This window comes from Entelurus aequoreus, linkage group LG05, assembly GCF_033978785.1.
Source record: "Entelurus aequoreus isolate RoL-2023_Sb linkage group LG05, RoL_Eaeq_v1.1, whole genome shotgun sequence".
Classification (NCBI taxonomy): domain Eukaryota; kingdom Metazoa; phylum Chordata; class Actinopteri; order Syngnathiformes; family Syngnathidae; genus Entelurus; species Entelurus aequoreus.
Genome location: NC_084735.1, coordinates 24,770,001 through 24,914,179, shown reverse-complemented (window position 1 = coordinate 24,914,179; position 144,179 = coordinate 24,770,001). Strand labels below are relative to the sequence as shown.

At 39.3% G+C, this 144,179-nt stretch overlaps 1 protein-coding gene and 2 long non-coding RNA genes across 5 annotated transcripts in view; 1 reads left to right on the top strand and 2 right to left on the bottom strand.

Annotated features, from left to right (window-relative positions):
* Window positions 1-4,676, top strand: part of LOC133649660 (uncharacterized) — a 14,190-nt gene extending 9,514 nt beyond the window's left edge. For both annotated transcript variants that reach the window (XR_009826110.1, XR_009826111.1), the window contains exons 2-3: window positions 4,218-4,325; window positions 4,409-4,676. This is a non-coding gene — a long non-coding RNA (uncharacterized LOC133649660). The remainder of the gene's footprint in view (window positions 1-4,217; window positions 4,326-4,408) is intronic.
* Window positions 4,677-60,548: 55,872 nt separating this feature from the next.
* LOC133649659 (uncharacterized) lies at window positions 60,549-118,230 on the bottom strand. The gene is made up of 4 exons (XR_009826109.1): window positions 118,079-118,230; window positions 106,508-106,588; window positions 83,021-83,192; window positions 60,549-60,813 (listed from the first exon to the last, which is right to left on the bottom strand). It is a non-coding gene; the product is annotated as an uncharacterized LOC133649659 (long non-coding RNA).
* A 5,894-nt stretch (window positions 118,231-124,124) lies between these two features.
* khdrbs1b (KH domain containing, RNA binding, signal transduction associated 1b) lies at window positions 124,125-142,177 on the bottom strand. Of its 2 annotated transcripts, XR_009826226.1 has the most exons (11): window positions 141,874-142,176; window positions 140,479-140,603; window positions 139,713-139,829; window positions 139,329-139,475; window positions 135,422-135,543; window positions 135,130-135,337; window positions 134,963-135,030; window positions 134,624-134,682; window positions 134,368-134,547; window positions 132,521-132,599; window positions 124,125-125,242 (listed from the first exon to the last, which is right to left on the bottom strand). XR_009826226.1 is itself a non-coding variant. In XM_062047504.1 (10 exons), the coding sequence occupies exons 2-10, from the start codon at window positions 141,971-141,973 to the stop codon at window positions 134,441-134,443; spliced, it is 1,053 nt and encodes a 350-aa protein (XP_061903488.1). In that variant the 5' UTR covers window positions 141,974-141,978; window positions 142,101-142,177; the 3' UTR covers window positions 133,371-134,440. The 2 variants fall into 2 exon arrangements, 1 of the variants encoding a protein (XP_061903488.1); XM_062047504.1 differs by lacking the exons at window positions 124,125-125,242; window positions 132,521-132,599 and having other exon boundaries at window positions 133,371-134,547; window positions 141,874-141,978; window positions 142,101-142,177.
* Window positions 142,178-144,179: the final 2,002 nt, after the last annotated feature.

Below are 144,179 nucleotides of genomic sequence, written 5' to 3'. Positions count from 1 at the left end.
ACAATCCACTACACAAATAAACAAAAGTTTTTGTTCACCTTAAAAAAACGTGACGGACGCTTGTTGGACCATCAAGGAGAGGAAACATTGATAAAGTTAAGCATCCTGAATGTCTACTTTGGTAAAGACGCTCGTTTTTGCCGAGAGAAACAAAGAGGTAAGAGTCGTCAAAGCTTTTCTACTCGACTTTAAAGCAAAAAAAAAAAAAAGGATGGCTAAAAGGTGATCAAATCTGTGAAGCTGCATGCTGGTTCATCTGCTATTTAGTATAATTTTGTACAAAAAAACAGTAGAAAAATGACTTTTTGTCATGGTTTGTGTTGGAGGATGAACTTTTTTTTCGTACAATTTCCTACTAAATCCTGACGGTCTCAAAACGCGTCTGAGCCAGCCCAAGAAAACCCTTAAGTAGAATCCAATAAATTAATCAAAAACAACACAATAAATAAATACAAATCAATAAATAACTGACATTTTGTACAATAAATACAAACAGTGAGAGATTAAAAAATGTAAAGCTTTCGGGTTCTTACGTGAGAACCTTGAAGAACTAACAAGAACATTCTCAACACCCTACGGACCCCCCCACCCCCCACCCAGCCCACTTCCCGTTTCCACGGCGTCCTCCTCCTCTTTATCATCACCATAACTGTGATGATTCCTAACAAAAAAAAAACATCCTCAGCTGCTTTATGATTTTCAAACTGAAGTATATTATAAATCACATTACTGCAGGGGTGTCCAAAGTGCAGTCTGGGAGCCATTTTAGGCTGGCAGCTCATTTTTTTCATATTCTAAAAATTGTATTATTTATTAATGAAGGGTAGGATTCCATATAACACTCATTCGCTTTATCAGCTATGACTTAAAGTTAAGATAGCTTATCATATTTTAATTAATCTACATTGAATGTAGAAAATCAATTGTTCTGAAGGAAGTTTGGACACCCGTGTATATGTAATATAAATACATGACAAAAAGTAATTATTATATTCATTGGTTATTATCCTTTGTTACCTGACTTTTAAATTATAACATAATAATTTAGTAACTTTATAGTTCTACATGATACAAAAATAATAGCTCCATACTTCCAACACATAATGCAAAAATAATAATTTAACAGCTTCCTAATTCCAAATAATACAACAATTTAGTAACCCATTTCTTTAAATTATAATACAAAATAATATTTAATAGATTAATTTTTTTTAAATATAATACAAAATAATATTTAATAGATTCATTGTTCAAAATTATAATACAAAATAATAATTAGTTAATTCTAAATTAAAGATTTTGTAATTTGATGGTTCTAAATTATAATACTAAATAATTTAACAGCTTGAAATTCCTAAATATCAATAATATAATGAATATCGAAATAGATTTTCCTCTTTTTAAAGTTGAAAAAATATAAAAAATTCAATTAAATACACAATTATAATAATAATGATGAGTCAGCAGCTGAAGGAAAAAGAAAAAATCAGTGATAACTTGTATATCCATAAAAAGATGAAACTGCTATTGTTAGTCTGAAGTAACTCGACACCAGCACGCGCACACACACACACAGACACACACACACGCAGTCAGCCTGTCTTACAGCTTGTGCATCGGTTTGGTTGTTCTACTGTATTTGGTTCAGTTCTACATTCAAAAAGTTTTGGTTTTTCCACTTTTGGCGTTGATTTCGGTTTTTTGCACATCATCGAAAAGTCGCTTTCTGTGGTGGTTGTTGTGTGAAGACGCTACACCATCACAGTATTCTCCACTCAATAAACAAGAAAGAAATCGACCATAAATATTGAAGATACGCCAGCTTACGAAAATAGGTAGGATAACGCCCCCCCCATCCCACACCGCCCCCCACCCCACATATCACGTATAAAGCAATCGGTTGAGTCCTTACACCTTCGAGTCCTAACGTGGCCATCAAGTCCTGACATGGCCGTGGACAGGAACACTAACAAAGCCAAACACGGGGAAAAAAAATAAACTTTAACTCTGAGAGTCACTAAAGGTTTGTCCATGTTGGATCCACCTGTGAAGGAGGGCGGGGGGCGAGGGGGGGGTCAGCGACTGTGTCGATACGAGAACATCACAGGTAAAAGACAGACAGACGGACACAAGAGCGCCGCCCCTCCCTTCCCCATTTTCCTTGTTTGTATTTGGTTTGGGAGTGTCAGTCACTCTGACAACAGAAGTTGTAGTTTTTGGTTGTTGTTTTTCTTTTGTGGTTCTTTTTGGTTTCATGATCCGCTGCTCTGAGCGCACCTCTTCCTTCTTCTTTTAACCCCTGCAGCTTTTGGTACCTTTGGCTCCTCATCCTTCATCGCTTTTCTTTTGGTCCTTTGATGGGATCTTTGGAGACAAAGGAGGGAGGGGGGAAGGCGGGAGGAATGGATGGAGGGCAGGGCTTTTGTTCTTTTCTTTTTTTTTTTGGTTTGGACTGTGTGTGTGTGTCTGTGCTTGTATTTCTACCCTTCTTGAGACAACAAGGAAAAGTACCTGCCATATGAGGACCGATGAACAAGTTAGGACCCAAATCATGGTCCCAATACGGAAAACCATTGAGTCTAGAACAGTGGTTCTTTAACCAGGGTTCGCTCGAACCCTAGGGGTTCGGTGAGTCGGGCTCAGGGGTTCGGCGGAGGTCAAAACACACCCGACGATATGTATGTATGTATATGTATATGTAAATATATATATATATATATATATATATTAGGGATGTCCGATAATGGCTTTTTTGACGATATCCGATATTGTCCAACTCTTAATTACCGATACCGTTATCAACCGATACCGATATATACAGTCGTGGAATTAACACATTATTCTGCCTAATTTGGACAACCTGGTATGGTGAAAAATGAAGATAAAGTCCTTTTAAAAAAATAAAATAAAATAAAATAAGATAAATAAATTAAAAACATTTTCTTGAATAAAAAAGAAAGTAAAACAATATAAAAACAGTTATGGTACATAGAAACCAGTAATTAATGAAAATGAGTAAAATTAACTGTTAAAGGTTAGTACTATTAGTGGACCAGCAGCACGCACAATCATGTGTGCTTACGGACTGTATCCCTTGCAGACTGTATTGATATATATTGATATATAATGTAGGAACCAGAATATTATTAACAGAAAGAAACAACCCCTTTTGTGTGAATGAGTGTGAATGAGTGTAAATGGGGGAGGGAGGTTTTTTGGGTTGGTGCACTAATTGTAAGTGTATATTGTGTTTTTTATGTTGATTTAATAAAAAAAACAAAAAAAAACAATACCGATAATTTCCGATATTACATTTTAAAGCATTTATCGGCCGACATCTCTAAAATATATAGGTGTGTGTGTGTGTGTGTGTGTGTGTGTGTGTGTGTGTGTGTGTGTGTGTGTGTGTGTGTGTGTGTGTGTGTGTGTGTGTGTGTGTGTGTGTGTGTGTGTGTGTGTGTGTGTGTGTGTGTGTGTGTGTGTGTGTGTGTGTGTGTGTGTAATATCGGCAGTCCGATATTATCGGACATCTCTAATTTTTTGGTTTTAAGCAATTCTTTTTTTTCCCCCTTGACAAAACCTATCCATCATCCAGCTATTGATTTCTAGTGACTGGTTAAAAAAATTATAAATACAGAATGCGTTGCTTCATTAAACGCAATGTTTCAAGTGATTAAAACATTCGGGAACTGACATTGCCAGAGACGGAACCCATGTCCTGTGGCATCATGTGTAAACATGATGCTACCTCAACTTTACCGTTGTCATCACACTTGTGGTCGCAACTTAGAGTAAACCTCGCCTTTTACCGCCCCTCTTCCGGTTACGAAGTATGTGGAAGTAAACAGAAACATGCCAGCAGGCACAAGAAATTGATACAACACTGATTAAACAAACATGTCCTTTAAAACTGACTTTGAAACAATGTTGCAAAATAGTTGTATTGGTAAATCGAGACAAAGTTGGTGTCTAATGTTGGATCTACGTTGTTGGTGGGGAAATTACCAAATTTCAATGTTCAACGCCAGAAGCTGACATTAAATAAACGTTGTCAAAAAGCACATTGTTTCAACGTTGTATTTGTGTTGGAAAATATTTGTTGGAAAATGACCTAATTTTAATGGTCACATCAACTTCAGTTATTAACAGTGCAATAACAGTGTCATTCCAATGCGCCCTCATCTTTGCGCTCTGCGCCACGACCACATGCCGGCAAGGCTTTGGGCGATCAGCAATCAGCGCACCTGGACCTGATGAGAGGGAGCTGTATAAAGGACCAGTGGACCCAAGGATCCATGCGGGAACTTAGTTCTCAATGGTGGACCGTAAGCCTACTTTCGCTTTATGCTCTCTGTCTTTCCCTGCGTTTTTCCTCCGTGCCTGACGTCCTTGTTTGTTCCCCCCTCAGTTCCTTCCCGAGTCTTAGCCCTTGGAGATCCTCCGTGTTTTGCCTTCCTCGATCCTCGACCCTCGCTCTGGACACGGACCTTGTGTCTTCTCTCCTGCCCTGGATCATCTGCCTGCCCCACAGACTGCCTTGTTCATTCGCTCTCGACAACACTTGGTAACACACACTTCAGTTAACCTTACACATACCCTCACACACACACACTCTTGGGTTTTGACACACACACCATTCTATAGTTTATTTGGTTAGTATTGTTTAGTTTATTGTATTGTAGGTTGTTATATATAAATATTTATTAATATATATATAATAAATAATCTTTGAACATACTGGCCGCTGGTGTCTGAGCCGTCATCTCCCTCTGTAAACATAAACAGTGTGATACATTTTCATAACATGGTCACTACTGCCTAGTTTCTCTTGTTATATTCTTATTTTTTACTGTTATATTTGTATTCTTATTGTTGCTTTTTATTATTGTTCTTGTTATATTTTCTATTATATTTCCATTTACACCCACATTATTTACTTTTTACTTTTTAAATTCGATCTCAATTCTGTACACTGCTGCTGGAATTTAAATTTTTCTGTGGAAACTCTCCTGAAGGAATCAATAAAGTACTATCTATCTATCTATCTAGAACCCAACATTGATTAAACATCGTCAAAAAGCTTGTTATTCCAACGTTAGGCTTGAGTTGCTCAACGTCAGGACCACATTCAATTCTCAGCGTTGTTTTAATGTACTGTGCCTGCTGGGATAGGTTCTCGTGGATAGAATCAATGACAATTTAAAATCAGAAAGTTGCAGAAAGTTGCGTGATGTGACTGAGATGCTGTTATTGAGAGGAAAAGTGGCAATTCTGTTTATGGGTGCTGTTTACTTTACAAACACTCACTTCCATGGAGTCTGCTAAGGCCAGCACTCTAGCCCGCAGCAATGCATCCTTCTTGGGCCATGTCTCTGCCCTAATGACACGCGGCCACCTCAAACTATAAAACGAATTCCAAAACACAGAGCCAAACAGTTCCCATATGACTTCCATGTGTCAGGCGATATGTTTTTTTATGGCAAATTTAATGACTACTTGTCCAAAAGCTGTGTGAAAAACACTGTGCTACTACTGCTAATGCTAGGAAGTTGTGGATACGGCCACCGATCATCATTGGTAAGTTATTTATATATAACAGCTTCTAATACTATAGTTGGAATATTAACTGATGCATCTTTCATTTACTTGAAAACATGTAAACTCTAATTTATTGGTACTTTGTTATGTTATCGTGCTTTTTATTATTTAGTTTCCTTTTCTTATTGACTTAGAAAGTGGAATGTCAAACTAATCCCTAGTTTGTTTTTTAGCACAGATACTTTAAAACTGACAAGTTAAAAATAATGTAAAAAATGTTGATATTAATCAAGTTTTTTATCTATTTATTTTTAGCCATATTGCCTAACCCTAAAATCTGATAATCTGCGTGGAATAATCAAAGTAAGGAAGCAATAATAATAATAAAAAATAAAGCTAATAAAAATTGTAATAAAAAATTCATTTTTTTTACATCATTTTTATTTATACCAATTACTGAAAATATAGTACCGATAAGAGTAACAATGAATAATGATAAGGGATATTGATAATGGTATTGGTATCAATAAAATCCTAACGATATGCATCCCTATTTAGACCAATAGGATCCGAAACAATTCAGAGAGTCAAAATTGATTCAGTAATTTTTTATCAAAAACAATCAAGCAATGTGACTGAAATAATTAGTGGATACTGTAGATGAAGATTCCTATATTCCTGTTATTTCTTGTAAGGGAATTATGTATGGATGAATTATAGATACAAACAAGCAAGTAAACAATAATCAATGGCCAATGCATTCACATCTTATTTGAATAAAGTGCAACCAACACTTTAGGTTGAATAAACAAGAGGAAATATTTTCTGCTCACATTTTCAACATTCAAGAACTGTTCAATAAAAAGTGCAGTAACCAACACTTTCACAGTAGATTTACCTGCTACTTTTGCTTTTGTTTTTCAACATATAGATAATACAATATTAATATAAAAAATTAAGTGCAACCAACATATTTTCTGGTTGAATTTACAGTACGTTTATCTGAGAAAAGTCCCAACAAATGCAAATGCCACAACACAATAACGTGAAGCTATAAGCTAACCTTTTTTAACAATAGCGTGATTGCAAAAGCCACAACAAATGCAAACACCACAACACAACACCATAAAGCCACAACACAACTAGAAGCCAAAACACAACAATCTATAAGCTAGCGGACCAGTTTTGCAGACGGACCGATGCTGAAATGTTAAAACGGTGGAATATATATTTAAGATGGAAAATAAAAGCAACATTAAAGACAACCAAGCTTGAAAAGTGTGTGACGTAAAACTACTTTTTCAGTCCTAAATAACTTTTTTTACTTTTTCAATGATACTGATATACTATGGTCATTACACCGTTTTTAACCTTTCGCCCGAAGCCACACTTGCTCCATCTACGAGACTTCCTCTCACTTCCGATATTTCTGTCGTGTCCTTTATAGCTTAAAGTAGTATTGCAGCTTTATATCATTGTGTTGTAGCGTTTGTTTTTGCTGTGGCTTTTGCAATCGTGCTGTAGCTGAAAGTTGCTGTGTTGTAATTAACGATATTGTTTTGTGCCGTTTGCATTTGTTATAACCTTTCTCGGCCGTATCCGCCATTTTTGTTTTGGTGACGCCACAGACGGGCAGATACATTATTGTTTAACGTCCTTATCATTAAAAGTGCTAAACTTCATATAAATTCTGCCGTTGTAAAATCCAATGTTTTCCTTATATAGTATCGATCAAATGGGTTGACTGCCTTTAAAACGATGTTGAATTGGAAGGTCAACTTGCAGAGCACAGATCAGGGCAGTTGAAATTTAGGAATATAAATTGGTATACTGATTAATTGTTACACCCAAAGTAGATTCTAGGGTTGCCCAATACCAATTTTTTTGGTACCGGTATCAAAATGTATTTTGATACTTTTTAAAAAAAAAGGGAGTACCACAAACAACATGTCATTATTGGCCTTATTTTAAAATAAAATCTTATGATATATTAAACATATGTTTCTTAGTATATGATATATTAAACATAGGTTTCTTATTGCAATCAAATAACAATTATGGCAGTAAATAAGAGAGAACATATGAGACAACTTATATTTTAGTTGTAAGTTAGTAAACAAAGGCTCCTAATTGGCTGCTGACGTATGCAGTAACGTTGTGTAATTTTCCATTCTATTATTTTGTCAAAATTATGAAGGACAAGCTGTAGAAAATTGATTAATAATCTACATGTTCATTTACTGTTAATATCTGCTTATTTTCTGTTTTACCATGTTCTATCTACACGTGTGTTGCAAAAAGTACTTATTCTTCTGTTGTTTCATACTTTACATACGTTTCAGGTGATACTACAAATTCTAGTATCAAACCAATATCAAGAAGTTACAAGGTTATACATTGGTCATAATTAAAGTTATCCTGTATCTATATATGTATTTCCTGAGTTTATAAAGAATACAAAATTACAAAATATTTTGAGTTAATAAAAAATATCTATGTAATCATTGTAGTATCGACTTTATACAGCTCTTGTACTTGGTACTGTTGCAGTCGATGTTTGTACTATAGATCCACCCATGGCATTTGTTTACATTCAGGAGCGCTAGCTTGCTGTTAGCGGTTAGCTATTATATCCTCCTACGGTGTGTAGTGAAGCAAGTTTAGCCATTCCTCGTCCTGCAGGGATGATACTTGTAAGAAACTTACTTTATTTGTCGCCATGGCGGCGGGGATTAGTGGTTTAGAAGTAACTAAAACACTACGGCGAGACAATAGTCACTAGCTAGCTCGCTATGTTTTAAAGCACCTCTTTGAGAGCGGCGCTTCTTTGTGAAAAGCGTCACTTTTATTGATTTTAAGCCAAAATACATCCATTCTCCCTTTTAGGTCTTCACAGGTCTTCTAAACAATACATGATCCTGGCAATGGATCATGACACAACCCTAGCATATTCTAAATCTACAACACGACTGACGGGGTGGAGACACAGTTAAAGGGGGCGTGGCTTGGAGGAGGGTTTCGGCACGTAAACAAGAGACAAAGCGGTTGGAAGATGGTCTGTAAAATATTATCTATGTAAAATTTGAACAAAAGAACTACAATTTAACGTTATGTAGACCACAAGGAAGAGTTTTAAATGTAAATAATAAAATGATAAATGGGTTATACTTGTATAGCGATTTTCTACCTTCAAGGTACTCAAAGCGCTTTGACAGTATTTCCACATTCACCCATTCACACACACATTCACACACTGATAGCGGGAGCTGCCATGCAAGGCGCTAACCAGCAGCCATCAGGAGCAAGGGTGAAGTGTCTTGCCCAAGGACACAACGGACGTGACTAGGATGGTAGAAGGTGGGGATTGAACCCCAGTAACCAGCAACCCTCCGATTGCTGGCACGGCCACTCTACCAACTTCGCCACATAGAAGAAAATCATTATATGACCCCTTTAAAGTGCAATCATAATCACATTTCAAGAAAACATCATTTAACCATGCTTGAAATAGCAAATTAAATGATTAATTATTAAATTAATCTATTTTTTAAAAAATATTTTAAAACATATTGTGATTCCTGTGCTAACAATAACATGCAAAATATGTTTTTTAAATATATTAAAAATATATATTAAAAAAGGGGGAGAACATTTGATTTGTATTGTATTTCTGTTAACGGTTTTGTCAAAAAAAATTAACTGACACTATTGTTAATTTTTTTTTAAGTTTTTTTTTTTTATATAAATGGCTGTGATGATAATGTAAATGAGGGATTTCTAATCGAATTCTTATTAATATAGATACTGTTGTTGATATTATTTATTTTTGTTTGACTACTTTTGGATTGTTTTGTGTCCTGTTTGTGTGTCAATTGCTCTGTTGATTGTTATTCTGAATGTTGCTGGGCCGGGTTTGGTTTTGGAATTGGAATTGCATTATTATTGTGTATTATTTTGTTGGACTGATCAATAATAATAAAAAATAACTAGATTAAAAAAATTAAAAAAAAACAATAAACAAATGTTGAAAAAGAAATGTGCACAGAACACTTGTCAGTTGTGTATCTTACCGACTATACTATACTTTTTAAATCAAAAAATATCCCAAACGTGTGCTTTTCAAGCTCAAGAGCGTATTCTCAAGGTGTTCTTGTACTGCTAATTGCAAATTGCTTCCGTGTGGAAGCAATTTGCATCTAAACAGACCACCTGACTAGTCGGTCTAGTCAGGTGGTCGATGTGGTAGAACTGCTTCCAGGCCTCAAGCACACTAACAGAAAGCTTTAAGGAGCTCTTTTAAAAGCCTCCACTGACTTGTGTAATGGAGAGACACTTGGACACGCAGACAACAACACGAGTGCAGCCTGTCATGAGTCCAATTGTACAGCGCAGACAGATGCAGCCTGGTTGGTGTGGGAGGGAGGTGGAGAGAGGTGAGATAGGAGGTAGGCAGTGTGAACGGAGACTAGCAGAGGGAGAGGAGAGGAACATGGAGTGTTGTGTCACAGCACTGCTGTTTGAAGGTAAATCACTTAAACATGCTATTGAATACCGAGGTACCATGTTTAGGCAAAGATGACTTTTTAATGATGTAATAACAGGGATGTGTGTCCCCAGGGCCTGTTTATGAGCACCAAACGTGAGAAAAATCCATCATTTCCCTCACTAGTTTGCTGCACGTATGAAAAAAAAAAGGCACGCAAACGGTCGGAGTTCTCTGTGTTTGTGATGCTAGGAAGAAGGAAAAAAACGCTTTTCTCATGGACATGATACGGCCTCTGACCCGCCCCAGGCTACAGGTGTCACGGCACGTGCACAATCCCGCATGTCATCTGCCGACACCTCCGCTAGAAGCGCGCCGGGACACGCCCCTGCTCGCTCTGCACGCATCGCGGCAAGGCTGCAGGCAATCGTCAATCAGCACACCTGGGTCTGATGAGGGAAGGCAGCATGAAGACCGGCGGACCCGAAGATCCAGTGCCGGAACGTAGTTTACTCTCACAGTAAGCATCTCGTCTTTGGCTTCCCTCCCGCATACTTGCTCTCTCTCTGTGCCTTCCCTGTTCCCGTGTCTTATGTCCTTTGTGTTCCTCGCAGTGCTTCCCCTGTTTCCCGTGATCGAGCTGTGTGCCTCGGACTGCCTCCGTCGATCCTCGACCCCTGCTTGGACACGGACCTCGTTGCTTCTCTCCAGCCCCCGACTACTTGCCTGCCCACGGACTGCCTTCTCGCCTCGCCCCTTTGGTCTGACGAAGAATTCATCCAACACGCACATACAACAAACTCTGGTAACATTCACATGGTTAATTCTACACATCGTTTTGCACCAAACACTTAGAGTAGCATACACACCTAGGGATGATACTCGAAACCGGTTTTCCCGGTTGTTCGATAAGAAAAGAACCGAGTCCTCGGACTCGAATCCCTTTTTGAGAACTGGTACCCGTTATCGACACCACTATAGTAAAGAAAAAGAGTTGGTTCTTTATTCGAATCCCTGGGACCAATCCTGTCCCGACCAGAAATTCCCCGTGAGACATCACAAGAAATGACGTCACGTAGCTCAGTCATTAGGCGCAGATAGGGAAAGCAGGAAAAATAATGCACCGGAAAAAGCGCTCAAAGGTGTAATAAAGTTCCTAACAAAAGGTATAATCCAATGAATAACTTTACTGAGAGATTTGAGCAGGGTACAAACACATGACGAACACTTTTACGACCAACCAGAAACATAGCAACCAGGCTAGCAACGCACCTCCTTTACGGCAGCTGTTGCAACGTTCTTAAAGCAACCGCAGCACATACATATATATACACAACATATTTGACATGATCTCCCTTTTTTAACTTTTGTTTTTCTTTCCTTGTAAACAAAACAAAATCCCACTGTATATGTGTTGTCTGTCTAATTATAAATAATGCAGACGAGGCATGTTGGCTGAGTTCTTGACGTTTACAGTCTTTCACAGCGTGCTCATAACCCATACTTGCCAACCCTCCCGTTTTTAGCGGGAGAATCCCGGTATTCAGCGCCTCACGACAACCTCCCGGCAGAGATTTTCTCCCGACAAACTCCCGGTATTCAGCCGGAGCTGGAGGCCACGCCCCCTCCAGCTCAATGCGGACCTGAGACTGAGTGTGGACAGCCTGTTCTCACGCAATATAAACAGCTAGCCTAACGAATTCAAACGAATGGAAACAAGAATTTCAGTTCATGCAGGTCAGTTCGAAGGGGAAGGTGTATGTTGCCTGTAAATATGTAGAACCGACTTCTCCATTGAACACGGTGGCCGAAATGATATACTCATTCATGAACGGAGAAGTTAAACAGGACGATACTGCCATCTAATGGTTAGCCACCGGAACACTGAAATTCAAGTATTTCTTTTATGTAAATAAAATATATATATATATATATATATATATATATATATATATATATATATATATATATATATATATATATATATATATATATATATATATATATATAGCTAGAATTCACTGAAAGTCAAGTATTTCATACATATGTATATGTATGTATATATATATATATATATAAAAGTATATATATATATATATATATATGAAATATATATGAAATATATATGAAATACTCGAGTTGGTGAATTCTAGCTGTAAATAACCACGCCCCCAACCACGGCCCACGCCCCCAACCACGCCCCCCCCAACCTATCCCCAGGTGCATGTTTTTGGAGGTGGGAGGAAGCCTGAGTACCCAGAGGGAACCCACACAGTCACGGGGAGAACATGCAAACTCCACACAGAAATATCCCGATAATATCTCGAACCCAGGACCTTCGTATTGTGAGGCACACGTACTAAACCCTGTTCCACCATGCTGCTCAATGTCTAAATGTCATATTGCATAATCACAAACTTTGGAGCATGCTGCATAAACATAGCTTTTTTTTTTACACTTTCTGCGGAGACATTCCATTTTGACGCAAACCTTGATGCTTGCACATGTGAAAAGCTATAAAAGCTGAGCATCATCATCTTTATATAAGGCAGATTCCTACACACGGCTCTTACATTAGATCTAATTACACTGCAGGTGAACTTAAACTTTGCCAACGTAGCCTTGCAGTTAGCTTGAATCGGAGCACACAAGGTCCTGCAAGACAATCAAGAGACCAATCTCCTGTATAATTAAAGAAAACAGCTGAAAACACAGAGACATCTAAGACGAGCTCCTCTCTGCAATCGACATCCAAACAAACAAAGTAAACATGCAATATTTATCGACATGGCCAGATCCCCCCTGCAGACCCTCAATTGGTTTTGCCTGAGTAATGAACTCACTTGACAGCACAAGTACAATTTAATTATGGGGCCACGAGGATGCGGAAGCATCTGCATTAAGATGGAACAACGCCTCGCTCCTATTCCATCACTGCAATCTGATTTAATAATTACCCGAGGCAGTGGGGATTTTTATCTACCTCGTCATGCAAATGCGCACATTGAAGGTTGATACCACAAGGGGGAGGTTTACCTTGTTTGTTATTGGGGGAAAAAAGTGTGGACTCTCAGAGGGAAATAGTTCCCACTGTAAAAACCAGCATCCAGGTGGATTATCAGTGTCAGACTGTGCCAGAGCGCTACACACTATCTCATGTGGCATTTTGTGCACTGACACGCGTGGCATGACTGTCAACACGGACCAAGACGCCCCAAGATTCTAAGCCTAACACAGCAGTTCTTGTTTATATTTCCCAAAAAAAACTCCAGCTCCCAGCAAGGCTGATCAATTGGATTTTGTACAAAGCAATGTTTTTATGTTCAATCAAAAAAAAATAAAGGAACATCAAAGCAAAAAAAAATTTGGCCCTCGGTGAGATTTTGCTAAGCATTGCTGGAACTGTGCGGCGGCGGCAATGAATCACCAGTGTTTGCTGCTCGTGGGTGGCAAGTGTAGTGCAGACAACATTGTTTGCTATTTCAAAAGCCGAGTGCAAAGCCCGCATGTATTCTCCCTGAAAGCAATTATTGCTGCGGATGATGCCACGTGTCCTCAGACATGGCAGCCTGTCAGATCACTTTGTGTGTGTGTGTGTGTGTGTGTGTGTGTGTGTGTGTGTGTGTGTGTGTGTGTGTGTGTGTGTGTGTGTGTGTGTGTGTGTGTGTGTGTGTGTGTGTGTGTGTGTGTGTGTGTGTGTGTGTGTGTGGTCTGCAGGGAAACCTGTACAGTGTAAAAAAATGTAGGGCTGCCACCATTAACTCCATTAAAAAAACATTTCAATTTATATTCTGTTGCTTCGATTAATCGTTTAATGAGTGTAACTAATACAAATTGATAAAATCCGGACCGCATGGAATGCCATGACGGAGACTAGTTTCCGCACCACGGTGTGTAGATTCCGTGAACTGTGTAGAAACAGTGGGGGGAGGGAGTTTTTGTTAATGTAATGCACACATGTTAAAATGGCAATTTCACTGTTGATGTGTGTTTATTAGAAAAAAAAAAGAATTTGGTTATAAAATATGCATTCAGGGTAAAAAGTCTGTTTTATCCGAAAAATCGAACAAACTATTTGATAGATTACTCGATTAATAAAATAATTCATAGCTTGAGCCCAAAGAAATTAAACAAATCAACCAAATATTGGAACATTATAATTTCAGGTTTTTTAACCTAATTAGCGCCAAGTGAAAAAGCCTTGGCGGGATTTCCTCTTAATGTAAGTGAATCTGGCACGCCACTACGACATTTTCATTCTCGCCACACCTTGAAAATAAGGTTTAGTTATTTTTTAACGTGAAAACAAATTAAAGTAATATCATGTATTGTAGCCCCCAAAATAAATAACACAATATATTTTCAACTTTTATTACCAGTCTTGACCAGATGCTCGAACCACCTCATCTGGCTCCTCTCGATGTGGAGGAGCAGCGGCTTTACTTTGAGCTTCTCCCGGATGGCAGAGCTTCTCACCCTATCTCTAAGGGAGAGCCACACCACCCGGCGGAGGAAACTCATTTCGGCCGCTTGTACCCGTGATCATCTGGTCAGGATGCCACCCGAACGCCTCCCTAGGGCACGTCCGACCGGTAGGAGGCCACGGGGAAGACCCAGGACACGTTGGGAAGACTATGTCTCCCGGCTGGCCTGGGAACGCCTCGGGATCCCCCGGGAAGAGCTGGACGAAGTGGCCGGGGAGAGGGAAGTCTGGGCTGCCCCCGCGACCCAACCTCGGATAAGCGGAAGAAGATGGATGGATGGATGGATTACCAGTCTTATGATAACAAACGGCACAATTCCAACACTTTCGTCTTTGTGAGTATGCGCTTCCCCGGACACACAACAACTTCCTCATTCTCCCCCGATCACCTTTCAGGCACGGACGGTGAGTTAGCAAACATGGGGAAAAACTGACATTAAATCCAAACCACACGAACATAAAACATTAACACCAGCAGGTTGTTACAGTATGAATTGATGTACATGTATAGCCTATTATTTGCGCAATATTGACAAGTGATGTACCGAAAACTCGACCATCGGAAAAACACTTTGATGACCAAAAACCGCGTGGCGAAACCGGATGTAAAAAAAATTGCACGCTATTGTCTAACGTAATTTTAATATATCCAAGATATACCCACTGACAGCTATCTCCAAAATGTGCATATATTAAGAGGACAACTGATGTATTCGTTCGTCAGGGACATCGACGCACAGAAGTCGAGTTTTTAAAGACCAGTACATTTTATAATACCACCAGAAAAATATTCTAGATTTGTTGATTGATGAAAAAAATTCATCAAAAGTCTCTCAACACTTGAAAAAATGTATACATACATGTATATATTGAAAATATGGCAAAACGATAAAAAATATATGTAAATACTAATTATTAACAGATTTGTTTTTAAATGTATGTCTGCACTTCTTGAGCCTTTTTAAAGAAAAAACTATCATCATAGCAAATAATGCCAATTGTTCGATGATCCTATGGTGACTATGCCCATAACCACGCCCCTGATCATGCCCCCGCCGCAACAGGTTTCTTGGCAGTCTGGAGGAAACCCTGCTTGGTAAGGCTGTAGGCAACTACTTTTTTATTTTTGTTATTAACAAGCTGGCAGTAGCTGAATTTGAAGTATCGTAGGTGGTGAGCATCGAGCATCTTATCTACTGTACCTTTGCATACGCTTTCAAATGTCAGTTTCATTACTCAGGTGTCGAGGGTGCAACGATAAATGGTATTAATGATGTTTGTATGTTTGTATGTCAGAAACTGGCATTTGCGCTTCATGTTTTATTGTTTTGTTTTTAATGTTTTATTGTTTTGTTTTTAATGTTTTGTATTGTGTTTTTATGTGTGTGATGGATCTTAAGGTCTGCAATAAAGATTGATGATGATGATCACAACCCTGGTAAGTATTACCGTTTTAATTTTAAAATATCGAGGGAAAAAAACGAGATTGAAAATTGCACTTTGAAAAACTTACGGACTGACTGACATCAGCCTGCTACTTTAAATGCTAATATGAAAACAAAAGACATTAACATCTTTCCCGACATACCCCAATTTAAACTTGAATAAACACATTACAGTCTGAGAAGATATTCACTTCTGTACATAACCTACAAGCTGTGCTCTCTTAGAACAGAGTGATCATTTTATACTCAGAGGAATACACGACAAAGGTGTTTTACGGTGCGTTCAAGGACCGCTGAACAGAGTAGGACGCCACAACGCCTGTCAGACATAATAAATAATAGTAATAGATTTTGTTTAACACACTTTTCATTTAAATAAATCTTACAGTGCAACGGTAAAAAACAATATTTAAAACAAAATCTTAGCCATTTAAAAATATAAAATACTAAGACTAAAACATAATTGTAACATAAGAAACACACAACTTGCAAAATAGTGGGTTTTCTAACAGTGTATCCATTTTCTTTTTTTTTTCTTTTTTATAAATTGTAAAAAATATTTCAGTGTGTGTATATACTGTATGTACTTTTTGAGCACATTCAGCAATACTGTGAAAATAATGATAACCGTGGTCACAGTAATGGTGATGTGAAATGTTCAAATTGTTTCATCCCTACTCAAAGTAATACATATCGTGTTTATGATTAACTCATCAGCGCTATTAGTTTGCTCTTTACCGCTACATCATATGAAGGAATCAATAAAGTACTATCTATCTATCTATCTATTGGCTCTCTTAAATGATAAATGGGTTAAACTTGTATAGCGCTTTTCTACCTTCAAGGTACTCAAAGCGCTTTGACACTATTTCCACATTCATCCATTCACACACATATTCACACACTGATGGCGGGAGCTGCCATGCAAGGCCCTAACCACGACCCATCAGGAGCAAGGGTGAAGTGTCTTGCTCAAGGACACAAGGGACGTGACGAGGTTGGTAGAAAGTGGGGATTGAACCAGGAACCCTCAGGTTGCTGCCACGGCCACTCTCCCAACTGCGCCACACCGTCCCGTCTTGCTGCTGTATAATCCTTGCTACAGCTCTTTCAATGGATCTTCATTTTTTTCCACACACACGTCAACATATTGTGGTAATTGGCAAACAAAGTACCTGATGTCAAATCGAAGAGTAACATTTCAATGTAAAAAAAAAAAAAAGAAGAAGCTTATTGTCCTCCGTAACTCTTGAATTACTTTTTAACGCTGGAACCTCGAGGCATTGTAAAAGCTGTTGATAAAGGCTTGTAGAAATTGTCATACCCACAAAAGATGCATTTGTGCAAAAATTTCAAGGTATCAAAAGTGCTGGCACAACATTACAGCATTCAAGCATTTCTGCAATGATAAAAAAAAAAGGATGCTCCACTCACACACAAACAATATGGAATCAAGTCTATAAATGTTGTCATTCATCCAGGTCATTCAATTAATCCCAACTGGACTGTTTGGTTTGTCTTAGAAGAAGTTTCGCCTCTCATACAAGTAGGCTTCATCGGTTCATGCTCATAGACTTAAGATTGGTCAGATCTAGTCGCGGGACTGGTGCCAATACCTCAGTATCTGATCTGACCAATCTAGTCTAAACTACCATATTTTCCGCACTTTAAGGCGCACCGGATTATAAGGCGCACCTTCAATGAATGGCCTATTTTAAAATTTTGTTCATATACAAACCCCGTTTCCATATGAGTTGGGAAATTGTGTTAGATGTAAATATAAACGGAATACAATGATTTGCAAATCATTTACCCATATTCAATTGAATGCACTACAAAGACAAGATATTTGATGTTCAAACTCATAAACTTTTTTTTTTTTGCAAATAATAATTAACTTAAAATTTCATGGCTGCAACACATGCCAAAGTAGTTGGGAAAAGGCCTGTTCACCACTGTGTTACATGGCCTTTCCTTTTAACAACACTCAGTAAACGTTTGGGAACTGAGGAGACACATTTTTTAAGCTTCTCAGGTGGAATTCTTTCCCATTCTTGCTTGATGTACAGCTTAAGTTGTTCAACAGTCCGGGGGTCTCCGTTGTGGTATTTTAGGCTTCATAATGCGCCACACATTTTCAATGGGAGACAGGTCTGGACTACAGGCAGGCCAGTCTAGTACCCGCACTCTTTTACTATGAAGCCACGTTGATGTAACACGTGGCTTGGCATTGTCTTGCTGAAATAAGCAGGGGCGTCCATGGTAACGTTGCTTGGGTGGCAACATATGTTGCTCCAAAACCTGTATGTACCTTTCAGCATTAATGGCGCCTTCACAGATGTGTAAGTTACCCATGTCTTGGGCACTAATACACCCCCATACCATCACAGATGCTGGCTTTTCAACTTTGCGCCTATAACAATCCGGATGGTTCTTTTCCTCTTTGGTCCGGAGGACACAACGTCCACAGTTTCCAAAAACAAATGTGGACTTGTCAGACCATAGAACACTTTTCCACTTTGTATCAGTCCATCTTAGATGAGCTCAGGCCCAGCGAAGCCGACAGTGTTTCTGGGTGTTGTTGATAAACGGATTTCCCCTTGCATAGGAGAGTTTTAACTTGCACTTACAGATGTAGCGATCATCTGTAGTTACTGACAGTGGGTTTCTGAAGTGTTCCTGAGCCCATGTGGTGATATCCTTTACACACTGATGTCGCTTGTTGATGCAGTACAGCCTGAGGGATCGAAGGTCACGGGCTTAGCTGCTTATGTGCAGTGATTTCTCCAGATTCTCTGAACCCTTTGATGATATTACGGACCGTAGATGGTGAAATCCCTAAATTCCTTGCAATAGCTGGTTGAGAAAGGTTTTTCTTAAACTGTTCAACAATTTGCTCACGCATTTGTTGACAAAGTGGTGACCCTCGCCCCATCCTTGTTTGTGAATGACTGAGCATTTCATGTAATCTACTTTTATACCCAATCATGGCACCCACCTGTTCCCAATTTACCTGTTCACCTGTGGGATGTTCCAAATAAGTGTTTGATGAGTATTCCTCAACTTTATCAGTATTTATTGCCACCTTTCCCAACTTCTTTGTCACGTGTTGCTGGCATCCAATTCTAAAGTTAATGATTATTTGAAAAAAAAAAAAATGTTTATCAGTTTGAACATCAAATATGTTGTCTTTGTGGCATATTCAATTGAATATGGGTTGAAAATGATTTGCAAATCATTGCATTCCGTTTATATTTACATCTAACACAATTTCCCAACTCATATGGAAACGGGGTTTGTATAAGGTGCATCGCATTATAAGGCGCATAGAATAGACGCTACAGTAGAGGCTGGGGTTACGTTATGCATCCATTAGATGGAGCTGCGCTAAAGGGAATGTCAACAAAACAGTCAGATAAGTCAGTCAAACTTTATTAATAGATTACCAACCAGCGTTCTGACAACTCTGTTCACTCCCAAAATGAATAAACAGCTGTTTTATTATTTTCTCCGAGGTAAAGTCAGTGACGTGGTATTTTGTTTATCTTTTAACAACAGCAAGATATAACATGTAGTGCAACATTTATATCACATAGTGGAGGGGAACTTTTCCTCGATTCAATAAACACGTAAAAAACAGTCTGATACTGTTACAGTAAATCAAACATTAGTGCAATCACAATATAGTAGCACTCGAAATAGTGCAAAGCAATAACAATATATCAATAACTCAACGTTGCTCAAACGTTAATGTCACACAACACAACACACAAAATAAACATGTAAAGCTCACTTTTTTAAGTTATTCCTCATCCACGAATCCCTCGAATTCTTCTTCTTCAGTGTCCGAATTAAACAGTTGGGCGAATACGGCAGCCAACATGTCAATATTGGTCCATATATAAGGCGCACCGGATTATAAGGCGCACTGTCAGCTTTTGAGAAAATTGGAGGTTTTTAGGTGCGCCCTATAGTGCGGAAAATATGGTAGATCCGACCAATCTAGTCTAGACTAGATCTGACCAACCTAAGTCAATGAGCATGAACTGATGAAGCCTACTCGGATGAGGGGAAAAACGCCTTCTAAGACAAACAAAACAGTCCAGTCGCGATCGATTTAATGCCCTGAGATAATATGGACTCAACAGTAAAAAAAAAAAAGAAGAAATACAGACCCTATCGTGTAGAAGTGACATTGGTGTCGCCCCCTATGGGATGTGATCAAAATTATTTGGAAGACACGCTACAGTAGCTTGCATGTAATACAGGTATCATTAAGAATGTAACATAAAACAAATGGTCAATGATTCATAGGCCATTAGCTGCTAAATAGACGTGGTGCTTGATGGCGGCCATGTTTTTTAAACATTAAAATTTTACACAAGTGCTTGTTGGTCCCCTAAAGATGTCTACCAAATGTGGTGGCAATTCAGCAAAACACCCTAAAGTGGGAAAGGGCGATTTGTAGAGCACTTTGAACTGTGTGAGAAAGTTCAAGTTTTTCAAGTTTAATGACCACAACACCAAGCGGTGCATTTGTCAGTTAATTAATATTAGCTCAGGGAACACAGTAAGGGTGCATGTTTGGACCAATTTTCATCCTTTTGTGTGCAGTGGTTCAGGGAGAGAAGAGTTAGCTAACACTAACAACCTACTGTTTGGTAATGTGAATAGGGATACTTTGGTTAGGGATGGGTAGCGAATTTGGTACTTTTATAGATACCGACCAAATCCGTAGGTACTACCTGGTATCGATTCACGTAAACTCAAACAATACCATATTTTGATAACTTTCTTGCATGTGACTTTACGTCAGGTCGCAAACTCGGCAACGGGCACCAGCTCAAGCACTTTGGGGGGAAACAAGCAGTCAAGCAGTCAGAGCGAACTCAGTCTGACTGCCTCTCGGTGATGTTGCAATTTCCCATGCCAACAAAGCAAGCATGCCTGGTAGAAAATGCTTGAAGTAAAGTAAGGCTCCACTTTTCAAAATGTGCTAGCGCAATGCTAATTTACATTGCATATGCAATATACATGCTACTGATTAGCATTACCGGTTTTACTGTCAGGAACTGGCAGGGTTGACCCCAAGATGCAGAGATGGTAGGCCGAATGCAGGTAAGAAGTATATTTTATGAAAAGCTAGCACAGCTACGTAGTGCACAGGAAGCAAAAAATGTCTAGGGAGCAACAAACATTAAACAGAGAAAAGCTATGAGAGCCTGTGCAGCTAAGAAGTGCACAATCGTAGAACAATGATCCAGAGGACAGTGCTGGCACATCAAGTATCCTGCATGCAATCAGGGGAATGTGTATCCTTGCTTGGCAATCAGGAAGTGGAAACAAAAAAACAAGAGCGCTCGAATGGAAATATCACCACGCACAGGAAATGTAACATCACAGAGGTTAATTTCAACACCTCTAAACGTGGTAATCAAAACTACATGATGCACGTTACAATCAAAAAGTAAGAGTGAGTATAATACTTACAGTATAAACCTGCTCAGTGGCCTTGTGGTTAGAGTGCCCGCCCTGAGATCGGTAGGTCGTGTGTTCAAACCCCGGCCGAGTCATACCAAAGACTATAAAAATGGGACCCATTACCCCCCAGCTTGGCACTCAGCATCAAGGGTTGGAATTGGGGGTTAAATCACCAAATGATTCCAGGGCGCACACCTAGTGTGTGTGTGACAATCATTGGCACTTTAACTTTTAACTTTAAAAGAATCTGTACGGCTCAACAACAAAAAAAGATTCAGGTGAATGGCAAAGACTACTTCCTGTCTAAGGCTACACACCAAAGCCTAAACACTCCTGACATCTAATGTCTTGGAATTGCAACTACATGCAAAGTCTACAATACATAAAAAGAAAAATGTTGATTTTATTATCAACACTTTTAATATTAATTACCATACGAATATAAACAAAATTGGCACAATGGGAGTACTGATATTGATTCCAGGGTACCGGGAATTGGTACTGTATCGATTCAAATATGAAAGATATCCATCCTTAAAGGCCTACTGAAACCCACTACTACCGACCACGCAGTCTGATAGTTTATATATCAATGATGAAATCTTAACATTGCAACACACGTCTATGTATGATGACGTTTGCGCGTGACGTCAATGGTTGAAACGGAAGTATTCGGACTCCATTGTATCCAATACAAAAAGCTCTGTTTTCATCTCAAAATTCCACAGTATTCAGGACATCTGTGTTGGTGAATCTTTTGCAATTTGTTTAATGAACAATGAAGACTGCAAAGAAGAAAGTTGTAGGTGGGATCGGTGTATTAGCGGCTGGCTCCAGCAACACAAGCAGGAGGACTTTGAGTCAGATAGCAGACGCGCTATCCGACGCTAGCCGCCGACCGCACGGATGATCGGGTAAAGTCCTTCGTAGCGCCGTCGATCGCTGGAACGCAGGTGAGCACGGGTGTTGATGAGCAGATGAGGGCTGGCTGGCGTAGGTGGAGAGCTAATGTTTTTAGCATAGCTCTGTGAGGTCCCGTTGCTAAGTTAGCTTCAATGGCGTCGTTAGCAACAGCATTGTTAAGCTTCGCCAAGCTGGAAAGCATTAACCGTGTATTTACAGGTCCATGGTTTAATAGTATTGTTGATTTTCTGTCTATCCTTCCAGTCAGGGGCTTATTTCTTTTGTTTCTATATGCAGTTAAGCCCGATGCTATCACGTTAGCTCCGTAGCTAAAGTGTTTCGCCGATGTATTGTCGTGGAGATAAAAGTCACTGTGAATGTCCATTTCGCGTTCTCGACTCTCATTTTTAAGAGGATATAGTATCCGAGGTGGTTTAAAATGCAAATCCGTGATCCACAATAGAAAAAGGAGAGAGTGTGGAATCCAATGAGCCAGCTTGTACCTAAGTTACGGTCAGAGCGAAAAAAGATGCGTCCTGCACTGCACTCTAGTCCTTCACTCTCACGTTCCTCATCCACAAATCTTTCATCCTGGCTCAAATTAATGGGGTAATAGTCGCTTTCTCTGTCTGAATCGCTCTCGCTGCTGGTGTAAACAATGGGGAAATGTGAGGAGCCTTTCAACCTGTGACGTCACGCTACTTCCGTTACAGGCAAGGCTTTTTTTATCAGCGACCAAAAGTTGCGAACTTTATTGTCAATGTTCTCTATTAAATCCTTTAAGCAAAAATATGGCAATATCGCAAAATTATCAAGTATGACACATAGAATGGATCTGCTATCCCCGTTTAAATTAAAAAATGTCATTTCAGTAGGCCTTTAACTTTGATCAAAGGTGACATCGACATTCAACAAGTACAAGCTGACAAAATGGCATCCTCCGTCAAATAACTTTAAAGAAATCAATTTTCAATGCAACAAAAATTACTTTAACCTTCAGCACACTGTCATGTTTCCCCTGAGGTAACAACAGTTCAAATTCCGTGGTCCAAAATCAATAGTCACTTGTGTTCACTGTGCGTATATCAATGGTATTACGTGGGATCAAACATGGTGTCAAATAGCGCCCTGAAGCACACCATCTACCACTAAACACACACGTACAGCTGAAGGTACATTTAGCAGCCGCTGACGGAGATCCCGCCCCCAGTTTGAAATAGGCCCCACAATGGCGGCGCGGCACAGGCTCCAGGGCATCGCTAGATAAATATGTCTGAACAGTGGGAGCTGAGTAAAGACGGCGGCGGCAGAAGTGGCGGTTCATTTATGAAATATATGTGGATTTATGAGGCAATGAAGTGCAGAGGTTGCTTTATTACGCTCCCGCCAACGCAAAAATACGTACACGGCACTTTGAATGTTTCTAGTCGTGTTTCCATTACGATCAGAAAAACTTGCGTTTATCTTTATCTGTGTGTTATTCGGCGAGGAACCGTTTCCTCTATTTGGCCAGTTGAGTGCTTTAAGAAGTTGCTTAAAACTGGAAATTTCCCGTGTGAGTTTCCTATATTTTCCGAACGTTTCCAACGCCTAGAAGCTGTCATTAACATATGGCACTGTCAGTGAGCCCAGTCAGGTGTGGAAAGAAAATAGCGCTTATCTCCACGAATGATGTCAAGGAATAAGGAATCTTGTGGAGTGTGTGCGTGTGTGTGTGTGGATGTGCAGTGGGACCAGCGGTGTGAAAAGTGTTTTTTGCTGCTTCGGTGAATTATGATTGTGATCAGAACCTGCCTCACATGTGCGAATGAGGTCTCCGAGGAGGTGAAGCAAAGGTCAAAGGGGCCGGATCAAGTTGTTTTCGTGGTTTATTTTCCGCACAGTGTGTTGACATGCAACAATCGCACAATAGCGTCCACACAAAAACGTTCAGATAGCTTTAAACGGGAGAAAACGGGCTGGTCGCTGTGACGATCGATGGACGAGCACGGTGACTAACAAGCCTGGAGGTTGCTGAATGCTCCTCCGTGCTCACTATTAGAACCATTCATCAGGCGGCGAGTGACAGCAGTGAGAGTGGGATCACCTGACACCAGAGCAAAGAACTAGACCTACCCGTGCACGTCCATAAAACATGTGCAACACCTCTGGAGTTTTAGCACTACAAGCCTCTTAATGTCAAACGTTAAGTTACAGGTACGGTATCTAACCTTTCACATTTCAGCAACCATGTTTATCAGTGTACCTCAACTTGGATGTACTTTAGATTACCGTATTTTCCGCACTATAAGGCGCACCTAAAAACCTCCAATTTTCTCAAAAGCTGACAGTACGCCTTATAGTCCGGTGCGCCTTATATATGGACCAATATTGAGCCACAACAAACCTAAACATCATTTTCATAAAGTTTAGGTCTCGCAACTACGGTAAACAGCCGCCAACTTCTTTTTCCCCCGTAGAAGAACTTCTTCTTCTACGGTAAGCAGCCGCCCCCGTAGAAGAAGAAGAAGCGCGCGGTGCATGCAGGGATATATGACTGTGCGAGGCGTGCCGTTTTGATTTCCATTTGTTTGTTTATGTAAAGACCCCAAAATGGCTCCTATTAAAGGCCTACTGAAACCCACTACTACCGACCACGCAGTCTGATAGTTTATATATCAATGATGAAATCTTAACATTGCAACACATGCCAATACGGCCGGGTTAACTTATAAAGTGACATTTAAAACTTCCCGGGATACTCACACACATACAGTACATACAGACATACATAGGTACCTACGCTCCCACATACATATACAAATAAATACAGTACATATTTACACACTCAAAGTTCGTACATCCACACGCACATTCATTATACAAACATACTGTATACACATACTGTACATATAAATTCACTTTAAAAACATACATATACACATACTGTACATATACACTCACTGTACAAACACACACATACACATACTACACATATACATTCACTGTACAAACACACACATACATATACTGTACATATACATTCACTGTACAAACACACATATACACATACTGTACATATACATTCACTGTTCAAAAACACATACTGTATACACATACTGTACATATACATTCGCTGTACACACATATACACATACTGTACATATACATTCACTGTACAAACACACATATACACATACTGTACATATACAAGTACATATGCACACATACACTCATGCACATAATCACGTTTCATCAAACATATATTAACGTTGTTGCCCTAGAGTAAACTGGGTATAACACATGGCACACTGACAAAGCTTAACCTATTGTTACTATAACAATCTACAAGGTTAATGTAGGTTGCTTCTCTTTCTTCCCCTCCATTTTTCTGCATTCTTTCGTATCTCAAGTTATCATTACGTATATGTATTGTTGCATTTGAACAATTGTATTGTTGATAATAAAGGTAAAGTACTGGTATTGTTTATTATCAATAGCACTATTTCTATTGGTATTCATATTGCTCCATTTTTAGTGTAATAATGCTCATTGTCATTTCTGTATTTTTTTTTTAATTTTCGCTAACTGCTTATTTGCTATTACTTTTACCATCATATTTGTACATGTCGTATTTGCTGATGTTGCTCTGTTGTTGTTGTTGTTGTGTTTGCTGTTGTTGTTTTTGTCTCTCTGTCTAATCCCCCTCTTGTCCCCACAATTCCCCCCTGTCTTCCTTTTTCTCTCTTTCTATCCCCTCCTGCTCCGGCCCGGCTGCACCAAATGATAATATAAATACATTTAATAAAGTCAAAATACAAGTAAGGCAACAAGAGAAGTATCCTACACTTCTCTTTTGTAAAGTAAATCTGAACAGCCGATATGGGCATCTACATCTGCTATATGATTTGCCCGAGAAGCTGGGCAGGACATTATAAAAAAAATAAAATAAAAAAAATAAAAAGAATAAAAAATAAAAAATAAAAATAAAAACTTCCCGGGAAATATCTGGCTGAAACGTCGCGGTATGATGACGTATGCGCGTGACGAAGTCAGAGTAACGGAAGTTATGGTACCCGTAGAATGCTATACAAAAAGCTCTGTTTTCATTTCATAATTCCACAGTATTCTGGACATCTTTTGCAATTTGTTTAATGAACAATGAAGGCTGCAAAGAAGACAGTTGTAGGTGGGATCGGTGTATTAGCAGCGGACTACAGCAACACAACCAGGAGGACTTTGTTGGAGCGCTAGCCGCGCTAGCCGCGCTAGCCGCGCTAGCCGCCGACCTCACCTTGACTTCCTACGTCTCCGGGCCGCCAAACGCATCGGGTGAAGTCCTTCGTCCTTCTGCCGATCGCTGGAACGCAGGTGAGCACGGGTGTTGATGAGTAGATGAGGGCTGGCTGGCGTAGGTGGAGAGCTAATGTTTTTAGCATAGCTCTGTGAGGTCCCGTTGCTAAGTTGCTAAGTTAGCTTCAATGGCGTCGTTAGCACAGCATTGTTAACCTTTGCCAGCCTGGAAAGCATTAACCGTGTATTTACATGTCCACGGTTTAATAGTATTGTTGATTTTCTATCTATCCTTCCAGTCAGGGGTTTATTTTTTTGTTTCTATATGCAGTTAAAGCACGATGCTATCACGTTAGCTCGTAGCTAAAGCATTTCGCCGATGTATTGTCGTGGAGATAAAAGGCACTGAATGTCCATTTCGCGTTCTCGACTCTTTTTTCAAGAGGATTTAGTATCCGAGGTGGTTTAAAATACAAATCCGTGATCCACAATAAAAAAAGGAGAGTGTGGAATCCAATGAGCCAGCTTGTACCTAAGTTACGGTCAGAGCGAAAAAAGATACGTCCATCACTGTCTCTCAAGTCCTTCACTGTAACATTCCTCATCTACGAATCTTTCATCCTCGCTCAAATTAATGGGGTAATCATCACTTTCTCGGTCCGAATCTCTCTCGCTCCATTGTAAACAATGGGGAATTGTGAGGAATACTAGCTCCTGTGACGTCACGCTACTTCCGGTACAGGCAAGGCTTTTTTTTATCAGCGAGCAAAAGTTGCGAACTTTATCGTCGATTTTCTCTACTAAATCCTTTCAGCAAAAATATGGCAATGTCGCGAAATGATCAAGTATGACACATAGAATGGATCTGCTATTCCCGTTTGAATAAAAAAAAATCATTTCAGTAGGCCTTTAAGAGACACGCTTACGACGCAGAGTTTAAACTTAAGACGATCAGTCACACAGTAGAACACGGGAATAGAGCAGAAGCGACACTGACTCGATTGATGACGACTTCGACGAGACGGAGCCGGGCATGTTGGATGCCGTATCCGCCCAACTGTTTAATTCGGACACTGAAGAAGAAGAATTCGAGGGATTCGTGGATGAGGAACAACTTTATAAAGTGAGCTTTACATGTTTATTTTGTGTGTTGTGTTGTGTGACATTAACGTTTGAGCAACGTTGAGTTATTGATATATTGTTATTGCTCTGCACTATTTCGAGTGCTACTATATTGTGATTGCACTAACGTTTGATTTACCATAACAGTATTACTGTTTTTTACGTGGTTATTGAATCAGGGAAAAGTTCCCCTTCACTATGTGATATAAATGTTGCACTACATGTTATACCTTGCTGTTAAAAGATAAACAAAACACCACGTCACTGACTTTACCTCGGGGAAAATAATAAAACAGCTGTTTATTCATTTTGGGAGTGAACAGAGTTGTCAGAACGCTGGTTTGTAATACAAACCCCGTTTCCACATGAGTTGGGAAATTGTGTTAGATGTAAATATAAACGGAATACAATGATTTGTAAATCCTTTTCAACCCATATTCAATTGAATGCACTACAAAGACAAGATATTTGATGTTCAAACTCATAAACTTTTTTTTTTTTGCAAATAATAATCAACTTAGAATTTCATGGCTGCAACACGTGCCAAAGTAGTTGGGAAAGGGCATGTTCACCACTGTGTTACATGGCCTTTCCTTTTAACAACACTCAGTAAACGTTTGGGAACTGAGGAGACACATTTTTGAAGCTTCTCAGGTGGAATTATTTCCCATTCTTGCTTGATGTACAGCGTAAGTTGTTCAACAGTCCGGGGGTCTTCGTTGTGGTATTTTAAGCTTCATAATGCGCCACACATTTTCAATGGGAGACAGGTCTGGACTACAGGCAGGCCAGTCTAGTACCCGCACTCTTTTACTATGAAGCCACGTTGATGTAACACGTGGCTTGGCATTGTCTTGCTGAAATAAGCAGGGGCGTCCATGGTAACGTTGCTTGGATGGCAACATATGTTGCTCCAAAACCTGTATGTACCTTTCAGCATTAATGGCGCCTTCACAGATGTGTAAGTTACCCATGTCTTGGGCACTAATACACCAAAAACAATTTGAAATGTGGACTTTTCAGATCACAGAACACTTTTCCACTTTGTATCAGTCGGCATGCGACTGTGAATTGTTTTTGTTTGCGGATGACTCTGCCTTGCTGGTATCCGGCAAGGACAAGTCACAGGTGGAGAAAATCCTCAGTGCTGAGCTCTGTAGAACTTGCACCTGGCTCGCTGACAACAAGCTATCCATACACTTGGGTAAAACAGAATCCATCCTGTTTGGGTCCCACATCAACCTTAAGAAAGTCAATGACTTCACCATAAAAGTGGGTGACATTGTTATCACCAGGAAAGATGAGGTCACCTACCTAGGTTCCATTCTAGAGGCTAACCTTTCCTGTGATAAAATGGCAACCAAGGTAATCAAAAAGGTTAACCAACGAACGAGATTTCTCTACAGAATCTCCTCTCTGGTCAACAAAAGCACCTTGAGGATTCTGGCGGGAACTCTCGTTCAACCCTTTTTCGATTACGCATGCACCTCCTGGTACCCTAGCACCTCCAAAACCCTCAAATCTAAACTCCAAACATCTCAGAACAAGCTAGTCAGGTTACTGCTAGACCTCCACCCCAGATCCCACCTCACTCCTACCCACTTCTCTAAAGTGGGCTGGCTCAAGGTGGAGGACAGAGTTAAACAACTTGCACTGAGCCTAGTCTATAAAATCCGCTACACCTCCCTGATACCGAAGTACATGTCAAACTACTTCCTTAACGTAAATGACCGCCATAACCACAACACCAGGGGGAGCTCCACTAACCACGTTAAACCCAAATTCCGAACTAACAAAGGTCTTAACTCATTCTCTTTCTATGCCACATCAATGTGGAATGCGCTCCCAACAGGTATAAAAGAAAGGGCATCTCTATCCTCCTTCAAAACCGCAATAAAAGTTCACCTCCAGGCAGCTACAACTCTAAACAAACACCCTCCCCGGATTGCTAACAATCAAATGTAAACAATCAAATGCAGATACTTTTTCTTATGCCTTCTAATATCTCTCTCGCTCTCTCTTTCTCTCTCTCTCTCTCTATGTCCACTACTTGATGTCCATATCCTAACCCCCCCCTCCACACCCCTGATTGTAAATAATGTAAATAATTAATTGTGATTATCTTGTGGGATGACTGTATTATGATGATAGTATATATGATAGTATATATCTGTATCATGAATCAATTTAAGTGGACCCCGACTTAAACAAGTTGAAAAACGTATTCGGGTGTTACCATTTAGTGGTCAATTGTACGGAATATGTACTTCACTGTGCAACCTACTAATAAAAGTCTCAATCAATCAATCAAGTCCATCTTAGATGAGCTCAGGCCCAGCGAAGCCGACGGCGTTTCTGGGTGTTGTTGATAAACGGTTTTCGCCTTGCATAGGAGAGTTTTAACTTGCACTTACAGATGTAGCGACCAACTGTAGTTACTGACAGTGGGTTTCTGAAGTGTTCCTGAGCACATGTGGTGATATCCTTTACACACAGATGTCGCTTCTTGGTGAAGTACAGCATGAGGGATCGAAGGTCACGGGCTTAGCTGCTTAAGTACAGTGATTTCTCCAGATTCTCTGAACCCTTTGATAATATTACGGACCATAGATGGTGAAATCCCTAAATTCCTGGCAATAGCTGGTTGAGAAAGGTTTTTCTTAAACTGTTCAACAATTTGCTCACGCATTTGTTGACAAAGTGGTGACCCTCGCCCCATCCTTGTTTGTGAATGACTGAGCATTTCATGAAATCTACTTTTATACTTAATCATGGCACCCACCTGTTCCCAATTTGCCTGTTCACCTGTGGGATGTTCCAAATAAGTGTTTGATGAGCATTCCTCAACTTTATCAGTATTTATTGCCACCTTTCCCAACTTCTTTGTCACGTGTTGCTGGCATCAAATTCTAAAATTAATGATTATTTGCACAAAAAAAAAAGTTTATCAGTTTGAACATCAAATATGTTGTCTTTGTAGCATATTCAACTGAATATGGGTTGAAAATGATTTGCAAATCATTGTATTCCGTTTATATTTACATCTAACACAATTTCCCAACTCATATGGAAACAGGGTTTGTATATTAATAAAGTTTGACTGACCTATCTGACTGTTTTGTTGACATTCCCTTTAGCGCAGCTCCATCTAATGGATGCATAGGTGCGCCTTATAATCCGGTGCGCCTTATATATGAACAAAGTTTTGAAATATGCCATTCGTTGAAGGTGCACCTTATAATCCGGTGCGCCTTATAGTGCGGAAAATACGGTAGTAAATGTTAGGGATGTATACCGAGGACCTGTATTTTTTGGATACCGGTTCCTAATTAGGTCTGTCCATTAAAGACCGTGAAGATTCTGGACGACTGCTATCGGTAATTTTTGTTCAAGCTGACCAACATATTTATGACACCCTGTCACAATCAGTTCAGCTGCCTCTGCAACACATAGAAATCAGCTTTGAATAATGACAAAAAAGGAAGCAACACCACACAAAGGAGATAAAGGCGTGGATGAAACACAATTTTCTTTAACTAAACAGCTCCCAAACTGAAGCCATTCTAGTCGGCACCCCACATCAGACTCAGTCATACACCATCACCAGCATCACCTTCTCCGGCCACGACATTCACCTCTCATCCTCAGTAACTAATCTGGGTGTTAAAATGGACCCTCGCCTGAACTTTGAGGCTCATATAAAACAACTGTGCAAGACCTCCTTCTACCACCTCAGGAACATTGCGAAACTCCGCCCCTCACTCACTCTCTCTGATGCCGAGAGGCTCGTCCACGCCTTTGTCTCCTCCAGGCTAGACTACTGCAACGCACTTCTTGTCGGGATCCCCAGCAAGAACATTCAGAAGCTGCAGTACATACAAAATAGTGCTGCTAGGATCCTGATGAGAGTGCGGAAATATGACCACATCACACAAACTCTCAAATCCCTTCACTGGCTTCCTGTTCCACTCAGGAATGAATTTAAAATCTCCTTACTAACTCACCAGTGCCTCCATGGAAATGCCCCCGTCTACCTTAAAGAACTGCTCACCCCCAAATCCTCCACACGACACCTCCGCTCCAAACAGGCTAACCTCCTCCAACCTCCAAGGACAAAGCTACGAACTATGGGAGATAGGGCTTTCTGCTCTGCTGCTCCCAGTCTGTGGAACGCTCTCCCTGATCACCTGAGGGCACCTCAGACTGTGGATGCTTTTAAAAAAGGCTTAAAAACCCATCTTTTTAAAAAAGCCTTTTTATAGATTTTTATAGATATGCATGCTGGTTCCAGCTATTGGGCTGTTTCTAGTTTTATATTTTATTTACTTTTATTATCTTTTATTATTATTATTATTATTATTACTATTTTCTTTTTCTTTTTTTAACACTGTGGCACTTTGAGGTTGTTTGCTCAACGTAAAGTGCTTTTTACAAATAAAATCTATTATTATTAATATTATTAAAAGTTTGTAACACAACAATATTCCCTCCTCAAAAGTTCCTCAAAGTCACACACGCTGTGTCAGTTTGAAGTGAACGCACTTTACTCAACGACAAGTCACGACCGCCTTTTTTTAGCCGTCCTCCTAGCAATTCATTAATCCACAGGCAAAAATTAATCCACTCAAAAAAGTGAACAATTTAGGTAATATAATAATTTGAAGCAAGATAGCATCCGCTGTGACTGACAGGTCTCTGGTTGCCGTCTGAAATGCTCCGCGTTTGTGTGACATTAAAAGACATCTGGCTTAAATGTGTTTCAGTATGTTCTGTCCTTTGATTACAAACTGGACGATCGAGCAATACCCTTGCTCACTGAGTCTTTTTATTTATATAATACACACTACACACACAAATACATCGGTGGCGCAACACTCAATATGACTTCCGATCCGTCACTCAAATACTTCTGTGTGCAACATAAACACAAATCATTTCTATTGTTACAAAATGCACACCAACATAACATGCTAAGTGATTCTATTGATTTGTATAATATATATATGATATATCATGTAAAAAGTCGGTGCTCTGCACATGCATGCCATATATAGATATTATTTACAGCTGAGTGTAATTGTAATGAATAAAAAACAGTGATGGATCTGTGTGGTCTTTACAAGAAGATGACATAACTGTGTGTCACCTTACACTGCACACATAGTTGACTTCTTAAAGACTTAAAAATAAACAAGTGTTGTTAAAAGTCTGCCCTGCTCTGAGATGTTACAGTACATCATGTTGGAGGTTTTTTTGGTTATAATTGAATTTGTGCTAATATAAACGCTAATTAAAATGCATTTTTGTATATCTTTATTTCCACAAATAACATATAGTACCAATCAATACTGGTATCAATAAGGAATATTGACAGATACAATCTTAACAATATACACATCCCTAGTCAATGAACAGATTTTATAGCAGTGTAGATGCATTTAATTTTTCGGACTAGAGGGCGCACTTAAAAACCTTTCATTTTTTATAAAAAAACGACCCCGGTGCGCCTAATATACGGATTAACTCTGGTTGAGCTTACCGACCTGGAAGCAATTTTATTTGGTACATGGTGTCATGATAAGTGTGACCAGTACATGGCAGCCACACATAAGAGATATTGTGGACTGCAGTTTGACACCTGCTCAATGAATGACGCTAGCAAGCAGGCCCAAAATTTTGATGTTACTTTGAGGATATAGAACATTATACACGTCGCTCAAAAATCTGTCAAAATGTTTTAATACGACTTTGGTAAGATACAATACCCCGCACAGCTTGATGGATTGTCTGTGCATTACGGCTACCATAGTCAGACGTGATGTGCTTCAACATATGGGTGTTACCGTATTTTTCGGATTATAAGTCGCAGTTTTTTTCATAGTTTGGCCGTAATTAAAACATAATTGCATATCTTCCTGATACACCTCTCTAGACACAGTATGATTGCTAACAAGTCCAGCACTTTACACTTTACAAGTCCAGCACTAACGCTGTGCGCCACAGGAGGCAGTGACGAAGAATGGGCTAGGATGGAACACATTTATTTCATATGAAGTGCCCTGTAATTCAGTCATTTGAATTTAACATGCACACAAAACTACCTACACCATGTTTGACAGTAGGAAAGATATAAACTTCCTACTCACTCGTGTTGCCAGATTTAGACAAAAATTGACTTCTTTTCAGTTGCAAGTAAATATGGACTGCTATGCAAGCTGTACACTGACTACTCGGGCTACAACTTTTACTCGATAAAATCAATTAATTTAGTAGGAAAAAGCTTCAATCTTTTTTGTTGCTTTGATTAATCGTTTAATGAGTATAACGAATACAAATTGATCAAATCCAGACCGCACGGAGTGCCCGGAACTCAAAATATGTGCACATAGTTTCCACATGTGCACATGTGTTCTAGTGTTACCATATCTGAGTTATTGTGTAGAAATATGGGGAAATAACTACAAAAGTACACTTCATTCATTAACGGTGTTACAAAAAAGATCAGTTAGAATAATACATAATACTGAAATTCCACGACATAGTGAATTTGCAAACAGCTAAAATTATACACAAAGCAAACTATAACCTGCTACCCAAGAATATACAACAATTCTTCTCAAAAAAAGATAAATATACTCTGAGAGAAAAATGTAATTTAAAACATTTGTATGCACGTACAACACTTAAGACCTTCAGTATATCAGTATGTGGAATTAAATTATAGAATGGATTAAGCAAAGAAATCAAGCAATGTACTAATATGATCCACTTCAAGAAACTCTTCAAACTTAAAGTGTTTACAAAGTACAAAGAGGAACCATGATAAACATTCTGAATGTATTTCATCCATCCATTCATTTTCAAAATAATCTTACTCATCTCACCATATGAAATGTAAATTACTTCACCGAGTATTATTTATTTATGTATTTATTTGTATTGTGATTACTTATGCAGTATATTGTGAATAAATTGAGAACAGAAAGTGAACAAAAGTTTTAGCAACTGTTGTAAAAGAAAAGGGGTAAGATGCATCTTCCTACTCCTTTTCGAACATGTTAAAAAGAGAAACTGGAAATTGTGATGTATCATGTTGTATGCTTGCATGTTTGAAATAAAAATAAACTCAAACTCAAACATGGCCGCTGCTATACAGCGCACATGTGAGTGCCGTGATCTGGGTGGTGGTGAACAGCGGAGAGTGGCGATGGAGAGAATCGGCTCAAGGAAAACAGCGACAAAGAGGAAAGAGAGTAAGGGACCCAAAGAAAAGGACAGAAGCTGTCAAGTGTAGGATCGTTTTAAGTTTAAAAAGACAGAACGGGATGCAATGTTTCCATTCCATAAGAGTACTATATTGATGCTGCAGTACATTACCAGAAAGTTTGTATGTATTTTTACAGAGGCAATCAGACACAAATAAATGAACATAAAAGTGTTGCGCTTGTAAAGCGAAAGCAAGACAACTTGAAATATCTTTGACACGCAAACGTGTGCGCTGTTGATTTCAAACAAAGAGCAGAAGAATCTTATTACATGAAGCGACTCAAAATGGCGGTCACAACAAACCCCCACCTTTGGGTTAATCTCTTGACCAGGGGTCCCCAAACTACGGCCCGCCAGCGTCCAAAATCAGGCCCGCGGTCCTGAAGTCCCAAGTATAAAAAAATATATTTATATACACTACCGTTCAAAAGTTTGGGGTCACATTGAAATGTCCTTATTTTTGAAGGAAAAGCACTGTACTTTTCAATGAAGATAACTTTAAACTAGTCTTAACTTTAAAGAAATACACTCTATACATTGCTAATGTGGTAAATGACTATTCTAGCTGCAAATGTCTGGTTTTTGGTGCAATATCTACATAGGTGTATAGAGGCCCATTTCCAGCAACTATCACTCCAGTGTTCTAATGGTACAATGTGTTTGCTCATTGGCTCAGAAGGCTAATTGATGATTAGAAAACCCTTGTGCAATCATGTTCACACATCTGAAAACAGTTTAGCTCGTTACAGAAGCTACAAAACTGACCTTCCTTTGAGCAGATTGACTTTCTGGAGCATCACATTTGTGGGGTCATTTAAACGCTCAAAATGGCCAGAAAAAGAGAACTTTCATCTGAAACTCGACAGTCTATCCTTATTCTTAGAAATGGAGGCTATTCCACAAAATTGTTTGGGTGACCCCAAACTTTTGAACGGTAGTGTATATATATATTTTTTTCTGTCTTTTCTTATCCACTTTGTACCGCTTGCTACTCACGGTGTCTCCTAGCCGCTCAGGCAAATCATATTGTCTAAAAATGCATTTTGTCATCGATAACGTGACATCATCGCGCGCGCGGAAAGAGCGCTATATATATCTAATATATATATATATATATATATATATATATATATATATATATATATATATATATAAATATATATATATATATATATATATATATATATAATATATATATATTGATTTGTTGCTCATTATTACCTCAAAGTAGTTGTGTGTACTTACATGTGTGTTGTTTGCTGTGTGATGCTGCCTTTTCTTATTTAGTATCACGTTTATTTTAGTATGCTGCTAGTTGCTGTGTTCACTAGTAAAAAGATATTTCCTGCATTGAACAAACAAACATCTCGCTATCTTGTAACGTACATTAAAGTAATTAATTGGATTACTCGTTACGGGTAAAAGTATGACGTACAGTATGGGGGTAGACAGAACAGGAAGACTGATGGGTCACCACAACAGCGTAGAAAGGTAGGAAAAAAAGTAAATGGGGGGAGAAGGGAAGGAAAAAGCAACTCCCAAATTAAGCTTTAATGGGGTCAAGGGGGCTCAGTTTGAAACCACAAAAAAACTTGAGCAAAGTAAGCACATGAGCACACTTTTGTCTTTTAAGAGGAAATAATCACACACTTGTCTTCTGTGTGATACTGCAAGTAGAAATGTCAACAACAACTCCCAACCTGAAGATCTGATGTGCCTTAGGTGAAACAATTTACTGGTATTATTAAACCTGTAATCCGAGCAATACGACGCATTAGCTCATGTAATGACATCTAATTACGTGGCGGCGTAAAATGTTGTGTTTCACCCAGGTCATTCTGGCCGCCGTTTCCCCGTGCTTAGAACGGCTTCTTTCGGGTGTGTGTGTGTGTGTGTGTGTGTGTGTGAGCTACAAAAAGGTAATTATTAGCGAGCGAGACTCTCATTAGAAACATTGCGTATCAGAGCGGTGCAGAGAGAGCAAGAACAAAAATCTAATTACCGCCCTCTTCTAACCCCCCATCCTTCCGCGACATCAATACTCCATTATAGTGCTTGTCTCGGGGGCGCAGGCCGGCCCTGGACTACAACATGTAAATTTACACATTAACAAACAGCTGGGAAGCGTTAAGGAAAATAAATATTGCTTTGCAAAATTGGAAAATAACATACCGTCATAACCCTTCAATGCAAAAGAAATTGGGAGATTCATCTGGTGCTGATACAAAGTATTGTCTGCGCCTCTCTGAGTACCATTTTGCAAGACCACTCAGCGAGGACCCGCACTGCCAAGCTACAAACTGCCATCTTTGCCAAAGCACTTTTGTCATCTGCTGCAGAACTTGCAAATGAGAAGTAGAGGGCAAACACCGTAGGAGGGATGAAGAAGGAGGAGACGACGAGGTAGAGGAAAGCTTGTGGTGCCTTCAGTGTTGCTCCCACTCACAACTCAAGTGGACCGACGGCAGGTGGGGGTTTTCCCGGGGAGGGCGGCAGAGTCACTGAGGCGGGTTGAAAAAAAAATTTTTTTTTTAAAAACGAGGAAGGAGGTGGGGGTGAGGTATAAGTTATAATTCTGTCGCGTAGACGGCAGGCGGAAGAAGGAAGAAGCTCGGCGTGGGATGGATTTATTACATTCACTTCCATTAGTGTGTGTAATGGTGCTGAAAGGCTGCGTCCTGGCTCTGTTGGCCGCCGTGGCGGAGGGAGCTGAATTAAACAGTTCCTGTCAGCCACTGCTGGCTGTCAATGATCACATGAGGTATTTTGTTTTACTATATGCATACCTCTTAATTAATAAATCAATCTGATTCATTCCTCACCAAGTGTTTTTGGTGTCGTTATCAAGTTAGACAACTGCCATGTAGTCCAGTTTCCCGTGTTGCAGCACCTCAATGTCAGCAACCATCGTGCAGGCCCAGATCATGATATTACCTTTATTTGCAATACATTTGCTTCTCAATTACACTGAACAAAAATATGAATGCAACACTTTTATTTTTCAAATTACTATATACACAGAAGATCTATTCCTCTCAAATATTGTTCACAAATCTGTCAAAATCTGTGTTAGTGAGCATTTCTGTTTTCCCAAGATAATCTATCCCACTTTACAGGTGTGGCATATCAAGATGCAGATTAAACAGCATGATTATTGCACAGGTGTATCTTAGGCTGCCCACAATAAAAGGCCATTCTGAAATAAGCAGTTTTATCACACAGCACAAAGTGACAGATGTCACAAGTTTTGAGGGAGCGTGCAGTAGGCATGCTGACTGTAGGAATGTCCACCAGAGCTGTTGTCCGTGAATTGAATGTTCTTTGCTCTACCATAAGCCCTATCCAAAGGCGTTTCAGAGAATTTGGCAGTACATCCACCCGGCCTCACAATCGCAGACCAGATGTAACCATACCAGCCCAGGACCTCCACATCCAGTGTTTCCCATAAACTGCCAAGATACCAGTGGCGGTGGGGGTGTGGCTATGGGCATGGCTATGGGCGTGGTCACCGTGACATCATCGAGTAATTTGCATAAATTACTACAATGATATGATTTTCTCTAAAAAGGCTAAAAAAATGTATACTTACTAATTAATAATAACAGTTTTGTTTTAAATGTCCATCCATCCATCCATTTTACAATATAATTACAACACTTTATGTCCATATTTATATACAGAGTTGAACAATAAGTTATTCACTGAAATATATTTATTAATTGTTGTTCTTACAAAAAATATATCTTATAAAATATAAAAGCTAAAATGTCTCTTAAAGCTCTGCCCCTTTAATTAGTGCATACTAAATAATTTAACTTTAGCCTACTACTACAACCATATTATTTACCAGCAACATAATAATTTCTCTCTTTCTATCCCCTCCTGCTCCGGCTCGGCTGCACCAAATGATAATATAAATACATTTAATAAAGTCAAATACAAATAAGGCAACAAGAGAAGTATCCTACACTTCTCTTTTGTAAAGTAAATCTGAACCATCTACATCAACTATATGATTTGCCTGAAAAGCTGGACAGGACAAAAAAAAAAAATAATAATAATAATATTTTTTTTTTTAAATAAAAAAAATAAAAAATAAAAAATCTATTTATGGCGGACGTAATTCTTTCGTGGCGGGCCGCCACAAATAAATGAATGTGTGGGAAACACTGACATCTAACAGGTGCACTTCCATGATCGTCTGAGACCAGCCGCAACAATTGGTTTACATAACCAAAGAACTTCTGCACAAACTGCGAGAAACCGTCTCAGAGACGCTCATCCGCATGCTCGTCGTCCTCGTCGCGGTCACGACCTGAATGCAGTTCGTCGTCGTAACAAACTTGAGTGGGAAAATGCTCACATTCAATGGCGTCTGGCACGTTAGAGAGGTGTTCTCTTCGCGGATGAATCCCGGATTTCACTGTTTAGGGCAGATGGCAGACAGCGTGTGTGGAGTCGTATGGGAGAGCGGTTTGCTGATGTCAAACCTTGTGAATCGAGTGGCCCATGCTGGGGGTGGGGTTATGGTATGGGCATGCGTATGTTATGGACAACGAACGCAAGTGCATTTTATTGATGGGAGAGATCCTGAGGCCCATTGTTGTACCAATCACCAGAGACCATGACCTCATTTTGCAGCATGACAAAGCAGGGCCCCATGTTGCAAGGATCTGTACACAAATTCTGGAAGCTGAAAACATCCCAGTTCTTGCATGGCCAGCATACTCACCGGACATATCACCAATTGAGCATGTTTGGGATGCAGTGGATCGGCGTATACGACAGCGTGTTCCAGTTCCTGCCAATACCCAGCAACTTGGCACAGCCATTGAAGAGGAGTGGACCAACATTCCACAGGCCACAAGCAACAACCTGATCAACTCTATGCCAGAGAGATGCGTTGCACTGTGTGAGGCATATGTTGGTCACACCAAATACTGACTGCTTTTCTGACCATCCCAGATCCCAATAAAGTAAAACTGCACATTTCAGAGTGGCCTTTTATTGTGGGCAGCCTAAGGCAGATCTGAGCAATAATCATGCTGTTTAATCAGCATCTTGATATGCCACACCTGTGTGGGATGGATTATCTTGTCAAAGAAGAAGTGCTCACTAACAGATTTAGACAGGTTTGTGAACAATATTTGAGAGGAATAGGTTTAGATCTTTTTGTTCAACTCATGAAAAATGGGAGCAAAAACAATTGTGTTGCGTTTATATTTTTGTTTAGTATATGTTGCTAGCAAGTAGGGATGTTACCGTACTGGCATTCGTAACCAGGTTTGTGGCGTACTGATTATTCAATAACATTTTTACTATATTAATAATAATAATTAGAGATGTCCGATAAATGCTTTAAAATGTAATATCGGAAATTATCGGTATCGTTTTTTTTATTATCGGTATCGTTTTTGTTTTTTTAAATTAAATCAACATAAAAAACACAAGATACACTTACAATTAGTGCACCAACCCAAAAAACCTCCCTCCCCCATTTACACTCATTCACTCTCATTCACACAAAAGGGTTGTTTCTTTCTAGTATTAATATTCTGGTTCCTACATTATATACTGTATCAATATATATCAATACAGTCTGCAAGGGATACAGTCCGTAAGCACACATAATTGTGCGTGCTGCTGGTCCACTAATAGTACTAACCTTTAACAGTTAATTTTACTCATTTTCATTAATTACTAGTTTCTATGTAACTGTTTTTATATTGCTGTACTTTCTTTTTTATTCAAAAACATTTTTTAATTTATTTCTCTTATTTTATTTTATTAATTTTTAAAAAAAAGGAACTTATCTTCACCACACCAGGTTGTCCAAATTAGGCATAATAATGTGTTAATTCCACGACTGTATATATCTGTATCGGTTGATATCGGTATCGGTTGATATCGGTATCGATGATTAAAGAGTTGGACAATATCGGAATATCGGATATCGGCAAAAAGCCATTATCGGACATCCCTAATAATAATTATAATACATTTTATTTATAAGCGCCTGTCAAATACCGCAAGGAAGCGGTACATTGTAAAAGCTAAAATACAATTTTTAACTAAATTAAAATATTCTAAATAAAATAAATGTTCTGTATGTTTTAATTTGAAATTGTATTTATTGAAAACTTACTACCAGACGTTTGCAGTTTATATATATACACTACCGTTCAAAAGTTTGGGGTCACCCAAACAATTTTGTGGAATAGCCTTCATTTCTAAGAACAAGAATAGACTGTCGAGTTTCAGATGAAAGTGCTGTTTTTCTGGCTATTTTGAGCGTTTAATTGACCCCACAAATGTGATGCTCCAGAAACTCAATCTGCTCAAAGGAAGGTCAGTTTTGTAACTTCTGTAACGAGCTAAACTGTTTTCAGATGTGTGAACATGATTGCACAAGGGTTTTCTAATCATCAATTAGCCTTCTGAGCCAATGAGCAAACACATTGTACCATTAGAACACTGGAGTGATAGTTGCTGGAAATGGGCCTCTATACACCTATGTAGATATTGCACCAAAAACCAGACGTTTGCAGCTAGAATAGTCATTTACCACATTAGCAATGTATAGAGTGTATTTCTTTAAAGTTAAGACTAGTTTAAAGTTATCTTCATTGAAAAGTACAGTGCTTTTCCTTCAAAAATAAGGACGTTTCAATGTGACCCCAAACTTTTGAACGATATATATATATATATATATATATATATATATATATATATATATATATATATATATATATATATATATATATATACATATATATATATATATATATATATATATATATATATATATATATATATATATATATATATATATATATATATATATATATATATATATATATATATATAAATTAAATAAATGCTCAAAATGGCCAGAAAAAGAGAACTTTCATCTGAAACTCGACAGTCTATTCTTGTTCTTAGAAATGAAGGCTATTCCACAAAATTGTTAGGGTGACCCCAAACTTTTGAACGGTAGTGTATATATATACATACACATACATACAGCATGTGTATATGTTATATACACATAGTGCAGGGGTCGGCAACCTTTACCACTCAAAGAGCCATTTTGGAAAGTTTCACAAATTAAAGAAAACAATGGGAGCCACAAAAAATTTTTGATAATTTAAAATGAAAAACACCGCATACAAAGCTTAAATTGCTTTGCGCTATGTTAACCAGGGGTCTCTGACATACGCACCGGCACGCATCTTAATATGGAAATTTAATGTTAGTGCGGCCCGCGACTTTTAATTCAATCAATCAATCAATCAATCAATGTTTATTTATATAGCCCTAAATCACAAGTGTCTCAAAGGGCTGTACAAGCCACAACGACATCCTCGGTACAGAGCCCACATACGGGCAAGGAAAACTCACCCCAGTGGGACGTCAATGTGAATGACTATGAGAAACCTTGGAGAGGACCGCATATGTGGGTAACCCCCCAATTGAATGGTGCTTGATAGCGTCTTTCTTGCCAACCCTCTCAATTTTCCGGGAGTCTCCCAAATTTCAGGACGTGCTGGCACTGCTTTTAGCGCCCTCTACTGCCTGCCCTAACAGTGTACCTGCTTGGCCACATCTGGAATGCAGCTTTTGCTTGCTCAGTTGCTCACGTTAGTGACAGCGAGGCATACTTGTTCAACAGCCACACAGCTTACACTGACGGTAGTCGTACAAAAACAACTTTAACACTGTTACGTTACAAATATGCGCCACACTTTGAACCCACACCAAAAAAGAATGACAAACACATTTCTGGAGAACATCTGCACTGTAACACAACATAAACACAACACAACAAATACCCAGAATCCCATGCAGCACTAACTCTTCCGCTCAACCGACGCACGGAGAGGGGGCGGGGGGGTTGATGTGTGGGGGGGTTTGGTGGTAGCGGGGGGGTATAATGTAGACCGGAAGAGTTAGGGCTGCATGGGATTCTGGGTATTTGTTGTGTTGTGTTACGGTGCGGATGTTCTCCAGAAATGTATTTGTCATTCTTTTTTGGTGTGGGTTCACAGTGTGGCGCATATTTGTAACGTAATAGTGTTAAAGTTGTTTTATAAGGCCACCGTCAGTGTAAGCTGTGTGGCTGTTGAGCAAGTATGCCTTGCTGTCGCCTACGTGTGCAAGTAAAAGCAACATATAACATGTGGCCGGGCTGGCACGCTGTTTGTACATGCTATAGAGGACAATTAATGCGGTGCCATTAGGGCACGCCCTTGATTAAGTAATTAGAGTGAAAATAGGATAATATTTGCCCTGGGAGATTCTAGGAGAGGCAGTCTCCTGGGAAAATCGGGGGGGTCGTTAAGTATACTGGGAAAACCGTGTGGGTCGGCAAGTATGCAGCTGAACCGCATCAGAGTGGTCAAAGAGCCGCATGCGGCTCCGGAGCCGTGGGTTGCCGACCCCTGACATAGTGTATGTGTATAGGTTATATACAGTACATATATATATACACATACTAGGGTTGTACGGTATATCGGTACTAGTATAGTATTGCAGTACTAATGAATCAAAAACTGTACTATACTCTGTTTGAAAAGTACCGGTTCCCCATTTTTTTTTCTTTTACGGGCATGACAGCGCATCGTCACATCTGACATTGCTGGTTTTACGAGCAGAAGAGCATGTTTGGCAGCGCACAACCACAGAGTACTTACAAGCGTACAAGGTGTGTAGACAGTAAAGGGAGAATGGATGCATTTTGGCCTAAAACCTAAACATAAAGGTGAAGTTATAACACCGAAACGCCCTCAGGAAGAGGTGCTTTAAGACATGGCTAGCTAGTTAGCAGCTAACATCTGTCCGCAGTCGGCAGTGTTTTAGCTACTTTTAAATCACTAATCCTCACCTCCATGGCGACAAATAAAGTAAGTTTCTTACAAGTATCATCCCTGCAGGACGAGGAATAGCTAAACATGCTTCAATACACACTGTAGCTCACTGGTGTCACTGCTAATGACGCCGGTCCTGAATGTAAACAACTGCCATGGGTGGATCTACACCTGACATCCACTGTAATGATATCAAGTACAAGAGCGTATCTAGTCGATACTACTATGATTACTATGATCGATATTTTTTATCGTCACAAAATATTTTTTCCTTTTTTAAAAATTAATATTATGTTTATACTCAGGAAATACGTCCCTGGACACATGAGGACTTTGAATATGACCAATGATGATCCTGTAACTACTTGGTATCGGATCGATACCTAAATTTGTGGTGTCATCCAAAACTAATGTAAAGCATCCAAACAACAGAAGAATAAGTGATTATTACATTTTAACAGAAGTGTACATAGAACATGTTAAAATGGAAAATAAGCAGATATTAACAGTAAATGAACAAGTAGATTAATAATAAATTTTTACAGCTTCCATCCATCCATTTTCTACCGCGTGTCCCTTTTGGGGTCGCGGGGGGTGCTGGAGCCTATCTCAGCTGCATTCGGGCAGAAGTCGGAGTACACCCTGGACAAGTCGCCACCTCATCGCAGGGCCAACACAGATAAAAAGACAGCATTAACACATTTTTACAGCTTGTCCCTCATAATTTAGACAAAATAATAGAATGGAAAATTACACAATATGTTACTGCATATGTCAGCAGACTAATTAGGAGCCTTTGTTTGTTTACTTACTAATAAAAGACAAGTTGTCAAGGATGTTCACTATTCTATTTAAGGACAAACTTGCGATAAGAAACATATGTTTAATGTACTGTAAGATTTTTTGTTAAAATAAAGCCAATAATGGCATTTTTTGAGGTTCCCCTTTTTTAGAAAAGTATAGAAAAGTATCGAAATACATTTTGGTGCCGGTACCAAAATATTGGTATTGGAACAACCCTGATACATACATAAATAGCTATTGTATCCTACGTTATGTATTGAAGCATGTTAAGCTATTCCACGTCCTGCAGGGATGATATTTGCTAGAAACAAAGTTTATTTGTCGCCATTAGTGATTTAGAAGTAGTTAAAACACTAAGGAGAAACGTTAGCCGCTAGCTAACTATTATGTAGCTACAGTATGTTTTAGAGCACCGCTTGCAGAGCAGCGCTTCAGTGTTTATAGCTCCACCTTTATCGTTAGGTTCGCGCATGTGGACGCACGTACACACAAACACACACACTCCACTAACAGCAAGCTAGCGCTTCTGAATGCAAACAAAAAGAGTGGGTCTACACAGATATCGAGTGCAATGATATCAAATACAAGAGCCGTATCTAGTCGATATTGCAATGATTACATCGATATTTTTTATCAACACAAAATCTTTTTTTTCTTTTCTTTTCTTTTCTTTTTATTATTTTTATAAACTGAAGAAAAACATCCCTGGATACACGACTAATGTATGACCCTGATAGATACCCAAAAGTATCCAAACAACAGAAGAATAAGTGCTTATTACATTTTAACAGAAGTGTGGATAAAACGTGTTAAAACAGGACATAACTAGATAAACCAGGGGTCGGCAACCCGCGGCTCCGGAGCCGCATGCGGCTCTTTGACCACTCTGATGCGGCTCAGCTACATACCTGCCGACCCTCCCGATTTTCCCGGGAGACTTACGGATCTCAGTGCAGGCATGTGATTTGACCACAATGAAAAAGACTGAAAAAATTTCCGGGGGTCTGGGGGACGAAGGCCCCCAGCCAGGTCCAGCCAGGTCCCCCCACCAGTGCCCTGGTGGGCTGGTGGGGGGACAAGGGGGGCAACGCCCCCCGAAGCTCCTGGTTTTTCACCAATTTAACATGCTAAAATTAACAAAGACAGCACCATTTGAAGAAAATATTTTAGTGTTTAAAGACATGAAAACATCATTAATAGAACATACATAACCCAATTATCCTAATGAATCACTGTATATGGTTCAGTCCCAACAGTATTTAGTCACTAATATTTACATCTTGTGTTCATTTCACATCCACAGGTGTCACATTGATCAGTGTTATTATCTACAGTTTATTTACAGTATTACCACATTACTTCAGTTCACTTCACACATTAGCTTTCTCGGAGAGCCCAGCCCTAACATGAGCTTTCCTTGCAAATGTATTTAACAAAATACCAAATGTAAACATTTCATTCTTTTCGCCAAAATAGGATATAAACTTATGAAAATAATTAAACGTGTTTAGTATTGTTTACTCATATTTGAATATAGGAAATAATAATAATGTGAGGACATTGACATATTGCATGAAACAAGTGTGAAAATGTTTACCTTCAAGATTGTTACACCACTGACAATAGTTTCAAGAGACTACATAAGAACTTAATATTACAAAATATTATTATATGCAAATTTATTTCAAATAAATTGTTAACTGGATTCAATAATGCGACTCTTTGAATTTCTGTAATTTCATAATATATTTTCACGTGGCTTTTTATTTTTAGAAAAACCCATTTATATTTCGCAAAGCAATAATTGGTTAATATTCAAAACAAACATGCGTATTTCGCAAGCAAATATTTTTTAGCTTACCTCATTATTAACAACTCTGTCTGCAACTGAAATGGGTTGTTTGGGTGGATCTTTCCTCTCGATGTAAACAAAGGATGAAGTCCGTAAGGTTTGCTCACTTTCGGTTGACATCCAAAAGTACCAGCTAGTGAAAAGTTTGTTTTCCTTGCTTCAAGTTGTTTCATATGTTTTTGGCGTTTCGCATTTACTTCCAAAGCCTTGAAACCTCGTGATCCATAGTCAATATTATCATGACACCACGTGCACAAAACCTTTCCGGGACGATCGATTTTCCGAATAAAATCACCGAACAAAGTCGTAACTTCCTTCTTCCCAACAGTATCAGTGATTTCCCTTTCCATCTAGTCCCATCCAAACTTATTTTTGACATGTTTATCAATTTATTTTACTCGTAAAGCGTCCTTTCTCTCGAGAACCGACATCGTTTACATATGGAAAATGGCGGTATGATGACGTAATGTCATCATTCATAACAGATGTCCTGATTGGTCACAAGGAACATATCGACCAATCAACTACGGCGTAATATAAACTACGTCTCGAATCTTGATTTATGGTCGAAAAAAATAAATAAAAACGGGAGATAATTTTTTTTCCCCCGAGATTAAAAAAGACGGAATTCCGACTTTAGACGGAAAAATCACATGCCTTTCAGTGCCCCTCCTAGAAATCTCCCGGGGCAAATATTCTCCAAGTTTCACCCTAACAACTAAATTAAAGGCGTGCTCCAATAGCACTGCATTTATTGTCCTCTATAGCCAGCACAAACAGCGTGCCAGCCCGGCCACATGTTGTACGAAGCTTTTACTTGCACACGTAGGAGACAGCAAGGCATACTTGGTCAACAGCCACACAGCTTACACTGACGGTGACCGTATAAAACAACTTTAACACTGTTACGTTACAAATATGCGCCACACTGTGAACCCACACCAAAAAAAGAATGACAAACACATTTCTGGAGAACCTCCACACGTAACACAAGATAAACACAACACAACAAATACCCAGAATCCCATGCAGCCCTAGCTACCACCAACCCCCCCCCCTCCACATCAACCCCCCCCCCCTCCCCCCCTCCGTGGTGAGTTATAATTTTTTCCTAAACAATTATCCTTCCTCAAAGTTTTTAAATGATTTTTGTTTATATTTATTAGAATAAGATTTAGTGTAGTAAGTTTGATAGTCCTTATTTTCTTCCTCCTGTTGGAGCACCTTTTTTATAGCAGATACGTTGCTAGTTATAATTTGTCTTGTTTTTGTCATTTCCTCCGTTGGAGTGATTTTCCTTTTTTTCCATTTTTGGAAACGTTTATTGCTATCTGTTTTAGTACCTCATAGTGATCGAATATTTTCTGCTCTGGAGGTTAAGAGTTTTTTCAAAATAAAAGCTTTATTCAGAACCTCCCATCTCTGCATCTGAGTCCCTTCATTCGCCCAAGCCTGACAGTACAATCTGGCCAGTATGGACTCAGCAGAGAAAGGACAAATTTCCGCCGCCATCCAGGATCAGGCAACCCGCCTCTCACGTCAAGAGGATTTCCAGACGGCGATGGCCGAGCACATGGCCCGCCTAACTACCCAGCTGCAGGAGATGGCCCAGCGACTTCCTCAAACCGCCGCATCGGCACCCGTACCTGCCCACCTACCGCCTACGTCATTCGCCTGGGCCGGAAGTAAACTGGCACCTCCAGCATCCTATTCAGGTGAAACCGGACAAAGCAAAGCATTCATGACAGACTGTTCAATCCATTTTGAATTTAATCCTCACGCCTTCCCCACTGAACGAGCAAAGATCGCTTTTATGATCTCCCACTTGAAGGGTAGAGCCAAGGCTTGGGCTTCCGCCGAATGGGACCGAGGTTCAGCCATCTGCAACTCACTCACAGATTTCCAGACGGCACTTCGAATGACATTTGATCCTGTCACCAATAACCGAGAGAAGGCACAGGAGTTGAGCAGACTGAGGCAAGGTCGATACTCGGTTTGTGACTATGCCATCCGATTCCGCACGCTAGCGGCAGAGAGTGGGTGGAACTCCGCTGCTCTTTATGACACTTTTTTGAAAGGATTGGCCGTACCTATTCAAGATCTACTTGTTCCACTAGACTTACCTGCTGGGTTGGACGAGCTCATTCGTACCGACAACCGACTTACGCAGCTCAGACGACATCGGGGCGTACGAACCACCACTACGGGAGGAGCGGCATATTATCAGAAGTATCACGGACCGGATCTTTACACCGCTTCATCTGAGTCAAGTCACCCCAACCCCCAGGCGGAAGGTGAGGATCCAATGCAGCTGGGGAGAGTGCGGCTGACACAGGAGGAACGCCAGAGACGACAGCTGGAAGGAAGGTGTTTCTACTGCGGAGAGCCGGGCCACCTCGTCGCCACCTGTCCTAAAAAACGACCCATCGGAGTGAGTCAACAGATTGCTACTACTCCCATTAAGCGTACCCTCACCAGGATCCAGGTAAAACATCACACAGTCACAAACATTGGGGCGCTTATTGACTCAGGGGCAGACGAGAGTTTGATGGACTGGTCTTTACCTGCAAAATTAGGGATCAAATCCGAACCATTAGCTCGACCCATTAGAGCGAAAGCTCTTGATGGGAAGGAATTGTTTGTTATTTCTCACACCACAGAACCCATCCGCATATACATAGAGAACCATGAGGAAAATATTTGCTTGTATCTATTCAAAGCCGCCTCACACACATTGATTTTGGGACGACCATTGCTGATTCAACATAACCCCCAGATAGACTGGAGGACAGGAGAAATTAAAGCATGGGGGAAGGACTGTAATAATGACTGTTTTATCGGCGCTACACAAAAGAAAAGTGTAGCGCAACTCAACCTGTTTTCTGCAAACCCCACCACAGAATCTGAGTACCCGGACCTGAACTCTGTACCCTCATGCTACCACCAGCTACGAGAAGTCTTCAGTAAAACCAAAGCCATGTCTCTTCCTCCGCACCGTCCATACGACTGCGCCATTGACTTGATCTCAGGGTCCACCATACCCAAAGGTCGCCTGTATTCTGTTTCCGGTCCAGAGAGGGCGGCCATGAAGGAATACCTCACAGCCTCATTAAAAGCGGGGCTGATCCGCCCCTCTTCATCACCAGCGGGTGCCGGATTCTTCTTTGTGGGCAAAAAGGATGGATCCTTGAGACCATGCATCGATTACAGTCCACTCAACGACATCACTATAAAGAACCGGTACCCCCTTCCTCTCATGACTTCAGTATTCGACCAACTTCAACAATCTAAGGTATTTACAAAACTCGATCTTCGTAATGCCTATCACTTGATCCGTATAAGGGAAGAATATGAGTGAAAGACTGGTTTTAATACTCCCAGTGGACACTATGAATACCTTGTTATGCCATTTGGACTCACCAACGCACCCGCTGTTTTTCAAACTATGATTAATGATGTGCTCAGAGACTTCCTTGATCAATTTGTGTATGTATACCTGGATGATATTTTAATTTATTCACCAGACATTGATACCCACCAAGTGCACGTGACTGGAGTCCTTAAAAGACTATTGGAAAACCAGTTATATGTCAAAGCAGAAAAATGTGAATTTCATGTTAACACTATTTCCTTCTTGGGTTTTATAGTAGCTCCAGGAAAGGTCCAGATGGACCCGGCTAAGATAAGTGCAGTTACCGACTGGCCCACTCCCGATAGTCGCAAAAGGGTTCAGCAATTCCTAGGATTTGCTCATTTCTATAGGCGGTTTATAAGAGGTTTTAGCGCTATAGCGGCCCCTCTCCATGCCCTCACTTCCACTCAGGTACAATTACGATGGACTCCAGAAGCTGAGAGTGCATTCCAGAACCTCAAGCAGCGTTTTACGTCGGCCCCGATTCTCACCATGCCAGACCCACAACGCCAGTTTGTGGTACAGGTGGATGCCTCCAACGAAGGAGTCAGAGCCGTCCTATCCCAACGAGCTGAGAAGGATGGCAAGATGCATCCCTGTGCCTTCCTATCCAAACGGCTATCCAAAGCTGAGAGGAACTATGATGTCGGAAACCGTGAGTTGTTGGCAGTCAAACTTGCCCTTGAAGAATGGAGACACTGGCTTGAGGGGGCCGATCTTCCGTTCATTGTCTGGACAGACCATAAAAATCTAGAATACATAAAGAAAGCAAAAAGACTCAACTCTCGCCAGGCCAGGTGGGCACTCTTTTTTAACCACTTCTCTTTCTCTCTATCTTACAGGCCAGACATCCTGTCTAGACGCTTCGACCCCGAGCTTGTTGCCAAGGAACCAGATACTATCCTTCCACTGTCCCGTGTGGTTGGAGTGGTTACCTGGCAAATAGAAGATGAGGTGAGGCAGGCAAATGGTGGAACCCCGCCACCTAGTGGGTGCCCAGGTAATCGCTTGTTTGTTCCGACTGGGTTGCGCTCACAGGTGATCCATTGGGCTCACACCTCCCTGCTTTCATGCCACCCGGGAGTTCGGAGAAAGATGTTCGCCATCTCCCGGCGATTTTGGTGGCTATCCATGGAGCCGGAGGTTCGGGAGTACGTGGAGGCATGTTCGGTCTGCGCGCGGAACAAGACATCATCCGGGTCTCGTATGGGTCTATTGCAGCCCCTGCCTATTCCCTCCAGACCGTGGTCCGACATCTCCATGGACTTCGTCGCGGGGCTCCCGGTCTCTCAAGGTCACACCTCCATCCTAACAGTGGTTGACCGGTTCACCAAAATGGTGATGTTCATTGCTTTGCCTAAGTTGCCCTCCGCCAAGGAGACGGCAGAAATCATGATGGACAATGTGTTCAAGATTCACGGCTTCCCGAAAGACATTGTTTCTGACCGGGGGCCCCAGTTTGTATCACGGTTTTGGAGGGATTTCTGCAGACTCATAGGAGCTAAGGCCAGCCTGACCTCAGGCTATCACCCGGAGGCCAACGGCCAGACCGAACGCCTCAACCAGATACTGGAAACCAACCTCCGGTGCTTGGTGTCCCAGAATCCCTCTACATGGAGCAAACACCTGGTCTGGGTTGAGTATGCGCACAATTCATTACACAGGGTTCTCTCCGTTCAAAAGTGCTTATGGTTTCCAACCTCCAGTCTTTCCAGACAATGAGCCGGAAGTATCGGTCCCCTCGGCACATGCCCTGGTCCGACGTTGCCGACGCATCTGGGCAGCAGCTCGTCTGGTGCTGATCCGACAGAGAGACCGGATGAAGAAGACTGCAGATCGCAAGAGGAGACCCGCTCCTGCATATCAGCCAGGGCATAGAGTTTGGCTCTCGACCAAAGATATGCGACTCAAAGTACCCTCCAAGAAGTTAGCACCCCGATTCATAGGTCCATACCCTATCACCAGAGTCATCGGACCCTCTGCTGTACGACTCCGTCTGCCCCGGTCCCTACGTGTATACCCAACCTTCCACGTCAGCCGAGTGAAACCCGTTAAAGTAAGCCCGTTGGTTCCAGCCATCACGTCCCCTCCGCCACCCGAGATGATTGAGGGCAGTCCTGTTTACAAAATAAAGAAGTTGTTAGCAGTTCGCAGCAGGGGCCGGGGCAGACAGTATCTGGTGGACTGGGAAGGGTATGGACCGGAGGAGAGACAGTGGGTGCCTTCTCAGCATATCGTGGACTCCACCCTCATTGAGGACTTCCATAGAGACCATCCCGGACAGTCTGGGCCGTCAGGTGTCGGCCCTAAAGGGAGGGGTACTGTCACACCGCGGTGAGGAGAGTCTTGTCTTGGTTTTTTCTGTCTTGTGATTTGCATGTTTTATTTTGAAAAGCAACTCCTCTTGTTTCAGATCACGGGCCCTTCCTCTTGTGTCACCAGTCTGACGTCATCCCTGACCCTTGATATTTTTTCACCTGTTTCCCATTACCCTCATGTTCCATATAAGCCCATCCCTCCCCTTGTTCTGTGCCAGATTGTCTCGAGCTTTCGTGCCTGTCTTGCGTCCACGTCCACGTTCATGTTCTTGCCTTGTCCCACGACTACGTCTGTTTATCCAGCAATATTCAAGCTGTGATTTTGAGTTAACCTTTTCCTCCCTCAGAGCGACTTTTGTTATTTAGTCTTTTTCAACCGCAGTGGTGAGTTATAATTTTTTCCTTAACGATTATCCTTCCTCAAAGTTTTTGAGTGACTTTTGTTTATATTTATTAGAATAAGATTTAGTGTAGTAAGTTTGATAGTCCTTATTATCTTCCTCCTGTTGGAGCACCTTTTGTTAAAGTTTTTTTATAGCAGATACGTTGCTATTTATCATTTGTCTTATTTTTGTCATTTCCTCCGTTGGAGTGATTTTCCTTTTTTTCCATTTTTGGAAACGTTTATTGCTATCTGTTTTAGTACCTCATAGTGATCGAATATTTTCTGCTCTGGAGGTTAAGAGTTTTTTCAAAATAAAAGCTTTATTCAGAACCTCCCATCTCTGCATCTGAGTCCCTTCATTCGCCCAAGCCTGACATACATATATATACATACACACACATATATATATACACACACATATATACATATACATACATATATATATATACGTATACATATATATACACATATACATACACATACATATATCTATCCATCCATCCATCCATTTTCTACCGCTTATTCCCTTCGGGTTGCAGGGGACGCTGGAGCCTATCTCAGCTACAATCGGGCGGAAGGCGGTGCACGCCCTGGACAAATCGCCACCTCATCGCAGGGCCAACACAGACAGACAGACAAACATACATATATATATATACAGTATACATACATACATATACATATTCATACATATATACACATACATATATATACATATATACACATACATATATACATACATACATACATATAACATACATATATAATACATACATACATATACATATATGTGCATACATACGTACATACATATATATACATACATACATATATGTATATACATATACATACATACATATATGTACATACATATATACATATACATACATATACATACATATATATACTCTGGGTCGCGGGGGTGCTGGAGCCTATCATATATACTGTAAATACATACATATATATTAATATACATACATACTGTATATACTGTACATATATATAAACACATACATATATACATATATATACATACACATATATACATATACACATATATATGTATATATACATACACTCACATATACATACACACAAATATATGTATATTTACATACACTCACATATACATACTTATATATATACATACATATATACATACACACACATACATACATATATACTGTATATACATACACACATTATACATACATACAGTATATGTATATATACATACACACAATGTGGGGCCTGGAGCTAACTACCAAACCGTGACTTAAAACCGAAGTACGTAGCAAACTATGATCATGGCGTATCGTTACACTCCTAAAAGCAAGCTGTTTTTTGTGTTTGTGTCTTTTTCAGTGGCTAGTAAACCAATACTGCTGTACAAGCTGTACACCGACTACTTTGGGGAAATTTGTATTTCAAGGGGTCAGCTTACGATTATTTCTACAATTAAAACACTTCCTTAGGGCCTACATAACATGTAATGGTGGTTTGTTGGTCAACATTTTGCTTGGATTATGTTTTACAGACCGTTTTCAGGCCGCTTTTCTGACCGTCTCTTTAGTTATAAAAGTCTTTTTGGAAATGCTATCTTTTGTCACTCCGGGGTTAAAACTAATCTGAGGGAGCCACAACAGGGAGGCAGAAGAGCCCCATGCGGCTCAAGAGTCGCGGGTTGCAGACCCTTGCTCTAAACAAATCATGCTAGTAAAAGCAGGTTTGTTGTTGCAGAACTCCATTATTTATTGTTGTTTTCGGAACCTTACTCACTGATAAGACCTTTGGGCTCAGTAGAAAATGGGCCGCGAGTGAATTAAGTACGCCGCCAGGCATCGGGATCAATACAGGTGCCGTAAGTCCAAGCTGCTCTACATATTGAATCAGTTGCCCATGTTGTTGGTGCAGTCATTCTTTTTCCTGTTACAGCAGCCATAAATTAGATGTGTGCATCTTTAACACTTTCTTCCTTTAGCCAGTGTTACTGAGGACACTCTTTACGTTTATAGCGATGCTTCTGAAGCGAGTAGACCCCGCCTTGCCTCTCCATTGTGTTGACCGCTGAGCGGCGAGACGAGCGGCACCCTTTTGAGGGCTGCGATTTAAAGGCCAAGCGAGAACGGCGGCACTTTACACATTTGGAGCAGGAGAAGGAAACATCAATCACAGGACATACATACAGTATGGGCTTGGGAATGCCAATGTGATATTCGTGGTTTGGAGACGTAAACGTTCCAACGCATACTAAAGTTCATAAAAAGCTGCACCAGCAATCACAGCTAATAAACCTAAACATTAGGGTGTCCTTATCCAAGATTGATATTGGATATCGGTCAGCATAAAAAGAAATATCGAATGATAGACTTGCATCCAAAATATCCGATACAAGCAGTCTTGCAAAACTGTACAGTCAGTTAACATCTCAATGTCCTTCAATAAGCACACAAGGTTGATCTTTTCTTGTATTTTAGTCAAGCCAGTGACAAAAAGTAAACATGACGGGGTACTATGAGCTAGCAGCCACAAAACAGCTAAGCACCCAATAGCACACAAGCAATACATCCGTGTTAAGTGTCCTTAATTAAAGAATATTACAGTCTAAAAACAGCACATTCGTCAATATAAACAAGTATCAAATAATTATAGTTGCATATTACTTACAAATACAAAGTTTCCAAGGCAGAAGCTTATTAAAAAGTGTCCAGTAACAAACGTGTCCGCCTCATTCAAATCACTTAGATTTAGACTTCCCTTATTGTCATTCAAATTTGAACTTTACAGTACAGATAAGAACAACATTTTGTTGCATTAGCTCATTGTAGTGCAGGACAAAAGAGCAATAAAGTGCAGAGGGTTTGCATTTACAAAAGAAGGTGCAGATATAAATAGATTTACTGTACAGATAAATATATTGCACTTTTGCAAACGCATCCACGTTTACAGATGTATGTTATATTGTCTTTATAGTCCAGCGAGTTCATCCATTTTTGGAGGGAATTGAGTGGATTATTATGATACGTTCAAGAGTCTTACTACTGCGTCTACTGTGTCATGCCCTTAATTTAGCGAATTACTACGACTGCTACGGTTGGGAATTTCTAAGATTTCTCCAGTTTCAATTCCATTTTCGATTCTGCTTAACGATTAGGTTTCTTAGCGGTTCTCTTAACAATTCTTATTTGGAAAAGAAGAGGAAAACAAAAGGTGGATTAGCCTAAATTTTACAAAGCCTACAGTGAGGTCACATACGTAGCATAGAAGAAAAAAACTGTACTGTTTAGGAAATAAGTGTGATAAAAAAAAATTGTTTCATAGAATTTAACAAAATCAATCATGTGGAAATTACACATGAATGCATTATTTAGTAACATGTGATATTAACCTATTACATGCAAAGTGAGATATCCATCCATCCATTTTCTACAGCTTGTCCCTTTCGCGGTAGCGGGGGGTGCAGGAGCCTTTTTCAGCTGCATTCGGCCGGAAGGCGGGGTACACCCTGGACAAGTCGCCACCTCATCGCAGGCAAAGTGAGATATGTCTAGCCTTTATTTGTTAGAATTTTGATGATTGGGGCTTACAGGTTATGAAAACGTTAAATTGAAAATCTCAGAAAACGTGGGGTTTCAAAAAGTGTAAGCCAAGATCATCAAAATAATAATAAAGGCTCAACATGGCTCACTTGGCATGTGATGAGTTAATATCACATATTAGTTTCACATTTGAATATTGACATAAATTGACATGTACACTATATTCTAATGTTTTGAGTTTCACCCGAATAATATAATGACTGAGTAAAAATGTTATTGGAGGACAACATGCAACTTTTCTCTGACTACAATTGAACATACAACTACCAAAAATTAGGAGTGTCACTGTAGCAAATATATGCAAGCTTTTGACCACAAACTTAGTCGCTGCTCGGTCACATTTGTCTAGAGTACTGCCTGCCTCAGAACCAGTCAGAATATGTCTCTCGTCATGCTCATCGAAATGAGAAGGCATTCATTTCAATTTAACAAAATATAGCGCTAACATGATAGATGAGTAGTACAAGTTGTATTCAGATGACGTGCTAGCGTTACTGCTGCTGGGATGAGATCGGAGTGGTTCAAAAACGTGACTTTCATTTATAGTTATTGCATGCTGTGTGTTCAAATGTTTCAGCATATTGCTGTATGTACTCCTCTTGATGAAATAGCAGCCTCATAATTATTACAAGTAGCACTATTGCAATCTTTTCTTGTAAAATGTTAGTGTTTGTGCCGACAGGTCACCGCCATTTTGCGATCTGACGTCATCCCCCCTGGAAGAACAATTAAGAGAATCGCTTGACAAAATGGCAAGCGATTCCAAGAAATTGATACACTGGGAACCAATTTGGAACAAGAACCAGTTTTCGATACCCATCCCTAACAACCTCTCGGTGTCACCAAAACACAAATTAACACTCTACTTCAAAAACATAAAACTGTTATAAGGTTTGCCGTTGTACTCCGTTTTTAACACTTTCTCACACTACAAAATAATATAAGTGTGTATTTTTATGCCATATGGTTAGGGTTTTTCTTTTGAAATAATCACCTGAGCAAACCATTTTCTAACATTCCACGCCATGAAATAATAAACATATGTATTGTGATACCTGCTGATATCGCTGCTAAACTACGCACAGAAAAGAGTATGATTGTGTCAGAAAAATTGTATGTAAATTATCAAAAAACTTTCCGTTCTCTGAGTTCCCAGTGAACAGACAAGAGGCTGTCTTTGTTGTACCAAGCCAAAGGCTTGGAAAATTACATTGTGTACGTTGGGAGGTGACGGGAGGAGTTATCTATTGTGATCCAAGACCTGCCCAAGCTCGATCCAGGACCAGTCCAAGCCCGAGGCATCTTTTTCTTTTGTGTTAATGGACCTAAAACAATGGCTGTTTACATACCCCCCAATCCTTTAGAAACAGCTGTTATGTAAACAGGGAATATCCAAATAAAAGAGGAGACGTAAACCTTTTTCCGTTAGAGCATGGGTGACACTGTAAGAGGTTACAGGTCGACAAATTGAGCAAAATTGAATTATGTCTTTGTTTATTTCCTTGCTTCTTGTCTTGTTTAATAGATGTCATCGATGTTTGAACCTGACAGATTGCCTTCAAAAATTAGCTAGAAAAGCCAAATTGGGACAATGTGTTCAATGAAAATGATGTTGATGAAGTATGTGGTAAATTATTAAACATGTTCATGATACCTTATGACAAACATTGTCCATAGAAACAACTCAGTAGAAAGCAGAGAAAGAACAAAACCACAGATGACAAAGGATTAAAAAATGCTTGCAATAAGAAGAATACATTATATAGAAAATGTATAACACAAAGAACAACAGAGGCAGAAAATAAGTATAAAAAGTATAAAAACATGGTAACATACTACGAACATGTAGAAAATAATATTACTGTCAAGTATTAGACAGAAATAAAAACAATACGAGAGCAACACGGGGCACCCTTAATAGCATTATTAAAAATGGCACTAAGAGGGATTACCCCCAATACTTCATGGACGGAAACATAAATAATGACAACATGAAGGAAGTAGTGGAAAGCATTAATAATTACTTTGTAAATACTGGGCCACATTTGGAGGAAATGATTCATCTGAGGACTACAATGACACCATTGATAGAAATCCCAGCTCAATGTTCCTCACAAAAGTGAGGAAATAATTTAAATCGTAAAAAATGCAAATCTAAGACTTCAGTCGATTGTAATGGAATTGATATGGAAACGATAAAAAAGGCTGTAGAAGAGATCTCAGGACCATTAATGTATATTAGTAACCTATCATTTCAAACAGGTAAATTCCCAATCAAAATGAAAATTGTACCAATTTATAAGACTGGAGACAAACACCAATTTACAAATTATAGACCTGTCTCTTTACTTCCACAATTTTCTAAAATAATTGAAAAACAGTTCAATAACAGATTGGAGAGTTTCATAAACAAATATAGAATACTCGCTGAGAACTAATATGGATACAGAGCTAGTATTTCAATTTTGATGGTTTTAATCAAAATAACAGAGGAAATTACCAAAGCAGTAGATGGAAAACAATGTGCAGCGGCAGTGTTGATGGATCCAACTAAAGCTTTTGACACAACTAATCACAATATTTTAATCAAAAACTAGAACGGTATGGCATCAGAGGTTTGGTCTTAAACTGGATTAAAAGCTACTTAACCAACAGGAAACAATATGTGAAGGTATGGGAACACACGTCTACTACGCTAAATATAATACCTGTGATTTATATAGCGCTTTTCAAAGTACCCAAAGTCGCTTTACATGTTAAAAACCCATCATTCATTCACACCTGGTGGTGGTAAGCTACTTCCGTAGCCACAGCTGCCCTGGGGTGGACTGACGGAAGCGTGGCTGCCAATTTGCGCCTACGGCCCCTCCGACCACCACCTATATAATAATAAATATATCCTGTGGTGTACCACAGGGATCAATACTAGGACCAAAATTGTTTAATCTTTATATAAATGACATTGCTAAAGTTACAAAAGACTTTAAGTTAATATTATACGCGGACGATACAACAGCGTTTTGCTCAGGAGAGAACACACAAAAGCTAATACAAATAATAACAGAAGAAATTAACAAATTAAAAATACGGTTTGACAGAAACAGACTATCCTTAAATTTCAGTAAAACTAAAATAATGCTGTTCAGTAACAATAGAAAAGAAAGGCAAACACAAATACAAATAGACATTAAAAAAAATTGAAAGGGTAAATTAAATTAAATTTCTAGGTATAATAATTGATGATAAAATGAACTAGAAATTTCATATAAGAAATATACAACATAAGGTGGCAAGAAGCACATCAATAATGAATAAAGCTAAATATGCATTGAACCAAAAATAATTTCATATTCTCTAATGCTCACTAGTGTTACCATATCTGAGTTATTGTGCAGAAATATGGTTGAAATAACTACAAAAGTACACTTCATTCATTAACCGTGTTACAAAAAAATCAGTTAAATACATAATGTTGGATATAGAGAACATTCAACCCCTTTATTTATTAAATGGAAAATAGTGAATCTGCAAACAGCTGAAATTATGCTCGAAGCAAACTATAATGTGCTACCCAAGAACATACAACAATTCTTCTCAACAAAAGAGAAGAAATTTAACTTAAGAGAAAAAAATTATTTTAAATATTTGTATGCACGTACAATACTTAAGACCTTTAGCATATCTGTATGTGGAATTAAATTATGGAATGGATTAAGCAAAGAAATCAAACAGTTGACTAATATGATCCACTTCAAAAAATTGTTCAAACTTTAAGTGTTTACAAAGTACAGAGAAGAGGAACCATGATAACTGTAGTGGAATTTCTGCCCTTTTCAATTTTGTACCATTTGACCATGTGTTGAGTTGAGCGTATGGTCGCCCTGACCTTGTACAAGATGTTTTGATTGTTTGTTATGGCTAAGGGATTCAAGGATGTTGCAGAACAAACAAGTCCAAAACAACTGGACCTTGACACACGAGGGAAACACATAAATAACCAGGTAGACCAAGTCTAAGATGATTCAGGCTCTTTCCTTTTTTCCCTGCTCGAGGGAGCTCTTTCTTTTTCTCCGGACAAAACTGTCTGTAATCATGGCAATTCAATCCAACCTTGTACCGTTTGAATATGAGTAAATAAAACTTTTGTACTAAATTCCCTTTTGTTCCTGTTTAAGATTTGGACATTTCTACCACATAACCATTCTGAATGTATTGATAATCTTATACAACTTACTCCACTAATTATTACGTATCTATTTATTTTCAATGTTATTACTTATGGAGTATATTGTGAATGAATTGAGAACAGGAAGCGAACAAAAGTGTTAACAACTGCTATGTAAAGGAAAAGGGGTAGGATTAAACAAGCTCTGCTTCTTCCTACTCCTTTTCGAACATGTTGAAAAGAGAAAGTGGAAATTGTGATGTATCACGTGGTAATTGTTTGCATGTTCGAAATAAACTCAAACTCAACAACTCAACTCAAACATACCCGTTTCATGCTGTTAGTCTTATCTGGTCTCATTAGCCAATCAGACTCTTCTGTGTCAGCCAATCAGCTCCTTGTGCCTGCTCTTCCCGCCCTACCACAACAAAGAAGCAAAATATTAGTTTAATATGTCAGGATTACAAGCTTTAATAATAATGACAGGATTACATTTTTTTTACTTTTATTTATCCAACAGTGGCGAAATTATGAGGGCATTATGTTTAGGAAACACGTGCTGCAAAAAAAGACCAAGATCACGGCTGAAGTGCATCGAAGAGAAAGAAGGAGATGAGGAATGAGACAAAATGTCATTAGTGAGGAGTATCAGCCTTTAATGCAATGCTAGGTATTTCCTTTCTGTGCTTCTTGCTGCACTCCCCAATGCTGCGCAGCCTGGCAAAGATGGCTTTTACTTATTTATGGTCATGCATTGTCTGTCTGCGTGGGCTTTAGTAATATGCATTGAAGCTGCACTGCTATAACACAAAGCCTGGTGCCTTCTCTTTTGCGAGGGATGAAAGCACCGGAGCCTGTTATGGTCACAGACTCAAAAGTTGCCTCTTTTGTGATACATTTTAAAAATATGACCCTTTTTATTTCAATTCAGGCACGGCCTCGGGGCAGGGCACCGCTGATGAGGCTGCGCGCTGTGAAGCAGAAGATTCCTAAAGTCAAAAGCATCTTTTTTTATCAAATGGCTGCTGGTTTTCTTAAAAGCTTTTAAAGTTTTAATGGTGCATCACGTGACTTATGCACGGCCCATTTGATCGCAATGCAGAAGAAAAACATATTTGGAATTAAAAATTGTTATACCTATCAGAAAATGTTTTATTCCATAGAGGTCAAATAGCAAACTTGACCGTGACATTTTAGTTTTGATTGGTAAAGGCAGACATTTTATTTACTAACTCATTTGTTTGTTTTGATTGATTGATTGATTGAGACTTTTATTAGTAGGTTGTACAGTGAAGTACATATTCCGTACAATTGACCACTAAATGGTAACACCCGAATAAGTTTTTCAACTGGTTTAAGTCGGGGTCCACTTAAATTGATTCATGATACAGATATATACTATCATATACAGTATACTATCATCATAATACAGTCATCACACAAGATAATCACATTGAATTATTTACATTATTTACAATCAGGGGTGTGGAGGGGGGGTAGGATATGGACAGCAAGTAGTGGACATAGACAGAGAGAAGAGAGAGAGAGAGAGAGAGAGAGAGAGAGAGAGAGAGAGAGAGAGAGAGAGAGAGAGAGAGAGAGAGAGAGAGAGAGAGATCAGAAGGCATAAGAAAAAGTATCTGCATTTGACTGTTTACATTTGATTATTAGCAATCCGGGGAAGGTGTTAGTTTAGGGTTGTAGCTGCCTGGAGGTGAACTTTTATTGCGGTTTTGAAGGAGGATAGAGATGCCCTTTCTTTTATACCTGTTGGGAGCGCATTCCACATTGATGTGGCATAGAAAGAGAATGAGTTAAGACCTTTGTTAGTTCGGAATCTGGGTTTAACGTGGTTAGTGGAGCTCCCCCTGGTGTTGTGGTTATGGTGGTCATTTACGTTAAGGAAGTAGTTTGACATGTACTTCGGTATCAGGGAGGTGTAGTGGATTTTATAGACTAGGCTCAGTGCAAGTTGTTTAACTCTGTCCTCCACCTTGAGCCAGCCCACTTTAGAGAAGTGGGTAGGAGTGAGGAGGGATCTGGGGTGGAGGTCTAGAAGTAACCTGACTAGCTTGTTCTGAGATGTTTGGAGTTTAGATTTGAGGGTTTTGGAGGTGCTAGGGTACCAGGAGGTGCATGCGTAATCAAAAAAGGGTTGAACGAGAGTTCCCGCCAGAATCCTCATGGTGCTTTTGTTGACCAGAGAGGAGATTCTGTAGAGAAATCTCGTTCGTTGGTTAACCTTTCTGATTACCTTGGTTGTCATTTTATCACAGGAAAGGTTAGCCTCTAGAATGGAACCTAGGTAGGTGACCTCATCTTTCCTGGTGATAACAATGTCACCCACTTTTATGGTGAAGTCATTGACTTTCTTAAGGTTGATGTGGGACCCAAACAGGATGGATTCTGTTTTACCCAAGTGTATGGATAGCTTGTTGTCAGCGAGCCAGGTGCAAGTTCTACAGAGTTCAGCACTGAGGATTTTCTCCACCTGTGACTTGTCTTTGCCGGATACCAGCAGGGCAGAGTCATCCGCAAACAAAAACAATTCACAGTCGCATGCCGATGACATGTCGTTTATGTATATTAGGAACAGTAAAGGTCCCAATATACTGCCTTGGGGGACTCCACAGCTCACCGAGAGGGGGGGGGGGGGCACGGTGCCGTTCACCTCTACCACCTGCTCCCTCCCCTCCAAGTAAGATTGCATCCAGCTCCATGAGGTTTTGTTAAATCCGATTGCTCTGAGCTTATCCAGCAGTATAGCGTGGTTAACGGTGTCAAAGGCCTTTTGAAGGTCCAGCCTGACCATGCCGCAGTATTTGCCCGCGTCCACCTCATGTTTGATGTGGTCGGTCAGATAGAGAAGGCATGTGTCAGTGGAGTGGTTAGTTCTGAAGCCGGATTGGAATTTGTACATGAGTTTATTAGTGGCAAGGTAACTATCGACCTGTTCATAAACTATTTTCTCCATTACTTTCGAAATGGAACTGAGAATAGAAACAGGTCGGTAGTTGCCAGGTTCCAATTTGCTTCCTTTTTTAAAGAGGGGAGTTACTCTTGCTATCTTAAAATCTTTTGGTACTTGGCCTTGTGTAATTGATAGGTTTATTATGTGCGTGATGATCGGGGCAATGATGGAGGCAGAGTCTCTGAGGAATCTGGAGGGAATATTATCAAGGCCGGTGGCCTTGTCAGGGTGGAGCGCGCTCAATTTTTTAAACACCTCATCAGCTGTGACCATTTCTAATTTGAAATCATCGTTGGATACTCCTAGCTTTCTGTAGAAGGCTTTAATGTGTTCTACACCAAAGCGACCAGAGTGGTGGGACAGCTTGTTGACAAGAGTTGCGGCTATGCTGGTGAAAAAGATGTTAAGTCTGCTAGCTACCTCCATTTTGTCTGTAATGAGGGAGTCACCATCCTTGATGCTGATGTTGGTGAGTCTTGTTTTAAGTTTCTGGCTGCAACCAGGAAGCTGGTTGTTGAGAATTTTCCAGAGCTCACGTGGCTTATTTGTGTTTTCCTCTATTTTGTCGTTAATGTAATTTTTTTTTAAGGATTTAGTCAGGTTGGTTGACTTATTTCTTAATTTATTGCATTGCTTTTTGAGAGTTGAAAGGAGTCATTTGAGGTTGATATTATTGGGTTGTTTATCTACATCTGTTTTACATTTTTGGTATTCAGAGTATTTTCTGTCTCTGTCTTTTATGGCAGCTAATAGGTCCGGATTCATCCATGGTTCCGAGCGAGTGTTTGCATAATTGGAAGAGTATTGTGTCTTTTTGTGCAACCAAACAAAAAATTATTTGCACCGAAAAAACTTGCTAAAATTACAAATATTTTCAAACAAGTTTTGGTTGCAAGAATTTTTTGGGGGTTGAAAATATTAACAAAAAAAAAAAACAATTGTAAGCCAAAAAAAGATTAAGGACCAAATGAAAAAATCTAACCAAAAAACTAATTGTAATAAAAAATATATTTAAAACCAAAACAAAAGTTTGTATCCAAAAGATTTATAAGCAAAAAACTAAAGAGATTTCAAACCAAGAAAATATTTGTAACCAAAAAAAGATTTACAACCAAAACAAGAATTGTGAAGTGAAGTGAATTATATTTACATAGCGCTTTTTCTCTAGTGACTCAAAGCGCTTTACATAGTGAAACCGAATATCTAAGTGACATTTAAACCAGTGTGGGTGGCACTGGGAGCAGGTGGGTAAAGTGTCTTGCCCAAAGTCACAACGACAGTGACTAGGATGGCGGAAGCGGGGATCGAACCTGGAACCCTCAAGTTGCTGGCACGGCCACTCTACCAACCGAGCGATACTGTAAAAACAGACGCAGAAAAAAAACATTTGTAACCAAAAAAGATTAACAAACAAAACACTTAGTATCCAAATGATTTAAAAGCGAAAATGTATTTGCAACCAAAAAATATTTACAACCTAAATAAAATGTAACCAAAAAGATTTAGATTTGTAACTAAAAAAGATTTTCAAACCAAAAACAATTTGTAATCATAAAAAAAGATTTGCAAACCAAAACTAATTTGTCATCAAAATAAGATTTACAACCTAACAATAACTTCTAATAAAAAAGATCTACAACCAAAAAAGAATTTCGAACCAAAAACAAGACCATAGAAATTTGTAACCAGAAAATTATTTATAACGAGAAAAATTTGTCATCAAAAAAGATATACAACCACTAAACTCGCCAAAAAAAGGATTTACAACCAAAAACGATTTGCAAAAAATGCCAAAATACCTTACAAGATACGCAGGTGGCTATAGAAGTAAACAAATCCAGAGACGCTTAGAATTAGCGGACTTGGCAACAGCACGTTGTCGCATTTGCACTGTGTACAGCACAACTGATGTGCATGAAGGGGCAATGTGATTGGACGACAGGCGGTTCATTACCGTAACTTCTTTCCTGAACGTATTGATTTCACAGAGCGCATAGCAACGTACACTACTTCCATCAACAACAACACAGAGCACTTTCTGTGTTTGCTAGCACTAATGGCAGAATTACACACACACCAACACATACAAGAGAAGACCTCCCCTCATAATGAATACTCCCAGCAGATTGGCCTAAAAATCAATCACAAGGAAACAGAAGTAATGACTCTCAAAATCTCCAGGCCCTTATCGGTACACAGCACGTAAACGAAGAAGACCTCCAATTTACTGAGGAGTTTACTTACCTGAGCAGCACGGTTATGAAAGCTGGAGGAGCCGGAAAATACATCACAAATCGACTGAACAGAGCCAGAATTGAATTCAGCATGCTTTGAAGTATACGGCGCTCCCAGCAATACAGAGTTAAGACCAAGTTCAAGATATACCAGAGCTGCGTCCTCGCTGCACTCTTGTAGGGCTCGGAGTGTTGGATGATGACAAGAAATTATCTCCAGAAGCGGTCAGGGTTTCATACCAAAAGTTCAAGACAGCATACTTGGTATTCACTGGCATACTATCAAAATAACTACAAAACCCAAAACCAGTGAAGTTGGCACGTTGTGTAAATCGTAAATAAAAACAGAATACAACATACTTGCCAACCCTCCCGTTTTTAGCGGGAGAATCCCGGTATTCAGCGCCTCTCCCGACAACCTCCCGGCAGAGATTTTCTCCCGACAAACTCCCGGTATTCAGCCGGAGCTGGAGGCCACGCCCCCTCCAGCTCAATGCGGACCTGAGACTGAGTGGGAACAGCCTGTTCTCACGTCCGCTTTCCCACAATATAAACAGCTTGCCTAACGAATTCAAACGAATGGAAACAAGAATTTCAGTTCATCCAGGACAGTTCGAAGGGGAAGGTGTATGTTGCCTGTAAATATGTAGAACAGACTTCTCCATTGAACACGGTGGCCGAAATGATATACTCATCATGAACGGAGAAGTTAAACAGGACAATACTGCCATCTAATGGATAGCCACCGGAACACTGAAATTCAAGTATTTCTTTTATGTAAATAAAATAGCTAGAATTCACTGAAAGTCAAGTATTTCATATATATATATATATATATATATATATATATATATATATATATATATATATATATATATATATATATATATATATATATACGTATATATATATATATATATATATATATATATATATATATATATATATATATATATATATATATATATATATATATATATATATACATATATATATATGAAATATATATGAAATACTCGAGTTGGTGAATTCTAGCTGTAAATAACCACGCTCCCAGCCCCCAACCACAACATTTCTCAACGAGCTATTGCAAGGAATTTAGGGACTTCACCATCTACGGTCCGTAATATCATGAAAGAGTTCAGAGAATCTGGAGAAATCACTGCACATAAGCGATATTACGGACCTTTGATCCCTCAGGAGGTACTGCATCAAAAAGCGACGACAGTGTGTATAGGATATCACCACATGGGCTCAGGAAGACTTCAGAAAACCACTGTCAGTAACTACAGTTGGTCGCTACATCTGTAAGTGCAAGTCAAAACTCTACGATGCAAAGCCAAAGCAATTTATCAACAACACCCAGAAACGCCGCCGGCTTTGCTGGTCCCTAGGTTATATAAGATGAACTGATGCAAAGTGGAAAAGTCTTCGGTGGTCTGACGAGTCCATATTTTAAATTGTTTTTGGAAACTGTGGACGTCATGTCCTCCGGAACAAAGAGGAAAAGAACCATCCGGATTGTTATAGGCGAAAAGTTCAAAAGCCAGCATCTTTGATGGTATGGGGGTGTATTAGTGCCCAAGACATGGGTAACTTACACATCTGTGAAGGCACCATTAATGCTGAAAGGTACATACAGGTTTTGGAGCAACATATGTTGCCATCCAAGCTACGTTATCATGGACGCCCCTGCTTATTTCAGCAAGACAATGCCAAGCCACGTGTTACAACAGTGTGGCTTCATAGTAAAAGAGTGCGGGTACTAGACTAGCCTTACGGTAGTCCAGACCTGTCTGCCATTGAAAATGTGTGGCGCATTATGAAGCCTAAAATACCGCAACAGAGACCCCAGACTGTTGAACAACATCAAGCAAGAAATGGAAAGAATTTCACCTGAAAAGCTTAAAAAATTGCTCTCCTCAGTTCCCAAACGTTTACTGAGTGTTATTAAAAGGAAAGGCCATTTAACACAGTTGTAAAAATTCCACTGTGCCAACTTTTTTGCAATGTGTTGCTGCCATTAAATTCTAAGTTAATGATTATTTGCGAAAAAAAAGTAAGTTTCTCAGTTTGAACATTAAATATCTTGTATTTGCAATCTATTGAATATAAGTCGAAAAGGATTTGCAAATCATTGTATTCTGTTTTTATTTACGAATTACACAACGTGCCAACTTCACTGGTTTTGGATTTTGTATGTGAGCGATGCCATCAGGACAGTATGGAAGGTAGACTAATGAAACTAAGATGGAGGTGGATTGAGTACATCTTGAGAAAGAAAGCTGATGACAAACCAGAACAGCGCTTCATTGGACTCTAGAAGGAAGGTGAAAAGAACACTTGGCGAAAGGACTGTGGAAAATAAAATAAAGAACCTCCACCAGATCAATCCAGAGAATAGCAGTGGAGAGCTTTTGTTGCTGCTACTTGCCAGGAGGCATATTGGGTAGTGAGTGAGTAATGGCCGACTTCGTGAGAGCCTTGCAGCGTTACCATGTAGCACTGTTGCTAAACGTTCCAAATAACAACATAAAACAGTGACTTACAATGTTCGCACCTACTTGGATGCCAACTCATGGGAGGGTTGTATGTTTCAGCACTTGTGCTCTCCCTTGAGCTGCTAAATTCAGAAAAATCCTCACCCCTCATATAAAACATGATTCTTGCGATGATCTTATGCTATGTTCCATTTGTCGAGAGCTGTATAATATCAAGTTGGTAGAGTGTGGCTTTTCAAAGTAGGCGAACTTCTCGCCAAGGTGCAACAACCTTCTACTATACAGGTCAGTTCCATGATTCATGAGCTGGCATGAACTTGTCCTGACGGAAAGGCAATACAGCAGCAGCAGAAGCAGCTCAAGCTCCTTCTTTATTTTATGATGAGTCGCAATCAACGTTACAGAATAGAATAGAATAGAAAGTACTTTATTGATCTCTGGGGGAAATTCAGCACCACAGTTCGCTCACAATAAACAATACTTAGGTTTTTTTTACATGTGAATAATATAAATACAGTCTATTATACAGCATTATTCACATGTGAATAATATAAATACAGTCTATTATACAGCATTATTCACATGTGAATAATATAAATAGTCTATTATACAGCATTATTCACATGTGAATAATATAAATACAGTCTATTATACAGCATTCTTCACATGTGAATAATATAAATAGTCTATTATACAGCATTATTCACATGTGAATAATATAAATACAGTCTATTACACAGCATTCTTCACATGTGAATAATATAAATAGTCTATTATACAGCATTATTCACATGTGAATAACATAAATACATTCTTTTATACAGCATTATTCACATGTGAATAATATAAATACAGTCTATTATACAGCATTATTCACATGTGAACAATATAAATACAGTCTATTATACAGCATTATTCACATGTGAATAATATAAATACAGTATATTATACAGCATTATTCACATGTGAATAATATAAATACAGTCTATTATACAATCTATTATTAGCAGCTAGTAGCCGGCTACTCGCCAGTGGTCGGGGCAAGGGGATGGTGTTAGCTCCTACAATAACAATGTTGCTATAACTTGGTTAATATGCAGGTCACCGCATGTAAATGGAGCCTTCTTGGAGGTTTTTAGATATTTTTTATAACGCTTTATAAGCGGAGTGGATATATCCCATCCGACAAGCAGTTGTTCACTTGTTAGAACTCAAAAAAAGGAACAACGTGTGTTCTTGTCTCAGATAGGAACTGTAGATAATAGGAAAAACATTTTCTAAAAGTGCAGTTTTTCTTTATTTTCTGTTCTTTATTTTAGCCCACGCTCCCTCTCTCAGTCTATAAAATTGTTATAAGTACACTAATGGACCACAATGGAAACAAGCCTTTTGGCTTTTTGTGCCATCCATTTGCCTTTTTAAAGCATTGCATGGATTCAATTATTTAAGATGTCAATACACTTCTCAACCAATCAATCAAAAAAACACCTCTGCATTACATTAGACCAGTGTTTTTCAACCTTTTTTGAGCCAAGGCACAATTTTTTCATTGAAAAAATCCGGAGGCACACCACCAGCAGAAAACATTAAAAAAATTTAACTCAGCAGTCAATATTGACAGTAAAAAGTCGTTCTCGCCATTGTTGGATATGAATTCAAACCATAACCAAGCATGCATCACTATAGCTCTTGTCTCAACGTAGGTGTACTGTCACGACCTGTCACATCACCCCCTGACTTATTTGGAGTTTTTTGGTGTTTTCCTGTGTGTAGTGTTTTAGTTCTTGTCTTGCGCTCCTATTTTAGTGGCTTTTTCCCGTTTTGTTGGTATTTTCCTGTAGCAGTTTCATGTCTTCCTTTAAGCGTTATTCCCCACACCTGCTTTGTTTTAGCAATCAAGAATATTTAATTTGTGCGGACGCTATCCTTCTTTGTTGATTGTAATATCATGTTCGAAAGTACTTTGTGGACTCCGTCTCTGCTCCACACGCTCCAAGTCTTTGCTGTCGTGCAGCATTTTGTTTTTGTTTACTTTGCAGCCAGTTCAGTTTTAGTTTTGTTTTGCATAGCCTTCCCTAAGCCTCAGTGCCTTTTCTTAGCAGCACTCGCCTTTTGTTTATTTTTGGTTTAAGCATTAGATACCTTTTTACCTGCACACTGCCTTCCGCTGTCGTCTGCATATTGGGATCATGACAAACTATTGTCGTCGTTCCCGACATCTACAAAGCAATTAGCTACCTGCTGCCACCTACTGATATGGAAACGGTAAACGGGTTATACTTGTATAGCGCTTTTCTACCTTTTTAAGGAACTCAAAGCGCTTTGACACTATTTCTACATTCACCCATTCACACACACATTCACACACTGATGGCGGGAGCTGCCATGTAAGGCGCTAACCAGGACCCATCAGTAGCAAGGGTAAAGTGTCTTGCTCAAGGACACAACGGACATGACTAGGATGGTAGAAGGTGGGGATTGAACCAGTAATCCTCAGATTGCTGGCACGGCCACTCTCCCAACTTCGCCACGCCGTCCCCAGAAGAGTATTACACGGTTACTCTGTCGAGCTCTAGACAGTACAGACACTCAACAACGACACACTATTTACAGGCCTACTGAAACCCACTACTACCGACCACGCAGTCTGATAGTTTAAATATCAATCATGAAATCTTAACATTGCAACACATGCCAATGCGGCCGGGTTAGATTAGTAAAGTGCCATTTTAAATTTCCCGCAAAATATCCTGCTGAAAACGTCTCGATATGATTACGTTTGCGCGTGACGTCACAGATTGTAGAGGACATTTTGGGACACCATTGTGGCCAGCTATTAAGTCGTCTGTTTTCATCGCAAAATTCCACAGTATTCTGGACATCTGTGTTGGTGAATCTTTTGCAATTTGTTTAATGAACAATGGAGATAGCAAAGAAGAAAGCTGTAGGTGGGAAGCGGTGTATTAGCGGCCGGCTGCAGCAAAACAAACACCTAGCGGCTACGTCGCAGCCGGTGTTTCATTGTTTACATTCCCGAACGATGACAGTCAAGCTTTACCATTGGCCTGTGGAGAACTGGGACAACATAGACTCTTACCAGGAGGACTTTGAGTTGGATACGCATGCTTGTGGAGATGGGACAACAGAAACTCTTACCAGGAGGACTTTGAGTTGGATACGCGGTACCGTGAGTACGCAGCTGCGGCTTCCAAACATTTGATCGCTTGCCCATACGTGCGTGCCGCTATGTGCATGTCACGTACGTGCCTTTGGGGAAATACTGTATATGTGCTGTATGAACTTTGCGGAGGTGAACGGTACTTTGGGCTGTGGGATTGAGTGTGTTGTGCGGGTGTTTGATTTGTATTGGCGGGTTATATGGACGGGAGAGGGGAGGTGTTTGTTATGCGGGATTAATTTGTGGCATATTAAATATAAGCCTGGTTGTGTTGTGGCTAATAGAGTATATATATATGTCTTGTGTTTATTTACTGTTTTAGTCATTCCCAGCTGAATATCAGGTCCCACCCGCCTCTCACAGCATCTTCCCTATCTGAATCGCTTCCACTGCCCTCTAATCCTTCACTCTCACTTTCCTCATCCACAAATCTTTCATCTTCGCTCAAATTAATGGGGAAATCGTCGCTTTCTCGGTCCGAATCGCTCTCGCTGCTTGTGGCCATGATTGTAAACAATGTGCAGATGTGAGGAGCTCCACAACCTGTGACGTCACGCTACTTCCGGTACAGGCAAGGCTTTTTTATCAGCGACCAAAAGTTGTGAACTTTATCGTCGATGTTCTCTACTAAATCCTTTCAGCAAAAATATGGCAATATCGCGAAATGATCAAGTATGACACATAGAATGGATCTGCTATCCCCGTTTAAATAAGAAAATCTCATTTCAGTAGGCCTTTACGGATTATAACTACTGGTTTAGCAAAAAATATTTTTAATCCAAATAGGTGAAACTACATAATCTCCCACGGCACACCAGACTGTATTTCACGGCACGCTAGTGTGCCGCGGCACAGTGGTTGAAAAACACTGCATTAGACAACAAAAAATAAAGAAATATAGATCAACTAACAACAAATGATTATATACATTGTTTTTTAGTCTCTAAAAAAATATATACATTGTATCAATTGACCGGAACATTAAAAAAACTATCCCTATTTAAACTATAAAAAATGTTGACCGACTAGAACACGCATAGGCAAATTACGCCCCGTGGGCTGTAGGCGACCCTTTAGGCTTTTTAACCCGGCCCGCCGGACGTCTCTGAATTATTTTTTTAAACCTTTACCATCAAAACCATTTTAAATCCCGGTCTTCATTAATATGCAAAATATATGCTGATCATCTAAACACCCACAATAATCGGAGAACAAAATGCAAATATAATTATTTAGCACGCACAATGTGATTTATTAACACGTATGACTGTTTTACGAGCACTATTTTGTGTTTTATTTAGTAATTGTGCAAACTGACAGTTTCACACGTGGCTGCAGGATCACTGCTTGTGCTGCACAGACAGACGATAGACGAGAATCCTCCGTTATACGTGTACGTTTCAACATATTTGGATAGTCCGAAATAAATAGACATATCCTCTATTCAGCAACATCCTTTTATAGCTGCTACAGGACTTAAAGGGCAATGGCACTTTTTTCAAATGTTGCCTATCGTTCACAATCATTATGAGACTTTTTTTTTAATGCATTTTAATGATTAAATAAATGCGATCAAAAGTCCAATTACAATGGAGCCTTTGGAAGCCTTTGAATTATGCCTATGGAGCCCCTAAAAAACATCTTAACACCTCCAGTGATGTTTTATATACATTGGTGTAAGTATATATGTAATGTAGTAAAAGGCACTTTTATAATAACATTTAATATTTACGTATTTTGATCATTTTAAGCATACGCATTAATTAAAAAAACATATCACATTTCCTTTTTTTTCTTCATCACTGATTATTACTCACTGTAGACTTCATGAGAGCCAACAAACACAATAAAACATCACTTACTGTACACTGTCTGCTGTCATTAGGATGCCAACGACAACGATGTTCATATATTCCGAGTTAGATGAAGAAAGCCTCATAATCCTTGCAAAGAAATGGGGTGGGGGGAACAAGCGTTTTTCGTGTCGTTCTCGCCAGTCCTAGGTCCTAAATGGCTGTCAAAGTGTCCCAACTTGTCAGAATATATCCTCAGCCATCTATTTTTCAAGAGAGAGGCACTATTTACAGTGAGCAAAGAAGTGAGGGAGCAGCAGACCACTCGATGATGTAAACATAGGGAAACACGAAAGTGATCATAGCACTGCTATAAATAGTTTGTCTACGTTAGCGCTTATATTAACAATGTCATTAATATGTGGGTAATCAAGTTCATCCATCCATCCATCCATTTTCTACCACTTGTCCCTTACAGGGTCGCGGGGGGTGCTGGAGCCTATCCCAGCTGCACATGGGCGTAAGGACAAGTCGGCACCTCATCCCAGGGCCAACACAGATAGACAGACAACATTCACACTCACATTCACACACTAGGGCCAATATTTAAGTCACAAAATGTAAATGGATTATTGTTGGCGCTTGGATTTTGGATTTTGTGGGCGGAATAGCGGAGCTCTGATTGGCTCCGCTATAAGCAGACTTTTATCTACGTTTATTTAATATTTAGAACGCTTTTTTTTTTTAAATCAATTTGTCGTCATATCTTACATAATGATTGTGAACGAAAGGCAAAATTCCCCAAAAAAGTGCATTTCCTTTTTAAGGGAATGATTAAATACAATTTAATTGATGCGTTTTGGTGTCCTTTAGTATTTGTTTGATGACTTTAGTTTTTTTCACAAAGAATATCAATCATTAAAATATTCCTTACGTGAAAAAAAACTTCATGAAGTATGCATTTTTGCGTATGGAGCGGAGTAAGTGCAGCCTCTCTCCCATGCACCTTCAGCAGTAAAAAAAAAAGAAAAAGAGAACAAAAAAATGGTGTCATTGTAGATGCACTGCAGGATTGCGTGTAAAATGCCCATAAAAGAGGTAAGTGTCTCCTGCATGTTTGAAAACATAAAACATCACAGGGAGGAGCATGACACCATGAATGTGCAGTAAATAAGAGTCTCTGCTGTGATGCCCCGTATAGTACAATTAAAATCATTCAAATAAAGCGGTCTACACCACTTTCCAATTGTACAGGCAGTCTTTGGCCTGGTCCACATGAACACAGAGAGTTTCAAAAACAAATATTTGGGGTTAAAACAATCTCCATCCACGCAAGTGTAGTTTAAAAGCTGTCTATGTCTACACACAAACATACACCTGCTGTCATGCACTTTTTGTCCAATCAGAAGCCTGAAAAAAGCAGCAATAGCTGACTTGGCAGCATTACACCTCCTATTATGTTTATTTTGATATACTAGACGCACAATGACATGTACATTATCTTTAAAAGCAGCCTGCACGTACACAGAATTCTGGGAACATTATTAAAGAGCGAATGCACGCCTGTGCTGCTGAAACCCAACACTCAGAATTATAACATGTTCAGCAACATGGTGATGAACACAAACCCCGTTTCCATATGAGTTGGGAAATTGTGTTAGATGTAAAAATAAACGGAATACAATGATTTGCAAATCATTTTCAACCCATATTCAATAGAATATGCTACAAAGACAACGTATTTGATGTTCAAACTGATAAAACTTTTTTTTTTTGCAAATAATCATTAACTTTAGAATTTGATGCCAGCAACACGTGACAAAGAAGTTGGGAAAGGTGGCAATAAATACTGATAAAGTTGAGGAATGCTCATCAAACACTTATTTGGAACATCCCACAGGTGAACAGGCAAATTGGGAACAGGTGGCACCATGATTGGGTATAAAAGTAGATTCCATGAAATTCACAAACAAGGATGGGGCGAGGGTCACCACTTTGTCAACAAATGTGTGAGCAAATTGTTGAACAGTTTAAGAAAAACCTTTCTCAAGCAGCTATTGCAAGGAATTTAGGGATTTCACCATCTACGGTCCGTAATATCATCAAAGGGTTCAGAGAATCTGGAGAAATCACTGCACGTAAGCAGCTAAGCCCGTGACCTTCGATCCCTCAGGCTGTACTGCATCAACAAGCAACATCAATGTGTAAAGGATATCACCACATGGGCTCAGGAACACTTCAGAAACCCACTGTCAGTAACTACAGTTGGTCGCTACATCTGTAAGTGCAAGTCAAAACTCTCCTATGCAAGGTGAAAACCGTTTATCAACAACACCCAGAAACGCCGTCGGCTTCGCTGGACATGAGCTCATCATCTAAGATGGACTGATACAAAGTGTAAAAGTGTTCTGTGGTCTGACGAGTCCACATTTCAAATTGTTTTTGGAAACTGTGGACGTCGTGTCCTCCGGTCCAAAGAGGAAAAGAACCATCCGGATTGTTATAGGCGCAAAGTTGAAAACCCAGCATCTGTGATGGTATGGGGGTGTATTAGTGCCCGAGACATGGGTAACTTACACATCTGTGAAGGCGTCATTAATGCTGAAAGGTACATACAGGTTTTGGAGCAACATATGTTGCCATCCAAGCAACGTTACCATGGACGCCCCTGCTTATTTCAGCAAGACAATGCCAAGCCACGTGTTACATCAACGTGGCTTCATAGTAAAAGAATGCGGGTACTAGACTGGCCTGCCTGTAGTCCAGACCTGTCTCCCATTGAAAATGTGTGGCGCATTATGAAGCTTAAAATACCACAACGGAGACCCCCGGACTGTTGAACAACTTAAGCTGTACATCAAGCAAGAATGGGAAAGAATTCCACCTGAGAAGCTTAAAAAATGTGTCTCCTCAGTTCCCAAACGTTTACTGAGTGTTGTTAAAAGGAAAGGCCATGTAACACAGTGGTGAACATGCCCTTTCCCAACTACTTTGGCACGTGTTGCAGCCATGAAATTCTAAGTTAATTATTATTTGCAAAAAAAAAAAAAGTTTATGAGTTTGAACATCAAATATCAATATCAATACTATGGAATGCCCTCCCGGTAAAAGTTAGAGATGCTACCTCAGTAGAAGCATTTAAGTCTCATCTTAAAACTCATTTGTATACTCTAGCCTTTAAATAGACTCCCTTTTTAGACCAGTTGATCTGCCGTTTCTTTTCTTTTCTTTTCTACTCTGCTCCGGGGTGGACCGCTAGCCTGTCCATCAGATGGGGACATCTCTACGCTGCTGACCCGTCTCCACTCGGGATGGTTCCCGCTGGCCCCACCATGGACTGGACTTTCGCTGATGTGTTGGACTTTCACAATATTATGTCAGACCCACTCGACACCGAGGATGCCGTTGTGGCTTGTACAGCCCTTTGAGACACTAGTGATTTAGGGCTATATAAATAAACATTGATTGATTGATTGATTGAAATATGTTGTCTTTGTAGTGCATTCAACTGAATATGGGTTGAAAAGGATTTGCAAATCATTGTATTCCGTTTATATTTACATCTAACACAATTTCCCAACTCATATGAAAACGGGGTTTGTACATGTGCAGTGGAGGGTACATCAATTCTAAAATCAGCGCGCACTAACGAGCCAAGGAAACCATTTTGCATGTTTAAGGCAATTATAAAGCATTTAATCATGGATATAGTGATATGTATATTGTCTTTAACATCAGTACACACTATAAGGAGGACGCTACATTGTTTTTTTTAGTTGCTTGGTCGCTTTTTATGCGCGAGCACAGTCGCACCCGGCGCCATCTACAAAAATGGAAGCAAGACACATAAGTTAACTTCATGATTTGTCGTTAAACAAAAACTAAAAACATAAGATATGTTGCGCCTTTCTAATGACAGCGCAAAAAGTCTTGCTTGTCAAAGTTGTCCCATCAGGTGGAGGTTCCAAAACGATCGTATTAAAACAGCTGACTGGTGGGAGTGTCGCACAGCCCTTTTTGATGTGTCTTTTTTATTAATGTTGAGTGAAAAGAGCATGTCTACATTCAAACATACATTAAGTCTTCTTACAGTGTGTGTTGTTGATCTTGGAAATGACAGCGCACAACCGTGACGTCATCACAAGTCTCCGTTTGTGCCGTGTACACGCATACGCTAAGCGGAGAGTTTTGGAACTCTACACTTTGGCCAGCGTTTGCAAAAGTCTGCGTTTTTAAAGACAAAAGTATGCGTCTGCGTGTGGACAAGAGGCCTAAACGCAGAGATAAGTATGCGTTTATTAGGTATCTGTGTTCATGTGGACATGGCCTTAGTAAATCACACGCAACACGTCCACTAAAAAGTACACGCTATTTTATAAATTGCACACGCTGTTTAGAGCGTGGTATTCAAATCTTAGTAATTTAGGCCTTTACTGTAGCAAACAACCAAATTTCATGAATTTTACTACTGTATTAGCACAGAAAATAAGTGCTGGAGCACGATGGAGCAGCATGTACACATGATGCCCCCTTCACATTTCTGACTGCCCCCTCATACATGCCTGCCTAGAACCAGCCCTGAGTATGATACTGCATGATACTGATAGAGCATGTCCCAGGGGTCACACGCACCCCCCTTGCATCGCTCAAACAGTCAATTATTATGGGCCAAAGAAGAAAAAGAAACTAAAAATTGAATTCAATTCATAGTGTTTTTCCTTCTCAATTAATTAAAATTGACACTACTGCCACCTACAGGACTGGAGTAAAGTTAGAGGTAGAGATGGCCGATAATATCGGCCTGCCGATATTATCGGCCGATAAATGCATTAAAATGTAATATCAGAAATTATCGGTATCGGTTTCAAAAAGTAAAATTAATGACTTTTTAAAACGCCGCTGTATGGAGCGGTACATATCCGGTAAAGCGCGGACCTTGCGTCTCCCAGTCAGCAGCCCCTCTCCCCTCTCCCACACACAACACAGGAGTTGCAGCACGACTGCAGCATGAGAGGTTTACTGGCGACTCTTGATGACCTCATCAAACCGCCGCGAGCGTAGCATAACAACAACAAGAGTGTGTTGTTGCCGGTGCTGTAGCCGTGGCGAACAAGCGAGCTAACTCTGTGACTGACTAACAACACCATGTCTATGGTTTGGGATTATTTTAAAGTGTGTTTGACAGATAAAAAACTGGCAATTTGCAATGACTGCAACAAGTTGGTTATGCGAGGAGGAACCAAGACGTCTTCCCTTAATACGAGCAATTTAATCTCCCACCTCTTCAAGCATCATAAGGAGATACACGATGAATACAAGAGGAAGATGGATGAAAAGCAAACACCGAAAAAAAGTTGTACCACACAGTTGTCGTTTAAAGGCCTACTGAAACCCACTACTACCGACCACGCAGTCTGATAGTTTATATATCAATGATGAAATCTTAACATTATAACACATGCCAATACGGCCGGGTTAACTTATAAAGTGACATTTTAAATTTGCCGCTAAACTTCCGGTTCGAAACGCCTCTGAGGATGACGTATGCGCGTGACGTAGCCCGGGGAACACGGGTATGCCTTCCACATTGAAGCCAATACGAAAAAGCTCTGTTTTCATTTCATAATTCCACAGTATTCTGGACATCTGTGTTCGTGAATCTGTTGCAATCATGTTCATTGCATTATGGAGAAAGAAGCTGAGCAAGCAAAGAAGAAAGTTGTCGGTGCGAAATGGACGTATTTTTCGAACGTAGTCAGCAACAACAGTACACAGCCGGCGCTTCTTTGTTTACATTCCCGAAAGATGCAGTCAAGATGGAAGAACTCGGATAACAGAGACTCTAACCAGGAGGACTTTTGACTTCGATACACAGACGCCTGTAGAGAACTGGGACAACACAGACTCTTACCAGGATTACTTTGATTTGGATGACAAAGACGCAGACGTGCTACTGTGAGTATGCAGCTTTGGCTTCTAAACATTTGATCGCTTGACCGTATGTGCGCAACTTTTTTTGCGTATGTACGTAACTTTTTAAAAATATATAAGCTTTATGAACCTTGGGTTAGGTGAACGGTCTTTTGGGCTGAGTGATTGTGTGTGTTGATCAGGTGTTTGAATTGTATTGGCGTGTTCTATGGAGCTAGGAGCTAGCATAGGAGCTAGGAGTTAGCATAACAAAGACGTAGGTGTTTTTATGCAGGATTAATTTGTGTCATATTAAATATAAGCCTGGTTGTGTTGTGGCTAATAGAGTAAATATATGTCTTGTGTTTATTTACTGTTTTAGTCATTCCCAGCTGAATACCAGGTACCGTGAGTATGCAGCCTTGGCTGCTAAACATTTGATAGCTTGACCGTACGTGCGCGTCACGTACGTAACTTTTTAAAAATATATGAGCTTTATGAACCTTGGGTTAGGTGAACGGTCTTTTGGGCTGAGTGATTGTGTGTGTTGATCAGGTGTTTGAATTGTATTGGCGTGTTCTATGGAGCTAGGAGCTAGCATAGGAGCTAGGAGCTAGCATAACAAACATGTATGTGTTTTTATGCAGGATTAATTTGTGGCATATTAAATATAAGCCTGGTTGTGTTGTGGCTAATAGAGTATATATATGTCTTGTGTTTATTTACTGTTGTAGTCATTCCCAGCTGAATATCAGGTACCGTGAGTATGCAGCCTTGGCTGCTAAACATTTGATAGCTTGACCGTATGTGCGCGTCACGTACGTAACTTTTTAAAAATATATAAGCTTTATGAACCTTGGGTTAGGTGAACGGTCTTTTGGGCTGAGTGATTGTGTGTGTTGATCAGGTGTTTGAATTGTATTGGCGTGTTCTATGAAGCTAGGAGCTAGCAGAGGAGCTAGGAGCTAGCATAACAAACACGTAGGTGTTTTTATGCAGGATTAATTTGTGGCATATTAAATACAAGCCTGGTTGTGTTGTGGCTAATAGAGTATATATATGTCTTGTGTTTATTTACTGTTGTAGTCATTCCCAGCTGAATATCAGGTCACCCCCGGCTCTCACAGCATCTTCCCTATCTGAATAGCTTCAACTCCCCACTAGTCCTTCACTTGCACTTTACTCATCCACAAATCTTTCATCCTCGCTCAAATTAATGGGGAAATTGTCGCTTTCTCGGTCCGAATCTCTCTCACTTCATGCGGCCATCATTGTAAACAATAGGGAACTTTGCGTATATGTTCAATTGACTACGTCACGCTACTTCCGGTAGGGGCAAGCCTTTTTTTTTATCAGATACCAAAAGTTGCAATCTTTATCGTCGTTGTTCTATACTAAATCCTTTCAGCAAAAATATGGCAATATCGCGAAATGATCAAGTATGACACATAGAATAGATCTGCTATCCCCGTTTAAATAAAAAAAATTCATTTCAGTAGGCCTTTAAAGACTCCGCCGAGAAAAAACAAAAATACAACAAAAAACACCCCAGGGCGAAAGCCCACGTTGTGGTCAGGGACAACGCACGCAATATGGCAAAAGCTACGATGGAGTTTGGTGTGGCTAGTCTGCCCTGCATGGCGCACACTTTGCAGCTTGCAGTGAACGGAGGTGCCCTGTCTCAACGCAGCATTTCAGAAGCTCTGGCTGACTGGTGGGCCACTTCAAGCACTCACCACTAGCTTGCAGCACATTTGTGTTACTCATACAAATACGTTAGAGCAGGGCGGATTGAGCCCAGTTTATAATTTCCTGTTATACAGTATACCAGGCAGGCTTGCACTAAAGGAGGACTATGTTATTTTTTACCGTATTTTTCGGACTATAAGTCGCTCCGGAGTATAAGTCGCACCGGCCGAAAATGCATAATAAAGAAGTAATTTGGGGGGGAAATTTATTTGAAAAAACCCAACACCAAGAATAGACATTTGAAAGGCAATTTAAAATAAATAAAGAATAGTGAACAACAGGCTGAATAAGTGTACGTTATATGAGGCATAAATAACCAACTGAGAACGTGCCTGGTATGTTAACGTAACATATTATGGTAAGAGTCATTCAAATAACTATAACATATAGAACATGCTATACGTTTACCAAACAATCTGTCACTCCTAATCACTAAATCCCATGAAATCTTATACGTCTAGTCTCTTACATGAATGAGCTAAATAATATTAATTGATATTTTACGGTAATGTGTTAATAATTTCACACATAAGTCGCTCCTGAGCATAAGTCGCACCCCCGGCCAAACTATAGAAAAAACTGCGACTTATGGTCCGAAAAATACGGTACTTTATTACTCTAGTATACTCTGGACAGAAGCTGTGTGTCTTCATTTTTTTTGTAGCTGTTGTTTTGAGGAATGTTTAAAACAAATAAAAAATAATGCACTTTGTGAAAGTCAAAGTATAGTATTTCCCATAGTTGTAGTGGGTATCAGGATTATCTCAGTGAGAGAATGTCCCAAATTCCAAGCTGCTGTTTTGAGGCATGTTAAAAAAATTATGCACTTTGTGACTTCAATAATAAATATGGCAGTGCCATGGTGGCATTTTTTTCCATAACTTGAATTGAAGTTGTTCTCTTATTTTGGAAAACCTTATTACATTGTTTAATGCAGGGGTGTCCAAACTTTTTCCACTGAGGGCACCGCACTAAAATATCAAAGCAAGCGAGGGCCATTTTGATATATTTTATTTTAAAAACCAATTGAATATATGCATAAAAAATATACATTTAGGCCTCCACTAAGTGGAATATTTGAGATTATATAATAATTGGAGGCTTAAAAAGGTCAATAACTCATAACACCATTGATTTTAATTCATTATTATTTTTTGAGCAATGACACTTAAAAACAAACCACACTAAAATTATTGGGTATTCAAAAGGGTCCTACTCATTAAAGTGTTAAAAAATCAATTCTAAATTTTTTTTACTGTTTACTTTTAACACAATAATCCCGAGATCCACTTCAGATATATCCGTCAATTATAAGTTTTATTGTTGTTTATGTTTTTTGTTTGTTAGTTTTAGGCCCTTATTTAAAAAAAATCAGCTCAGTTTTTTATATGGCAAACACAAAATATGCAACATTTTCCCCAAAAAATACCTCAAAGTGGAATATTTAATGTGACTTAATTGGAGCCTTGAATAGGTCAATAATTCATAATGACATTGATTTTGATTCATTATTGTTTTTTAAACAAAGAAACAGCTTGCATGGCAGGTTTGTGTTATTAGAGTAAACATTGCAACATTTTCCTGTTACATTTCACCTGTTACTCTCTTATATACCACTTTTTATGTTTTTAATTTTTTTCAATCGTATTTTTAAAATGTGCCGTGGGGCTGTTAAAAAATGACCTGCGGGCCGCAAATGGCACCCGGGCCGCACTTTGGACACCCCTAGTTTAATGCATCCAGCGGGGCATCACAACAAAATTAGGCATAATAATGTGTAAATTCCACAACTGTATACTGTATATCGGTATCGGTTGATATCGGAATCGGTAATTACGAGTTGGACAATATCGAAATATCGGATATCGGCAAAAAAGCCATTATCGGACATCTCTAGTTAGAGGTACCGGTATATGCTTATGTACAGTATTCCACTATCTATGTCTTTTTGGCCACCAGTATTCGCTGTGTTGAATATGAGTGCAAAAAGACAGCACACATACGGAGAAAGGGAGCCTCTTTTTGAAATGAGACCATAGCGGACTCCATTCTAATTTCCCCTCTCTTGCATTGTACTCCAGTTTCTGCCGATTGAAGCCTAATGATGTCCCTGGTGACGAGCGCTGCCTCGCTATACCAGTCAGCCAGCACAGAGGCGCGGGCGTTGAGGCCCAGCAGCTGGTGCGATTTGCCCCGACTGAGCGTGCCTGACTTGAAGGGCACGATTGCAAGGAGAAGAGGAAGAAACAGCACATCTTTATGTTCGGTGCAAAGAAGCCATTTCTTTACCGTCTTTTCTCACTGCTTCCTGTTTCCTCCTGCGCTGTGTGCGTATGAGTGTGAGTGTGCTCCTGCCGTGCTGAGATCCATCCTCTCTTTTGATGCAGCTCTGTCGGGGGAAGCGTCAGTTGCTTTGGTGAAAGTGCCTCGCCCCTGCAAGTGTACGTTGCAATATTGACACCTGCAAGAAAAAGACGTCAGATTAGACGATGCAGTGCTTTGCAACATCACTCATTTTCACTGAGTGAGGCTACATTCCAGAGGCTTACGCTACAAGGACAAACGGATACGTGTTGACATTTCAGCCTGCAGCGCATCTAAGTGCAGTCGGGAATGAAGAAAGTGTCGCTCAGCTGCAGCCGATAGCTGGGGTGACAACTCATTTTCTTTGAGGGCCACGCAGTAATGGCTGCACTGAGTAATATACAATTTTAAATATAAATTAAAAAAGGATTTGCTTCATAATATCGCACAATTGCCTCTGCATTTTATTTTATTTTTTTACGCACACTGTAAAAAATTTAAAATAAATCTGTAGATTTTGCAGGAATTAAACTGGTAATTCATTGCCAGGTGCCAGAATTTACTGTAAAATTTACAGGGTTTTTGTTTTCTTTTTAAGGTGGGAATCTTTGGGAACCTTCACAATTCGATTACAATTACAATTCATGGGCTATGATTCATTATAAATCCATTATTTATGCATCTTTAAAATGTGCTGTTTACAACTTCCGCACAGTAACATTTCTCAAAGTAAAAAAAATATAACAAGAACGCCATCGGCTAGCTTATGTAATGTAAACAGAACACATTTGTTTGACAACTTACTATATTTTTCACAATTACAAAGTTTATGAAGTAAAAATTTTTACTGGCCCGAATGAAATTATTGGGGTTTACTAGGGATGCCAGATAATATCGGACTGCCGATATTATCGGCCGATAAATGCTTTAAAATGTACTATCGGAAATTATCGGTTTCAAAATTATCGGTATCGGTTTCAAAAAGTAAAATGTATGACTTTTTAAAACGCCGCTGTGTACACGGACGTAGCAAGAAGTACAGAGCGCCAATAAACCTTAAAGGCACTTCCTTTGCGTGCCAGCCCAGTCACATAATATCTACAGCTTTTCACACACACAAGTGAATGCCAGGCATACTTGGTCAACAGCCATACAGGTCACACAGAGTGGCCGTATAAACAACTTTAACACTGTTACAAATATGCTGTGAACCCACACCAAACAGGAATGACAAACACATTTCGGGAGAACATCCGCACCGTAACACAACATAAACACAACAGAACAAATACCCAGAACCCCTTGCAGCACTAACTCTTCCGGGATGCTACAATATACAGCCTCCGCTGCCCCCTTCCCCACCTCAACCCCGCCCACCTCAACCTTCTCATGCTCTCTCAGGGAGAGCATGTCTCAAATTCCAAGCTGCTGTTTTGAGGCATGTTAAAAAAAATAATGCACTTTGTGACTTCAATAATAAATATGGCAGTGCCATGTTGGCATTTTTTTCCATAACTTGAGTTGATTTACTCTGGAAAACCTTGTTACATTGTTTAATGCATCCAGCAGGACATCACAACAAAATTAGGCATAACAATGTGTTAATTCCACGACTGTATATATCGGTATAGGTTGATATCGGAATCGGTAATTAAGAGTTGGACAATATCGGAATATCGGATATCGGCAAAAAAGCTATTATCGGACATCTCTAATTTGCAGTCATGTTGTTGTTATGATAGAATATACATTAAATGACAGCTAACGCTAGCAATCTAAATTGCTATTTTTAGCTAAGAGCACTCAAAGCTGATGCGCGTGCATGGGTTAGGTATGCAAGTAATTACGTCATTACGTACGAGAAGCCCTAAGAGGGTGGGATATACTGTGTAAAATACATTGGAAAGTTGGTGCCCTCGAGGCATCTGGGAAATGTTGCAAACAGCCCTTTTTAATTATTATATTGTATATTGCTAATATATTGTATTTTGTTATTATATATTATAAATGTATTGTATTTTATGTTGTTCATATATTGTATATTATTATATATTATAAATGTATTGTATTAAATTATTAATAATATGTATAAAAGGCTCCTCCTTTGGCTATTGCGTATCCCGTTTTTGGATATTAATGCGCACAGCATAGATATATGACATGGAAGACCAAATACCTGAGAACTGTAACTGCCTGCTGTGTGAAAAAAAAAAAAGGTCCATACTTGGCGAGAAGGCATCTTTGATTTAATTTTCTTGCCTCCTAAAACCACAGAATGTTCAGACACTGTGTCGCCAGTTGCCATACTCTTGCGGCTCGAAGACGTGTGGTATCCTGCCTTCCTTAAGCACACTTGTACACGAAGGCAGTAAGTTCAACACCTTCCGCTCATCGAAACTCTGAACACCAGGTTGACTGATGGAGGCCAGGTTTATTGATAATTAAAAGGGTAAAACTGTAAGACACATACATTGTAAATGTAAATGCATGAATTAAATGAACTTAATGTCATATCACAGACCACAGATTATCAAGTATTCTATTCGAATTAAATCTAAGTTTAACTTTGTCACACACCACTGTATGTGCTGTTATAATTACTAATTCCAGTGACTTTCTACTGTTTAAATTGTCTTAAGTGACAGTACAACAAACGTCCACTAGATGGCGGCAGATGACAACAAATGAAAGTTAGCCGACATGAACAGGTAATGCAATCAGAGATCGTCTAACATCATAAAACACACACATTTCACAGCTAAATATGACTCATTGTGTACTGCAAACATTAAATATAGGTACATACCAACGATGCCACGAACAGCATAAGATGTGATAGTTGTTTGCTGAGAAACACGAGGAGTGAAGCGGAGTTGTGCGCACCTGTCTGAAATCTTTCCGGGGTCTCAACACGTGACCTATCTGCGGGTTTCTTAAAGGTACAGCTCACTTAACAGAACCAACTGAAATGACTTGGAAATAACACACACTGAATAAAGTAATCTTAATAACTGAGGCAGAACACTCCCCGCCTGGCATTATCAAATGTCATCACCTAAATGTCCATACAGCTCTTATTGTTCCTAATCAGGAGCAAGAAGGAGGACTGTCTCAGAAATGGGACGCAGGAAGAGTTTAGTCCCGTCTTTCTTGTAGACCTTGATCTCCACTTGCCGCACCTTACCGTCTTTTCTTGGAAAGACTTGAGTAATCAAGCCCAGAGGCCACTCGTTTCTTGCAAGCTGGTTGTCTTTGAGAAGGACAATACTCCCAAGCTGAAGGTCTGGGGTGGAGGCCGTCCACTTTCTCCGTGGTTGAAGGGATGCAAGGTATTGTTTCTTCCGTCTATTCCAGAAAGTTTGGGCAAGATGTTGGACTTGGCGCCACTGGGACTTGTGAAGGTCTTTGATCCAATCACCGACTGGGGCAGAAGGAAGACTCGCTTTTTGGGTGAGGCGGGTCGCTGGAGTAAGGATGAGGGGGTCGTCCGGGTCAGTAGACACTGGGATCAGAGGTCTGGCATTAATGATTGCAGCAACCTCTGCCATCAGTGTAGTGAGTGCTTCGTGAGTGAGTCGTGAAGCTTCCGGCTCGAAGGACCATAACACTGCCCACCGTTTACTCTGAGCGAAGCCATCTCTTGTACGTCGTAAAGACACAGCCCACGGTCCGAAAACATCCAAGCCAACATTTGTGAATGGAGGTTCAGTAGAGAGGCGATCTTCCGGAAGGTCGGCCATCTTCTGTGTCTACTGGGGGCCTCGTAGTTTGTTATTGGGGAGACGACGCCTCAGTGACTTGAAAGGCAGCGGAGCTACCCAGCTGTTGTTTTTATCTTTCTTTAAGTTGTCTCTCATGATTTTCAAGAAAAAAATGTCCTCAATTGATGGAGCAACTTTGTCATCATCCCTTGTCTGTTGAAACACTGTGGAGCCCAACTCCTCCGCTTCTGTAAGAATCCCTGTTGTCTGTATCTTAGGATAGTCTTTGTACTGAAACTGACTGCACCTCTTCTTTCACCTGCAGGATGTTTGGGCATGGTTGAAAGATGGAGGGGCTTTTCCATTCTGCGGTCTGGGTATAGAACGCATTTACACTGTCTGGCTTGTGCACACCTCCCAAGCAGACATTACCAACTATCACCCACCCCAGGTCGAGTTTCTGTGCATAAGGAGCATCTCGGGGGCTGTTCAACTGTTTGCGAACTTTGTGGGCTGCGATAATGTCTCGCCCTAGGAGAAGCAGAATGGGTGCACTCTGTTCGAGCTCTGGGATGAATTGAGCAATAGACTTCAGGTGGGGGTGATTAGATGCAGCATCAGGAGTTGGGATCTCTGATCTGTTGTTAGGGATGTTGTTGCATTCAACCAGACTTGGTAGAGGAAGACTGACTTTCCCGTCCATGGATTCAACCTGGTAACCTGTAGCTCTTCTCCCCATTGTTTCTGTTACTCCCGAACAGGTTCGGAGAGAGTATGGAGAGCGGCATCCTTGGACTTTGAAGGTGTCGAAGAACTCAGACCGGGCCAAGGATCTGTTGCTGTGTTCGTCAATGATAGTGTAGACCTTTATTGCCTTCTCTTGACGGTTGACGGGGTAGATTTTAACTAAACAGATTTTAGAGCATGATCTGTTGGTTTGATCACCACCACAGACTGTAGTGCAGCTGCTGGCAACTTCTGAAGATGTTGGCTCCCCGCAATGCTTTGAATAGGGGTATGGCTCCTCTGTCTGTGGCGCTGGTCCTGGATGAAGAGCAGAGTTATGTTTTTCACTCCCACATTCAGTGCATGTGGCCGTATACTTGCAGTCTCTAGCCATGTGTTTTGAAGATGTGCAACATTTAAAGCAGATATTGTGTTCTCTGAGGAATGCTTTCCTTTCTTCTATGGGTTTATCTCGGAAAGCTCGACATTTCCTCAGAAGGTGGGGTTTATTATGAATTGGGCAGTGACGTTCGGGGTTCTCAGCTTCATCACTGTGTTCTGTAGAAGAGACGTCCATCTTGTGGACTGATATTTCTTTTGGTTTGGTTGTTCTAAAGGTCTTGTCTGTCATTGCAATGTCAGCTTGAACAGCAAAGTTGAAACTAGGGTCATTTCTGATTTTAGCCTGATGGAAAATAAAGTCCACAAATACTTCAAAGGGAGGGAATGAGACTCGACAACGTTCTTTGTAATCGGACCCAACAGACAGCCATTTCTCTTGCAGACTAAAGGGCAACTTCTGGACAAGAGGACTTATTCCTCTGGCTGTGTCGAGGTAGTGAAGGCCGGGAAGAGTTCCATCTGTCTTGGCCGCCTGCAGTTCCATAAGAAGGTCACTGAGCTCATGAAGTTTTGCATAGTCTTTGTAGGTGATTTTGGGAAAGTTGCTGATGCGTTGGAAAAAAAAAAAAAAAGAAAAAAAAAAGGAAGAGTGCTTCTTCGACTACTTCAAGGGCTCCGTAGCATGCGTCCAGTCTGTCCCATATCATCTGAAGTCCTCTGTGAGGTTGGCTAGTGTTGACAGCTCGAATACGTTTTGCATGTTCTCCTGACTCTTTCCCCAGCCACTTGACCAGCAAATCCATTTCCTCGCTGCATGTTAGATGAAGTCCTCTTACTGCGTTTTGAAAGGACTGTTGCCAAGCGCTGTAACTCTGCGGCTGGTCGTTGAATTGGGTCATACATGTAGTAACCAGTTCACGTCAAGCGAAATATCTGATAACATCATTCATACCTGAACTGTCATGATGAGCATTTAGAGGAGTGTTACTGGACATGGCGGGATACTGAAAACCATTGTTACTTGATCCCTGTGGGTTATGATAACCTTGAGTATTCTTGAAGGGTAGGGGCGTGGTCATAGAGGGTTGTGGATGATTTACAGTTACTCTGCTTGCTGCTGTTTGTGTGATGTTGGAAGCAGCTGGCCTCTACTGCTATGGACTGGAGAGCATGGTGATAGTTTCTTGGTGCTGGGTCTAAACATAGATGGCTGCTTTCATTTTGAGAAGGAAAATGAGGATGTGGATGCAGTACCGGGGTTGAATGTGTGTGTAGCTGACCAACACTGTCCTGGATGAAGGGGTGAAGAGGGGCGTTGGATTGTGTGCCTCGCTCACGAGTACCATCCTGAGCGTATTCTTCCAATGCTACAGACGAATGTTCTTTTGACTGTTCAGTGACATATTCTTTGGTCCGCTCTAGAGGGTCACAGGGAATCTCTTGAAGTGGGAGCTTCCTGCTACTTCGCACACTGCCATCCATGCTTACCGCTGCTTCTAGGGCCTCAGCCTTTGCTTCAGCTACAGCTGCATCTCTTTCTAGGGACAGTTTCATCATTCGTGCTTCTAATTGGGCTTTTTCCATTGCTAGGATCATATCTTTTTCTGCAAAGTTCAGTCGTGCTTTTGCTGCCTCTGCGTTGGCACGGGCTAAAGCCGCAGCATTCCCTGCAGATGATTTTGTGGAGCGTGATGTGTAGGATCTAGACTTCAGCGACGGCTCCTTTGAATCCATGATGTATTTTCACCGTGAAACTGTGTTATCTTATGCGATGAAGTCGTTGTTTTACTATCCTGCCTTCCTTAAGCACACTTGTACACGAAGGCAGTAAGTTCAACACCTTCCGCTCATCAAAACTCTGAACACCAGGTTGACTGATGGAGGCCAGGTTTATTGATAATTGAAAGGGTAAAACTGTAAGACACATACATTGTAAATGTAAATGCATGAATTAAATGAACTTAATAATGTCATATCACAGACCACAGATTATCAAGTATTCTATTCGAATTAAATCTAAGTTTAACTTTGTCACACACCACTGTATGTGCTGTTATAATTACTAATTCCAGTGAATTTCTACTGTTTAAATTGTCTTAAGTGACAGTACAACAAACGTCCACTAGATGGCGGCAGATGACAACAAATGAAAGTTAGCCGACATGAACAGGTAATGCAATCAGAGATCGTCTAACATCATAAAACACACACATTTCACAGCTAAATATGACTCATTGTGTACTGTAAACATTAAATATAGGTACATACCAACGATGCCACGAACAGCATAAGATGTGATAGTTGTTTGCTGAGAAACACGAGGAGTGAAGCGGAGTTGTGCGCACCTGTCTGAAATCTTTCCGGAGTCTAAACACGTGACCTATCTGCGGGTTTCTTAAAGGTACAGCTCACTTAACAGAACCAACTGAAATGACTTGGAAATAACACACACTGAATAAAGTAATCTTAATAACTGAGGCAGAACATGTGGTATATCTACTCATTCATATCTATGGCTGAAAGGCTCTCCTGACTTATTAATCTGCTTGCTAATGTCCTCTTCTTAGCTGGAAAAACAGTTTCAGTTAGTATTCCAGCGTACAAAGCATGTATGTTTTTCTTGTTTTACTAAATAATGAAAGTGTGTGCAAAACTAGAACTCGGTGAGGTGGCTCGCTGCAGTCAGACAAATTTTAAAACTATCTGCATTACTTTATTTACAATGAATGTATCGATTATCAATTATTGACGTTTACTAATCGATTTTATAATTGTTCATGTCCGAATTGCGATGCATGTAAAAATCGATTATTTCCCCCACCAATTTTCAATCCCAACAAAGAAAGTGACTCAAAAAACATTCAAATGTAAGTAAAGTAAAGCTCCACTTTTCCAAAATGCTCTAGCTTAATGCTAATATACGTTTGTTTTGCTACTGACATGCTACTGATTAGCATTAGCGATTTACATGGCGATTTTAACACCTCCAAATTTGTTAATGAAAACTACAACTAAGATGCCATTGGCTAAAACAGCTGGTGCGTAATAAGTACAATACTTTGAGTATTAACACTTTTTAGTGCACAACAAAAGACTAGACAGCAAAGACTGAACTGACTCGCCCAAGCGCTCCACTCACAGATATTATGATAAAACGAGATACAACAACTGGACATCAGTTATCGTAATCAGCTCATTTTTAAATGTGGCAGTAAAATACGAGATTTTACTATCAAAAACAATTGATATGTACTAACACACACAAAAGTACCGAAAATTGTGAAGGGTAGCCTTCCATAATCGCTACCAATGTGATTTGAAATCATAGGAATACCCTGCGCTGCTAAAGAAGCTGCCCTAAAGCCAGGCAGTTTCTATCACTGCGCCGTTTGAAATGTGCAAAACGTTTGCCAGAGACGACCCGAGGGCTAAAGCCATCTGTGATGTCATCGTGGGAATGATGGTGCTGGACGAAAAGCCCTTTACCATCGCTGAAGATACTAACTTTTTTCACGATGAATCTACAGGGAGTTTGTCAAATTCACCTTTTTTTTAACCTTTTTTACCTGCAATTGTGCGCATACTACAGTTGCGTCTAAAAAAAAAAATTATATAAGTAATAGGGCTGTGAATCTTTGGGCACCACCCAATTTGATTCGATTATTATGGTCATGATTCGATTGAGAATCGATTCTTGATACAAAACGATTTTCGATTCAAAATCAATATTTTTTTTAGAAAAATTGGGTTCCAGTTCTATGATAAACAGCTGAGATACATTTGTATATTACCAAAAAGAAAATTGGTTTTGTTTGATAAAATGCTACCCAAATATTTAATAAAATCAAATACAAATAAGAAAACTAAAGAAGTATCCAACACTTCTCTTTTCTAAAGTAAATCTATACAGCAGATATGGGCATCTACATCAATAATATGATTTGCCTGAGTGGCTGGACAGGACGGATAAAAAAAAATATATATATATGTATATATATACATATACTGTATATATATACATATACTGTATATATATACATATAAATTAGGGGTGTGGGAAAAAATCGATTCGAATTCAAATCGCGATTCTCACGTTGTGCGATTCAGAATCGATTCTCATTTTTTTAAATCTTTTTTTTTTTTTTTTTTATTAATCAATCCAACAAAACAATACACAGCAATACCATAACAATGCAATCCAATTCCAAAACCAAACCCAACCCAGCAACACTCAGAACTGCAATAAACAGAGCAATTGGGAGGAGACACAAACACGACACAGAACAAACCAAAAGTAGTGAAACAAAAATGATTATCATCAACAACAGTATCAATATTAGTTACAATTTCAACATAGCAGTGATTAAAAATCCCTCATTGACATTATCATTAGACATTTATAAAAATTAAAAAAAAAGAACTATAGTGTCACAGTGGCTTACACTTGCATCGCATCTCATAAGCTTGACAACACACTGTGTCCAATATTTTCAATAGATAAAATAAGTCATATTTTTGGTTCATTTAATAGTTAAAACAAATTTACAAAATTGCAATCAGTTGATAAAACATTGTCCTTTACAATTATAAAAGCTTTTTACAAAAATCTACTACTCTGCTTGCATGACAGCAGACTGGGGTAGATCCTGCTGAAATCCTATGTATTGAATGAATAGAGAATCCTTTTGAATCAGGAAAAAATCGTTTTTGAATCGAGAATTGTGTTGAATTGAAAAAAAAAAATCGATTTTGAATCGAATCGTGACCCCAAGAATCGATATTGAATCGAATCAAGCGACACCCAAAGATTCACAGCCCTAATAAATATACATTATTATACACACACACACACACACACGCACACACACATTTACAGTACAGGCCAAAAGTTTGGACACAACTTCTCCTCATTCAATGTGTTTTCTTTATTTTCATGACTATTTACATTGTAGATTGTCACTGAAGGCATCAAAACTATGAATGAACACATGTGGAGTTATGTACTTAACAATAAAAGGTGAAATAACTGAAAACATGTTTTATATTCTAGTTTCTTCAAAATAGCCACCCTTTGCTCTGATTACTTTTTCGCACACTCTTGGCATTCTCTTGATGAGCTTCAAGCACACCTGTGAAGTGAAAACCATTTCAGGTGACTACCTCTTGAAGCTCATTGAGAGAATTCCAAGGGTGTGCGAAACAGTAATCAGAGCAAAGGGTGGCTATTTTGAAGAAACCAGAATATAAAACATGTTTTCAGTTATTTCACCTTTTTTGTCAAGTACATAACTCCACATGTGTCATTCATAGTTTTGATGCCTTCAATGACAATCTACAATGTAAATAGTCATGAAAATAAAGAAAAACGCATTGAATGAGAAGGTGTGTCCAAACCTTTGGCCTGTACTGTACATATGTATATACACACACACACACACACACACACGTATGTATGCATATATATATATATATATATATATATATACATATATATATATATATATATATATATATATATATATATATATATATATATATATATATATATATATATATATATATATATATATATATATATATATATATACACACTACCGTTCAAAAGTTTGGGGTCACCCAAACAATTTTGTGGAATAGCCTTCATTTCTAAGAACAAGAATAGACTGTCGAGTTTCAGATGAAAGTTCTCTTTTTCTGGCCATTTTGAGCGTTTAATTGACCCCACAAATGTGATGCTCCAGAAACTCAATCTGCTCAAAGGAAGGTCAGTTTTGTAGCTTCTGTAACGAGCTAAACTGTTTTCAGATGTCTGAACATGATTGCACAAGGGTTTTCGAATCATCAATTAGCCTTCTGAGCATATGAGCAAACACATTGTACCATTAGAACACTGGAGTGATAGTTGCAGGAAATGGGCCTCTATACACCTATGTAGATATTGCACCAAAAACCAGACATTTGCAGCTAAAATAGTCATTTACCACATTAGCAATGTATAGAGTGTATTTCTTTAAAGTTAAGACTAGTTTAAAGTTATCTTCATTGAAAAGTACAGTGCTTTTCCTTCAAAAATAAGGACATTTCAATGTGACCCCAAACTTTTGAACGGTAGTGTGTATATATATATATATATATATATATATATATCTATATCTATATCTATATATATATATATATATATATATATATATATATATATATATATATATATATATATATATATATATATATATATAGATATAGATATAGATATATAGATATATATAAATATTTTTAAACGTCATTTTATTTCATTGTTTAATTGATTAAAATTAAATAAGTAAATTAGATCTTGAGAAGCAGAAAGTTTTTTCTTAAAAAATAAATATGGAGTGGGACAAGCGGTAGAAAATGGATGAATGGATGGCCCTAGTTTTTTGCAGAATGTCCTTAAAAACACCCCTGGCACATAAAGGAGCTATGACGAGCATATTTCCGTTTTGTTGGGATTGAAGGGCAAGGGAGTAATTAATCTCTAATCTGTCACGCCTTCAGGACTCTGACTAACATAGTAGATGCACATAAAGGACATTAACGAGCAATTTGTACTGTGCATGCACTGATCTGAGACCAGCCCATTATTGCAATTACTGGCACTGAAAGCTTGTCGGGCTGTTTGTTGTATGACTCAAGTCGAGTGTCTAATACAAGAGCTGGATCAGAAATTCTAACAGTACCCCTGAATTAGATAACCTCAAATACTATAAAGAGCTTTCAGTATGAGCACCACAACTATATAAAGATAGTTTAAAAAGAACACTTCTCTGCAGATATACTGTACAGCTCGCAATACAAATAGACACGAGTGTAACCTAATGAGCGTGTCGGAGGGTATCTAAATAAAAACTTCAACTAGTGTCCCAGTTACTCAAAATACCTCAAAGAGTCGAACTGTTCTCAACGGAGTTGCTTTCTTCTAAAAACTGCCAAGTCGTCAAGGTTGTGCACAGCACAGGCTCCTGTGGTTATGTTGTGACGTGCCTTTAAATGCTAATTAGTCAGTGTTTGCATGCAAACCCTCTGAAAATTAAAATGAAGTGTTTAACATGATTGTATTGTTAGATGCATTTAGTGCACAGCGTGTATGCAAACTAACAAAAATGTTTCCCACAGGAAATACTGTTCATACATGTCACAAACATGTCACAAACATGGAACCTTTATCACCTTAACTTCCCCAATGATGTATGCCTTATCTTATCTTTAGGTAACAGTTTATCATACAAGCGTAAAATAAAGTAAGCCACTGTAAAATACCATTAAATAAATGTCAAATGAAATTAAAATAAAAATGTAAAAAAAAAGAAATTAGCGTCTCTACAATGAACAAGCAAATAATTTATTGCGTGTACGCCTGGCAGGCGAGCCTCTTCATATTAAGTCTATATAGGGATGACTTTGCCGTTAACACTTAATCCTATTATCATTGTTTTATTTAAAAATAATGATTCAAATAATTGGGGCAGCACGGTGGCAGAGGGGTTAGTGCGTCTGCCTCACAATACGAAGGTCCTGAGTAGTCGTGAGTTCAATCCCGGCCAATTCCCTCCGGGTACTCCGGCTTCCTCCCACCTCCAAAGACATGCACCTGGGGATAGGTTGATTGGCAACACTAAATTGACCCTAATGTGTAAATGTGAGTGTGAATGTTGTCTGTCTATCTGTGTTGGCTCTGCGATGAGGTGGCGACTTGTCCAGGGTGTACCCCGCCTTCCGCCCGATTGTAGCTGAGATAGGCTCCAGCGCCCCCCGCGACCCCAAAGGGAATAAGCGGTAGAAAATGGATGGATGGATGGATGGATTCAAATAATTATATAATTAGTACTATTATTAAAATATAATCCTAAAATATGAATATATATTCAAATTTAAAAAAAATATGTAAAATTATGATAAAGCTTTGGATTTATATAGCCCCCTACGAGATACGCAATAAATCAATAGACTGAAATACATTAACATTAGTGCTCTCAATGGATTCACTTTTAAAATCAGATAAATCAATTCACATCTGAATTACGATTCTTATTTATTTCGATTCAAAATGGATTCATTATATATTCCTTATACCGTCGTTTACCTTTTATTCATCTTGTTTTACTTTCTTTTGCCTTTTTGTACCTTTTATGTTACCTTATTTTACTGTTTGACTTTCTTTTACCTTTTTTTTTTTAATTCTATTTATCTTTGAACATCTTTTACCCTCTATTTAAACTAGTTTTACCTTCTTTCACCTTTTTTTTACCTTCTATTTACCTTATGGTTACTTTCTTTTTTATCATTTACCTAATATTTTCCTTATTTTCCCCTTTTATCTTGTTTTACCTTCTTTTGCCTTGTTTGACTTTCCTTTCCTTTATATTTACATTATATTTACCGTATACCATATTTTACCTTCTATTTAACTAGTTTTACCTTATTTTACCTTTGTTTTACCTTCTTTTGCCTTTACTAACCTTTCTTTATCTTCAATTTAGCTTTTTTTTTAACTGCCTCCACCTTATATTTACCTTATTTCATCTTCTATTTGCCTTTAGCCCTGTTTAATTTGTTTTATCTTCGTTTGCCTTCCTCGACTTTAGGGAATCCTTGTGCAGACTTCCCCGTGTTTTCTGGAGATCCTTTTAATTTAGCTCCTTTTACTTGTCTTGAAGGGCATAAAGCCCTAAAAACATTAGACCACAGAAAGTCCCCCGGATCTGACTTAATTGAGCCTTATTTTTTAAAGCTGGCAGCTGATTTTATAGCAGAGCAACTTTCATTTTTTTTAAATCTGTCAGTTAAAAACAAAGACATTCCATCTGTTTGGAAATCTAATCCAGCAGTTTCTAATTATAGGCCAATATCAAATTTATGTGTCTTATCAAAAATTCTGGAATCTCTTGTTTGTTAAGTTAAAGTTAAAGGCCTACTGAAATGATTATTTTTTATTTAAACGGGAATAGCAGATCCATTCTATGTGTCATACTTGATCATTTCGCGATATTGCCATATTTTTGCTGAAAGGATTTAGTAGAGAAAATCGACGATAAAGTTCGCAACTTTTGCTCGCTGATAAAAAAAAGCCTTGCCTGTACCGGAAGTAGCGTGACGTCACAGGAGCTAGTATTCCTCACAATTCCCCATTGTTTACAATGGAGCGAGAGAGATTCGGACCGAGAAAGTGATGATTACCCCATTAATTTGAGCGAGGATGAATGATTCGTAGATGAGGAACGTTACAGTGAATGACTTGAGAGGCAGCGATGGACGTATCTTTTTTCGCTCTGACCGTAACTTAGGTACAAGCTGGCTCATTGGATTCCACACTCTCCTTTTTCTATTGTAGATCACAGATTTGTATTTTAAACCACCTCGGATACTATATCCTCTTGAAAATGAGAGTCGAGAACGCGAAATGGACATTCAGTGTCTTTTATCTCCACGACAATACATCGGCGAAATGCTTTAGCTACGAGGTAACGTGATAGCATCTTGCTTTAACTGCATATAGAAACAAAAGAAATAAACCCCTGACGGGAAGTATAGATAGAAAATCAACAATACTATTAAACCGTGGACATGTAAATACACGGTTAATGCTTTCCAGGCTGGCGAAGGTTAACAATGCTGTGCTAACGACGCCATTGAAGCTAACTTAGCAACCAGACTGCACAGAGCTATGCTAAAAACATTAGCTCTCCACCTACGCCAGCCAGCCCTCATTTGCTCATCAACACCCGTGCTCACCTGCGTTCCAGCAATCGGCAGAAGGACGAAGGACTTCACCCAATGCGTTTGGCGGCCCGGAGACGTAGGAAGTCAAGGTGAAGCGGCTAGCGCGGCTAGCGCGGCTAGCGCGGCTAGCGCGGCTAGCGCGGCTAGCGCGGCTAGCGCTCCAACAAAGTCCTCCTGGTTGTGTTGCTGTAGTCCGCTGCTAATACACTGATCCCACCTACAACTGTCTTCTTTGCAGCCTTCATTGTTCATTAAAAAAATTGCAAAAGATGTCCAGAATACTGTGGAATTATGAAATGAAAACAGAGCTTTTTGTATAGGATTCTACGGGGTACCATAACTTCCGTTACTCGGACTTCGTCACGCGCATACGTCATCATACCGCGATGTTTCAGCCGGATATTTCCCGGGAATTTTAAAATGTCACTTTATAAGTTAACCCGGCCGTATTGGCATGTGTTGCAATGTTAAGATTTCATCATTGATATATAAACTATCAGACTGCGTGGTAGGTAGTAGTGGCTTTCAGTAGGCCTTTAAAGTACCAATGATTGTCACACACACACTAGGTGTGGTGAAATGTGTCCTCTGCATTTGACCCATCCCCTTGTTCAACCCCTGGGAGGTGAGGGGAGCAGTGGGCAGCAGCAGTGCCGCGCCCGGGAATCATTTTTGGTGATTTAACCCCCAATTCCAACCCTTGATGCTGAGTGTCAAGCAGGGAGGTAATGGGTCCCATTTTTATAGTCTTTGGTATGACTCGTGATCAGCTGAAAGAGTTCCTCTCATCAAATAAAATTATTTGTAAATATCAATCAGGTTTCAGGAAACGGCACAGCACCATCACTGCTACAATGAAGGTGGTAAATTACATCATTGTAGCGCTTGATAAAAAAACAGTACTGTGCCTCACTTTTTATTGATCTCTCCAAAGCGTTTGACACAGTAGACCACGCTATTTTAAAACACAGGCTGTTTCTCTTTGGACTGTCCGAACATACGGTCACTTGGTTTTCAAATTATTTGGAAAACAGCACCCTGTGTATTCAATATGAGGGCCTTTGTTCAGAATATGTCACTGTTCATAAAGGGGTGCCTCTGTATTGGGGCCCCTCTTGTTTATTTTATACATCAATGATCTCGAACAACATTTATCTTATGCTAATAAGCATTTTTATGCTGAAGATACAATTATTTATTGCTCTGGATCATCCGTTGAACAGTATGCTTATTGACTTAAAACTGGTTCTCAAAGCTGACAAGACAAAACTTATGCTGTTTTCCTAACATAGGAAGGTGCCTCAAACTCCCCCGGTAGTGTCCAAGGGAACGTCATAGCAGTGGTGCATAAATATAAATACCTTGGTGTTTTAATTGATGACTCTCTCACTTTTAAACCTTTTATTGATCAACTGGTGAAGAAACTAAAACTTAAATTGGGGTGTTACTTCCGTAATAAGAGATGTTTTTCTTTTGGTGTTAAAAAAGTGCCTTGTCTCTGCCACATTTTTATCTGTGCTATTTATATGAATGCTACTCATTCCTGTCTTCAGATGGTGGACTGTGTTTACCATGCTTCTTTGAGGTTTATCACAAACTGTAGAGCCATGACACACCACTGTGACTTGTACTCTCGGGTGGGATGGCCTTCTCTGTCCACTAGGAGACAGTGTCTTTGGTACATTTTTATTTACAAGGCTCTTCTGGGACTATTACCCGATTACATTTGTACATTGATTTCACAGAGAAGTACAAACTCCTATGCACTGAGATCCAACGATCAGCTATTGCTCTCTGTCCCTTTTGCTCGCACTGAGCTGGGAAAAAAGCTTTTGTCCATGCAGCTCCTTGTGCTAGGAACATGTTACAATGAGACTGGAAGATGACTGAATTGTTATCCATAAATGCTTTTAAATCTAAACAGAGCATTTGAAGGAGCCTCAGTCATCTGTAACTGTTTTACTTGATGTCCATCCTGTCATTTTAATGTGTAATGTGAATGTCATTTTATGGGTAAATTTGCTGCGTCTTGGCCAGGACTCCCTTGAAAAAAAAGGTTTTTAATCTCAATGGGATTTTTTTCCTGGTTAAATAAAGGTAAATAAAAAAATAAAAATAAAATTAAAATTAACTGCCTCCAATTGTATTTACCTTATCTCGCCTTCTATTTGCATTTAACCCTATGTAATATGTTTTACCTTCTTTTGCCTTTCTTTTATTTACCCTTTATTTATTAATAATTTATTAATTCATTTTTACCTTCTATTTACCTTATTTTACCTTTGTTTACCCTTTTTATAGTTTTACTCTTTCCCCATCATTTTTACCTTCTATTGAACTTATTTCAGTTTTTCTTAACCACAGGGCCACGGCTTATTGTTGGGTCGTGAGCGCCATAGTGCAGTATCTCAGCTGTGGTTCGTATAGGTCGCAGTGGTACTTGGTTGTAATACACTTTTCCACCACTTGTGGCAGCAATGACAATATAATCCATCCATCCATTTTAAAGGCCTACTGAAATTTTTTTTTTTATTTAAACGGGGATAGCAGATCCATTCTATGTGTCATACTTGATCATTTCGGGATATTGCCATATTTTTGCTGAAAGGATTTAGTAGAGAACATCGACGATAAACTTCGCAACTTTTGGTCGCTGATAAAAAAAGCCTTGCCTGTACCGGAAGTAGCATGACGTCACAGGTTGAAAGGCTCCTCACATTTCCCCATTGTTTACACCAGCAGCGAGAGCGATTCAGACAGAGAAAGCGACGATTACCTCATTAATTTGAGCCAGGATGAAAGATTTGTTGATGAGGAAAGTGAGAGTGAAGGACTAGAGTGCAGTGCAGGACGCATCTTTTTTCGCTCTGACCGTAACTTAGGTACAAGCTGGCTCATTGGATTCCACACTCTCTCCTTTTTCTATTGTGGATCACGGATTTGTATTTTAAACCACCTCGGATACTATATCCTCTTGAAAATGAGAGTCGAGAATGCGAAATGGACATTCACAGTGACTTTTATCTCCACGACAATACATCGGCGAAGCACTTTAGCTACGGAGCTAACGTGATAGCATCGGGCTTAACTGCAGATAGAAACAAAAGAAATAAACCCCTGACTGGAAGGATAGACAGAAAATCAACAATACTATTAAACCAGGGACATGTAACTACACAGTTAATGCTTTCCAGCCTGGCGAAGCTTAACAATGCTGTTGCTAACGACGCATTTGAAGCTAACTTAGCAACGGGACCTCACAGAGCTATGCTAAAAACATTAGCTATCCACCTACGCCAGCCAGCCCTCATCTGCTCATCAACACCCGTGCTCACGTGCGTTCCAGCGATCGACGGAGCGGCGAAGGACTTCACCCGATCATCGATGAGGTCGGCGGCTAGCGTCGGATAGCGCGTCTGCTATCCAAGTCAAAGTCCTCCTGGTTGTGTTGCTGTAGCCAGCCGCTAATACACCGATCCTACCTAAAGCTTTCTTCCTTGCAGTCTTCATTGTTCATTAAACAAATTGCAAATGATTCACCCACACACATGTCCAGAATACTGTGGAATTTTGCGATGAAAACCGAGCTTTTTGTATTGGATACAATGTGTCCGAATACTTCCGTTTCAACGATTGATCGCGCATACGTCATCATACATAGACATTTTCAACCGGAAGTTTAGCGGGAAATTTAAAATTGCACTTTATAAGTTAACCAGGCCGTATTGGCATGTGTTGCAATGTTAAGATGTCATCATTGATATATAAACTATCAGACTGCGTGGTCGGTAGTAGTGGGTTTCAGTAGGCCTTTAAAGTTAAAGGTAAAGTACCAATGATTGTCACTCACACACTAGGTGTGGTGAAATTTGTCCTCTGCATTTGACCCATCACCCTTAATCACCCCCTGGGAGGTGAGGGGAGCAGTGGGCAGCAGCGGTGCCGCGCCTGGGAATCATTTTTGGTGATTTAACCCCCAATTCCAACCCTTGATGCTGAGTGCCAAGCAGGGAGGTAATGGTAATGTGCTAATATTTGTGATTAACATGCTTTCATATCATATGACAAGGTTTATCCTGTTTAACCGTAAGTACGTTAAATATAATTTTTTAATAAGATTAAAATGAAGAGTAAGATTACTAATTCAGTGTTAACATTTGAATGGGTGCCGGGCCCGCCTGTAGTGGAAAAGTTGGGGCCCGAGGTCAAAAAGGTTAAGAAGCCCTGCTCTATTTTAATTTCCCTTTCCCCTTTTTACATGTTTTAACTTCCTCTACACCTTGTTTTACCATCTTCTACCTTCTTTTTACATTTCATTTATCTTGTTTGACCTTCTTTTACTTACTGTTGACCTTTTTTAACCTTCTACTTTCCCTTTTTACTATATATTGATCTTTTTATTACCTTATATTTATTTACCTTTTACTTTCTTTAACTTTCTATTTAACTTGTTTCACCTTCTTTTATGCGGTCCAGATTTAATTAATTTGTACTAGTTACACTCAAACAACTAATCGAAGCCACATAATCTTTTTTGTAATGGAATGAATTGATTTCATCGATTAATTTGTGCAGCCCTATTGCCAGATAGTATATGGTAATATATATCCTTATTGCAAAAGGCTACAATATATATTGAGATATACATTTTAGACCATATCATAGTGCTGTGAATCTTTGGGCACCACATGATTGGGATTCGATTATTGCGGGTAAGGATTTGATTCAGAATTGATTCTCAATTCAAAATTGAAACATGTTAATCCCACCGAGTGCCAGTTCTATGATTAAGTACATTATTCCATAAAATAGATAACCAGCTGTGATAAATGTTTGTATTACTTAAAAGAAAACTAGTTTTGATTATTAAAAATCGACCCAAACATTTAATAAAGTCAAATACAAATAATGCAACAACAGAAGTATTCCACAATTGTCTATTCTAAATTAAATCTGTACAGCAGATATGGGCATCTACATCAACAATATGATTTGCTTGAGTGGCTGGAGAAGACCGATTCACAATTTTATATCATTTTTAATTTAAAAATATATATATATTTTTTTTTTTTCCAATTGATTATGAATCGTTACATATAAGAATCACGATTCATTCGAAAATCTTCTTCTTCTTTTTTTTAACACCCCCTACTATATCACTCATCCCTACTCCCACCATAGGTTTTTCATAACAATCTCAAAACAGGAAGGTAAACTATACTTAACAAAAATATAAACGCAACACTTTTGCTTTTGCTCCCATTTTTCAGGAGTTGACCTCAAAGTTCTCAAATTTGTATTATTTACACAAAAGACATATTCCTCTCAAATGTCTATGAATGTTCTCATTCATCCAGGTCATTGTCATCTCAGGGCATTCAATCGATCGCTACTGGACTGTTTGGTTTGTCTTAGAAGGTGTTTTGCCGCTCATCCGAGTAGGCTTCATCAGTTCGTGCTCATAGATTTAGATCGGTCAGAGGTGTGACATATCAAGATGCTGATTAAACAGCATCATTTTTGCTCAGATGTGCCTTAGGCCCCCGTTTACATGTACACGTCATAGTCACCTCCATCTGTAAGTGCAAGTTAAAACTCTCCTATGCAAGGCGAAAACCGTTTATCAACAACCCCCAGAAACGCCGTCGGCTTCGCTGGGCCTGAGCTCATCTAAGATGGACTGATACAAAGTGGAAAAGTGTTCTGTGGTCTGACGAGTCCACATTTCAAATTGTTTTTGGAAACTTGTGGACGTCGTGTCCTCCGGAAAAAAGAGGAAAAGAACCATCCAGATTGTTATAGGCGCAAAGTGTAAAAGCCAGCATCTGTGATGGTATGGGGGTGTATTAGTGCCCAAGACATGGGTAACTTACACATCTGTGAAGGCGCCATTAATGCTGAAAGGTACATACAGGTTTTGGAGCAACATATGTTGCCATCCAAGCAACGTTACCATGGACGCCCCTGCTTATTTCAGCAAGACAATGCCAAGCCACGTGTTACATCAACGTGGCTTCATAGTAAAAGAGTGCGGGTACTAGACTGGCCTGCCTGTAGTCCAGACCTGTCTCCCATTGAAAATGTGTGGCGCATTATGAAGCCTAAAATACCACAACGGAGACCCCCGGACTGTTGAACAACTTAAGCTGTACATCAAGCAAGAATGGGAAAGAATTCCACCTGAGAAGCTTAAAAAAATGTGTCTCCTCAGTTCCCAAACGTTTACGGAGTGTTGTTAAAAGGCCATGTAACACAGTGGTGAACCTGCCCTTTCCCAACTACTTTAGCACGTGTTGCAGCCATGAAATTGTAAGTTAATTATTATTTGCAAAAAAAAAATTAAGTTTATGAGTTTGAACATCAAATATCTTGTCTTTGTAGTGCATTCAACTGGATATGGGTTGAAAAGGATTCGCAAATCATTGTATTCCGTTTATATTTACACCTAACACAATTTCCCAACTCATATGGAAACGGGGTTTGTACAAGGTTGACATTGGCAAACCGCTCTACCACACGACTCCACACAGGCTGTCTGCCATCCGCCCTGAAAAGTGAAAACCGGGATTCATCCGTGAGGACAACACTTCTCAAACGTGCTTAAAGCCATCGAATGTGAGAGCATTTGTCCACTCAAGTCGGTTACTATGACGAACTGCATTCAGGTCGAGACTCCAATGAAGACAACGAGCATGTAGAAGAGCTTCTCTAAGACGGTTTCTCACAAATTGTGCAGAAATCTTTGCAAATGCAAACCAATTGTAGCAGCAGCTGTCCGGATGGTTGGTCTCATATGGTCATGGAAGTGCACCTGCTGGATGTTGAGGTCCTCGAATGGTGTGGTTACACGTGGTCTGCGGTTGGGAGGCCGGGTGGATGTGCTGCCAAATTCTCTGAAACGCCTTTGGAGACGGCTTATGGTAGAGAACAAAACATCCATTTCACGAACAACAGCTCTGGTGGACATCTCTGCAGTCAGCATGCAGACTGCACACTCCCTCAAAACTTGGGCGGCATGGCGTAGTGGGTAGAGCAACCGTGCCAGAAACCTGAGGGTTGCAGGTTCGCTCCCCGCCTCTTACCATAAAAAAAATCGCTGCCGTTGTGTCCTTGGGCGGGACACTTCACCCTTGCCCCCGGTGCCACTCACACCGGTGAATGGAATGATGAATGATAGGTGGTGGTCGGAGGGGCCGTTGGCGCAAATTGCAGCCACGCTTCCGTCAGGGCAGCTGTGGCTATGAAAGTAGCTTACCACCACCAGGTGTGAATGAATGATGGGTTCTACATGTAAAGCGACTTTGGGTACTTAGAAAAAGCGCTATATAAATCCCAGGTATTATTATTATTACTTGCAACATTTGTGGCATTGTGCTGTGTGATAAAACTGCGAGTGGCCTGTTATTGTGGGCAGTCTATGCCACACCTGTGCAATAATCATGCTGTTCAGCATCTTGATATGCCACATTTGTTAGGAGGGATGGATTATCTTGGCAAAGGAGAAATGCTCACTAACACACATCTAGACAGATTTGTGAACAATATTTGAGAGGAACTGGTATTTTGTGTAAATAGTAAAAGTTGGAGATCCTTGAGTTCAACTCGTGAAAAATGGGAGCAAAAACAAGTGTTAAGTTATATTTGTGTTCATTGTATGCCCTAAATGGCACCTTTTTGTCCGGCTGTCATGGACAAATGTAGTCCAGCGGAACGTTAAACCACAGGATCCAAAGAAATGACACAAACAAGGATTTTGATGCTTGTCAACTTGTCCCGCGATTGTGATTTAAAGACTAAACCTTGCATGCAGCGCATTTTTCGGAGAAAGGGCCAGGAAATTGGAACACAATGACATTTGCTATAATGCACCTGACATTTACTGTGTAATTCTGTCAGTCGAGACGTGTTCAAAGCTATTATTTTGACAGCAAAGCGGTGCAGATCTTTCTGAGTGTAGTTTGACAACGGCAACAAAGAAGCTTCTAAAGTAAAAGGGGGGTGGAAACAGCAACTCTCCGTAACAACCAGATGACAAGCGTTCCGCACAAAACCCTTTTTTTGGGCCGGAACAGGTTTGTGTGAGATTTGCTCTTAAGCTTTCATCCCAGCAGGGAGGGAGAAAGGCTGAAATAAAGTGAAAGAAAAAAGCCAAAGGGGAGTGCATGGAGGCCATAAAAGGCCAAGGCAGGAGAGAAAAGATGGGGGGTACGAGGGATGGGCTGTGGATCAGCATGGATGGTCAATAGCTGGCAAGAGTTGTGGTCCACTGTCACGTCTCCTGACCGTAAGTCCACCTACACCTCTCAGACAAGATTTAACATGAACATTGATTTCAGGAGAAGCCGAGATGTCCGCAGGGGAACCCGGGGACAGGTGCCTGCAGTCATCCGGGGAAAAGGCTAATGAGAGGTGAGGGACCCAAACGGCGCTAACAAGGAAAGCCGGGAGAAGAAGAGAGGCGTAAATTAGAGAGCCCAGAAACAGGAGGACCCGGCGGAGAAAGAGTTGAAATGTTTTTATTTCTCCAGAAGAAACTAAATGAGGCTTTGCGTGGGCGTCGAGCGGCTGCAGTCGGCGGATCTAACGGTGGTCAGCACACGCAGAGACAAGTCTTCACGCCAAATGTCTCAAAGTAAACTTTACCATAAACATTTTTTACAAGGAGGAACCATACTGGCTGGTTTCTTATGCAGTCATTTTAAAGCACCATGCAGCAGATCCACACGATATAAGAAAAAAACGAATTATGCTTCTAAACATTAATGCAATTTGTCATCATCATGCGTAAGAAATGGCATAGGGAAATCACGTTAAATCAAGCATAGTTAGCCAATAAGATCCTATACCTAGACAAAATGATTAAAACATGTTTTATATTACTGGTGTTTTAGTCATATTGTACTAAGCAGCCAGGACAGAGCGTTATGTAACACTTTTTTCCCCATACCTTGCAATAAGTGATGAATTCCTGTTATATGGTTTTGGTCACCTTTTGCATCTTTGCCACCACCTTTTACTGGCTTTAATGCTAAAAAAAAAAAAGAAGAAAAAAGGTTAAACTTTGCATTTTTTATGCAAAATACAGAGCAAAGGGGATCAATTCCAAAATGTGAGAGTAGATGTGACATATAGGGAGAAAAAAATCAAGTCTTTTGAACAATTGTTTCAGGTGAACAATGAAAACCGATTTGCGTTGGTTTGGTAGTCGTTTTTATGCACATGCAAATACAGACAGGCAACTGGACTAAAAAATTTAACTTTTTAAAATTGTTGTTATTTTCTATTGTTTTTGTTTTGTTATTTTTCTTTTATTTAGTTACTTTTTAAAATTTGGATTCATTTTTATGGTTCATTGTTGTGATGTAGGTTAAACGTACACATCATCTGTTATAGTAGGGCTGGGCGATTTATCGAGTTTGTAAGATATATCGATATATTTTTAAACAAGATATGAATTAAGAAAATATCGTAATATCAATATCATTTATTTCACATTAAAATGACCAAAGACCGCCTATTTCAGGGGTGCTCACACTTTTTCTGCAGGAGAGCTACTTTTCAATTGATCAAGTCGCGGGGATCTACCTCATTCATATATATAATTTATATTTATTTATTTATGAAATATATGTTTTTGTTAACAAGTTAAAGGTGTTTAATGATAATGCAAGCATGTTTAACACATATAGTTAATATTATTAATAAATTAAAGGTGTGTAATGATAATACAAGAATGTTTAATACATATAGTTAATATTGTTAACAAGTTAAAGGTGTTTAAAGGTAATGCAAGCATGTTTAACACATATAGTTAATATTATTAATAAATTAAAGGTGTTTAATGATAATACAAGAATGTTTAATACATATAGTTAATATTGTTAACAAGTTAAAGGTGTTTAAAGATAATGCAAGCATGTTTAACACATATAGATTCCTTTCTTTCATGAAGACAAGAATATAAGTTGGTGTATTACCTGATTCTGATGAATTGCATTGATAGGAATCAGACAGTGGTGCTGATAACGTCCGCATTTTCAAATGGAGGAGAAAAAAAGTCCTCCTTTCTGTCCAATACCACATGAAAGTGGTTGGTTTTTGGCATCTTATTTGTCCAGCTTCCGTACTCCTTTGTATACACTTTACAAGAAATACATTGGCGGCAAACTCCGTAGCTTGCTAGCTTGTGCACGCCAGCTTTCTGAGACTCTTATTTTGTTAGTGCAGGCAGCATGAAGCAGCGCTTTTATTGTGCAACTGTGCAGTCGGTCTTTGGAGTTTTGACGACAGGTACGGCGCCGGAGTCTGTTGAAATAAAAAGAGTTTCTCGCCTTCCTGTCGGTAATTTTTTCTTAATAATGAGCTGGCAGCAGCCAGCGTCATCTCACAAGACCCTCGGTTGCCGTGAATGTCAATCAAGTGGCGAAAGTGATGTCATAGTGAAGATTTATGATCGCTCATTTTTAGGACTATTTTTTTAATGCCTGGCTAGGGATCGACTGACACACCCTCCGTGATCGACCGGTAGATCGCGATCGACGTAATGAGCACCCCTGGTCTATTTGTTGTGTTCCTTGGTCTCCCCAGCTTCCCACTAGCTACTATAGCCCTCCCCTTCCTCCTTCCAAGACGCGCTTGCACGTATAAGAACATCCATGATTGGTTGGTTGTTTACTATGATGAGTCACGATTGGTTGAGATTAAGGCAAAACATTAGGAACAGGCTAATCAGAGGCAAGATAGGGCGGGTCATGGAACCAGGAAGGGAAATCACAACAGACATCCCAAATGACGACGAGAGAGTCGTAGAAAAAAAAGAGGGAATATTCAAGCGGGCGATTTATATATCAAAAATGTAGCCCACGTCCAGGAAACCCACAATGCGCATACTTGCCAACCCTCCCGTTTTTAGCGGGAGAATCCCGGTATTCAGCGCCTCTCCCGACAACCTCCCTTCCCCCGACAAACTCCCGGTATTCAGCCTGAGCTGGAGGCCACGCCCCTCCAGCTCAATGCGGACCTGAGTGGGAACAGCCGTTCTCACGTCCGCTTTCCAAGCAGCTTGCCTGCCCAATGACGTCATAACATCTATGGCTTTTAGAGAGTAGAGTGCACAACAAGCAGAGAGAGTTCTTGGTTTCTTATGTGGGTTTATTGTTAGGCAGTTTCATTAACGTCCTCCCAGCGCGGTAACAACACACAACAACAGCAGTCACGTTTAGTCTACCGCAGGGGTCACCAACGCGGTGCCCGCGGGCACCAGGTCGCCCGTAAGGACCAGATGAGTCGCCCGCGGGCCTGTTCTAAAAAAAATAAAAAAATAAAAATTTAAAAAAAAAAAATTTTTTTTTTTTTTTTTTAATTAAATCTACATAGAAAAAACACAAGATACACTTTCAATCAGTGCATCAACCCAAACAACCTCCCCCATGCACACTCATCCACACCCACTCACACAAAAGAGGTTATTTCTTTCTGCTACCAATATTCTGGTTCCCACAACATAGACAACACATCTGCAAGGGACACAGTCCCTGAAGCACACATGATTGTATAGGCTGCTGGTCCACTAACATTTTCATTAATTACTATTTTTTATGTATTTATTTTTATATTGTTTTACTTTCTTTTTTATCCAAGAAAATGTTTTTTATTTATTTATCTTATTTTATTTTATTTTATTTTTTTAAAAAGGGCCTTATCTTCAACAGACCAGGTTGTCAATGAAATTAGATTTGTTTAAAGGGTTTTTTAAACCAGGCCCAGTCCAGATAATGTCCGAGTCGGACTCAGCAACACACACCTTCATTCATGTACACAGAAAAAAATTAGGGAACACAACAGATTGCATATAATTTATAAACAAAATTACATTTTCAAAATAAGCATTTATGTACAGTCCAGATTATGTCCAGGTCACTCAAATTAGGGAACACAACAACAGATATCATATAATCTATAAACATAATTATACTTTCAAAATAAGCCTTTGAGGACTTCTCATCTTTTTTTTAAATGTTTTTTGGCATCATTATCGTTTACAACCATGTAACTTTCTAAAATTAGAAAATACTGAATAAATGTTTTAAAGAAAGTAATACTAAGTGAATATCTGTTTTTGGCCTTAAAAATAAACATTTTACAGAGGACTATAATTAAATTGACTAAATCATGGTTGTCAATGAACTCTCCTAAAATAACAGAAACCACATTAAGCTTCATAAACAAACCAATCCTTAAACACATTTTTTCAACTTCCACCCAAAACAAAGACACAATATGACAATACCAAAACAAATGCAGGGTGGATTCAGGCTCCTGACAACAAAATCGGCAATCATCTGACTCTGTCATATTCCATAATTTTAACATTTTCCCTGTGGGTAAGAAGTTATAAATAATTTTAATTTGAAAATAACGATTTTGCACATCGATAGTGCTTTTATAGATTAGTTTGAATATGGCATCCCATGGCAACGGGCAGTCAAAAAAGTCCTCCCATTTTCCATTTGTGTTGTATGAGGCAGCCTTCAAAGATTTCTTTATTAAATAAAAATTATATATTTTTCTATTTATTTTAGTTCCTTTTTGCCAACTAGAATTTCTTATTAGAGGTTTACAAACTAATAATTTAGTAGTTCCATAATTAATTATTTGTTTCCATCTTTTCCCAATTACTCCAGTTAGTTGATAAAATGAAAAGCTTGAGCAAGCATCACCATACATAGCTCTAAATTCATCATACTTCATAATTTTACCATTCTCATTGATAATATCATTGAAAAAAATGATTCCTCTTTCAAACATATTTTTCCAAAAGAAAGGCTTTCCATCTATTACAATATTAGAGTTCATCCATACTAACTGCTGCAAAATATCGTCTCTTTTTTCTGGCACATAAAATTGAAAACACCACTATGAGTGGATTGTTTCCTTTATGAACCCCGCCATGTTTCCCAGCAGACTCTCTGGGAGGGGATCACTTGTAAAAAAGGATACAATTTATTTTGATACAGTACATGTTTTTTGTCCAACAGGACATTTGTGTACCACTCAATGTTTAAATACATAATTGGAACAATTGATGCTTTTAAAGACAGACACATAGCTTCAAGGTTGAGAAGTTTCAGGCCCCCATATTCATACTCTTTGTACAAAACCTTTCTTTTAATCTTTTCTGGTTTGCCGTTCCAGACAAAATCGAAGACCCTCCGCTCATATATAATCATTAGGGATTTCTCTTTCCATAATTGCATACTTTTGTCCAGCTTTCTTAGTCGATTATCATAATTTACTGAGCCTAGATCTTCCAGATTTTCTGGGACAACAACACCAAGTATGTTAACTGGTCCATCTGTCCACAAAACAGGCACTTTGCATTCCATTCGAAAGGACGTTCCCTTTAGATTTCCGATCCTTAACATTTTACATTTATCATAATTAAGCTTAAGGCCAGATTGCTGTGAAAATATGTCCAAAAGATTAAAAAGGTTCCGCAAACAATGAGGAAAAATCTTATCTTTGTGAATCAGCCTTTTCTGACATGAACTTCATCAAGAACAAACACAGAACACGCCTCACTGATGCACATCTGCAAGACTCACTCAGAGTTGCAGTGTCAAGTTACACACCAGAGTACAACACACTAGTTAACAGCATGCAATGCCAGGCTTCCCACTAACTGACAAAGAAACAGATAACAGATTTGGTGTCCAGTTCAAAGTGTGACATGATTTAAAAATTTGAGAGTTTACTTTTGTATTTTACATGAGTTATTATTTGTACAAACATGGTGCAAAGTAATTCATGATTTGTTAAAAAATGTTAGTAGCTAGCTAGTTAAAATGGGATATTGTGATTTCACAAGACTGTCTTAGAAGTGATCATTTGAAAATGTTCAATTTGAAAAATGTGCACTTAGAGAAAATATAAAAATAAAGTGTTGCATATTGATATTTATCTGTTTCTATATATATTTATTGTGAGAAATCATTAAGATGATCAGTGTTTCCACAAAGATAAATATCATTAATTATTAATAATAACAGAGTTAAAGGTAAATTGAGCAAATTGGCTACTTCTGGCAATTTATTTAAGTGTGTATCTAACTGGTAGCCCTTCGCATTAATCAGTACCCAAGAAGTAGCCCTTGGTTTCAAAAAGGTTGGTGACCCCTGGTCTACCGTAAAGCAGTTCGTCTGCCATAAACAGCAATGTTGTGACACTCTTAAACAGGACAATACTGCCACCTACCGGATAGCCTGCAGAACACTGAAATTCAAGTATGTCTTTTATTTATATGTATAATAAAAAAACTAATAATAATAAAATATATATATAGCTAGAATTCACTGAAAGTCAAGTATTTCATACATATATATATATATATATATATATATATATATATATATATATATATATATATATATATATATATATATATATATATATATATATATATATATATATATATATATATATATATATATATATTATATATATGTGAAATACTTGATTTGGTGAATTCTAGCTGTAAATATACTCTCCTCTTAACCACACCCTTGGCCACGCCCCAACCCCACGCCCCCTGCCCCAAACACGCCCCCCCCCCCCCACCTCCCGATATTGGAGGTCTCAAGGTTGGCAAGTATGACAATGCGTCTACTTGGCCACAATTGGACAAATGTATGCGTCTGGATAAAACATTCATTTGAGTTGTTCACCATGTAAGCCCAAATCAAAACTGTTCTCGAGTTGCATATTTCGCACGAGAAATGCTGCCAAAAATGTACGCCGAAGTGAGGAAGATCATAGCCGCACAATTAAGTCAAGTCACTTACTTGGCGCTGACCACAGACATGTGGTCGAGTAGGATCACAGAACCGTACGTGTGTGACAGTCCATTACATCGTCGACTGTCAATTAAAAAGTGCCTGTCTGCAATTGTATTTTTTATCTGAGTTTGAAACATGTTGTATTATTTGCACAGCAATGTTATTTATTTTATGTAGAAAGAATATTTTTCTATTTTATTCATTCACAGTGTATTTTCTATGCTGTTAAAACCCATCTTGACTAACTGGTTAATTGACTGTTTACAGTACAGTTGTCATTCACTTCAATTTCACTGAATCTCGCTCAAAAATGAATATCTTTATATGTATACTTTCACCAGAAAATATATCGAGATACATATCGAATATCGAGTTTAAGTAAATATATATATAATTTTTCATCCATATCGCCCAGCCCTAGGTCATAGTACAAATTGTTATTTACATTTTTATTATGTCCTATTTTTTTATATACAGTATATATATTTTTTTATCTGTATTATTAAAATGCAATAAAGTTCTTTAGGTTAGGGAAAATTCAAAATAGTGATTTCATGGGGGGATATGGGACCACCGTAAGGAACATTTAGATAGATAGATAGATAGATAGATAGATAGATAGATAGATAGATAGATAGATAGATAGATAGATAGATAGATAGATAGATAGATAGATAGATAGATAGATAGATAGATAGATAGATAGATAGATAGATAGATAGATAGATAGATAGATAGATAGATAGATAGATAGATAGATAGATAGATAGATAGATAGATAGATAGATAGATAGATAGATAGATAGATAGATAGATAGATAGATAGATAGATAGATAGATAGATAGATAGTACTTTATTGATTCCTTCAGGAGAGTTCCCTTATAGTAAAAACAAAAAAATAGAATTATTGCCAATATTGTAGAACAATTCTTACCAATACAATAATATTTGTGTAAATTTAAATTCTTCTGATCTACATCTTATCTTATCGTATCTTATAACGGCTACCACTGATTGTTTTGTTGCTTTAAAATATCACAGCTGAAAAAAATAACTATAAGAATATAACTATAATGACGCTGAGATCATTATTAATGCATTTGTTACGTCTCGTCTGGAGTACTGTAACGTATTATTTCCGGGCCTCCCTATTTCTAGCATTAAAATATTACAGTTGGTACAAAATGCGGCTGCTAGACTTTTGACAAGAACAAGAAAGTTTGATCATATTACGCCTATACTGGCTCACCTGCACTGGCTTCCTCTGCACTTAAGACGCGACTTTAAGAATTTACTACTTACATATAAAATACTACACAGTCTAGCTCCATCCTATCTTGCCGATTGTATTGTACCATATGTCCCGGTAAGAAATCTGCGTTCAAAGAACTCCGGCTTATTAGTGATTCCCAGAGCCAAAAAAAAGTCTGCCGGCTATAGAGCGTTTTCTATTCGGGCTCCAATACTATGGAATGCCCTCCCGGTAACAGTTAGAGATGCTACATCAGTAGAAGCATTTAAGTCCCATCTTAAAACTCATTTGTATACTCTAGCCTTTAAATAGATCCCCCACCCCTTTTAAGCCAGTTGATCTGCCGTCTCTTGTCTGCTCTGCCCCCCTCTCCTTCGTGGAGTTCAAAGTCGGGACCCGGGGTGGACCACTCATCTGTGCATCAGTTGGGGACGTCTCTGCGCTGCTGACTTGTCTCCACTCAAGATGATCTCCTGCTGACCCCACTATGGACTGGACTCTCACTATTATGTTAGATCCACTATGGACTGGACTCTCACTATTATGTTAGATCCACTATGGACTGGACTCTCACACTATTATGTTGGATCCACTATGGACTGGACTCTCACTATTATGTTAGATCCACTATGGACTGGACTCTCACTATTATGTTAGATCCACTATGGACTGGACTCTCACACTATTATATTAGATCCACTATGGACTGGACTCTCACACTATTATGTTAGATCCACTATGGACTGGACTCTCACAATATGTTAGATCCACTATGGACTGGACTCTCACTATTATGTTAGATCCACTATGGACTGGACTCTCACACTAATATGTTGGATCCACTATGGACTGGACTCTCACACTATTATGTTGGATCCACTATGGACTGGACTCTCACACTATTAACTAGATCCACTATGGACTGGACTCTCACACTATTAACTAGATCCATTATGGACTGGACTCTCACACTATTATGTTAGATCCACTATGGACTGGACTCTCACTCTATTATGTTAGATCCACTATTGACTGGACTCTCACACTTTTAACTAGATCCATTATGGACTGGACTCTCACACTATTATGTTAGATCCACTATGGAATGGACTCTCACACTATTATGTTAGATCCACTATGGACTGGACTCTCACACTATTATGTTAGATCCACTATGGACTGGACTCTCACTATTATGTTAGATCCACTATGGACTGGACTCTCACACTATTATGTTGGATCCACTATGGACTGGACTCTCACTATTATGTTAGATCCACTATGGACTGGACTCTCACTATTATGTTAGATCCACTATGGACTGGACTCTCACACTATTATATTAGATCCACTATGGACTGGACTCTCACACTATTATGTTAGATCCACTATGGACTGGACTCTCACAATATGTTAGATCCACTATGGACTGGACTCTCACTATTATGTTAGATCCACTATGGACTGGACTCTCACACTAATATGTTGGATCCACTATGGACTGGACTCTCACACTATTATGTTGGATCCACTATGGACTGGACTCTCACACTATTATGTTAGATCCACTATATATGGACTGGACTCTCACACTATTAACTAGATCCATTATGGACTGGACTCTCACACTATTATGTTAGATCCACTATGGACTGGACTCTCACTCTATTATGTTAGATCCACTATTGACTGGACTCTCACACTTTTAACTAGATCCATTATGGACTGGACTCTCACACTATTATGTTAGATCCACTATGGAATGGACTCTCACACTATTATGTTAGATCCACTATGGACTGGACTCTCACTATTATGTTAGATCCACTATGGACTGGACTCTCACACTATTATATTAGATCCACTATGGACTGGACTCTCACACTATTATGTTAGATCCACTATGGACTGGACTCTCACAATATGTTAGATCCACTATGGACTGGACTCTCACTATTATGTTAGATCCACTATGGACTGGACTCTCACACTAATATGTTGGATCCACTATGGACTGGACTCTCACACTATTATGTTGGATCCACTATGGACTGGACTCTCACACTATTAACTAGATCCACTATGGACTGGACTCTCACACTATTAACTAGATCCATTATGGACTGGACTCTCACACTATTATGTTAGATCCACTATGGACTGGACTCTCACTCTATTATGTTAGATCCACTATTGACTGGACTCTCACACTTTTAACTAGATCCATTATGGACTGGACTCTCACACTATTATGTTAGATCCACTATGGAATGGACTCTCACACTATTATGTTAGATCCACTATGGACTGGACTCTCACACTATTATGTTAGATCCACTATGGACTGGACTCTCACTATTATGTTAGATCCACTATGGACTGGACTCTCACACTATTATGTTGGATCCACTATGGACTGGACTCTCACTATTATGTTAGATCCACTATGGACTGGACTCTCACTATTATGTTAGATCCACTATGGACTGGACTCTCACACTATTATATTAGATCCACTATGGACTGGACTCTCACACTATTATGTTAGATCCACTATGGACTGGACTCTCACAATATGTTAGATCCACTATGGACTGGACTCTCACTATTATGTTAGATCCACTATGGACTGGACTCTCACACTAATATGTTGGATCCACTATGGACTGGACTCTCACACTATTATGTTGGATCCACTATGGACTGGACTCTCACACTATTATGTTAGATCCACTATATATGGACTGGACTCTCACACTATTAACTAGATCCATTATGGACTGGACTCTCACACTATTATGTTAGATCCACTATGGACTGGACTCTCACTCTATTATGTTAGATCCACTATTGACTGGACTCTCACACTTTTAACTAGATCCATTATGGACTGGACTCTCACACTATTATGTTAGATCCACTATGGAATGGACTCTCACACTATTATGTTAGATCCACTATGGACTGGACTCTCACACTATTATGTTAGATCCACTATGGACTGGACTCTCACACTATTAACTAGATCCACTATGGACTGGACTCTCACACTATTAACTAGATCCACTATGGACTGGACTCTCACACTATTATGTTAGATCCACTATGGACTGGACTCTCACACTATTATGTTAGATCCACTATGGACTGGACTCTCACACTATTAACTAGATCCACAATGGACTGGACTCTCACACTATTATGCTAGATCAACTATGGACTGGACTCTCACTCTATTATGTTAGATCCACTATGGACTGGACTCTCACACTATTATGTTAGATCCACTATGCACTGGACTCTCACTCTATTATGTTAGATCCACTATGGACTGGACTCTCACACTATTATGTCAGATCCACTATGGACTGGACTCTCACACTATTAACTAGATCCACTATGGACTGGACTCTCACACTATTATGTTAGATCCACTATGGACTGGACTCTCACACTATTATGTTAGATCCACTATGGACTGGACTCTCACACTATTAACTAGATCCACTATGAACTGGACTCTCACACTATTATGTTAGATCCACTATGGACTGGACTCTCACACTACTATGTTAGATCCACTATGGACTCTCACACTATTACGTTAGATCCACTATGGACTGGACTCTCACACTACTATGTTAGATCCACTATGGACTCTCACACTATTACGTTAGATCCACTATGGACTGGACTCTCACACTATTAACTAGATCCACTCGACGTCCATGGTACCGGTCCCCACATCTCCAAGGTTTCTCATTGTCATCCCATTGGGTTGAGTTTTTCCTTGCCCTGATGTGGGCTCTGAGCCGAGGATGTCGTTGTGGCTTGTGCAGCCCTTTGAGACACTCGTGATTTAGGGCTATATAAATAAACTTTGATTAATTGATGGTTTTTGATTGATAATAACAAGCCAGTCTTTCAAACGGCTCTTTTAAATGATTGGCTCCACAAAATATCCCTCTCTTCAAAAGAGCCATAACTCCCATCTCAAACAAAGAGTGGTTTTGAAGTACAATTAAAAAATTAATACAATAATTATTGCATCATATTTATGATATTAAAAAATAATCCACCACTGACGAGAGAACTCAATCAATGTTAATTCAATTACAGTAGAGGAGTTGAATTTACAATCTTAATTTGCTGAACTAATATCGAGAATAGTTCATATGCCCCGGAGTAATTAAAACAAACGAATAACAACAGAGAAAAAAATACTTTAAACCACCTTTAGTAGGTCAATAAGCGCTAAATTGGCACAGGCCTAAACCTGACTGATGTTGGTTAGCGAGCTAGCAAAACGATAAGCGAGCAAACGAGCCTGCGTTGGCTAACGTTTTAGAAAGGCATTAAAATGTAAACATTGCCTGTAATACGATATGGATTTTAAACGATAACTTTTGTATTACATTGTAATAAAATTACCTCCTTTCGGCTCGACTCCACCGGGCAGAAAGGGGTGGCTATTAACGACAGCTGCGTCGCGCACGGCATTCTGGGAGTTGTAGTATGAGACATTGTTGGTATCATTTAATGTATTTATAATCGTGATTGTAACGAACAAATGCGTGTTTATATCTTTTTAATGCCTGAAAAATATTGTTAATATGTATTTATACTAATTTTAAGGGGAAAAGTGTCAAGTCTAAAATACCTCTTAATGGAGCTGTCTCCAATACAGAAATATATATATATACAAATAGTCTCATCACATAATTGTATTATTTTTTTCATTTAATTTTTATTGACATAACCAGCATCAGACATTCCTATCCATTACATCATATTTACATAAATCATATATTTGTTGTCTGCCCTAAATGTCAAAATATTTTTTTGTTTATACCCCAGTGATGCCACTCCAAAAGAAAGAAACAGCAAGAAAGCTAAATAATAATATTTGAAAATAAATCAAATAAATAAAGAAAAACAAAACAAACAAAAAATAAATAATAATAATAATCAGAAATAAAATAAAAGAATATAAACATCCATCCATCCATTTTCTAGATAGTAAATAATAGTTAAACCAAAAATATATATAGACATACATATAGGGAGTAATCCTTTTTTTTTTTTTACAGTACAATCACTAATTCAAGAAATTGTATAAGTTTTTATTATTATAATTTTAGTTACAATTTACAGATTTACAGTTCAGTTGCAAACTTTTTTTTGTTATTCACAATAAATACTGTAAATACAGATGGAAAAACTGCACCACTGTTTTTACTGTCATATCCACGGTTCTTTTTACAGTGTGTAGAATAAATGGCAACTTGCTTCAAAATCATGAGCTAAAATGATATTTAAATATTTATTTTTATTTTAGCAGAAAAAAAAAAAAACATGTTTGGACTATAATAAAAATGTAAGTATTTATTTTTATTTGAACAACAAAAAAAAACATGTTTGGACTATAATAAAATAAAATAAAAATAAATAATAAAATTTTAGTTGTTTTTTTTATTTGAACAAAAAAACAAAAACATGTTTGGACTATAATAAAACAGTGGTTGTCAAACGTTTTCCAGAAAACACTGCCACCAACGTGTACAGTAGCATAGTAGGCCTAAATATTCATTAAAAACAAGTTAAGGGTTTTATTTAACACATATATTTGATATTTTTCGGACACTGTCACATCACACACAGTTTGAACAGTAACACTTTGTGTGAATATTTAATTCAATGACTATTTTTTTTTAAGAAGTTCATTATGTTTGATGGCAACCCGAATGACAAAGAGGATGCCTCACAGTCAGACGGTCCGCTCGCTGCCTGGCCTTATCAACATCCCCACCCCTGCACTGTGCATGTAGTGTGTAAGCTGCACAATAAAGCAAACGTTGGCTTCAGTCAGGCGTAGTGATCGTATTGATCCGCGCTCAGAGGATTGGGGAAAAATCAACACGAGCAAAATGTGGGACGGCGATCACTTTTAACAGGATTTCTCTGCGGTGATTGGACACAAAACATGTCCTCTGTATGTATGTTTATATGTGTATTGGTGTTGAGGCATTTGGTTATGTTTGGACCAATAATGCAGATTTTCTAAAAAACACAAATAAAAACTATGTCATTGCTAAATCATTTATTACCAGTAGGGCTGCAAAGATTAATCAGATTAAAAAAAACGCTATTGATTTATATTTTGTGCTTTCGATTAATAGTTTAATGCAGTGGTTCTTAAACTTTTTTCACCAAGTACCACCCCTGAAAACACTTGGCTCTCCAAATACCACCACAATGGCCAACATTAAAATGCAGTCGCGTAGTAGGCTTAAGTATTCATCACTGTAACATTACACACCGTTTGAACAGTAACACTGTGTTTGAATATGGGAACACCGTACCTGAATAATGAATCAAATATTTGGTCCACTACTGGATGGAACACCAGTTTGAGAATCACTGGTTTAATGAGTGAAACTAATAATTATTGATAAAGTATGGCACACAGAAAAAAAAACATTTTTGATTTTGACTATTTTCTCTGAAATACGTATTAATACGGAGCCCCTAAAGGGACATAGGGGATTTTTTTTTTTTTTTTTTTAGATATGTATCTCGTGCGTACGAGAACTCTAATCTATCTATCTAAAAAATAAGATAAAATAAAAAAATTCATTAAAAAAAAATACCCCCATGTCCCTTTAGGTTAGGGGCTCCGTATATTAAAGCTACAAAGTGGGTGATATCCAATTACGCGATTATTCCAATAAACTAATCGATAATTGTTAGCTGCAGCCATAATTATAATTACGAGATGTTACAGTAATTTGCTTTTTTAGCTATAACACTAAGCTCTGGTTCAGATATGTAGCATATATTTTATTACTTCATGCATTTTTTGATGCGCAAAATATTTCAAAGTCCATCAGTTTTTTGTACAATTTGTACAACATTTTGTAGGATTATAAATTGTGTAAAGTAGGGGAGCTCGAAAAAATTAATTTCCATCCGAATCGCGATTGTATTTTTTTTCCCCATCCATTTTCTACCGCTTGTCCCTTACGGGGGTCGCGGGGGAAGCTGGAGCCCATCCCAGCTGCACATGGGCGGAAGGCGGGGCACACCCTGGACAAGTCGCCACCTCATCAATTAACAGGATTAAAAAAATACAATGTTGATAGATATGGCTGTAGTTATTTCATCGCAATTTACGCAAAAATCTGTCTCTATTTTTCATATTTAAAATGTCATTATACTATAAGATTGGAGCTGGAAAAATAAAAAACCTTCACATTCGAATCACAATTCTTACCTATTCCAATAATAAATAATGATTTAAGAATCCATTTTTAGGCCATCTCCACACTTACTCGCTGCGTGTATAAAGTCCGTCATATACAGCCAAGAGGAGCCGTTTTAAAAACATTTTTATAAGGGAATAAGCGGTAGAAAATGGATGGATGGATAATATTTAGCAAGAACCTGTTTGAACCAAGAATTGTTTATTTTTAATCAAATCTTCAACCCAAGAATCAGAATGGAGTAGTGAGTTGTTGTAAGATTCCCATCCCTAAGATATAATGTAGTACAGTACACACCTTCTCATTTCAATGCGTTTTCTTCATTTTCATGACTACTTACATTGTAGATTGTCACTGAAGGCATCACCTGTGAAGTGAGAACCCTTTCAGGTGACTACCTCTTGCAGCTCATCGAGAGAATGCCAAGAGTGTGCAAAACGGTAACCAGAGCAAAGGGTGGCTATTTTGAAGAAACTAGACTATATAACATGTTTTCAGTTATTTCACCTTTTTTTTTTGTTAAGTACATAACTCCACATGTGTTCTTTCATAGTTTTGATGCCTTCAGTGACAATCTACAATGTTAATAGTCATGAAAATAAAGAAAACACATTGAATGAGGTGTCTCCGAACTTTTGGTCTGTACTGTATATAATACACATTTATTTTTAAGGCACCCTAGTTGTAAATGATTTTGTCATTATTGTTGCGAATCCTCTCCATGACTACTAAACTTGGTGTATATTGTAGGTGTATCAAAAAAATGTAAGATATTTTTGGAATGAATCGCGACTCTTATTTGTAACAATTCTTAAAAAATAAAATATATTTTACCTAAATTCTGTCCCGTTTAGCCACATTAGTAAATATTTGGGTAGAATTGTACTAAACAAACCCAATTTTCTTTTAATTGATATAGAAATTGATCAGAGCTGCTAATCTATTTTGTGGAGGAATGTAGTTAATCATAGAACTAGCACTGTTATTAAAAAAAAAAAAAAAAAAAAAAGTATAGATTTTGAATCGAATCATGTGGCGCCCAAAGAGTCCCAGCCCTAGTCTACAGTGCACAGGGGACCGGGGTCATCATTTATTGGAAAACCCGAAGATATTTTTTCAGGGCTTATGTTAATTTGCTTTCCTTTGAACAAATCAATGACCCCGCGAGACTCCATTTGGCTTCTTCGTCTGTATGCCCCGATCTCAAAAAGAGATAATGAAGGGTTCTGTGCACGTCGCCATGACAACAGCGGCATCAACAGTGGACCGGCTCCAGAATGCGATGTTCCTCCGACGGTGTGAAGGTGTGAGGAGCAGAAGATGCCATCCAGCTGTCGGCCCCTTCTCCACTCGCCCACTTCCAACACATCCACCTCCACATCTCCGAGCCTGCTGTCTTCCACCTTGCTCCTCTCCCACTTGCTGCCACGCCGAGTGCGGCAGGAAGCGGGAAGACAAATGGCTCGCGTCCGACATTATTGATCCTTCAACGAGCAACATTTACTTTATGCTCCTCCCTTGCGCCCGACACTTGGATCGATTGGAAACAAAAAGCAGGCGGCTTGCATCACTTATCTTCCATTACATTACAGGACGGGCAGGGATCATTATTTTTGACAAACGACGTTCGATAGATCGGACAATTCCTCGTTTTATGGCCGTGTATATTTTGGCACGCTATACACGGCAGGGCTTATTCAACCGGTGGCACGAGTTCAGTTCAAAACACGGCGGACCAACATTTTTGTAGTAAATTCCTAAAAACACTGTGGTGCTTCTGCTACAGAGGAACTTAAGACCACTGTCAACTTGTGATTTCTAGAACTGAGGTGTTCCTCAAGGTGCCCCTTCAAGTTCTCTTCTTTTAGGTAGTTTCTTCCCCCGTAATTTTGACTAATGGAACTGTAGCTTGTTTCCTTCAGATGCAGTCAGTAGTCATTTGTTCAACTATTGTAGTTATAAATGGGTTATACTTGAATAGCACTTTTCCATTCACACACTAACCACGACCCATCAGGAGCAAGGGTACGACCCATCAGGAGCAAGGGTGTCTTCCTCAAGGACACAACGGACATGACGCAGTTGGTAGAAGGTGGGGATTGAACCAGGAACCCTCAGGTTGCTGGCACGGTCACTCTCCCAATCGCGCCACGCCATCCCCTAGTTGTACTAGTGGTGTTCCTCAAGGCTCCATCTTAAGTCCTCTATATATCATTAGACTTAGACTTTAAACTTTAACACTTCGTCATACAAATTTGAACTTTGCAGTACAGATAAGAACGAAATCCTGTTGCACACGCCGTCCCCTAGTTATACTAGTGGTGTTCCTCAAGGCTCCATCTTAGGTCCTCTATATATCATCATTAGACTTAGAGACTTTAAACTTAAGGCTTCCTTTGTCAGACAAATTTGAACTTTGCAGTACAGATAAGAACGGAATCCTGTTGCGTTAGCTTACTGTAGTGCAGTATAAAAGAGCAATAAGGTGCATATATAAATAAATTACTGTACAGATAATTGCACTTTTGCATATGCATCCTCGTTTACGGGTGTATGTTATACGGTCTTTATAGTCCAGCGAGTTAATACGTCTTTGGGGGGCATTGAGGGGATTATTATGATGCGTTTAAGAGTCTTATGGCCTGAAGGAAGAAGTTCTGTAATTATAAGGGCTATTGAACTGGTGGCCCTGCTAGTTCAGGGGAAAAAAAGACGTACATTTTTGCAGCAGATTCTTAAAAACAAAAACTAGTTGCCATGGAAATTATCTTTGACTAGCTGTTTTGGCATTAGGTCCTTAAAAATAGTAACTTCGACAAAATAGACAAAACTTTAATGTCTACCGTAGAGGACGCCTGCTCTTCGGGATATACAAAATGACTCCCAGTCCTTAGTTTTGGATATGTGGCCCCCTAAGCAGTTGATTTGAAAGTACTTGCCACATGTCAACAGGGAGTTTTTAATTTCCTTGTACTGTAGTAAATGTTACATTTAGGTGTCTTTTTAAATTGGCTGATGGCACATTTTAACAACACGATTGACCTAGAATATTAAAATGCATCGTTAATTTGCCAGCAAAGCAACAATTTGAATTCAATTTCAGTAAATATATTTGCAAGATTGTTTTAGCTCATTAACAGACACCTAATCTGTGTTGCCGCTATATAAAACACTTGAGACGTCTACCCGGACATTGTAAAGATGACGAGGAGGTAGTCGATCAATCTCTTTATTGGAAAAAAAAAACAACTAGGCTACTAAATATCAGCAGACTAGACTCCCTGCCCTCTTTTCACGCAGCCGCCCTCACAGACCATCAGAAATCCCAGAACTCTCACGCTACGAAAGAATAAAAATGTTGAGGAAAAACGTATCCGTTCAATTTTGGCCGGCATGTTTTTTGTTCCAATTTTTTTTTAGGCCAATTAAGCAAATTCAACCATTATATCACAACATACCTCCCCCAGAAGATGCCATTGCCACAAACTGATTGCAGTCCTGTGATACCCTTCAAGACTGCAGATCTTCGATGGTTTGTATCCCGAGAGCCACTTCCTTTGGAATGTAATCTAAAACAATCATACTTGTTTTGTCAGAGTAGCACTTCAGGAAATAGGAGTTTCGCCCTTTTACGTAGCATCAGCGCTAATATCAAAAGAATGAATTATAAATGGAGTGTTTTGTCCTGCTCCCTCACATGCATCTTCACTTTGCTACATTAGCATACTTGGCCGCAAAGAGAGCAATGCGCTGTTGGTTTTGAAAAGTGTGAAGGGGGGCGGGGGGGTTGGACATGCAAATGGAGCCCAGCATTAGCATGTGCAATGCTCAGGGCGGCTGAGATGTCTGCAGAGATGCTGATTTGCACACCGCAGGCCTGCTTAAACTCTCCCAGGCCGAGGTCTAATTTCACGTGGCGACGAGGCGCACTCACACGGAATGTTAAACAATTAAACACTTGTAATTCAAACGCCACTCCCGCCCTTCATTTGACTGCATTGGAATTAAAAACTATTTCACGGCTTCCTATATAACAAGAGAGCTCATTTTACACCACATCAAAGTGGAACTTCTACATTTCCAGCCTCTTTGGTGGTAGAAATCAGTAGCAGAAAAAAAAGGGAAATAGTTCATTATTAGTCTTCAGAGGTTCCAGGGTGAGCCAGCTGAGAGCTTTGTCCTGCTCGCCTAATCTGCTCTTCCTGAGCTACATCAGCTGGCTCCTGTGGGTCCACTTGGCGGTCGGCCCGGACTGTCGGCGGCTCCAGAACTGGGCCCCGAGCCACGGCTTTACAAGGGGCCGCCTCCTGCGCTGCTCCTGAGCAATGTGTCACTGCGACAAAAAAAAAGGATGAGACCACCTTGATTTATTACAGTAAGTTTCATGTTGGTGAAAACACATTTAATTCATCCAGGCAGACGGCAGCTTTTCAACATTAGCTCTATTTGTGCATTCAATCAGCTTTAAGGTCAGATGTCAACCTTTCAGACGTAAATCTGAATCTAAAACTCACCAACTATTCACAGTGCTTCACTTTCCCCCCCATTTTGTTATTTTAGCCTTATTCCAAAATGGGATTCATATTGGTCCTCAATTATTCATAATACCCCGTAATGACTGAAGAAAAAAGTTGTTGAAATTTTCGCTAATTTATTAAAAATTTAAAATCACACGTAAATAAGTAATCACAGCCTTTAGTGAGATCAGGTGCACCAAGTGATCATCCTTGAGATGTTCCTACAGCTTAAGAGTCCGTCTGAGTTGGTTGGACAAGACACACCTGTCTATATAAACAGGTCCCACACTTGATACTGGACGGCAGAGCACAAACCATGCATAAGGTCGAAAGAATAGTCTGTAGACCGCCAAGACAGGACTGTCTTGAGGCCCAAATCTGGGGAAGGGCACAGACAAATGTCTGCTGCCTTGAAGGTTTCCATCTGTAAAGGGAAGAAGTTTGGAACCACCAGGAGACTCTTCCTGAGCGATCTGGGGCGAAGGGCTTTAGTCAGGGCGATATGGCAAAAAAATTATCGCGATAAATGTTTTTATATCATCCGACCTTGACTATTCTCACAATTTATTTATTTTCAATTAAAACTGATAAGGATTATACCGCATCCCTACCGTTTACAACTGCAGTAACTAGTAACAGACATTTCCGCCATGTTTGATTGAGGGAAAAATGCTATCAGCTGACAATTGTCATTTTGTTCATATATATTATATATATATATAAAATTGTGCCTACTAGAGGTGCCACAGTACAAGTAACCCACACTACGGTCTGTACTTTGGTTCTTAAGCCATGGTTTTGTTTCTTTTTCAGTATGTTTTGTGGGTGTAAAGATAACTTTTTCCTCCCAAAGTTTTGTATCTTTGCTTGTGATCAAACATTCTGCAGTAAAAGTACAATTGCTGTAGAGAATACTACTTTTATTTCAAGTTAACATTTACTAAACAACACTTTTCAAATGGTAAATTATTTGTATTCTTTAATTACTTGTATACATCAGTCCTTCGGCAAACAGTACACGGTGACCCAGATGTTGCAGTTTTTAAAACTCAAATTCTGTAACTTATATTGAATGGAAATACATTAAAGTGCAGTTTGAATTTGAGGCACTGTAAAATAATGTGTACCAACACAAAACCAGTTTAATGATTGCAAATTTTTTTATTTTATCCACAAACAAAAAGAACAAAGTGTCTGCCTGCAGTTTTTTTTTTAGCATGTTAAATCAGACCAAAAAAAAAATGTCTGATAAAAAATATTTAGATATAAAAATGCCTTTTCTGACTAAATTAGTGGGTGTGTTAATTCTCCCAGTTGGGATCAAAACAGTCAAGACTTCTGTGAGTGCTTGCATGTTCGCATTAGGGGCAGGATTACTGGTGAGCTGCAGCAGATAGTGAAACTAAAGTTTTGGCTCCTTTTAAATGTTGTGTTTCAACTTCTATGCTAGTGCTAGTCATATTTCTTTATTTTGTTCTTCTGGGCTGCACTTCCAGCTGTGTAAGGGACGAGGCACAACGCAATCCAACGTTACGCCATAAGGAGACTTGACTTTCGCGACAGTGAAAGGAGATGGTCGCGCACACAAACATACTTTCATACAAACAGGAACACTGTCAATAAAGGTGGATCGTTCCGTGCAGGATTATACCAAGCATTGTTGCTTCCCTACCGTTTACTACTGTTATAAGGTCCACCATGTTTGATCCAGGAAATATGCCAACAGCTGATCATCGTGATCGAACTCAAATTTATCATGATCTCCCTACGAACTCAAATTGATCACGATCTCCCTACAGGGAGGTGACCAAGAACTTGACGGTTACCGTCAAAGTGACCGCATTTGTGGTATGGTGGTATAGCAGCCAGACGAAAGCTAATCCTTTGTAAAAGTTAGCTAAAATGCCCCAGAAAGACTCAAGACAATGAGAAACAACATTCTATGCTCTGATGAGACAAAGAATAATATTTCTTTGGTGAAAATGCCCGGTTGGAGGAAACCAGGCACCACTCATCACCAGGCCAATACCATCCCTAAAGTGGAGCATGGTGGTGGCAGCATCATGCTGTGGGGGTGTTTCTCAGCGGCAGGAAGTGGGAGACTTGTCAGGATAGAGGGAAAGAGGAATGCAGCAATGTACAGAGACATCCTAGATGGAAGCCTGCTGCAGAGCGCTATTGAACTCAGGCTGGGGCAATGGGTATTTTTTCAGGATTCAGTACAACTCGAACAGTCCTTTAGTGGCTCGGCCAGAGCCCAGACTTGAACCAACGCTTCCTATCCAACCTGATGGAGCTTGAGAGGTGCTGTAAAGAGAAACGGGCAAAACTGCCCCAAGATAGGTGTGCCAGGCTTGTCGCAGTGTATTTAAAAAGACTTGAGGCTGTAATTGCTGCCAAAGGTGCATCAACAAGTATTGAGCAAAGGCTGTGAATACTTCAGGGTTTTTCCCCCAGCTTGCCATTATACATGTGGCGGTGGGGGCGTGACATTGTCAATATGTCATATAATTTGCATAATTGCTGATGCATATTGATTTTTTTATTATTGCTATTACCGTAATTTCCGGACTATAAGCCGCTACTTTTTCCCCTCGTTCTGGTCCCTGCGGCTTATACAAGGGTGCGGCTTATTTACGGCCCGTTCTTCTCTGACACCGACGAAGAGGATTTCGGTGGTTTTAGTACGCAGGAGGAAGACGATGACACAATGATTAAAGACTGACTTTTCATATTCATGGTTATTTTGATAACGTACAGGCGAGCACTTTGTATTACTTTGCACCGTTGTATTATTTGTACTCTGCACGAATGCTGCTCGCCATGTCAAAGATGTGAAAGTTTGATTGAATGATTGAAAGATTTATTGTTAATAAATGGGACGCTTTGCGTTCCCAAACAGTCATCTCTGTCCCGACAATCCCCTCCGTGGTAGCAGGAACCCCTATATACTACGCTAATTACACATCAAAACCCTGCGGCTTATAGTCGGGTGCGGCTTATATATGGAGCAATCTGTATTTTCCCCTAAATTTAGCTGGTGCGGCTTATAGTCGGGTGCGGCTTATAGTCCGGAAATTACGGTACATATTTTTTATAATTGTTCTCATTGTGCAATGTAACAGTCTGTATACCATTGGCAGCTGTAGGCGAATCCATTTCAGCTACTCTTTAAACATGAGTACAGTTTCTGATAACATAAGGTATGAACACACTAGATTTTGCAAGGAAAACTTCACTTAAAAAAATACAAATTTCTCCATAACAGGAAGAACTGAATGAAAGTTGAAAACTGCTTTGGCAGTGTTTTATTTTTCAAGATTGCTGATTCGCTCATTCAATCAAAAAGGGATTCATCCCAGACAGGTCATCCAATCATGCAAAAGCGCGGCACCCTTCGTACACTCTTATTCATGCACTCAGCATCCGTGGGTGGGACAAAGTAGAGCGTTTATCCAATGATCGTCCAGTTTGCTACCACATCAATGAAAAAAAACCTGTGCCCGCTGTGGCCAAAGTAGCTAATTCTAAACAAAAGATAAATGCATCCTAAATCATTTAGTCAATGAAATGCAAACACAAAAGAACATATTTGACCACTTTTAATTTTATGTTTTAGGGAAATCTGGACTTCCCTTGCAGTCTTTAGCAATTGCCACTGCTCTATATACCTGGTGTGTTAGAACGAAGGTGTGGCAAAGCCGCCTCGTCTTACCACAACACTTGCGTCCGTCCTACTTAGTTGATTGAAGTTTTTCAGTGGTCACATTTTCTGTGCATCACTGGTCAGTGGTACGTAAATATCTATTCATACAATTTATTACTATGTTTCCACATAAAAGACCCTAATTTTTGAGGTGTGGTGGCTTCTATTAAGCAGTGGCGCCACGCTACGATCAATTATGTGCAGGGGAAACCCTGTACATGGGATTTTTTTAGTTTCGTTTTTAAAAACTAAATTTCACATTGAAATTATGTGGTATTGGGTGTACAATTTTTCAATAAGGCTGTAACAAAAAGTGGAAAAAGTGAAGTGCTGTGAATACTTTACAGATTCACTGTATCTTGAAACATTAAATCAGCATGAAAAAAACAAATTCAACCAGAGCTTCACCAAAAGTTCTACCTTCTATAAAGAGTTAACTGCGCTCACTAACAAACCAACTACAAAAACACCCACCAAGATGGAACAATTGCACTCCTTCATAGAGACAATTGATTGCTACACCGCCATCACATAATATTGTCCGATTATAAATGTGATCAAAAACTGAATGATTCAATGATCTTTTAGAAAAGTCAAGTATACCATACCAACTGACCAATACCTATTTCAAGTTAGTCCGAGTCACGGGGCTGACTGAAACGGTATTTGTCATAAATTAAATAGCCTAAGTAACAGTCTGGGTGCATGTTTTAACAAATCACCTTTTGGTGTGTAGCAGTTCAGAAGAACAAAAACAACATAGCACTAGTAATACTAGTATTTGCGGCACCGTTTTGACTTTAATGTTGACATTTGTATTTCCACGAAATCATAAACCAATGACAACAAAAAACTAATTTACTGGGAACCCTACCCTCTAATAAAGACACTCTGCATTCAAGTTAAGTTTATTAACTGAGCGCTGCTTCTCTGACTCAAAATGTTCATTTAACTTTTCCCTGCCCTCCAGACAAATAGGACATTGTGACTAATCCCTCCGACCGTTTATTTCTGGAATCGCTCGCGTCCCTTTTTGCTCCTCTCTCTACTAAAGGGGCTTTGAGCATTGGCTGCTCATTAGTCACTTTCCCAGCGCTGACACCGGCGGCACGGCCAGTCCCGCTGAAAGCGAGCGGCTCCGTATGCGCTTATCAAACCGCCAGGTGACTTCGAACCTGCCAACCCATCAGTGAGCTACTGCTGCAGCTACAACAGGGTTAGTAACACGGGAACATGCCCCTGCCACATTAGGACCTCCCTGTTCATGGCTTTAAATCATTAACAGTAGGCTTTCCACCCACTCAAAAGGTAGTAGAAATGTAATTGTTGAGATAGTGTAAAATCACTTAAATTTCATATTTTTCAAATTATAAAAAAATATTTAAATTGTGTTTTACTTTTGTCTGCAAAACCTAATTTTAAGTTCTTAATATTTGAGTAGATGTGCCAAGATATCACAGTGAGTATGCATTAATTTCAGTTTGTCCTTAGTGTAATATCGTAGTCAGTTAGTAGTCTTTACCATTAAAGTCAAAGTACCACTGAGAGTCACTCACACTAGGTGTGGTGAAATTACTCTGCATTGGACCCATCCCCTGGGAAGTGAGGGGAGCAGTGAGCAGCAGCATTGGGCGCGCTCGGGAATCATTTTGGTGATTTAACCCCCAATTTCAACCCTTGATGCTGAGTGCCAAACAGGGAGGTAATGGCTCCCATTTTTAGTCTTTGGTATGACTCGGCCGGGGTTTGAACTCACAACCTACCGATCTCAGGTCGGACACTCCAACCACAAGGCCACTGAGCAGGTCATTTATTAGGTCAAATGTGCTATTCTTCTGTTGAACTTACAAAGTGTATAAACTCCAAGTATTTTATTACACACCAGCTGTTTAGTTATGTGAGTCTTAGTTGTAGGTTTGATCATATTTGGAGGTGTTGACATTGCCATGTAAAACCATTAATGCTATTCAATAGCATACACACAAATTAGCATCGTGCTAGCGCATTTTGAAAGGGGGACCCTTACAGTTGGCTTTGAAAATGCTGACAAGAGCAGTGCTGAATATTCACAGTGCCTCACATTTGCCACATTGTTTACGTTAAGTCTTACTCCAGAATGGAATAAATTAATTTTTGTCCACAAAATTGTACACACAATACCCTTTATTGACAATGCAATGTATTTTATTAATTTTACCATTTTATTTGACATTAAAAAAAAGCATGTACATAAGTATACACAGCATTTTGCTCAATACTTTGTTGATGCACCTTTGGCAGCAATTACAGCCTCAAGTCTTTTTGAATACAATGCCACAAGCTTGGCACACATACCTTTGGGTAGCACCTCTCAAACTCCATCAAGTTGGATGTGAAGCGCTGGTTCTTCAGATCTTTCCAGAGATATTCCATCAGATTAAAGCCTGATTCAAGACATTGAGAGAGTTGTCCTGAAACCATTCCTATGATATCTTGACTGTGTGAAGGTCGTCGTACTCCTGCCAAAAGATGAACCATCGCTCCAGTCTGAGTTCAAGAGCGTTCTGCAGCAGGTCTCCATCCAGGATGTCTCTGTACATAGCTGCATTCATCTTTCCCACTATCTTGACTAGTCTCCCAGGTCCTGACGCTGAAAAACATCCACACAGCATGATGCTGCCACCACCATGCTTCACTGTAGGAATGGTATTGGCCTGGTGATGAGCAGTGTCTGGTTTCCTTAAAACATGTCTGGCATTCACGCCAAAGACTTCGATGTACAAAGACAAAATGGATAAAAACCAACGCTTCCCATCCAACCTGACGGAGCTTGAGAGGTGCCGCAAAGAGGAATGGGAGAAACTGTCCAAAGATAGATGTGCCAAGCTTATGGCATCGCATTCAAAAAGGCTTGCGGCTGTAATTGCTGCCAAAGGTGCATTAACAAGGTTTTGAAGAAAGGCTGTGAACATGTACGTACATTTGATTTTTAAGATTTAAAACATTTGCTAAATAAAAATAAATGTTTGCCCATTATTACAGACTATGGCGTGTAAACTATTTTTTTCCTCATAAGTCAAGACTTTTGGAGTAAGGCTGGAACATTACCAAAATAGAAAAATGAAGCGCTGTGAATAAGTTATTTCGCTAAGTCTTGAGAAGCAGTTATCTGTCAGTCTGAAAGAACTAATGTGCGTTCCCAATTTTGAATCTTAATAGCGATACAAGTGTAAAAATTAGTACAATGTGGTTGACTACCTTTTTCAACTAACATGACTTAACTAATGTTGCTATATAGAAACACCACAGATTGTTATTTAAATTTAACTCTTGTTTTTTGTCCTAGTGTTTAGGCAGCATGATTTACGGGTAATAAAGATGAGGTCCGTAATGGAAAGGAGGCACCAACCTGATGGTCACATGGCCTTAGCCCAGCTGTCTGCTCAAGGGTTTCCAGGCACTTAGCGAGCAACCTAGACAAGACGGGCCTGGAGGGAGCAAAAAGCCCAAATCAATACACGGCCTATAGAACACTTGATAGGTACTTGAAATAAGAGAACATGCAACATGTCTACTAAAGATATATTCATGCAACTCAAACATTTAAGAAACATTACAGTACAAAAAATGACAGATTTGGCACTCTTCATTTTAGCATGAGTTGCATTAACACTAGCCTGATTATTACTACTGGTATGATATTGGAAGTTATTTTTCTTACTTTTGAGTCTTTTTATTTTTTTGTCTTTTAAAAAAGAACTTGTACGCATTTACCAGCAGGTTTAAGTCAAAAGCTAAACACACTACGAAATTAAACATTTAGGGTTAGGTTACCTTTACAGTGGTTAAAAGCATCCTCTCCATTGCACTGCCATTAGTGTGTCATTCATGACAATGAGGCCTAGACCTGAATGGTGGTTTGAATTCAGTTAATTTGCAGCGGGTATGAAAGCAATTTAACGATTACGACCACAGGTAAGATGATTGAAAAAGTTTTATACATACCCAGGCATTCAATGCTTTAGAACTCTATACACATTAGGAAGCTATCCGGGTTATTTTAGAGGTCTTACCTCTGGGTCCTTTTTAAAAAGTATAGAAAGAGAGAGAGAGAATAAGTCGAGCTCTTCAGACATCATTTAGTGGGGTTAAAGACGTCAATGCATTCATTTAAGATTTAAAATGCGCTTTTGAATGAGCAAACAAAAGAAAAACCCTTACATCTGACTGCCGCCAGGGAACAAATAAAGCAAGTTAAGTTTCATTTAAAAAACCACTAAGCTTTATTGACAAACTGCTGCAAAACATCTTTTGGACAGATTTAGTAACCTATTTAGGCAAGCTTACACATGTAGCATACTGCATTTTATGGAGAGGGTACAGAGACTAGTGTGAGGAATAAGTACAGTTAGGAGCTTTTAAAATATGTACAAGAGTTGGGATTGAGCTGCAGGATCCCTTCTCTATTAAAAGAGACGACCCATGTGGAGATTTGTGTCCCGATCCTTCTTGTGGTTTGTGTGCATGCAAGTTTATTGACAATCAGATTACAACATTAAAGACCTGAAGTGCTTTTCTAAAGCATAACATAAGGCCATTGCTTTAAACTCAATTTACTTTTTTTGGTTTTACATGAAGGTCAAATTGAGGATATGAGGACAGTCCATCTCAACAGTGTCTTATTAGGGCTATATTTCAAAACTCTAAATGTACAACAATGACAAATAATGCTGCCTAAACCTACATGGGTGTTTTATGCTATTTAAAACAAAGCATCACAAAGAATGTATTCCATTAACTTTATTGTTCACTTGATTTTTAAATGTGTTTTTGGTTTCTATATTACAAGTTTAAAAAGGTCTTTTATTTGACTATATTAACAGAATTTTGAAATGTAGCCTAAATGGGAGTCTGCAACTGAACCTTGACAGATTATTTAAAAAAAACAATTAAAATGGATACTTTAAGACAGGTGGAGTATGAGCCACTAGTTAAACTTGAAGTTATTACTATTACAAAACAGTCTTTAAAAAAAAATATGCCAATAATGCCAGAGGGACTGGTCAGAGAAAAGAATACAAGAAAAATAAAAACTTCCTAACAGCCACTTTGGTTGATTGGTTGTGTTAGAGGGGAATGCGGGTCAGGTGTGGTCAAATCACAAACAGAATTTCAGTCCCCGATCTTGTAAGAAAGTCCAATGTCAAAAAAACAAATAAAACTGAAAAAGAAACCAAAGCCAAAACGGACAATTACTTGTGTCAGGCTGCTTAAAGCGACAGCTGCCGTTGTCGACAGGTAACACTGTAAAGGGGAGGGCGGGGCCACTTCAGTATGCTCGGTATGGGTGCTCCCTGTATGGCGTCTTGGCACCTCTGGAGGTAGGCGGGGCTTTGTTTGGAGCTGCTCTCTGGGTCCCGTTCCAATCATCCTGGGCTGTGGACCACACATATGCATCCTAATTGCAACATCTACTGGTTCACCCATCAGCCAAATAGTGTGCATGTCATACCGTAAGATTCATAGGACTCTGCAGACTCTCCATGTCCATAGTCGTAGTATTGTGGTTCTCTGGTGGGCAGACATGGGAAGACAGATGTAAAAAAAAAACAGACTTTAATCTCAGGCAAACATCAAGTGCCCAGTGAGTGAAATGTCTAGGGGGGATGCTAATTGGCTTCCGTGAGCGAGATCAAAGCTACCGAGCAGCTCTCCCAAGTATCATCCAGGCTAGTTTGGTGCCAAATTGATGAAAAAAGACGAAAGGAAAGAATGCTTGCTGTGCTTGGAGACCATTTCAAGGGAAGGCAGTAGGTGACAAAGCAAAGAGAAATAGGTGTGAGTCACTCACGCCTGCTGCTGATTGTAATAGTTGCCATATGAGTCGTAGGTCGCAGCATCGTAGCTCTCATTGTAGCCCTGGAGAGGAGAAGGAACAAAAGAATAGGGAGGGTCTTGTTAGTGAGGCGCGGATGCAATTGTCAGTTTTTGATTATGAGTTTCTCTGACAGTACTTACATATCCATCATAGCTCTCGGCGGCTGCAGCAGGAGTTTGCTGGTGGGATGACATCCTCTGGGGGGGCCCAGCAGCTGGTGGCCTGGCACGGGATGCCGCAGCTCCCCTGCCAGATGCAGCGGTAGGCCCTCGTCCTGACGGGGCGCCTCTTACTGCGCCACCTCTAGCTCCCCGAGCAGCGGCGCCACGAGGTGGCATTCCCCTCCCCCTGGAAAACAGGCCAGGAAAGCATCCTCAGTGATCAAGTCAAACATGCATTTGTGTCCCCTCTGTGTGCAATGTCCCTCTTTACCTGTGCATTCCTGGGGGGCCGCCACGTCCCCGGCCTCCTCTTCCTCGGCCTCCATGTTCTTGGCCTTCATTCAGGTAGCCCATCTCCATGAACTGCTCTTGGCAGATATCGTCGGTCACATCCTGTGTGTAGGACATAGTGACAAGTGTGACACTGAGGAAGCAGTGACTCGAAAAAATGATGATGCAGACACTTAAGTATTGGGATAAATTGTAAACATTTTAACCAAATCTGAATATTTAAAAAACACTTGGCATTTTCAGGTATGTGAGCACTGAGGGAAAAAAAAAGAGGAAAACTGACGAAAATAGGAAAATTTGTGTCGACACCAAGTGCTGCCATGCAAGCACCGACAGAAAAATTTAAAAATCAAGACTAACGTTTTTTTCATAGTTTGCCCGGGGGTGCGATTTATACTCTGGAGCGATTTATGTGTGAAATTATTAACACATCACCGTAAAATATCAAATAATATTATTTATCTCATTCACGTAAGAGACTAGGCGTATATCAGCAATCGTCACACGCACACGTCAACCAATAAAAATTTGGCGGGGCGGGTCATGGCAGAAGTGCATTGTGAAAAAAAAGATGCTACCTGCTACTACTTCCGTACCTATGAAAATTGATCATTTCATTAGTATTATTTATGGTCGTGTGTCCGTGTGTAACCTGCGAGTGAAGGTGCACATGCAGCGACTAGTGATGCACGGTTTACACCCGAGACGCTAAAAAGAGAAAAGTTGATGATGAATGCCGTGTTTCCAACAAGACATCGACTGCAAAGCAACGTTCCCTCTAAGGTGCGTGCCTGCGCAATTGCGCACTGTTCAAGCGTCCTCTGCGCACAGCAAATATATGCCGCGCACAGCAAATATATGCCGCGCACCAAATCAAATCCCATCTGAATTCTAAACAAAATAAACATTTATTCCATGTAATTTTGCAATGCAACTTTGAGTGACAGTGACAACAAGCGGCCCTAACGGTGTTCGTCAACACTGTTCAATTGAACACCGTTCAATTGAACACCGTTCAATTATTGTAACGTCTATCGAGATGCTTCGAGGACAGGAATTATATCGATCACTTTATTGAGCAAAACTGTTTATATTCGGACATAACCACACCAAAAACATGAGTAAAACGATTATATCTCGAAAAACTAGTCATTTTCTGCCGTACAAACCAGGCCAAAACCAACTTGTCATCTGTCACCAACACGCATAGCACTAAACCACTGGTGTGTTTATGGCCACACAAAAAGTCGGACAACTCAAACACCACACAAAGTTACACTATGACTCCTCAGTCATACGTGTGCTTATTTTACTGTCATTTATTATTAATGTTCATTTATCTATATTAGTCATGGAATGCTGTTACACACACTATGTTGAAGTATTACTATTATTAATTATTATTATTTATCTTACGGTATATATCAAAAATAATATTGAGCAAAACTTAATTGAAATATTGTCGATGTGACCCTCCAGCAGTGCTCGGGTTGCTCATGCGGCCCCCGGTAAAAATTAATTGCCCACCCCTGGTTTAAGGGCTTGGCCTCGGCTAACTATTGCACACAGCCAACCTCGCTTGTTAATACTGCTTCGCACAACCAAGTTCCAAAAGTCTACAAAGTGAGAAAATAAAACCAAGTGACACGGCCACGTTCTATACAAAATAAGGTTGAGTAGTTTGGGTGTAATACTGCAGACTAACAAAAGTGAAAAGACAACAAAGCTTCCTGTGTGATCGCATGAACAAATACGGCATTCATTTCACACACAAAAAGTTGGGAGTGGATTAGCGAGGCTGCTTTCCCGAGCAGCACAAATCCCGCAACACAATCTACCATTTTCCTATGGGGAGCAATTTAGAGCACTGCCCTGTGACCCAATCAATTATTTTCATGGACCCGACCTGCGCGTAAAATGGAGACAGAGCTTTAATGACGACGAAAAAGAAAGAAATATGCAACGCAGATGGCAGCTTTCAATTACCTACAGCATGAGCCGTTTGACTGCTAACAAATTCATCTATGGCGACATGCAGTGTCACTGCAGCGCCATCTAACAGGCCAGCTGGGTGACAGGTCTTTACCCCTTAAGGTGTAGGATGAGCTTAGTGAGCACACTGCAAAAATGATCAAATAAATCGTGCAGTGTCACCAAAAAAAAAAGACCCACAGACACTCTACAGAGGCCTTGATCTGCTTTCTGTATCTTTCTACTCATCTACACACATCAAAAAAGTCCTGCACGGACCCAAGACTCAGGTATGTCATTAAAAATTTAAAAACAACTCAAAAATACACATAAAATCCTGTCTTGAATACAAATTAAAGTCATGAAACATCAAATTACAGCCATCTGGCAGCTTCTCACACTACACGTTTATCTCCTCCCTCTTCAGAATATTGCTCCCCATTTAAAAATGTGAAGCCTTTCACAAACCCCACATTGTTAAAGAGCAACTAGCACAGACTCAAGGCAGATCAAGAACTTCAAAATAAAACCCATCCAGTAAGTGCAGGCAGCAAATTGGGAATTTAAAATCCCAGCTGTCTGAGAGTTAAACAAGTCTAGATGAGATTTGGCAGTAGACAAACAGTACCACTGCTATTCCACACTACTTTACTGACATGTGCGAGAGGGCTTTGCCGTTACATGCAGTGCTGAATCAACATTTGGATGAAGAGCACCATTAGTGCAACAGAAAAAGCATTTTCAAAAGGCCTTTGGGGTAAATCCTAATATTGTCATCATGAAAGCCATGAGTCAAGCAGCGGGCTCCTAATGTTTACAGGCTGCTAAGATTGTCTGTGAAAGGGGAACTTGCAGAGGAAAACAAGAGTTAAGATCCTAAAAGAAGAATCTATCTGTATGTGTAACTCTTATCTCTCCACAGCCACGCATCTGCTCTAATTCAGGCATGAAGGTGAGTTGATAAGAGTGATACGACATGTCTAGACACCAACGTGTGATGAGTATAAATAGAAACTAAGGACAGAGAGTACAGGGACATTGTGTGAGAACCAACACAGTCATGTGAATTAGTTTGACAATTGATGTAAGTAAACCTCCAAAGTTTGACTACACTGACATTGAATTTCTCACACAGCTTAATGCACGCTCATTAGGGGGCTGATAAGTTAGTTATTGGTTGATCATCAAAGTGATAATTTTTTAAATGATCATAAAACAAAGGACATCTATTACACGTGCTATCCCCAGGGAGCCTGCAGAGGTACAGCAGGTGGGTCATGCAATTTTTGGTTAATAAGACGAAACCGCACAAAATAGTGTGCGCTCACAGAAAGTGTGGTTCAAAATATCACTGAAGACATGCTGCCATTAAATAGGGTTGAAAAAGTACTAGCAGTTCAAAAAGTGCTGCAAACAGTCATGTTGCTGGAATCTGCTAGACATGTTTTTATACATATGAACTGTTAATACATCTGCTTATACTGTAGTGTCTATATTGTCTACCTCTGCCTACATGTACTTTTTTCCACCCCCTCTATAACATTTTTACAACATTGAGATATAAAAGTTTACATTCCAATTATAATGTTAAAATATTGATTAAGTACAAGTTTATTGCATTTGAAATTATATACATGCATTATTACGTCAGTGGGGGGAAAAATTATGTATCTGCAATAATTTTTAGGTCAATATATCGTCCAGCAAAATGTGTTATTTGGCCCTGGCCTAGTTATTTGAATATCTTAGCTTTATCTCTCCTTCAGTTTGAGGGCCCTTGACCTAAAATATGTTCAAGACCCATGGTTTTCCATGTTGTTTAGCACAACCCATCAGGGTGCCGTGAAGCAATTAACTGCAATGTAAAAACAATTACAACGCAATGTTTCTAATGGAAACACTTTTGCACAACTCACAGGAATTAGGAACTTCTTGACTTCTTCCATAGCGTGGGCCATGCGCATGTAGGCGTCGGGGACAGGGGCAAACACCTCCACGAACACATGCAGCTCCATGGACAGGTGGGCATATTTTGGCTCGCCTCCAGATCTTAGCTCCTCCTCCTTTAGTGCAGATGATCAGACAATGTAGAATTATCATAGGAGAGTGTCATTAACTTTCAGATGGCATCCGTAATGACCGTATAACTACCTAAATTGGCAGATTACTTTCCATAAAAAAAAACGATGTGCTGTGAATAGACTTATATAAGCTTTGCCATTGGGCTCACACATGGACCAGATGTTTAATGGCGCCAGGAAACCTTGTCCTGTGTCCAAATGTGCAAAATTACTATTTACCTTAGTTTTGTCTCTCATTGAGCCCTTGCCCAGCACAGAGATCTTTGCTCCGGTCTCCTCCTGCAGACGTTTAATGGTGTTGCCTTGGGGTCCCAGAATCTTTCCCACAAAGTTGAACTTGAGAAACACAAACAAAGACCGATAAGCCTGACTGGCATTGAATCCAAAAAGGGAGGAGAGTGAAGTAGCAATCACTGTCAAGGGTCTTGTCGCGCATCCTGCTGCCTTTTAGTGGCATATTGACCCAAGGAGAGGTCGATACGAGCCCCCGGGGGGAGTAATGCCACCAATGACTGGTCACTACAATCATCGGAGCAACATGTGATTAAAAAGTGGCAATCTTCACATGCACTAGCTTTGAACTAGCTGATTGCTGCTGTCACAGTTGGGCCGGGGCTGCCAAATAAATTCAGAGTTGTAAAAGGGGGCCCTGGAGAGAAGAAACTAATTTATGAGCGTCTCAGTCGTGAGCTTCCTCCAGAAATGAAAAAAATATAAAAGGCAGTGTCACTTACATAATCCACTCAAGGTTACAAGACAAATACATCTTTATTGTCTCCAAACAGAAGGGAGGACCCAAAATATAGGCATTAAATAGCATATAAAACATATTTAAGGCATGTTTTAAAACATGTCCCTGCGCTCTAATCACGCCTTAAGATCAAGGTTAAGATGGGTAATCTGAGACTCCAAGTAACCTTACGACTTAATGAAATCGAAACAAGATGAATTACATCACAATGAGACAAAAGAAGAAACAACGTACCCTGGGGTTTTGTTTGACAGGTATGAGGATCCGCTCCTTGAGTTTGATGTTATGTTGTGTAAAAAGATCCAGGTACGTGTCAGGCTCGTCCTTCTTGGATCCACCTTTTTGGATCCTTTCGACTTCTTCATAGGGGAGGAGACGAAGGAGAAGTTTAGTCAGAAAATATAAAATGTGCATTTGTAATGGCGTCTAGCAGTGGGTCACAAAACACCGCCAGAAAGCAGAGGGGGCATTTACCAAGTCATTAACATCATAAATGGCCTAGCCGGGCGGGGGTGCTGATTACATTTCCAGGCGTGCAAACACTTTGGGGGGGGGGGGGGGGGGCTACAGCCTACATACTGGGCCACCAGTCAAAAACAGGGCAATCATGAATGCACAAGTTAGCACGTTAGCAGTAGGACATGAATAGTTTGACGAGTCCAATGTGGTCAACAATGGCAAAAATTCTGTAAAAACTGCAGTTTACCCTTTAAAATCGTTTTTATTTTTATTCAGTCATTGGTGGAGCATAATATTGTTTTTAACATGGCTGTGCAGCACTTTGGAAACATTCTTGTTGTTTAAATGTGCTATATAAATAAAGTGGATTGGATCAGCCCTTTGAGACACTTGTGATTTAGGGCTATATAAATAAACATTGATTGATTGATAATGGAGTATATTTGCTTTATCCGTTTTCTAGTTGATGTTTTTACTAGGCAATTATTCAAAACAATATCCCGCCAAAACCATTACTTCCGGTCACGAGAATACGGTACATTTTACTGTTGTAAATATTTCGTAATACTGCACAATTAAATTTACACCTAAATAAATTTAGGACATGGCTTTAATCCAGTCTAGCACAAAAAAGGAAGAAAGAGAGATCCACGCCCATACAAAGAGAGACTAATGGCAATAAAGACTTTGGCGACACAGTGCGGCCATTTTAACTTGAAAGCACATGTGAGACCGCCAGTCCCGAAACTCCGTAGTCACCAAATTTATGAAAACGTTGATTTTTTGGGGGGTAAAGTCACAAAACCCAAGCAAAATGGGGACATTAAGAACTAAAAATAAAGTGTGAGTTATGCAATGAGTGTCAGGAAGTGTACATACAAAGTTTGTTAGTGTTGCTGTAACTGCGTATATTTTTTTTCCGGGGGTGAGGGTTACAAAACATAAAAATTGATTATATAATTAGTAGGAAGGGAAAATACCAATAAAGTTTCTTTAAGTGCTGCTATAATGGCCACGTCGGCAGATTACAAAACACGTCAACTACAAAGCACGTGTTAAAACATGGCGCTCAACGGGTTTTTCCGGACTTTTGTCGACACTTTACAAAAACACAAAATGGCTCACAAAACACCACTACATACACATCGAAGTGGGTTTTTTTCTGTTTACCTGCGTTTAAAAGTTTGGTGGCGTGTGTGAACGACGAGTCCAGGCTGCTCTTTTCCAGCAGCAGCTCGGAGAGAGAAGATTTGTTGTCGCCGTTCTCCATTTTGACTTGAGAGCGAAAAAAAGGGAGGTTTTTTTCAGTTCGAGTTACAAAAAAAATCCCAACAACGGAAGTTTAAAAAAAGTAATCCAGTTATACAATTAGATATATAACTATATAATGTCTGTACTTTTTATGTCGCCGTCGTTCGGTTTGGTAGTCGACCGCTCGCCGTCGTCTCTTCGACTAAAATGAGAGACGAGGCGCCGGGTGTGCTGCCTTTTTCTACACGGCGGACGTGACGTCGGCGTGACGTCACCTTCTAAGCCACGCCTCCCACTGTCTACGCTGCAAGGTTTCTCATTTTTTTATAAAGCCTAAAATACTATTCTGGATTACAAAATAGCGTTTGAAAAGGTGCCGATTGACGCAAATGAGAACAGTTGTAAAAATTTAAAGCGTTGACATTTTGTGTCATTGCGATACAAACCACATAAATACAATAACATGTGTTTATAATTGAATTAATACTAATAATTAACAGTAGAAGCTAGATGGAAGTTGTACATATAGCACTTGTATGATATAGTTCCCGAAATAAATAATGTTTTTCTTTACATGACATGTGCAACTATTAACTGCCACATTTTTGAGACAAATAGTTAGGACCACTTTGATACTGAAACAAGGTTCAAAGATCAAAGACTTTATTTTCATGTGCACAATAGGAACACGTTTAATCTGTAACAATGACATCATTGTTTTGCTTTCCACACTCGAGTACAGTGGAGAAAGAGGGTAATGAAATAAAAAAGGGAAATGTGACATATATAAAAAATTCATACATAAAAATAAAAAAACTATGTACATGTACAACAAAATTTGCAGAAAAGTGGCAATGTGCATATTATGTAGAAGTGCACAGAAATATTTGTAATAAATATATATCAAAACATCCAAACAGAAATTGGCCACAGTCAATCATTGTTTTTTTTACTTTTTTATTGAGCATAAACAACATATATGACAATATACAAACAAACCAAGGCACTTCCAATACATCTCATTACAGATATTCATTAGGTTGAGCAATCAACATATTTCAACCAAAAAAAATTTAAACAAATAAAAATGTTGGTAACACTTTAGTATGGGGAACATATTCACCATTAATTAGTTTATTATTAAAGTAACAAAGACTTAACTTAGAGTTATTTGGACACTAGTAGAACATATAAGGGTTAGGGTTGGGGTTACTAATAAGCGATAATTCTGAGGTTATTGAGGGAAAACTCTTAGTTAATGGCTTACTGGTTGTATAATAAGGCCATGCAGAATAAGGCATTACTAAGTACTTAATAATGACTAATAAAGAGCCAATATGTTACTAATTTCCATGTTAATAAGCAACTAATTGATGGTGAATATGTGTTCCCCATACTAAAGTGTTACCAAAATGTTACATGAAGTAAAGAAAGAGACACCACACAGATGCAAAACATTAAAAATAAATTGAAAAAAATTATAAATGAAAAAAATAATGAAATTGGCTGATCTAAAACAGCTTCAATTCCTCAAAGAAAGACAATATTTTGAGTGCTTTTCATTTTTCAACCTACTGCAGTCAATCATGTTCACTAACTATAACTATAACTATAACTAACTATAACATGATCTGATAGCTCAGTTACAGCTCTTTTTATTACCAAATATGTGTTATATGTGTTTTATGTTGCACGATTGCACCAAGAAAAATTCCTAGTTTGTGGACCCGTTCTCAAACAATGGCAATAAAACTATTCTGATTCTGATTCTGATTCTAACAAGAAGTTAAATGGCTTGTCGGCTGCGGAAACGCCGCAAAGGAAAGGATGTAAATTTGTCAAAACATGTGTAACTGATGCCAGCCGGTGTGGCTGTGCGATAGTACGTTGTGTGAAGCTCACTCCCGACAGCTCAGGAGCACCGCTGGACAATGAGTGACCAGAAAACTGGAAATGTGTGCAAAATTGGAATTGCATTGGTTAAAATTAACATGGCCGCCATTAGGGAGCACTTAGCAACAAACTACCCTTAATTATTTGATAATTAGTCTAATGTATGGGTAAAAAGGCAAATAATGGTTGTTTTGTTGTCTAATTCAGTGTTTTTCAACCTTTTTTGAGGCAAGGCACACTTTTTTCATTAAAAAACACGGAGGCACACCACCAGCAGAAAATGTTAAGAAATTAAACTCCACTAGGTTGTCGTGCCTTATTCTGAGTTTGTT

Coding starts and splice junctions, on each gene's coding strand:
- khdrbs1b (XM_062047504.1), bottom strand. CDS start 141,973: ATGGAGAACGGCGACAACAAATCTTCTCTCTCCGAGCTGCTGCTGGAA. Junction 139,830..140,478: donor CTGTCAAACAAAACCCCAGG/GTACGTTGTTTC, acceptor GTGTTTCTCAAG/TTCAACTTTGTGGGAAAGAT. Junction 134,683..134,962: donor TATTACAATCAGCAGCAGGC/GTGAGTGACTCA, acceptor TCTGCCCACCAG/AGAACCACAATACTACGACT.